The following is a 144,179-nucleotide window of genomic DNA, read 5'->3' as shown; positions in this document are numbered from 1 at the left end:
ACCCTTGCCGTTGATAACAAAGAACGTCGTTGGCAAGGTTTTGCTGCCGATGGTCAATTCAACGCATACTGCCCCTTTAGCCGGTGACACATTGCCTTCAAAATCTTTCAACATCATATCGGTTTTGGTCAAGTCTTGATCTCCCTTACCAAGTTTCCGATACATCACGTAAGGCATAATATTAATCGCAGCCCCTCCATCAATAAGTACCTTAGACACAGGCTGCCCATCAACTCTGCCCTTCACAAATAAAGCTTTAAGATGCTGTCTCTCGTCATCGGTAGGTTTCTCAAAAACAGCCATCATTGGATCTAGTGTTAGCTGAGCCACTTGATCAGAGAGAACAACTTCTTCCTCATTATTAGATAGTGCCAGAAACTCCATCGGCAACATGAATACCATATTAACATCTGCCGATGGACCCTTATTTTTGTGTTTCACCTGCCACTGCTGATGACCAGGCCTTTCATTGGAGGAATTTTCCTCCTGGTATAAATCCTCCTGACGCTCACGTTGCATCCTCCTTCTCTGCGTCTTTGTCAGACCCTCTGGGCACCATCGAGGAAACTTGGTTTTCCAAACCGGCTGATAACAAGTCCTAGTTAGTTCTACGCGACGTATATTAGGGTCCCTGTAGAATATCTCCTCATCGGGAACTCTTGCGTTTGCCATCTCCTCAAGCTCCTCTTGATTCCTTGGAAAATATCCAGCGCGTTTACCAAGCCTCTCATGTACACTAAGTCTGCCCCCCAGCCGATCATGCACTGATGCTCTGCCTCTGATTGGCTCGTTGATAGACAAACCCTGATTACCACGTTGAAACCTCCTTTCTGAACGATTGACTCCGTAATAACCATTACACTCAGGGCAATTTTCAACAGTTGGCAATTTAATACCTTCTTCCCAGCAATGGATGAAGAACGGACATCTCCAATGATCTTTATGTCGATTCCACTCTTCCTGACGTCTCATTTCTTGCTGTTGCCGATATCGGTCATTACGTTGACGCCAACCCTCCTGCTGCCTTCGATGAGTAATCACAATGCCAGGTCGAGGAGGTTTTTTGGAACTACTGCTTTCCCCTAGCAAACCCTTACTCTTTGCATCATCGGTAGTTATCCGATGTTGGGGGTCTACTGACGCGTTTTTCTCAGCAGCCTCTGACGTCAATACCTTGGTCTTTCCTTTGGCATCCAACATATTTGCTGGAAAAGGGTGTTGATCAATTTTCATCGGCTTCTGGGTCTTGGAAGTACCAAACTTAATTCTCCCAGATTTAATAGCCGATTGTAACTGTTGCCTGAATACCTTGCACTCATTTGTACTGTGTGAAGTTGCATTGTGCCATTTGCAGTACAAAATCTTCTTCAACTCTTCTGCCGATGGGATCACGTGATTAGGTGACAGCTTAATTTGGCCCTCTTGAAGCAGAAGATCAAATATTTTATCGGCCTTGGTGATATCAAAGGTAAACTTTTCTGGCTCTTTTTGACCAAAGGGACATGATATCGGCTTTTTATTCTTAACCCACTCAGCTAAGCCGATAACTGGTTCTTCATCAGAGTCAGAATCTCCTACTTCTTCAACAAATGATACCTTTTTACTCCAGTTCTTTTTAGGTTCAAAAGCCCTAGTGTCTTGATCAGAGATCCTTTGCACAAGATGACTGAGGCTTTCAAACTCCTGAGAAGCATATCTGTCCTTAAGATGTGGCAATAACCCTTGGAAAGCCAGATCGGCAAGCTGCCGATCATCCAGCACCAGGCTGTAGCACTTATTTTTTACATCTCGTAGCCTTTGTACAAAGCTCTCTACCGATTCATCATTACGCTGTCTCAATTTTACTAAATCGGTAAGCTTCTTTTCATGGATTCCAGTAAAGAAATACTTATGGAACTGTTTTTCTAGATCAACCCAAGTAATAATAGAATTTGGTGGTAATGAAATGAACCATGTAAATGCTGATCCAGACAAAGATGATGAAAATAAACGAACTCTTAATTCATCTCTGTTAGCTGCCTCTCCACATTGAATAATGAAGCGATTGACATGTTCCATTGTTGATGTATCATCTTGCCCAGAGAATTTAGTGAAATCCGGTACCTTGTACCGACTTGGGAGAGGAATTAAATCGTAAGCAGGAGGGTATGGAGTTCGATAAGAATAAGTATTGACCTTGGGCTTTATCCCAAACTGATCCTTCACAATTTCTGCTATCTTATCGGCCCAAAAAGCATCAGCCTCCTGCTGACGAACTGGTTAAATTTCTACAGGAGGTGCCTGCTGACATCCCTCCACATATCTTTGTAGCCCACGATCTCCAGCAATCGGCATATTTGCCGCTACTTGTGGTCCATTAGCCTGTTGGAAAGGATTCATCGGCTGGACTGCCGATGCTTGATTCTGGAAACCAGCTTGCATATGACCTTGTTGAATCCCTGCAACCTGCTGATTTCGCTGAACTGTATGTTGAACAGGTAACTGTCCTGACCAATCATTATTAGAACTCATCGGTACAAAACTTACCGATGGCTGGTAATTTGCTGATATTGTTGGATAATTATAACCGGTTTGAGGCATGAACTGAACCCCAGTTTGACTCATAGCAGGGGCTTTCTGCTGCATCGGCAGTACGCTCGCCGATGGACTTGAATTGAATGTTTGAATCATAGGCATCTGGAAACCTCCTGGAGTTGGTTGTACAGAAGTAGTTGCGGCATATTGAGGCACTTGAGCCATCGGCGAAACGGCCGATGATATAGGCGCTCTTCCTGCTGCATCAAATACTTGAGGTAATCTAGGATTGAAAGCAGATGACTCTGGAGGCATGCCATATCCCCACCAATTAGTAGGAATCTGGTTATTCTGAGACACAGGGCCTGACATAGCTGATGCCGATAGATCTGTATTAAGCTGAACTCGCCCTCCTGGTAACACCTGATCTGATTGTATCGGTGTAGATTGTATATTAGGTGAGCCTGCCAATACTGGAGGGGAAGTAACTTCTGTACCCACAACGGCCGAAGGAGCCGATGGAGTTTTGACAGATGCCGGCTCTGGTTGATGATAGGCAGGCCCAACGTAATGTGGTGCCGCTTGTCCTTCTTTGAGAGTTCGAACCACAGCATTATGAACAGTATTGGACAGCACATTGGAATGATTAATCAAAGCATGATTTACTGCAGAATTAACCATCTCTTGAAGTTTACCAGGATTGGAGTCAAAGGTAACCTACCGAGGTAACGGCAAATCTTGCTTCTGGATGACTTGTCCACTCTTGTTCAAGCTAAACGACCTCAGACAAAGCTGCTTGTATTCTTCTACAGCCTTTTCCATAGCCTGCCTCTGTTCTTCCTTGAGATCTTCTTCTGATACTGCGATGATGTTCCCTGGATCGATCTCGGAATTGAACATATTGATTGATTGGTCCCACTGGGCGTGCCAAAAGATGTGTTGATGCAAAAGTGATCTGCAAACACAAAGGGCTAATACCCGAATCGATATCCAAAGCGTGCCAGTCGATTTGACCTGCTAATCGACAAGGATGAAGAAACGAACACTTTGGTCCTGACAACAGCGATACGCCCGGAAGTCACGGCCAAGAGGTGCTCACGCGGAACTCGAGAATCGCCGAAGATCGCACTGAAGCGATGCAGCTCGCCGAATCAATGAGAACTCGTAAAAAGGAAAATATGCAAATTGACGAAGTCGCCGAAAAGTAGATGCAAATAGGAGTAAAAGTTGGTTTTGATATTGATTGATATTGTCTATTACATTGCCCCTTACTCCATATTTATACCCTGATCTAAAGAGACACAACCAAACACAACTAGGACACCAATCCCATATCTAAGGAAACACGTGACTCTTACACGAATCATAACCTAACAAATACAGAAAAGGAAATCAACTCCTATCTATTTCCCTGTCCGCCTCAATTACGATGGAAATCTCACTGTCCTCCTTCCCATCGGCATACTCCCTATTTCATCGGCAGTAGGCTTCAAGTCTTCCTTTATCGGCATACTCCCTGCTTCATCGGCAGTAGTCTTCAAGTCTTCCTTCATCGGCATACTCCCTGTTTCATCGGCAGTAGTCCTCAAGTCTTCCTTCATCGGCATACTCCCTGTTTCATCGGCAGTAATCTTCCAACCTCATCGGCAACGCCCGAGTCCAAATCAACCTTTTCATCGATCATCACCAGCTATCGGCAACTATTTTTACAAACTGGCTTTCATTGGCTATCAAAGTATTCAATAACTTTCCCCTTGCCGATTAGTCCACTCCGATTATTTTGACACGTGCAAAAAAACGGTGTCAACACTTCCTCAAGTGATGATGATGATAGTGATGATGACAGGACCACCAAGAAGAAGGCACTTGCAAGCATTGCTATCAATGAGAAGCCTTCTCTCTTCGACACTCCATCTTGCTTCATGGCTAAGGCCACTAAGGTACAAATTTGTGATGATGGAAGTGATGATGAACATGATAATGAAAATGATAGTGATAGTGATGATGATGAACCTACTAAAGATGAATTATATGACATGCTAGAAGATGCTAAAGAACACTTTGACATTAAGAGAAGGGAATGCAAGAGCTTGAATAAGGCGGTAAAAACCCTTAAGCAAGCCCTTGATGAGCTCAAGGCAACTCATGAGAGGCTAGAGGAAGCCCATGAGAAGCTTGGCAAGGTTCACAAAAAGCTTGAAACGGCTCATTCCTCTTTGCTTGATGAGCAAAATAAAAAGAAGCATGTTAAAACTTGCAATATAGGCTTAACTTGTGATATAATTGATGAATCAATATCTATGCCTATTATTGTTGCTCCCACTAACCCTTCTTGTAGTACTTCTACTTCCACCTCATCTAGTAGTAATGGTTTCACTTGTGATGCCTCACTAATGGTTGAGAATAAGAACCTCAAGAAGGAGGTCAACAAGCTCACTCACACTTTGGCTAAGGCCTATGGTGGTGAGGACTGCTTGCTTATGTGCTTGGGTAGCCAAAGAGCTTCTCTCTATAAAGAGGGATTGGGCTATACCCCCAAGAAAGGCAAGGCGTCCTTTGCTCCTCACAAGACTAGTTTTGTGAAGAACAATAGTCGGTTTTGTACTAGTTGCAAGCAAGTTGGTCATAAAGAGCATGAGTGCAAGACCAAGAGCAAAAATGCTAATGTATCCTCCATTAAGCTTAATTCTTTCTATATGCTTACTAAGGGTACAAATGGTGTAAAGGCTAAGTTCATTGGTAAACCATGGATGGGATCAAAGAAGAAAGCTATTTGGGTACCAAAGAGCTTAGTGACTAACCTTCAAGGACCCAAGCAAGTTTGGGTACCTAAAAAGAATTGATCCTCTTTTGTAGGTTAATTACAAAGCCAAAGGAAGGCATTGGGTTCTTGATAGTGGGTGCACTCAACACATGACCGGTGATGCAAGAATGTTCAACTCAATCAACACCAATGGCAATGATGGTTATGATAGTATCACATTTGGTGATAATGGCAAAGGCAAGGTCAAAGGGCTTGGTAAGATTGCAATATCCAATGACATGAGCATATCCAATGTGTTGCTAGTAGAGAGCTTGAACTTCAATTTGCTATCCGTGGCTCAATTGTATGATCTTGGATTCAAATGCATATTTGGGGTAGATGATGTAGAGATCATAAGTGTAGATGGCTCTAACTTGATCTTCAAAGGCTTTAGATATGAGAATCTATACTTGATTGATTTCAATGCTAGTGAAGCTAGGTTATCTACATGCTTGTTCACTAAGTCTAGCATGGGTTGGTTATGGCATAGAAGGCTTGGTCATGTTGGAATGAAACAATTGAATAGATTGGTTAAGCATGACTTAGAGGCTTGAAAGATGTTGTGTTTGAAAAGGATAAGCTTTGTAGCTCTTGCTAAGCCAGAAAATAAGTTGGAAACACACATCCCAAGAAAAGCATGATGAGCACTAGTAAAGCATTTGAGTTATTGCACATGGATTTGTTTAGACCAACACAGTACACTAGCATCGGTGGTGACAAATATGGCTTTGTGATAGTGGATGATTATACTAGATACACATGGGTATTCTTTCTAGTAGACAAAAGTGATGTGTTTGCAACATTCAAATCATTTGTCAAGGGCATTCACAATGAGTTTGAAACAACCATCAAGAGAGTTAGAAGTGACAATGGTAGTGAGTTTAAGAACACTAGAATTGATGAGTTGTGTGATGAATTTAGAATTAGACATCAATTCTCTGCCAAGTACACTCCACAATCAAATGGTCTTGTTGAGAGGAAAAATAGAACACTCATTGATATGGCAAGGTCTATGCTTAGTGAGTACAATGTTAGTCAATCTTTTTGGGCCGAAGCTATCAACACGGCTTGCTATTGTAGCAATCGTCTCTATTGTCACCCATTGAAAGAGAAGACACCATATGAGCTCTTGAACGGTAGAAAGCCCAACATTGCATATTTTTGGGTCTTTGGTTGCAAATGCTATATCTTAAAGAAAGGCACTAGATTGGGCAAGTTTGACAAGAAATTTTCCATCAGCCGATACATTTGGAACAAGATACATGATGCTACTGAGGATCCGGTGAAGCATCTTCCCTATACACCATACATTATGCATGTGATTGAGCAAGTGTCCGGCATCTGGTTCCCCATAGACACTCAGCACAATCTCCTAAAGATCTCCAACAAGACATCCATCTCTGCTGCAAGAGAACTAAAGATGAAGGGTGATGCAGCCAAAGCCAAAGGCAAAGGTGTTTCGGGTTCTCGCTCTTGTTGTGGTGCTTCACCACCTGCTGCTGTTGCTCGCTCTTCTAGTGCTGAGCCCCTCTCTTCTTCCTCCTCTGGTAAGAAGCCCAACAAGTTCAAGTTCCTCATGACATACATGTTTGGACAGTGTTGTGCTAGTGCTCAACGTGAGCACGATATGCAAGAGAGGCTCTATCTATTGGAACATCACGCAGGCACCATGTCTTCTCCTTCGCTGCCGTTTGTGCCTCCCCGTGATCTGTTGGCTTTATATGATGAGGCTTGTGCGGCATATGAAGATGATGCGGCTTCTCACCCTCATCACAAGGGAAAGGCTACTTAAGAGGATGAGGAATACGTGGAAGAGGAGGATGATGAAGACGATGATGGTGATGATGATGGTGACCAAGATGAGGATGATGACTACAAGGACGAGTAGTCGGTTTTTCATGCGACCTACCCCTTTTGGCACTTGTTGACAAAGGGGGAGTGTTAGGCTTTGATATCTTGTAATAAGTTAGTTAGTCATTCTATTTTGAGACTTAAAAAACCTTTAGCTTGTGTGAATTATTCCGTATGGTGGCTAGTATGTGATGGACAACTTTATACATATGTTTGTGATGAATGATTGTAGGACAAGTAATGGTTATTTATCTACCTTATTCGCTTGTACTTGTCTATACTTGTGATGGTGGATGTATTTTGGATGACCATGTGTTGCTTTAAGTTTTTTACATTGAAATCTTGGCCATCATATTCTTTTTTACTTGTTGTGTGAAATAACATGTCATATTGCATTTCTTTTCACGTATCTATACTTGTTCACACACACTTGTTGCAACCCACGGATTACCAAATTTAGGGGGAGCTTTTGTCTTGATGCATGCAAATCATGTATAGATGATTCTAATTGAAATTTAAATTCATGCATACATCAAGGGGGAGCTCTTCATAAATTTTGGATTTCAAAAGCTTTAAATTCTTTCATTCTTATAAAAGCCTAAGTTGGTTGTCATCAATTACCAAAAAAAGGGAGATTGAAAATGCATTTGCCCCCTTATATGGGTTTTGGTGTATTGATGATATCTAAATTAGGGACTAATGTGATCTTAATGAGATATGTTGTAGCTATTAGTCACATGAAAGATTTAAAGAGTTGATAAAGATGAAATGGCATCCCTCAAATCTTGAAGTCGTAAAGGTAGACGAAGTCAAAACGCTCTCCAAAGGTTTTATTTTTGTTTTTGAGTTTAGGATCCACCACACTATAAAGAGAGATGCAAAGTTAGTTGGTCAGAGAAAGATAGAGTGCTCAAGCATAAAAATAAAATCAAAAGAGAGACACTCTAGCACTCCACGATCACATAGAATATTTTTCTATGACTGTCGATGTTGGAAGTCCCGACGTAAGTCGAAACTCCCGACCGTTGGAAGTCATGACTCATGCCAGAAGTCCTAACGCCCAGTCACTTAACCTATGCGGTGACTATGGGCGTCGGAAGTCCCGACGTGAGTCGGAACTCCCGACCCAAGTTGGAAGTCCTGACACCTGTGGTTCTGCTGGCCGGTTGTATGCGCCCGTCGGAAGTTCCAACCCATGTCGGGAGTCCTGACACCTAAAGCGTTGCTGGTTGGTTGGCTGTCTACACACGCCGAAAGTCTCGACCGTCAGAAGTCCCGACCGTCGGAAGTCCCGACGTTTGTTGGGAGTTTCGACATTGACTTGCGCGTGCAGACTTCTGACCCTATGTGAACAGTGTTTTCTATTAGAGTCGGAAGTCCCGAGATCTGCGTCGGAACTTCCAACGTATATCTGAATGGTTAGATTTCTACTTAGAGTATAAATAGCCCTCTCTTCACTTCTAACCATTACGTACTTATTCACAGCTCACCCAACTTCATCCTAACATCTCCTAAGCAACAAAGGCACCCCTCTCCTCCCTCCTTTGCTCCAATCTTTGATATCCTTAGGGTTTTGAGTGAAAGGAGAGTGAATTAAGTGAGAGAATCACTTTAGCAAGCTTGAGCACTTGATTTCTTCGTCAAGCCGGTTGGTTTTGAGTCTATTACTCTTGGGGCTTTGCCCCTAGCTGACTAGGCATTGCCCATGAGCTTCCATCTTATGGAAGAGCCTTGTGAAGTTTGTATTACCCTTTAATTTCTTAGTGGAAAGCTCAAGTGACCTTTGTGGTTGCTTTGAGAGAGGCAAGGAGGTGGAATAGACTCCAACCTTTATGGTCACCTCAACAATGAAGTTGTAGGAGCTCCTTTGTGGGGTTGCCGAACCTTGGAATAAATCCTTGTGTCCCATATGCTTGTTATTGTGATTGCTAGAGATTACTTGTATTTATTTGTCTCTTTCTCTCTTGAACTTCATTTTAGGGTTTAGACTCGATCTATGGTTTGGAGGCATTACGGCATCAAGGGAGTGACCCAACCTCTTCACCAAACCACAAGACAGTGGGGTTGTAAGATTATTTATCCGCAAAGATAAATTTGGCACTGCTTTTGTAGTTCACGTAGGCATTGGGACTACTGACGTTTGTGCCAGAACTTCTGACGACGGTGGGAGTTCCGACCCAAACACCAGGACTTTCGACATTGACTGACAAATTTGAACTTAGCATTTGTAGTTATTTTTTAGATGGCCTATTCACCCCCCTCTAGGCATTGTTAGATCCTTTCACCGTTGCGCTAGGGTTGGGGGACTTAGGGTGCGCCTCTGAGGATGGCTTCACAAAATTTCAAGGGAATTTCTGCAAAATAGTTAGGTAATCAAATCTTGCCTTCTTCATGTTAAAATGAAATTAACATGAGGGTTCTGTTCATAAAATTTCAAAGTATGATTACTGTTTAATGACAAGGTATATGGTGGGTTGATTTTATAAAAGTTAAAGTTTTTTTTGCAAAACATACATAGACATGTGTCGACGCATGAATAAGCCACCAATGCTCATGCTCCCATGTGAGCAGAATAGAGTGGGTTTTAACAACCCTGATATATAAACAATTGCTAATGCTCTAGGAAGAGCATATGTCCGGACGCCCTCTTCATAGGTCTGCATAGTAATTAGGCCCAACAGGCAACCCCTCCACGCGCTGTGCTCCATCTCATCACAGGGTAGAAATCCCCACCTTCTCTTAAAAAAGATAGAAATCCCCAACCCTACTCGCTTCACTTCATGTCGTGGCTTCACGGCATTCTCCACCACCGCACTGTGTTGCCCACCCACTGCAGCTACCTCCCTACACCGCCCGCTAGCCGTGGTCGCTTCCACCGAGCCGATGAGCCTCCTCACCAGGTCTGAGCGCTCGTCGATGGCGTTGGCTGGCCGGGGCCAATCCAGCAGCAATCGTGCAAGAGCCCGGACACCGCCTGTGGCTAGGCAGCTAGGAGAAAGGGCACTAGCTAGCCAGGCCCAGGCTAGGCACAAGCTCAGCTGGCCACTGCCAGGCCACGCAACCATCCTCCGCCGGTTGGCCAGAACCAGTCGTTCCCCGCTATGCTCTTCTTCGCATGAAAAAGGGTGAAAATTGCATGTTGCAAGTGTAACAACCCAAAAATCCACACACTGAAAAATACCAACTACAAAAATTTTCTTAGAACAACCATGTGATGATGAGTGTAACACCTCGGGTGTTAGCCTTGCATAACTTGACTTGCATAACATGAGCATGATCATCACGCATTCATAAACAAGCATTTACAATTGAAACATTTGATTGAAACATCTGCAACATTTGCTTGTTATCACATGTTTCATTATCATATGCAACCTTTCTCGTTATTTCATGTCTCCATGTGTATATGCAAATGATCATGAATGAAAACATGTACTTGGTGGTTGTGAGTCACAAAAACATGTAACCACACTTGGGTTAGCAATTAGAGCATTGTTCATGAAAGTCACTTTTCATAATCAAGCCTTTAAGCCATGTTTCATGTGATTACTTTAAATGGCCCTATGAGCGACTACCACATGAAAGGATTGAATGACCTTGCAAATTGCTTAAACATGCTTAGGATATCATCATGAACAACTTTGGTATTTAGGGCTAGGGCTAGTTTGGTCATTAAGCCATGCTTTGATGTGTATCATCATTTAGAAGTGACATGTTTGACTAAAGTTGAACTAGATGTTAGAGACCTTGCATGGAGTTCACTAAAGCAAAGTTGTAGTGTTTGACATAAGGAACAACTTTTATTTTTGGGTCACTAACTGATTTAGCTCCTAACATGCTTGAATTGGGATCACAAAAATCAACAAATAGCTGTTTTCAACACTTAACGAAATGCTAAGTCTTGGTTCATTGAACAGCCTGACAAGCTGACCTTCATGGTGATATAACTTGAATTCGGTTGAGAATTGGAAAACGATTATTGAACAAGAGTTGTAGCTGGTATATTAGGCTTCAACTTTGATGTACGAAATTTTCGCTAAAAGTCCATGGTCATGAAGTTTTAGTCATGGAAAAACCTGCTGTCAGGCATCACATCGGATCACTGACAAACGGAGCGAGCCATTCAGTGGCCGACCACCGGCAGAGCCTGCGTGCCGTGTGTCCGTGGCGATGGCCACGCGTCGCCGTTGCTCTGCCCGGTCAGGCCATGACGCGCCTGAGCACGGCTTTAACACCGCCAGCACCGCCAGCTCCTGCTCGCGCCTCCTTTCTTTTCACATTGTGCCTCCTCCTTGCTCACCGTAGCATCAGCCGTGCTTGTCCCGCCTCACCGTCGCCATTGCAGATGCTCCGCCGAGCTCGCCTACGCTAGCCACCGCTGCATGCACCAATTAGTCGCTCTCTCAACTTCGCCTCAACCTTCCCCATCGTTTCCACCTTGCCTCGCCCGAGATCGTGCCTTAGGTGAGCCGCTGCTCGCTTTGCGCCGCCGTGGGAACACTCTCGCCGGAGTGCCGCCATGGCTGTTGCCGTGGCCGTACTTCGTCAGAGCGCCTCAAGCCTCCTAGGTCATGTAGTTCGGTTCGCATGGTCGCCGTGGTCCTATTGCTCACCTTGCTTGGCCTCGCTGTGGCCAGAGACGGCTGGCACACGCTGTGTAGCACCATCGTGCCACCATGGCCGACGCCATCATCCTTCGCGCCGATGATTTGCCCGCCTAGATAGCCCAATGTGTGCGCAAGGTCTAGAGGGTCACCGTAGACTAGGTGCCGTCGCTGGTAAAGCTCGCCGCCGGCGAACTTGGCCACGCAGTGACGAAGCAGCGCCGCCTACCCTGTTTTGAGTCGATGACGCGTGGGGTCACCTGACCAGCGGGTCCCACCGGTCAGCGACAGCAGTGTTGAGGGCTAGTTCAAAAATTCTAGATTCAAGTGTGATTTGTGATTTTTGTATCTTCAGTTTGGTAGCTCCTAAATTTGTGAAATAAATTTTGTAGTGTTCATTAGGAAGTTTAGTATTTATTAAAAATATTACCTTGGCACTTATAGTAGAAATTTTTGGAGAATTAAATAGGGATTTGAAATGTGCTTTTGAATGCATTCAAATTTGTTTATTTTATATCTAGAGTTCCTGTGCTCCAAAATTTATAAAATGTTTGTGGTAAGCTAGTATTAGCATATATGAACTTTGGTAAAAATTTGACGACTAGTGCATGTGTAGATTTATAGTTATAGATTTTTTTATGAATAGTTAATCCTTGCATGAATTTTTATAAATTATTTATGAGTCCAAAATTCATGAAATTTGTTGGAGGTAATCCTAGTACCATATGGATGATAAGAAAAATAGGAAATCTATTGCTTGACACTTTTCAATAGGGTTTGTGGACCGTGATCTGGCTTGACACTTTTATAAATTTCTTTAGTAATTCCTATCTTTGCTTTTGTGGACCGTGATCTGGCTTGGCACTATATCAAACTATGTTGGAAACTTTATCTTCGAACTTATTTGCTTCCGCTTTATTTATCAAACTCGGTTTGTAATAACTTTTATTCGTACTCTGATGATGAAAAGTATCTGTAAACTTTATGTAATATGTGGCATGTATGTTGAATCCTGTACGATCTTGGTTGTTGTAAATCGTTTATCGAGGCCCGTCGTGGTACTCGACGGACTACCGGGTTTATATGGGTTCAAGTATGACAGTGCGACCGCTTACGGATTGCCATTGTACTTGTATTCTTATAATTTGGTCGGTTCTGCGACAGTTGGTATTAGAGCAAGGTTCAACGTTAATTGTCACAAGTGTATTTAAAACAAAAGTTTTTGTTTTCCAAAAACCCTTCGCTAGCAACTAATAGTGATATAATAGGTATTTGAAATCTAAAGTGTGCCAATGATCACTTTCCTTATGCCCAAATTAAGGACTATTAGGTGGCTATTTAAGTACTAACATGGGGGTTTTTACTTCGTCGTCCATACGGCATGCTATTGTATGGATGCCATTCACTTGAGTGGTAATGTATGGATCAAATGCCTCTACGCCAAGGTAAGATGATGAGTGTATGACCGCAAGATGTGAGCGTGCGGTCGGGGAGAGTAGCTTTGGTATGGCTATGTATGCATGCTTGCATGTGCATATGGTACGTATTTAATTGTGGGTTTAAATTATTGTCGGGTAGATTGATACGGAAGTATATGTATGGGTATACATATATGGAAGTATTTACAATTACATTCTACATATTCATTATGGGTTTAGGGCTGAAATGAAATTTTATGCAGGTACACTAACAACAAAACGTGTAGCTCGACTAGTTACGCTAATTATGAGAGAACGTATGTATGCCACCGTGTCTACCGTTAGAAACAATTTTTTCCTAAGTTTGTGAGGACGTATGGAACGAGCATGCATCATGATAATTACCATTCACATAACTACATTGTTCCTTCCCTTATAAACTTCTTACTCGGTTATGTAACTCTTATCCATTATGGCATTGTCTCACTAAAGGGTACATGTTAATGGTGCAGATGGCACGCACCAAGCTGACTGCTCGCAAGTCCACCTGAGGCAGAGCTCCTAGTCGTCAGCTTGCTCCACGTACCCATCAATGTCATATGTTTCTTGGAGAGTTTGGGATGCCTACACTCTTATGAAGAGTGCTCAGCTATGTAGGCTATCCTAATGGAATGGAACCCCGCTACTTCTAGGCGAATGAGCGGTTGGGAGAAGGTCTCTTAGTTACTATGGAGGCCGTTGTTCATCCCCGAGGTGACGATTCTGAGTGGATAGGCTGGTGTTATGAGTCAACTGGCAGGACTGCTGAAGAAGCAGCTGGCAGGGTGGCCTTTGGGATCCTGAGAGATATAATGGATCATTTTCCTCAGGAGCTGGCAGCCGCTTTGGTTGGAGTCTTTCTGAGGGGCAACCCCTCCACTGACTCATGGCAGCAGGCAAGAGGAAGACCCTTGGAGATTGGTGCAGCAGAAGGGCAGAACAGTGATAACCCTGCCATGAGCGCCATGTTCGCAATGGTGAGAGTGTTAGATGGAGTAGAAGGTAGCCTCAGACATGTGTCTGGTGTTCTTGGTCATGCCCACGAGGATCGATGTTAGCTTCAAAGGGAGCACGACGCCGAGATTGAGAGGCTCACTAAAGAGATGACTCAGTTAACTCACCAGCGAAATGCAGCTTGGTCCAGGTAAGATGTCCTGAGAGCTCGACAGTTTGAGCTAGGGCAGCAGGTGGCCAATGCGGAAGAATACAACGATAATCTGCATGAAGAGGTTCATCTGCTGAACAATCAGCTCCACCCTTATGTCCCACTTGGAGCCATAGAAATGGATCTAGAAGGGGATGAGAAAGAAGAAGAAGTAGAGCCTGAAGAAGAAGTGGAGCCTAAGGAAGGAGATGATCCTACATCTGACCTCGATAGTGATCATGATGAGGATTAGATCGCTTAAGTACTTAGTGGAAGTGCTGATGTATCATCTATATTCATGTAATGGACCTGTAGTTCAAAGTTTGGCATTAGTAACCTGACTATCATGTAATGTTGATTAATCGCACGTTTGGTTGAACATCAATGCAATTCTAGTCTTTTGTCGGTAATCACGACTTAAAATTTCATGCATTATGAGCACGATAAGTGGTCAAATTGGTGATGTCATGTTGCGGGAATGAATTGTTATGCCTCTATTTTTATTGTGCTTTTGAGAATTTTCTCCAGTAACTTCAGTTTGGCATGAGTACTTAATTCATCTACAATCTCTTGACATCAACCAATAATCGCTTATTGTTGCAACTTCACAGATGACGCGCACCCGTGCTAGAGCTAGTGGCAGCCAGGATGGCAACCATGATGACTTGCCACCCCCACCACTGCCGTCTGCTTAGGAATTCTTTACCCAGTTCCTGGGGAGCTAGAGGACAATGGAAGAAGCTTTGTGCCTTATCGCGCAAAACACTGCTCGTGGCCACCCACATCAACTAGGGGCCGAGCCAAATCAGCATAGTACATTCAAGGAGTTTCTAGACATGAAGCCTCCGATCTTCAAGGTGGCTGAGGAACCACTATAGGCCAATGAGTGGTTGAATACCATTGAGCAAAAATTCCGTCTGTTGAGGGTCACGGAGCATCTGAAAGCAGAGTATGCTTCTCATCAATTGCAAGGACCAGCAGGGATCTGGTGGACACATTTTCTATCATCCCTGCCTGCTAATGCGCGAGTGACCTGGGAACAGTTCAAGCTGGCTTTTAGGGGACACCATATTCCCCCGGGCCTGATGCGCATGAAAGCAGCCAAATTTATGAGGCTCACTCAAGGAACAAAGTCACTCACAGAATATATGCACGCATTCAACAACTTGTCAAGATATGCTCCAAGTTTCGTGGATACTAAAGAGAAAAAGATAGAGGGTTTCAAGCGAGGTCTGGGTACTAAACTTATGAAGACTATGGCAAATTCTAGGTGTGCCATGTACAATGAGTTTATTAGTGATGCCTTGACCCAAGAAAACCACAACAACATGCATGCAGTTGCTAAAGGTCGCAAGAGGGCATATGAGGCCGGTGCATCCGGGTCCTTCCAGTCAAAAGCACCTATCATAGCTAGGCCACAATTCCGTCCACCTGCACCCAAGTTTAGGCCTCCACCACCGAAAGCTCAGAATAATAGGCCACAGAAACCATTCCGTAAGGCGTTCACTATTGCCTTACCAAAAGGAAATGGCAATCAGGACAGCTCCACCGGATTCAGAAGTAATCAACCATGTTTCAACTGCAACCAACTGGGTCATTGGTCCAAGGAATGCCCCCACCCCAAGAAGAATAGCAACCAGAATTAGAACAATTAGAGATAGGCGAATGCTAGGGCACGTCAGGGGCAAGTGCATTATACCGCTGTGGAGGAAGTGCCGCCGGAGAAGTTGTCACGGCTGGTATGTTTCTCATCAACAAGCATCTCGCTGTTGTTTTATTTGATTCGGGAGCTTCTCATTCATTTATGAGTCAAGCATTTGCATCTAGACATGATCAAGAAATAATCGAAATAAGCAAAGGGGGTTTTAACATGAGTTCAGCAGGGGGAACTGTTACTACCAAAAAGATAGTAAAAAATGTACTCATCTCGATACAAGGGAGGGAGTACACAACAGATTTGATAATATTGCTGGGGTTGTCGATAAGTGTAATCTTAGGCATGAATTGGATGAAGTATCATGGTGCTCTTATTGACACTAGCACCCGTACTATCATGTTGAGAGAACCCATGGGAGGGAATGCTTTTCTAGTACCACTCTCCCGCGATTTCGAACCCCAACATTTAGCCTATGCTATCCAAACCACCACAATATGTGATATCCCCATGGTTTGTGAGTTTCCAGATGTATTCCCAGAAGAATTACCAGGTCTACCACCAGATAGGGATGTGGAATTTAAGATTGAATTAGTGTCAGGTACCGCACCCATATCCAGAAGGCCCTATAGAATGCCACCCAATGAGTTAGCGGAACTTAAGGTTCAATTACAAGATCTATTGGACAAGGGTCTTATCCAACCTAGCTCATCTTCATGGGGATGCCCAGCCTTGTTTGTGAAAAAGAAGGATAAGTCACTGAGAATGTGTGTAGATTATAGACCACTCAATGCTGTGACCATCAAGAACAAATATCCATTGCCCCGCATCGACATCTTGTTCGATCAGTTAGCGAAGGCAAAAGTATTTTCCAAAATTGATTTAAGATCCGATTACCATCAGATAAAGATCAGGCCGGAGGATATACCTAAAACTGCTTTCTCTACTAGGTACGGCTTATACGAGTATTTGGTTATGTCTTTTAGACTAACAAATGCTCCAGCCTACTTCATGTACCTGATGAACTCGGTATTCATGCCCAAACTTGATAAGTTTGTGGTTGTGTTTATCGATGACATATTGATTTATTCAGAAAATGAGTCAGATCATGAGGAGCATCTGAGGATTGTCCTATCCAGACTGAGGGAGCATAAGCTATATACCAAGTTTAGCAAATGTGAATTTTGGATGAGCAAAGTACCTTTCTTAGGTCACATTTTATCAAGAGAGGGAATCTCAGTAGACCCATCAAAAGTACAAGAGGTCATGGATTGGAAAGCCCCAACTTCGGTTCATGAAGTTTAGAGTTTTCTAGGGTTAGCAGGGTACTATCGTCGGTTTATTCTAGATTTCTCAAAGATAGCTAAGCCTATGACCAGACTACTTCAGAAAGATGAGAAGTACAAATGGACATCAGAATGTGAAACAGCTTTTCACACCATCAGAACTTTGTTGACTATAGCACCTGTGCTAGCACAACCAGACATTGAAAAGCCTTTTGATGTATTTTGTGATGCATCGGGAATAGGTTTAGGATGTGTGCTTATGCAAGAAGGAAGAGTAATTGCATATGCTTCTCAGCAATTGAGAAAACATGAAGTCAACTACCCTACACATGATTTGGAACTTGCAGCCGTTGTCCATGCATTAAAGATATGGAGACATTACTTGTTGGGCAATGTATGTCATATCTATACTGACCACAAAAGTCTCAAGTATATCTTTACCCAGCCAGAGCTGAACATGAGACAACGAAGATGGTTAGAATTGATTAAGGACTACAATTTAGAAGTGCATTACCATCTAGGTAAAGCTAATGTAGTAGCCGATGCACTCAGTTGGAAGTCCCATTGCAACACTGTGGAAGCATTATTGGAAGATGGATTCAACTTGCTACATCCTGCTGTGCTACATAATATCACAATCAGTTGTTCGCTTGAGGGCAAAATCATAGAGCTACAGCAGACAGATGTAGGAATAAGTCACATCAAGAGAAAAATGCAAGAGCAAGAAACCAAACATTTTAGATTGGACGAAAGAGGTGTATTATGGTTTGAGGACCGGTTAGTGGTACCAAAAGACCATGAGCTAAGGAATCAAATTTTAGATGAAGCTCACTCATCCAAATTGTCTATCCATCCGGGTAGTAGTAAAATGTATCAAGATTTAAGAACCCATTTTTGGTGGACTAAGATGAAGAAAGAGATCGCAGCCTATGTTGCTAGGTGTGATAACTACAGTAGAGTGAAAGCCGTCCATATGAAAACCGCTGGATTACTTCAGCCATTGCCTATTCCAGGATGGAAATGGGAGGAAATCAGCATGGATTTTATCACAGGCCTTCCAATGATGCCACAAGGTCACGATTCAATATGGGTAATTGTTGATCATCTCACTAAGTCAGCACACTTTATACCCGTGAACACATGGTATATAGTTGGGAAATACGCTGAGATATATGTTTCCCAGATCGTGAGACTGCATGGAGTACCCAGGACTATAATCTCAGATCGAGGACCACAGTTCATAGCTCATTTCTGGGAGCACTTACACCAGGCTCTGGGAACCAAGCTAATTAGAAGTTTGGCATATCATCCACAAACTTCAGGACAGATAGAGCGAGTGAACCAAATCCTAGAAGATTTACTTAGAGCTTGTGTTATATCTTCAAAAGGTTCATGGGAGAAATGGTTATCTTTAGCTAAATTCTCCTATAACAACAATTATCAAGCGAGTATCAAAATGGCTCCATTTGAAGCCTTGTATGGCAGAAAATGCAGAACTCCTTTGAACTGGATTGAGCTAGGTGAAAGGAGATACTTTGGTATTGATTTTGTCAATGAAGCCAAAGAGCAAGTACGTATCATCCAACGACACATGAAGGCAGCTCAATCAAGACAGAAGAGTTATGCCAACAGAAGAAGAAGACCACTGACTTTTGAAGTGGGTGACTACGTATACTTGAGAGTATCACCCATGAAAGGTGTGAAAAGATTTGGGATGAAAAAGAAGCTTTCACCAAGATATGTAGGGCCATACAAAATTTTGGAGCGAAAAGGAAATGTTGCGTATAAGTTACAACTACCACCAGAGATGAGTGCAATCTTTGATGTGTTCCATGTTTCTCAGTTAAAGAAATGTCTTTGAGTACCTGAAGAAGCTATTGCACCCACCAACATGCAGCTTCAATCGGATTTGACCTATGAAGAAAAGCCAATTCGAGTATTAGAAGAGATGGAGAGAGTAACATGGAGTAAGATTATTAAGTTCTATAAGGTAGTGTGGAACAATCATAGTGAACAAGATGCTACGTGGGAAAGAGAATATTATCTACGAGAAGTTTATCCCGCCTTTTTACAAGAATGGTAGGTCTTGCAAATCTTGGGACGAGATTTTTATAAGGGGGAGGGGCTGTAACACCTCGGGTGTTAGCCTTGCATAACTTGACTTGCATAACATGAGCATGATCATCACGCATTCATAAACAAGCATTTACAATTGAAACATTTGATTGAAACATCTGCAACATTTGCTTGTTATCACATGTTTCATTATCATATGCAACCTTTCTCGTTATTTCATGTCTCCATGTGTATATGCAAATGATCATGAATGAAAACATGTACTTGGTGGTTGTGAGTCACAAAAACATGTAACCACACTTGGGTTAGCAATTAGAGCATTGTTCATGAAAGTCACTTTTCATAATCAAGCCTTTAAGTCATGTTTCATGTGATTACTTTAAATGGCCCTATGAGTGACTACTACATGAAAGGATTGAATGACCTTGCAAATTGCTTAAACATGCTTAGGATATCATCATGAACAACTTTGGTATTTAGGGCTAGGGCTAGTTTGGTCATTAAGCCATGCTTTGATGTGTATCATCATTTAGAAGTGACATGTTTGACTAAAGTTGAACTAGATGTTAGAGACCTTGCATGGAGGAGTTCACTAAAGCAAAGTTGTAGTGTTTGACATAAGGAACAACTTTTATTTTTGGGTCACTAATTGATTCAGCTCCTAACATGCTTGAATTGGGATCACAAAAATCAACAAATAGCTGTTTTCAACACTTAACGAAATGCTAAGTCTTGGTTCATTGAACAGCCTGACAAGCTGACCTTCATGGCGATATAACTTGAATTCGGTTGAGAATTGGAAAATGATTATTGAACAAGAGTTGTAGCTGGTATATTAGGCTTCAACTTTGATGTACGAAATTTTCGCTGAAAGTCCACGGTCATGAAGTTTTAGTCACGGAAAAACCCGCTGTCAGGCATCACATCGGATCACTGACGAACGGAGTGAGCCATTCAGTGGCCGACCACCGGCAGAGCCTGCGTGCCGCGTGTCCGCGGCGATGGCCACGTGTCACCGTTGCTCTGTCCGGTCAGGCCATGACGCGCCTGAGCACGGCTTTAACACCGCCAGCACCGCCCGCTCCTGTTCGTGCCTCCTTTCTTTTCGCATTTTGCCTCCTCCTTGCTCGCTGTAGCATCAGCCGTGCTCGTCCCGCCTCGCCGTCGCCATTGCAGACGCTCCGCCGAGCTCGCCTGTGCTAGCCACCGCTGCATCCGCCAATTAGTCGCTCTCTCAGCTTCGCCTCAACCTTCCCCATCATTTCCACCTTGCCTCGCCCAAGATTGTGCCTTAGGTGAGCCGCTGCTCGCTTTGCACCGCCGTGGGAACACTCTCGCCAGAGTGTCGCCATGGCCGTTGCTGTGGCCGTACTTCGTCGGAGCGCCTCAAGCCTCCTAGGTCATGTAGTTCGGTTCGCATGGTCGCCGTGGTCCTGTTGCTCGCCTTGCTTGGCCTCGCTGTGGCCGGAGATGGCCGGCACATGCCATGCAGCACCGTCGTGCCGCCATGGCCAACGCCGTCGTCCTTCGCACCGATGATTCGCCTGCCTAGATAGCCTAATGTGTGCACAAGGTCTAGAGGGTCACCGTAGACTTGGTGCCGTCGCTGGTAAAGCTCGCCGCCGGCGAACTTGGCCATGCAGTGATGAAGCAGCGCTGCCTACCCTATTTCGAGTCGATGACGCATGGGGTCACCTGACCAGCGGGTCCCACCGGTCAGCGACAGCAGTGTTGAGGGCTAGTTCAAAAATTCTAGATTCAAGTGTGATTTGTGATTTTTGTATCTTTAGTTTGGTAGCTCCTAAATTTATGAAATAAATTCTGTAGTGTTCATTAGGAAGTTTAGTATTTATTAAAAATATTACCTTGGCACTTACAGTAGAAATTTTTGGAGAATTAAATAGGGATTTGAAATGTGCTTTTGAATGCATTCAAATTTATTTATTTTATATCTAGAGTTCCTGTGCTCCAAAATTTATGAAATTTTTGTGGTAAGCTAGTATTAGCATATATGAACCCTGGTAAAAATTTGAGGACTAGTGCATGTGTAGATTTATAGTTATAAATTTTTTTTATGAATAGTTAATCCTTGCATGAATTTTTATAAATTATTTATGAGTCCAAAATTCATGAAATTTGTTGGAGGTAATCCTAGTACCATATGGATGATAAGAAAAATAGGAAATCTGTTGCTTGACACTTTTCAATAGGGTTTTCCATTTATGCTATTTCAAGCCTTGCTTCCTTGTCATTTTTGTATAGAATGTTCTACTTAGTAAAATGACATGAAATTTCTATAGTAGTCTTTTGATAGCATTAGTAAGGCACTATAAATTTTTGAGAATTTATGAAGTACATCTGATATATGTTTATTATTTAACCTAGATATCTAAATAAAATAATAAAAGCAATTAAATAAATAGTTTGGGCTTTGCCATTATATTATCTTAAATGTATTTGGTATGCTTAAACTATTGGGAGATTCTGTGTTGCCAAATTTTGAATGATTACATGAAGTAGAAGTATCGTTACTTTATATTGCATGATTGAATCGTTTCCGGACAAATTCTGTAGTTTGCGGAGTTGCATGTTGCAAATGATGTGTACTGTAAAAATGGTTAATAACAAGGTTGTAGGGAATTTGATAAGCTTTCTAGAAAGTCTAGGATCACTGAATTTGGATTAGTAGAACTCCAGTTATGAGTGAAACAAGTAGCTACTATTTGTGGCATAATCGATGCATTGTGGAAATAGTTAATTAAATAATCGAGAAGAGATATGCACCTACTCAATAAACATGATGCACTTGTTAACATTTATGCATTCATAATACTTATGCCATACTCATGCATCTAGGATCGAAGGAAGAGATCACATTACTGGAATTCGAAGAAGCAGAGGAAGGGAACCCGCAGGAGGATCCGCAAGCCGTAGCTCCCGAAGGCGTGGAGCAGAACCCTGAAGAGCTTCTGGATTGCCCTGACCACCGCCCTACTTCCTTTCTGCGAGGCAAGCCCTGGAGCATTATAAGTATCCCAGTAATTTACAAATGTTTACTTACGTACTTATGATTGATGCATTAGGTTATAAGAGTTGAATGAAACCACTTGATGCATGTAAATTCCTTGTCCAGATATTAACCCTTTAACCGGTATAGGTCCAGGATCGAATATATGCTTAGCCATGCTTAGACCGGTAGAAGTCAGGTGATGTCCTGTCACCTGCGAGATGTAGGTGGATACCAGAGCACGGTTGGCTATATCTGCTATCATGGAACAGAACCATGAGGTAAAAGTAAATCGAGACCGGACGGGAAGTCGATAGAGAAGCAAGAAGACATGGAGGTCTTGGGTGTGGATTTATCCCCGTCTATGTCGATTAAGGACTATACCGTTGTTGGCGCTTCTAACAAGATTGAATGCATGCCTCTCACTTAGCTGGCCGGATAACTTGTTCCGACCGCGAAGCCGAGTAATTCAACTCAGGCCGGGAACCGTTCTGTTGTGCGCTCCTTCCGAGGAATGATCAGACTGAGCCCAAGGGTAGGCTTGGCCTGAGCATCCTAGCATCTGGTGTTCCAGATTGTGCGGTGCAGTATGGACCCACAAAATGTGTATCAGAGTTGTACCAAAGGTGACCTAAGGCTATCGTGGCTGGTAGATCTAGGTTTGTGTTAGGAATAAATTCCCAGCTAGTTGAAATCGATTCGAATCACCGTCTCTCCCGAATAGTGAGAAACTTGGCTAGTCCCAACATCGTAGCAACTGTGTTATGAAACCTGATGGTTCGGAGGAATATGGAATTACAATACCTGCTATGGTTACTATTGTATGCTTCTAAATGATATACCACATGTTTGGCACAGGATAGTTGCTAATCTAGAAATGGATAGTTATAATTAACCTGATAAAGAAATTGTAACTGTACCATGACTCAATTGCTTTTACGCAAAAATGTTGTCGAGTTACGTCCACTTATACAGCCTTGCATAATCCTTGGAGTCATTTTATTTCTGGTTCATGACGGGTAAGTCTAGCTGAGTACCTTCTCGTACTCAGGGTTTATTTTCTCATTGTTGCAGATGGCACTGTGTTTCATGGGTATTGCAAGAGTTGCTTCTATCCCGCTGTGGATGAGGAGTAAGCCTTGGGTAGGCTTCTTTATTAATTCCTATCTTTGCTTTTGTGGACCGTGATCTGGCTTGGCACTGTATCAAACTATGTTGGAAACTTTATCTTCGAACTTATTTGCTTCCGCTTTATTTATCAAACTCGGTTTGTAATAACTTTTATTTGTACTCTGATGATGAAAAGTATCTGTGAACTTTATGTAATGTGTGGTATGTATGTTGAATCCTGTATGATCTTGGTTGTTGTAAATCGTTTATCGAGGCCCGTCGCGGTACTCGACGGACTACCGGGTTTATATGGGTTCAAGTATGACAGTGCGACCGCTTGCGGATTGCCATTGTACTTGTATTCTTATAAATTGGTCGGTTCTGCGACAATGAGTGTCATGTATAGTAACCCAACCTAAGAGATGCATTAGGTCTAACCCCAACCCTAATTAACACATAAGCATGGCTTGTCATTAGTTAATTGCGATTATTTAAAATCTAACTAATAAAGTGATGCATACATTGATTATTCAAAATGTGATTTGGATTTCCATCTGAGTTATGATATGCTTAACAACTCTAATAAATTAGGTGCATCAATTTGGAATTCAAATTCTAGAACCAAATTCGAATTCAAACAAAAGAGATGAAATAAAAAACAGAAAAAGGAAACGAGGAAGAAGGCCTCGTAGCCCAGGCTGCTCGGCTTCGCGGCCCAGCCAGCCCAACCGCGCCCACCTTGCACCGGTGCGCATGTACGCAGCCCACGAGCCGGCCCAGTGCGTCGCCCACGCCCACGCACTCGTCTGCCTCACTCGTAGCCACTGGCCGCTGGACCCCGCATGTCAGCCGCACCCCCATCTACAGTGTCATCTTCCTCACCTACGCCTCAACCGCCTACGCGACCGGTGCCCGACAGCGGTGGCAGGGGCGGGCCAGGGGGTCACGCCTAGGGCATGACCCTATCCCCTTGCACCATGCCCATGCAACCCTGCACCATCGTCTAATGCGATGCATCCGCCTCCACTACACGATGCCATCCGCCCTAGGAGGCATGGCGCTCGGCTATAAAGCCAGCCCGCACGCCACTCACGCCCGGCACCCTAGCTTCTCCCTCAGCCTTCGCCGCTGTTTGGTGGCCCAACAGCTGCACCACACCGAGAGTAGAGAGCTGAGAAGGAGACCGTGAGAGGAGGATCGGAGCCCTGCGCGCTGTCGAAGTCGCTGGAGCCGAGGGCGACGTCGTCGTCATCATCACAGTCGCGGATCGGCACTACATGGCACTGCTTCCAGAGCTACATGGCCACAACTCATCACTGCACCGCTATCCCCTCTTCCACAACACCTACGGTGAGCCCCGGTTCATTCCCTGCTCGCCACTGGACCTTGCTACTCCGACCATGGCGCTCCATACCGTGAGTGCGTAGGCCAAGGCCATCCCTGGCCTCTAGGCACACCAGCACAGCACACTCACGTTGACCGTGACCATCCCCGAGCCCTTGGACATTCTAGGCCTCTCCAGGTTCCTCGAACGCCGTAGTCGAGCATGCATGCCACGCTCACGACGCCGCCGCCATGGTGCAGCCACCACCAGAGCACCAGACCACCATGCCGAGCACTAGACCATCGGTCTGAGCACTAGACCACCGTGCCGAGCACTAGACCACCGGTCCAAGCACCAGACCACCGTGCCGAGCACTAGACCACCAGTATGAACACTAGACCACTAGTCCGAGCACTAGAACACCAGTCTGAGCACCAGACCATAGGTCTGAGCACCCGACCATCGGTCCGAGCACCGACCACCGTGGCCAGTACCGATCGGAGCGCCTGGCGCCTCCTTGACTCGCCCGTCCTGTTCGCTGAAGCCATGGGTAACTCATGCGCATGCCGTGACCACCCCGCTAGAACCCCGTAGTGACCCATGCGCCTCGCCGACATCACCATATCGCCATGGCTGCCGGGAAGACCCTTCCGGCCACTTGGAAACCGGAAGCTTTGCCTTGAGCTCTGGACGCCCTTGCTGCGTCCACACGAAGCTGTAGCAGCCTCACCTACCCAGCACTAGCCACTAGAGGGCCTGCGTGCACGGCCTCACCACCGGCAAGCACTGCCGAGCCACCGACTGCCGTGGCCAATGCACTGGAGGACCTCGACCACCACTTAGACCTCAGGATCATGACCGCCGTAGCCCGGGGAAGCTTTCCCCCTCCCCAATTGGGCACCAGCATCGCCACGAAGGCTCACAGCTAGCTCGCCACCGGTAGTAGCACCACCGTGGGAGAAAAACAGGGGAACACCCCCTCGCCGGCCACCCATGCGTGAGCTCGGTGCACGTGAGCCGAGCCAAGGAGAAATGACGATGGGCTCAGCCCACCATGGACCCTGCCTTAGGACCACGAACCAGGAGCGCTAGTCCACCGTGAGCCACATGGTGTGAGCCATGCTGCGAATGAAGCCCAATAAGAGCCCACGGCCGTGACGTGGCTGCGCCACAGCATGCCACGTGTTCGGCCTAGCCCGGCCCACACCGGCCTGACCCGAGCCCACCAAGGCCCATTTGAGACCCGGCATGTATTGACCGTTGACCAATCAATGTTGACCATTGACCTGGCCCCACATGTCAGTAGCACAGACATGCTGGACCCACACGTCAGATGCTGATGTCATGATGACATCACGAGGGACCCACATGTCTGCGACCCAAGAGCCCCTGGACCCACCTGTCAGCTCGGAACCGGGACAATGACGTCATGCTGATGTCATGCTGACGTTAGCATGCCACGTTGACCAGTGACACCGTGACACATGTCAGCCCAGGATTAATTCAGCCTTTATTCAATTTCAGAAAGGATTTAAACTTTAGGAATTCGTAACTAATTCATACGACCTCAAAAAAATACGAAACTAGGACCAAAATTCATCTAAAATCAAGCTCTACGCAATGAACCCATGTTTGAGTGCATTTGGCTCTTTTGAATTTCTATTGCTTCTTTGTGCTATTCTATAGACATCGCTAACGCGACTATAATGCAAACGTTGCAGACTCGAAGGAGAACCTGACGGACGAGGACCGTGAGTACCATGAGGAGAATGGAGATAACTACACTGAAGGTGCCACATCCCACCCAATCTCGTAGCACCTATTACGCATGGCTAATATAGAACTGCTATCGCTTTACTTTACTACTACAATTATATTATGCTAGGACTTGCATGGTAGTATGCTTGCCTGAAAGCCTTTACCTTGATGCGACCTTACCCCTGCATACCCTGCTATTAGGCTAGACGCACGCTTACTTCTATATATTTCATTACTTATACTTCTACTATGCTTATACTACGTGCGTGGTGGATACTGGTGTTATCTAGGCCATGGGAGAGTGCTGCGTGTGTGACTCGGGTGTGTGGAGGGTGAGGGTTGTGTCGACCAAGTTGGAGTATATGACGAGCCTGGGGCAAGTCTTGCTATGGGATGCTACCTGGGCACCCCTAGAAATAGATACCTATGGTGGGTAAATGGTATATGAGGTGGACCTAGGTGTGAACCTATGACGGGTGGAGCCCGGGATGTAGGTGCTATGGTGGCACGGTAAATGGAAACCCTGATGGAGACATTCTGGCTTGGTCATCCCTAAGGACTTACTAGTACTCAGATTCACCGGGAAGCCTTATGTACCACTCGCCCTATATGGTGCGGGACGGCTGGACTACTTGGTAGGATATTGCCACTACTGCTAGGTTGATAGCAGATAGTGTAAGGAGGTACGAGGCGCGGAGGATTTTCCCCCACACCCTTCCAAGACTTCATGGAGACCTTGTGGACCCGGCTCATGACTCACAGTTTCAGCCACCCCAGACTAGACTTGGGGTGTACCAAGGCTGAATGGTAGAGTGGCATTATCCTAGGCTAGCAAGTGGCCGGAATCAGCCTAGTTGATGACGGTCAGCGAGGAAGGCGGATCTTGTGGTTATGTAAAACCTCTGCAAAGTGTATGGTTGATCGATTGATACATGTGCCGACTTGTCGGCTATGGACCTTTCTTGGGTTTCGCTTAAACTAGATAGTGAGATGAGACTTTCTTTTACTCCCCCTGGGATGAGTGTTTGGACGTAGCCAGGGGCTACGGGCCTTGAGACAGTGCCGAGAGGGAGTCGGCCTATCGACTGAGCGATGGAATGAGTGTGGTATGGTGATGGTGTGGATATGGTGGTATATCGATCCCAGGATCGAAACCTGGCTCTAGAATGGGAATGGGGTGGAATGGGTGAGAATGGTGTTAAAACTTGACCAACCATTATTATGAACTTGATATGCTAATACATAGGAAACCCCAGCTTTATAGGTTCCTTTTGATTATATCCAACTTGCATCCAATTTCCACAAAGCAATGCTCATAAGGTTGGGAGTGGCCAGTACAAATCGTACTGATAAATTTTGGCACATAGGTTCTGCTGAGGAGTATAGCTCTAAGGAGTTTGACGGTTGAGGGGTTCGTTCCTATGCTCAAGTTTGGCGATCTTATCTTCAAGCTGTTCTGAATGAATGCTACTTTTGATTCCGCCAATGCGACGATGTAATAAATTATGTAATTCTGCACTATTTGTACTCTGATATTATCGTTGTATGGATGTGATATTCGACTGGAATTTGGGTAATATGATCTACAACAGTCTTATTACACTTCGACTCTGTGGATTTCCCTTCGCGGAAATCAGGGTTGTTTCAGTTGGTATCAGAGCCATACTTGACCTTAGGACGAAACCCTTAGAAATAGACAATAGAATAGAACGTGAACAACCCTTCTTTCGGTTATATACCGACCCTGCATTTACTTTTATGCAAGGCTTATCTATTATTGACCTGCTAACACCTGTCCCCCTGAAACATGTAGATGGCAACGAAAATCGACTGGCCGCTACTAGGACCGCTACCTCTGGACCACGCCATGCTTACCTTTGACCTACGTGAGCTCGGGGGTTTTGCACAGACCCTCTGCCAAGTTCTTGTCACATTAGGTGTCCCCGACGAGCTTGTCAAGGTCACCTTCACCGGGAAGCCAGCTCAGGAAGGAGGAATTGAAGGACCGATTGTCACCTCAGTGGAGTTCCCAGCTAGCACTACCTTACCTTCTGTCCCAGCTTTCACCGAGTTGACTATAGAGGACACAGTCGAGGAGGGACTGCGAGCTATCTCACACAAGGCACTACGTAGAGTGATGAGGGACCACTACGAGCACCTGAAGATGACAGAGTTCCGTCTACTTCCCTAGGCCCTCGACCTCAGCCTTACCCCTAGTGAGCAGAGTTTTGTAGCAGGCAGAGTTATCCTTGCCGAGGAGGATAGATGCCTTCGTGTCTCAGCTATCCACCTACTAGAGCAGGACAGGTACATGACCCAGCTAGAGCAGAGGAGACGTTAGGACTAGGCCCTCCAGTGGGAGTACCAGGAGCGAGCTAGTCTACTGGAGACAGTTGCCAAGCTGCAGGACGAGCTCAACCATCGTGAGGAGGACCATAGAGCCAAGGTCGCTGACTTACAGGACAAAGCAGCTGACCTAGGCAACAGGAACTGCTACCTCGATAGCAAGGTCTTGGAGTTGTAGAGTAAGTTGGATGACAAGAAGGCTGAGTTCAACCATAGAGGAGACAGAGAGAGATCCAAGGGGATTGATATGCTAAAGATCCAATCTCAGAACAAGACCCTGACTCAGGAGCTAGAGGAGTTCAGGAAGAAGGCTGTTCACAACTAGGGTCACCTGATTAAGGCACTTAGGTAGACCGAGTACCTATAGGACAAGTGTGAGAGGACATGGCAGGCTTGGCAGAAGTCTGACAGAAAGCATCTTAGGGAGATGAAGGGTATGTGGGATTAGCTACCCAAGGAGGTTCGTAGCAAGACGAAGCCTAGGATAGAGGAGTTTGAGTTAGCCCTGACTCACCTCAACCTAGACGCCTGCCCTACCCTACCTGGAGCCAAGCCTACTAAGGAGCTCGCCGAGGCCTTGAAGTACGTGTCCCAACTTCACAAGTCAGATGAGGAGATCAAGATCGAGAACAGTCGTATTCCGACTGCGGTGTACGAGTTAGAGTAGAATGACCTTGCGTGGTCATGTCAGTAGCTTCCGTAAGTTGTACCCTATGATGTACCCCTTATGAGATGTACTATGAGACACTATGCGTAGAATGATTCTCGCACGTCTTCAAGTGTAGCTACTGGAGATGATGCTATGTAATAAAAACCATGTAATGAATGTTCGGATCTTATTGCATCTTTATGAGTCTTATTGCTTCTTTGTAATGAGTGTTGTATAGCATAAATGTGTTTCTTTAAATCGTCAAATCATGTAATCATATTGAATTATAAGCACTTATGGCACAAGCACTAAACTCTCTATGATCCGTGTTGCAGATGCCGAACCGCCGTTCTAATCACCTAATGAATCGAGGACGTGCGCCCACCCCTAAACTAGTTGAACCCAATGGGGGACATGGTGGCAACAACCGTGGCCGTGGCTGTGGACGTGGAGGGATACCCTTCCACCTGGAGAATACTCCGCCGCCTGAGGAGAACATTCCTCCACCACCACCACCGAACCTGGCAGAAGTGATGGCACAACAGACCCAGCTTCTTGCAGCTCTTGTTGAAGGAGCAAACCGTCACCAGGGAGGTTAGCAGTATGACTTCCAAAGGAAGCTAGAAGGATTCCTGAAGCTAAGGCCACCTACCTATGATGGCATCGACCCTAACCCGCTTGTAGCCGATGACTGGCTCAAGGAAATGGAGAAGAAGCTTGACCTCACTACTTTCACTGATGATGAGTGTGTTGGAGCTACCACACACCAGCTCACGGGTGCAGCACATGCCTGGTGGGATAGTTTTAGTGACTCCCATGAGGACCCTACTCACATCTCGTGGGATGAGTTCGCTGAAGCATTCACTGAGTATCACATTCCCAAGGGTATTATGGAGGCCAAAGCCGAGGAGTTCTGCAACATCAAGATGGGAAAGGACAGGGTGACTGAGTACACTACTTGTTTCACCAACCTTCTATGCTATGCACCTTCATATGTTATGAACTCTAAGAAGGAGAAGCTGTACTATTACCACAAGGGACTTAACCCGCACATCAAGCTGAAGTTTGGCGGTATTGAGAGCAACACATTGCGTGCTCTGGTGGATCGCTGCATCCAGATTGAGAAGGATCATGCTGAAGCTAGAGAAGAGTATAGGGAGAGGAAGCGTAAGCCTGAGGAGTCTCTCCGTGGTTGTGATCGCAAGAGGTTCCGCAGAGATGCACCATCTAGGGAACGCTCACACCATAACAGGGATGACAACCCAGGATCGAGTAGGGGAAGTGGAGGCTACACCACCAAATACTCCCACCTTGCTCAGGATTGTTACACCCGGGACCATTATGCTCAGGACCGCAACAGTCAGGACCGTTTCAACCGTCCCCGCACAGCGAATGAACGCCTAGCACAGAACCGCTCTGCACCAAGCACTGGAAACTGGAAGGCACCCGCGTCAACCCCTACAGGCGGTACGCCTTTCACCTGCTTTGCTTGTGGCCAACCAGGTCACAAAGCCGCTAAGTGCCCTTAGAACTCAGCTGCACAGAAGTCTCAGTTCAAGGGATCAGCTACTAGTGGACGTCTCAACCATCTCAACGCCGAGGAAGCACAAGCTGCCCCTGATGTTGTGTATGGTATGTTTTTAGTTAATGGCAATACTGCATCAGTTCTATTTGACTCTGGAGCAACTTGTTCTTACATATCATCCAAGTTTGCATGAGATCATGACCTATCTGTAACCCCACGTGAAGATCCTATCATCACCAGCTCACCTTTAGGAGACCTAAAGTGCACCCATATCTGTAAGGGAGTGAGTCTTACCATTGAGGGTCTTATCTTTAGAGCCAACCTAACCCTGCTACCTTCCACTAACCTAGATGTCATCTTAGGTATGGATTGGTTAACCATTCACCGAGGTATCATATCATGTTCACCTAGATATGTCCAAGCAACCCACCCATCAGGCCAAGTCGTTAGATGTGAACCCTAGTTTGGAAAGTCCACCTCTATCCTATGTGCCCTTAAAGCAAGTTCAGAATCACAAGAAGAGGAAAAGATAGTTCATGATGTGCCTGTGGTCAGAGACTATCCCGATGTATTCCCTGAAGAATTACTAGATATGCCACCAGACCGTGATGTAGAGTTCATCATTGATCTTTTGCCAGGAACAGGACCCATTGCCAAGAGACCCTATCACATGTTAGTAGATGAACTGGCCGAGCTCAAGAAATAGCTTGATGAGCTCATCTCGAAGGGATATATCAGACCTAGTGCTTCACCCTGGGGATCTCCTATTTTGTTTGTTAAGAAGAAGGATGGCTTAGTGAGAATGTGCATTGATTACCAGAACTTAAATGCAGTCACCATCAAGAACAAGTATCCCCTGCCAAGGATTGATGATTTGCTTGATCAGCTTAGAGGTGCCAAGTATTTCTCCAAGATTGATCTCAGATCTGGATATCATCAGATGAAGATTCGAGAGAGTGACATACCAAAGATAGCCTTCATGACTAGGTATGGACAGTTTGAGTTCACTGTGGTATCCTTTGGACTCATGAATGCTCCCGCATACTTCATGAACATGATGAATAAGGTTTTCATGGATGATCTGGATAAGTTCGTGGTAGTATTCATTGATGACATCCTTGTCTATTCACCTACCGCTAAAGAACACGAACATCATCTGAGAACTGTACTGGAGAAACTAGCCCATCATCAGCTCTACGCAAAGTTCAGCAAATGTGAGTTTTGGCTATAGGAAGTTGCTTTCCTAGGCCATGTATTATCAGCTGAAGGTGTTGCAGTTGACCCAGCTAAGATTGAGGCTATGAAAGAATGGGAACACCCCCGTAATGTGATAGAAGTCAAAAGTTTCTTGGGATTGGCTGGATATTATCGCCGATTCATTGAGAACTTTTCCAAGATAGCCCGTCCGATGACTAACCTTCTAAAGAAGACTAAGGAGTTTGAATGGACGCCCAAATGCGAGCAAAGCTTTCAAGAATTGAAACAGAGGCTTACCACAACCCCTGTGTTAGCATTGCCTGATATCAGCAAAGATTTCGTGGTCTATTGTGATGCATCCCGCCAAGGACTTGGTTGCGTACTGATGCAAAATGGAAGAGTGATAGCATATGCGTCTCGATAGTTGAAAGAACATGAGAACCGTTATCCAACTCATGATCTTGAGTTAGCCGTAGTTGTGCATGCCCTGAAGATCTAGAGGCACTACTTGATAGGTAACAAGTGTGATATCTATACCGATCACAAGAGCTTGAAGTACTTTTTCACTTAGGAAGACCTAAATATGAGGCAACGCCGATGGCTAGAGTTGATCAAGGACTGTGACCTGGAAATTCACTATCATCCGAGGAAAGCTAATGTAGTCGTAGATGCTCTTAGTTGAAAGAGTTGTTTTTTGCACGTGTCAAAATGATCAGAGTGGGCTAATCGGCAGGAGGAAAGTTACTGTATACGCTGACAGTCGATGAAAATCAGCTTGTAAAGATGGTTGCCAATGAATGGTGGTGATCGATGGAAAGGTTGATTTAGACTCGGGCGTTGCTGATAAGGTTGGAGATGTTATTGTCGATGCCGATGAAGGAAGGCTTGAAAACTACTGCCGATGAAACAGGAAGTATGCCGATGGAAAGGAGGTCGGTGAGAATTCCATCGTAATTGAGGCGGACAGGGAAATAGATAGGAGTTGATTTCCTTTTCTATATTTGTTAGCGTATGATTCATGTAAGAGTCACGTGTTTCCTTAGATATGGACTTGGTGTCCTAGACGTATTTGGTTATGTCTCTTTAGATCAGGGTATAAATATAGATTGAGGGGCAATGTAATATATATCAATCAATATCAAAACCAATTTTTACTCCTATTTGCATCTACTTACTTTTCGGCGACTTCGTCAATTTGCATATTTTTCCTTTTTTACGAGTTCTCATTGATTCGGCGAGTTGCATCGCTTCAGTGCGACTTTTAGCGATTCTCGAGTTCCGCGTGAGTACCTCTTGGCTATGACTTCCGGGCGTATCGCTGTTGTCAGGACCAAAGTGCTCGTATCTTCATCCTTGTCGATTAACAGGTCAAATCGACTAGCACGCTTTGGATATTGATTCGGGTATTAGCCCTTTGTGTTTGCAGATCCACTTTTGCATCAACACATCTTTTGGCACGCCCGATGGGACAAATCAATCCAATCAATATGTTCAATCCTGAGATCGATTCAGGGAACATTATCGCGGTATTAGAAGAAGATCTTAAGGAAGAGCAGAGGCAGGCTATGGAAAAGGCTGTAGAAGAATACATGCAGCTTTGTCTGAAATCATTTAGCCTGAACAAGAGTGGACAAGTCATCCAGAAGCAAGATTTGCCGTTGCCTCGACAGGTTACCTTTGACTCCAATCCTGGTAAACTTCAAGAGATGGTTAATTCTGCAGTAAATCATGCTTTGATTAATCATTCCAATGTGCTGTCCAATACTGTTCATAATGCTATGGTTCGAACTCTCAAAGAAGGACAAGCGTCACCGCATTACATTGGGCCTGCCTATCACTAACCAGAGCCGGTATCTGTCAATACTCCATCGGCTCCCTCGGCCATTGTGGGTACAGAAGTTACTTCTCCTCCAGTATCGGCAGGCTTACCTAATATTCAATCTACACCGATACGATCAGATCCGATACTACTAGGAGGACGAGTTCGGCTTAATACAGATCTATCGGCATCAGCTATGTCAGGCCCTATGTCTCAGAATAGCCAGATTCCTGCTAATTGGTGGGGATATGGTATGCCTCTAGAGTCATCTACTTTCAATCCTAGGTTACCTCAAGTGTTTGATGCAGTAGGAAAAGCTCCTATACCATTGGCTGTTTCGCCGATGGCTCAAGTGCCTCAATATGCCACAGCAACTACTATGCAACCAACTCCAGGAGGTTTCCAGATGCCTTTGGTTCAAACACCCAATTCAAGTCTATCGGCAAGCTTACTGCCGATGCAGCAGAAAGCCCCTGCTATGAGTCAAACTGGGGTTCAGTTCATGCCTCAAGCTAGTTATAATTATCCAACAATGTCAGCAAATTACCAGCCATCGGTAAGTTTTGTACCGATGAGTTCTAATAATGGTTGGTCAGGACAGTTACCTGTTTAACATATAGTTCAGCAAAATCAGTAGGTTGCAGGGATTCAACAAGGTCATATGCAAGCTGGTTTCTAGAATCAAGCATCGGCAGCTCAGCCGATGAATCCTTTCCAACAGGTTAATGGACCACAAGTAATGGCAAATATGTCAATTGCTGGAGATCATAGGCCACAAAGATATGTGGAGGGATATCAGCAGGCACCTCCTATAGAAATTCAGCCAGTTTGTCAGCAGGAGGCTAATGCTGTTTGGGCCGATAAGATAGCAGAAATTATGAAGGATCAGTTTGGGATAAAGCCTAAGGTCAATACTTATTCTTATCGGACTCCATACCCTCCTACATATGATTTAATTCCTCTCCCAAATCGGTACAAGGTACCAGATTTCACTAAATTCTCTAGGCAAGATGATACATCAACAATGGAACACGTCAATCGCTTCATTATTCAATGTGGAGAGGCAGCTAGCAGAGATGAATTAAGAGTTCGATTATTTTCATCATCTTTGTCTGGATCGGTATTTACATGGTTCATTTCATTACCACCAAATTCTATTATTACTTGGGTTGATCTAGAAAAACAATTTCATAAGTATTTCTTTGCTGGAATCCATGAAAAGAAGCTTACCGATTTAGTAAAATTGAGATAGCGTAATGATGAATCGGTAGAAAGCTTTGTGCAAAGGCTATGAGATGTAAAAAATAAGTGCTACAGCCTGGTGCTGGATGATCGGCAGCTTGCCGATCTGGCTTTCCAAGGGTTATTGCCATATCTTAAAGACAGATATGCTTCTCAGGAGTTTGAAAGCCTCAGTCATCTTGTGCAAAGAATCTCTGATCAAGATACTAGGGTATTTGAACCTAAAAAGAATTGGAGTAAAAAAAGTATCATTTGTTGAAGAAGTAGGAGATTCTGATTCTGATGAAGAACTAGTTATCGGCTTAGCTGAGTGGGTTAAGAATAAAAAGCCGATATCTTGTCCCTTTGGTCAGAAAGAGCCAGAAAAGTTTACCTTTGATATCACCAAGGCCGACAAGATATTTGATCTTCTGCTTCAAGAGGGCCAAATTAAGCTGTCACCTAATCATGTGATCCCATCGGCAGAAGAGTTGAAGAAGATCTTATATTGCAAATGACACAATGCAACTTCACACAGTACAAATGAGAGCAAGGTGTTCAGGCAACAGTTACAATCGGCTATTGAATCTAGGAGAATTAAGTTTGGTACTTCCAAGGCCCAGAAGCCAATGAAAATTGATCAACACCCTTTTCCAGCAAATATGTTGGAGGCCAAAGGGAAGACCAAGGTATTGACGTCAGAGGCTGCTGAGAAAAACGCATCAGTGGATCCCCAACATCGGATAACTACCGATGATGCAAAAAGTAAGGGTTTGCTGGGAGAAAGCAGTAGTTCCAAAAATCCTCCTCGACCTAGCGTTGTGATTACCCATCGAAGGCAGCAGGAGGGTTGGTGTCAGCGTAAGGACCGATATCAACAACAGCAAGAAGAGAGACGTCGGGAAGAATAGTATCGGCATAAAGATCATTGGAGGTGCCTGTTTTTCATCCATTGCTGGGAAGAAGGTATTAAATTGCCAACTGTTGAAAATTGCCCTGAGTGCAATGGTTATTATGGGGTCAATCGGTCAGAAAGGAGGTTTCAACCTGGCAATCAGGGTTTATTTATCAATGAGCCGATCAGAGGCAGAGTATTAGTGCATGATCGGCTGGGGGGCAGACTTAGTGTACATGAAAGGCTTGGTAAACACGCTGGATATTTTCCAAGGAATCAAGAGGAGCTTGAGGAGATGGCAAACGCAAGAGTTCCCGATGAAGAAATATTCTATAGGGACCCTAATATACGCCGTGTAGAATCAACTGGGACCTGTTATCAGCCGGTTTGGAAAACCAAGTTTCCTCGATGGTGCCCAGAGGGTCTGACAAAGACACAGAAAAGGAGGATGCAACATGAGCATCAGGAGGATTTATACCGAGAAGAAAATTCCTCCAATGAGAGGTCCGGTCATCAGCAGTGGCAGGTAAAACACAAAAATAAGGGTCCATCGGCAGATGTTAATATGGTATTCATGTTGCCGATGGAGTTTTTGGCACTATCTGATAATGAGGAAGAAGTTGTTCTCTCTAATCAAGTAGCTCAGTTGACACTAGATCCAATGATGGCTGTTTTTGAGAAACCTACTGATGATGAGAGACAGCATCTTAAGGCTTTGTTTGTGAAAGGCAGAGTTGATGGGTAGCCTGTATCTAAGATACTTATCGATGGAGGGGCTGCGATTAATATTATGCCTTATGTGATGTATCAGAAACTTGGTAAGGGAGATCAAGACTTGACCAAAACCGATATGATGCTGAAGGATTTTGAAGGCAATGTGTCACCGGCTAAAGGGGCAGTATGCGTTGAATTGACCATCGGCAGCAAAACCTTGCCGATGACGTTCTTTGTTTTTAATGGCAAGGGTGCGTATAATCTGCTTCTAGGGAGGGATTGGATTCATGCTAATTGTTGTGTTCCTTCTACAATGCATCAATGCCTCGTATAGTGGATTGGGGATAAGATTGAGTTTGTCCCTGGTGATTCTTCTTATATCATCGCATCGGCAGAATCAGATACTTATGAGCGAACTAAATGCATATCAAGAGAAGTTTGGAAAAAAGAGTTCCTTAGAGTTGCTGATTATGAAATTCCACCGATCCAAGCAGTCGGTTCTGAAGAAGAGTTTTAATGGATAGGTTTGCCGATGATGGAAAATTAGGTCAAGGATTCACATCGGCAGATGATTTAGTAGAAGTAGATATTGGTGATGGCGATAGGCCAAGACCTACTTTTATTAGTGCTAAGTTAGATTCCAAGTGTAAGCAGCAAATAACTGATTTGTTAAAAGAGTATAAAGATTATTTTGCTTGGGATTATACTGAGATGCCTGGATTAGACCGATCGATAGTTGAACATCGGTTACCTATCAAATCTGGATTTCGGCCACATCAGCAGCCAGCGCGCCGATGCAACCCTAATATACTTCCTGACATTAAGGCCGAAATAACTAAATTAATTGAGGCAAAGTTTATTCGGCAGTGTCGATATGCAGAGTGGATCTCTAATGTGGTTCCTGTTTATAAGAAAAATAGAAAACTTCGTGTTTGTATTGATTTTAGGAATCTTAACAAAGTTGGGCGGTATCCTGCTGTAACAAGTCCAGGAGAGCTTCCAACTTGAACTTAATTTCTGCCGATATTGTTCCTAGTGCAAGGGAAGAACTTGCTTCCTCTCCATCATCATCAAAAACGTCAATGGCAAAGGAAAATAGGCTGTTTGGGGAGTCTTGTTCCTGAGAAAAAGAAAAAGAGGTCAGTTAAGGATAAGTATGAATATTATAAATCGACTAGGTCAATCGGCTTACCTGTTTCAAGGCAATTTCCTGTACTTGGCTGGAGGAAGCAACCTGTAGTATGCCGTGTGGAGGATCGGCTGAGCTTGCCGATGGGATATCCTCTGTGGCCTCATCGGTGGTTGGCCCTTGGGGTATGATGACCGATGGTATGTCCTGTACAGGAGGATTAACTGCTTGCTCAGTTGCATCGACTGATTCTGGCCGGCTTGCAGACATTGGGGCAGATGTGGGGATCGGCATGGACTTCTGTCGTTTTGGCTGTGCCTCGGCATCTGTTAAGGCTTTGCACTTTGCTTGGGCCTCAGCAACGGTTGGCTGGGGGGCATCGGCACTTGTTGGTTGTGGAGCTTGAACATCTGGTACGCTTGCCGATGTACCCATTTGTTGCTGCAAAACAATTGTAAGGTATGATATTTAACAGATAAAATGTAAAATCAAAGGAATACCTCTGAAGGTTTGTCAGAGGTAGTGGTGCTTGATGTCGGAGGAATTGCCGATGACGATCCAGCAGCGGCTCTTACACCCTGATGATTGATGTTAATACAGTTTGTGATCGGCATGAGTAGAAATAAACAGGGTTGTTACCTTGAATGCCTTGATCAGGGTTGTAGCAGCAGCCAATGGAGTGGCCCTAGCTGTAGCCAATTTGGACTTGGAGGTGATGGTCTTGGCACGGGTCTTCTGGTGAGTCAAAGCAGCTAAGGTGGGGGCGTTGTAGCCGATCGGTGATATCAGGGAAACAGGCCGGAGATCGAAGGGTTTCCCACTTTTGCTCATAGATGGTGCTGGGTTGTTAACCTGTCACGAGAAAGTTAGTTACCGATATATGAAAGGAAAAAGCAGAAGGGAGTTAAAAGAAACTTACTGCGTCATCGGGGATGGCGTATTTAGGGTCGATCATGTGCCGATATGTGTGAGCAGATGTTGCAAACAGTTGTTCCCTCCACTCTCACCACCATTGCTTATATGATTCGGTGATGAAAGATGTTGGCATCCAGATGGATATATCGACATCTATAGTATCGGCATCGGGGGAAAGTCACACTACCCTGCTCCAATCTGTTCCGCAGGTGATTGTTTCTCTGGGTTTGATCACATCGGCAAAACAAAGTTTGATTGGCAGTTGCCCAAAAGCCAATTGACGGGATACTGCCGATGGATTGTAAAATTCATATGTGATATTGGTGTTTTTTCCGCTACCGAATGTGTTTACTGGGATTGCCTTGGGAGTAATGATGGCCATCATGAGTTTATTATCCTGATTCAGAGTGTCATCGGCAAAGTTGAAAAGAAGGGGGGATCTGTTTTCTTCGTCAATATAAGGTACCTAGGCCCTATGATCACGAGAAAGACCATTGTAGAAGCTTTGGAAGAATCTGCCGATCTGGTCTTCATTGGCCTCTGTTCCAGGGAGGACAATTATGGCCTCACCAAAATTGAGAGGTGAGCGTGTTGCCAATTCCTCATCCCCAAGCACGTGGTCTTCAGCAATTTCTCGTGGGAATTGTTGGGCAAAGAAGTCCCATTACAAACGTTTGTGCATATGGGCATTCAGCCACATGTTGATAAACCACCATGGGCCTCCTAAGTTGCCGATGGGTTCGCCAAGCAAAAGTTTCTGAGACACTTGATGAAGAAGATGATAAGTGGAGCTCAGAAGGTATCGGCCAAGAGGGAACCTTACACCATTGGCCAAGAGTTCAGCCGTGGGGAGGAAGGCGTTGGTTGGTCCTACTGATCGACCACAGAAGATAAATTTTTCTAACCACATATTCAAGAATGTGGCATGTTCCCTCTGGTTAACTATCCCGGTCCTCTGGCATTCTTGAATATATCCCGTCCAACCGCCGATGTTGTGGGTATTCACCCTATATTCAGATTTTCTGCCATAGATGGAGCCTTCATCGGTAGTTGAAATGTCCAAGCCAGTGAGCATGTAGACATCGGCAAGTGTGGGAGTAGCTGGGCCATGTCCAAACATAAAAGTGTTTGTTGTGTCTGACCAGAAGTAAGCGGCTGCAATCATCATTGACTCGTTCTTTTGCATATCGGCAATGGATAGCCTAATGCATTGGTCTAGCTTCCGTTCTGCCCAGTGTACTTGCATCGACCTATTGACCCTCAAGTACCAGTCTTTCCACCCTTTGGTGGTTTTGGGCCAAGATCGGAATGTATCTTTCCATAAATTTAGAGAGAAATTTTGGGCTCTAAAAGGGATTCTATTAACCTCTGCATTAATCAGATCAGTTGGATCTGGGTTGCCCATTGGTCCTAGGCATTGGAAATGCGGCTGATCGGTTGAAATAACTAATTTGTTGCGAAGTTCCTAAGTTTAGAGGATCCGAAGAACAAAGAAAAATAGAAAAAATTACCAACTGTATGAACTCGCAAAGACCAGAGGAATCGAGGTAAAAAGTAACGGAAGTGGAACGAACCGTAGGGACGTCGAAGTTGATTGCCATTATCTTGAGGTAGATGGGGGCACGAGCTGGAGACTCGAGGTTGACGCTGGAGAAAAGTTCTTGTTGGTTGAGGTCGTGCAGTTGTTCGTCGGAGTCATCGCTGGAAAGAGAGAATGCCAAAGATTGGAGTCTGAGGGTAGAAGATGAGCGTTCCGGAGAAATCTATTTATAAGCCGCTCGGAGTAGGGGTATTTTGGACTTATCTCTATGCCACGCGCATGTGGGTCGAGGTGGTTCAGATGGATATGGTAACTGTTTGCACGATAATCAAGGGATTGTACAGATGATTTGATGGCAAGTAATCATGACTTGGAAGAGATCTCGGTATCGGATATTTTAATTCTGAAAATGGCGGCATTATTATGTTAGGATCTTACCGATGGATTATTGTTTTGGTATCTTAACCATAATCAGGGCAAGAGTGGTTGGAAATTGTGCGATATTTACTGAGGTGCGTGAATCAGGACTAGATTTGATTAGATTTGATAACAGATCAAGTTTTGGCTTGGAGGATGAGTTACGGTAATTGGGCGAAGGCAAACATTATCTGGAGTAAATTTCGGAGCATTAATGGTTTTATACTCTGAAATTGGGGGGCATGTGTTGACACCGTTTTTTGCACATGTCAAAATGATCAGAGTGGGCTAATCGGTAGGAGGAAAGTTACTGTATACACTGACAGCCGATGAAAATCAGCTTGTAAAGATGGTTGCCGATGAATGGTGGTGATCGATGGAAAGGTTGATTTAGACTCGGGCGTTGCTGATAAGGTTGGAGATGTTATTGTCGATGCTGATGAAGGAAGGCTTGAAAACTACTGCCGATGAAACAGGAAGTATGTCGATGGAAAGGAGGTCGGTGAGAATTCCATCGTAATTGAGGTGGACATGGAAATAGATAGGAGTTGATTTCCTTTTCTATATTTGTTAGAGTATGATTCATGTAAGGGTCATGTGTTTCCTTAGATATGGACCTAGTGTCCTAGTCGTATTTGGTTATGTCTCTTTAGATTAGGGTATAAATATAGATTGAGGGGCAATGTAATATATATCAATCAATATCAAAACCAATTTTTACTCCTATTTGCATCTACTTACTTTTTGGCGACTTCGTCAATTTGCATATTTTTCCTTTTTTACGAGTTCTAATTGATTCGGCGAGTTGCATCGCTTTAGTGTGACTTTCGGCGATTCTTGAGTTCCACGTGAGTACGTCTTGGCCGTGACTTCCGGGTGTATCGCTGTTGTCAGGACCAAAGTGCTCGTATCTTCATCCTTGTCGATTAACAGGTCAAATCGACTGGCGTGCTTTGGATATCGATTCGGGTATTAGCCCTTTGTGTTTGCAGATCCACTTTTGCATCAACATTGTCACACTTTGATCACTGAATCCGTACCACCTGAGCTCAAGGAAGAGATTGATGATTTCCAATTGGAGATACTACCGCATGGTTTATTGAATGAGCTCCGCATACAGTATGATCTCACAGATCGCATCTGTCAAGCTCAGAAAAATTGTGAAGAGATCGAATATCTTTGTGGTCTGATGAAACTAGGCTACAAGACCAACCACCATGAAGATGAACAAGGAACCATTTGGTTCAAGGACCGAATCTGTGTACCTTCTGATCTAGCCCTACGAGAGGAAATTCTGTCAGAAGCCCATGATTCTAAGTACTGTATCCACCCTAGAAATTCAAAGATGTATCAAGACTTGAAGAAACACTTTTGGTGGAAAGGCATGAAGACAGACATTGCAAGACATGTGGCATGATGTGACACCTATAATAGAGTCAAGGCTAAACATCAAAGGCCTGCAGGATTGCTAAAGCCTCTTGACATTCCCGAGTGGAAATGGGAGAGTATATCCATGGATTTCATAGTTGGATTGCCCCGTTCACAGAAAGGCAATGATTCCATATGGGTGATTGTGGATCGTTTAACCAAGATTGCTCACTTTGTACCAGTGAAGACCAAGACCAATGCAGAAAAATTAGCAGATCTATATATTGAGCATATTCTCAGACTGCACGGAGCTCCCTCTAGTATTGTATCTGATCGTGGTCCTCAGTTTGTGTCCCGATTCTGGGAAGCTCTACACAAGTCTATTGGAACTAAACTTGATTCAGTACCGCTTACCACCCACAGACAGATGGACAGACAGAACAAGTAAATCAGATCTTAGAAGACATGCTTCACGCTAGTGTGCTAAATTATGGCTCTGATTGGGAGAAATGCTTACCCTATGTAGAGTTCTCTTACAACAACAGCTACCAAGCTAGTATCAAGATGTCGCTATTTGAAGCCCTATATGGCAGACCTTGTAAGACACCTTTGATGTGGTCTCAACCGGGTGAAAGATCATTCTTTGATTCCGCTAAGATTCAAGATGCCGAAGAAGGAGTTGCTCAAGTAAGAGAGAATTTGAGAATTGCTCAAAGTCGATACAAGAGCTATGCTGACAAAAGGAGAAGAGAACTTGAGTTCAATGTGGGAGACTTCGTCTATATCAAGGTATCCCCGCTACGTGGAACTATCAGATTCCATGTGAAAGGAAAGCTTGCCCCTAGATTTGTTGGCCCATACAAGATTTGCAAGAGAATTGGAAAGCTCGCCTACAAACTTGAGTTACCTGAGGAATTGACGGGTGTACATCCCGTATTTCATGTATCCCAGCTATACAAATGTTTAAGAGTACCCGATGAAGCAGTCCCAACTGATACACTTGACATTCAAGACACACTCGAGTATAAAGAACATCCTATCAGAATTCTAGATAGAGATACCAAAGAGACCCGAAGCAAGACTATTCCTATGTGCAAGATCCAATGGAGCAATCACACAGAGAGAGAAGCAACATGGGAGAAAGAGTCTGACCTCTGGCTATGATATCCTTACCTCTTCGAAGAGTACGTTACGCTTTAATCTTGGGGACGAGATTCTGTTAAGGGGGTAGGACTGTAACAACCCAAAAATCCACACACTGAAAAATACCAACTACAAAATTTTTCTTAGAACAACCATGTGATGATGAGTGTCATGTATAGTAACCCAACCTAAGAGATGCATTAGGTCTAACCCCAACCCTAGTTAACACATAAGCATGGCATGTCATTAGTTAATTGCGATTATTTAAAATCTAACTAATAAAGTGATGCATACATTGATTATTCAAAATGTGATTTGGATTTCCATCTGAGTTATGATATGCTTAACAACTCCAATAAATTAGGTGCACCAATTTGGAATTCAAATTCTAGAACCAAATTCGAATTCAAACAAAAGAGATGAAACGAAAAACAGAAAAAGGAAACGAGGAAGAAGGCCTCGCAGCCCAGGCTGCTCGGTTTCGCGGCCTAGCCAGCCCAACCGCGCCCACCTTGCACTAGTGCGCACGTACGCAGCCCACGAGCCGGCCCAGCGCATCGCCCACACCCACACACCCGTCTGCCTCGCTCGCAGCCACTGGCCGCTGGACCCCGCATGTCAGCCGCACCCCCATCTACAGTGTTGTCTTCCTCACCTACGCCTCAACCGCCTACGCGACCGGCGCCCGATAGTGGTGGCAGGGGCGGGCCAGGGGGTCACGCCTAGGGCATGACCCTGTCCCCTTGTGCCATGCCCACGCAACCCCACACCACCGTCTGATGTGATGCATCCACCTCCACCGCACGATGCCATCCGCCCTGGGAGGCATGGCGCTCGGCTATAAAGCCAGCCAGCACGCCGCTCACGCCCCGCGCCCTAGCTTCTCCCTCAGCCTCCGCCGTCGCTTGGTGGCCCAGCAGCCGCACCACACCGAGAGTAGAGAGCTAAGAAGGAGACCATGAGAGGAGGACCGGAGCCCCACGTGCTGCTGAAGTCGCCGGAGCCGAGGGCGACGCCGTCGTCGTCATCACGATCGTGGATCGGCATTGCACGACACTGCTTCCAAAGCTACATGGCCACAACTCATCACTGCACCACTATCCCCTCTTCCACAACACCTATGGTGAGCCCCAGTTCATTCTCTGCTTGCCCATGGACCTTGCTACTCTGGCCATGGCGCTCCATACCGTGAGCGCGTAGGCCAAGGCCATCCCCGGCCTCTAGGCACACCAGCACAGCACACTCACGTTGACCGTGACCATCCCCAAGCCCTTGGACGTTGTAGGCCTCTCTAGGTTCCCCGAACGCCATAGTCGAGCACGCATGCCACGCTCACGACGCCACCGCCATGGCGTAGCCACCACCGGAGCACTAGACCACCACGCCGAGCACTAGACCACCGGTCCGAGCACCAGACCACCGTGCCGAGCACTAGACCACCGGTCTGAGCACCAGACCACCGTGCCAAGCACTTGACCACCAGTCTGAGCACTAGACCACCAGTCCGAGCACTAGAACACTAGTCCGAGCACCAGACCATAGGTCCAAGCACTTGACCACCGGTCCGAGCACCGACCACCGTGGCCAGTACCGATCGGAGCACCTGGCGCCTCCTTGACTCGCCCGTCCTGTTCGCTAAAGCCATGGGTAACTCACGCGCATGCCGTGACCACCCCGCTGGAACCCCGTAGTGACCCACGTGCCTCGCCGACGTCACCATATCACCGTGGCTGCCGGGAAGACCCTTCCGGCCACCTGGAAACCAAAAGCTTCGCCTTGAGCTCTAGACGCCCTCGCCGCGTCCACACAAAGTTGTAGCAGCCTCACCTACCCAGCACTAGCCACTAGAGGGCCTGCGTGTGCGGCCTCGCCACCGGCAAGCACTGCCGAGCCACCGGCCGCCGTGGCCAATGCACTGGAGGACCTCGACCACCACTTAGACCTTAGGATCATGACCACCGTAGCCCGGGGAAGCTTTCCCCCTCCCCAATTGGGCACCAGCACTGCCACGAAGGCTCACAGCCAGCTCGCCACCGGTAGGAGCACCACCGCGGGAGAAAAATAGGGGAACACCCCCTCGCCGGCCACCCATGCGTGAGCTCGATGCACGTGAGCCGAGCCAAGGAGAAATGATGATGGGCTCAGCCCACCATGGACCCTGCCTTAGGACCATGGACCAGGAGCGCTGGTCCACCGTGAGCCACATGGTGTGAGCCATGCTGCGGACGAAGCCCAATAAGAGCCCATGGCCGGGACGTGGCTGCGCCACAGCACGCCACGTGTTCGGCCTGGCCCGGCCCACACCGGCCCGACCTGAGCCCACCAAGGCCCGTTTGAGACCCAGCACGTATTGACCGTTGACCGATCAATGTTGACCGTTGACCTAGCCCCCACATGTCAGCAACACAGACACGCTGGACCCACACGTCAGATGCTGACGTCATGATGACATCACGAGGGACCCACATGTCTGCGACCCAAGAGCCCCTGGACCCACCTGTTAGCTCGGAACTGGGACGATGACGTCATGCTGACGTCATGCTGACATCATGCTGATGTCAGCATGCCACATTGACCAGTGACACCGTGACACGTGTTAGCCCAGGATTAATTCAGCCTTTATTCAATTTCAAAAAGGATTTGAACTTCAGGAATTCATAACTAATTCATACGACCTCGGAAAAATACGAAACCGGGACCAAAATTCATCTAAAATCAAGCTCTACGCAATGAACCCATGTTTGAGTGCATTTGGCTCTTTTGAATTTCCATTACTTCTTTGTGCTATTCTATAGATGTCGCTAACGCGACTATAATGCAAACGTTGCAGACTCGATGGAGAACCTGACGGCCGAGGACTGTGAGTACCGTGAGGAGAACGGAGACAACTACACTGAAGGTGCCACATCCCACCCAATCTCATAGCACCTATTACGCATGGCTAATATAGAACTGCTATCACTTTATTTTACTGCTACAATTATATTATGCTAGGACTTGCATGGTAGTATGCTTGCCTAAAAGCCTTTACCTTGACGCGACCTTACCCCTGCATACCCTGCTATTAGGCTAGACACACGCTTACTACTATATATTTCATTACTTATACTTCTACTACGCTTATACTACGTGCGTGGTGGATACTGGTGTTATCTGGGCCATGGGAGAGTGCTGCGTGTGTGACTCGGGTGTGTGGAGGGTGAGGGTTGTGTCGACCAAGTTGGAGTATATGACGAGCCTGGGGCAAGTCTTGCTATGGGATGCTACCTGGGCACCCCTGGAAATGGATACCTATGATGGGTAAATGGTATATGAGGTGGACCTGGGTGTGAACCTGTGACGGGTGGAGCCCGGGATGTAGGTGTTGTGGTGGCACGGTAAATGGAAACCCTGATGGAGACATTCTGGCTTGGTCATCCCTAAGAACTTACTAGTACTCAGATTCATCGGGAAGCCTTACGTACCACTCGCCCTATATGGTGCGGGACGGCTGAACTACTTGGTAGGATATTGCCACTACTGCTAGGTTGATAGCGGACAGTGTAAGGAGGTACGGGGCGTGGAGGATTTTCCCCCACACCCTTCCGAGACTTTATAGAGACCTTGTGCACCCGGCTCATGACTCACAGTTTTAGCCACCCCAGACTGGACTTGGGGTGTACCAGGGCTAAATGGTAGAGTGGCATTATCCTAGGCTAGCAAGCGGCCGGAATCAGCCTAGTTGATGACGGTCAGCGAGGAAGGCGGATCTTGTGGTTATGTAAAACCTCTACAGAGTGTATGGTTGATCGATCGATACATGTGCCGACTTGTCGGCTATGGACCTTTCCTGAGTTTCGCTTAAACTAGATAGTGAGATGAGTCTTTCTTTTACTCCCCCTGGGATGAGTGTTCGGACGTAGCCAGGGGCTACGGGCCTTGAGATAGTGCCGAGAGGGAGTCGGCCTGTCAATTGAGCGATGGAATGAGTGTGGTATGGTGATGGTGTGGATATGGTGGTATATCGATCCCAGGATCGAAACCTAGCTCTGGAATGGGAATGGGGTGGAATGGGTGAGAATGGTGTTAAAACTTGACCAACCATTATTATGAACTTGATATGCTAATATATAGGAAACCCCAGCTTTATAGGTTCCTTTTGATTATATCCAACTTGCATCCAATTTCCACAAAGCAATGCTCATAAGGTTGGGAGTGGCCAGTACAAATCGTACTGATAAATTTTGGCACACAGGTTCTGCTGAGGAGTATAGCTCCGAGGAGTTTGACGGTTGAGGGGTTCGTTCCTACGCTCGAGTTTAGCGATCTTATCTTCAAGCTGTTCTGAATGAATGCTACTTTTGATTCCGCCAATGCGGCGATGTAATAAATTATGTAATTCCGCACTATTTGTACTCTGATATTATCGTTGTATGGATGTGATATTCGACTGGAATTTGGGTAATATGATCTACAACGGTCTTATTATACTTCGACTCTGTGGATTTCCCTTCGCGGAAATCGGGGTTGTTTCAGCAAGCGTATGTTTCAAGTGTTTCAAAGGTATGTTGTAAGTGTTTTAGATGAATGTTGTAAAAGGAGATTGGGATGCTGCAAATGTTGCAATGGTTGTACACGTATGTTGCAAGCATTTATTACTAAAGTTTCATCTTTGTTTTGGACATATATTGCAAGCGTGTTTATCTGGATGTTGCATAGGTTTCACACATATGTTGCAAGTGTTTCTGGATGTTGCTTATGTTTGCAATGGGTTTTAAGCGTTTTCAGGTGTTTTTAAAGTGTTTTAGAAGCATGTTTTAAGTGTTTTATCTGTCTTCAGACGTATGTTGCAAGTGCCATGTTTGAATGTTTCAAAAGTAGATCGGGTATTGCAAATGTGATGTGCGTGGAAAACGAGAGGGGGCACGAGCGGTCCCTGCACACAGCCTGATGGTGCGGGCGACGTCCGCGCGGCGCAAGCCCCACTTGGGTGCACGAAACACAGGCACGGGTAGAGGCGTGTTGGCGGGGCGTGGAGTGCATGCACACGCATGGGAAATAGTGTGAAGCGTGGGCGTCCGAGGTCCGATAAACAATTTAAGTAGGTTCCCGATGGATAGAATCCTAAACTCTAAATAAATTCCTACGGATAGGCAAGGATGGCTATAATGGCCCCGTTCGCTGTTCTGAAACTTAGCTGAAATATATTGTTCTAGCTGAATTATTGTGAGAGAAAAACATTATTCCGACTAAAAGAACAACCTGAATATGGGTAAGCCCAACAAGACCGATGAAGGAAAACTTTACTCCGGTATTGTGTGGTGCGGGACCGCGACACGTTCACTCGAAGGCGCTATGTATCGGTGAGTGGTTTGCCTTTTCTGACGCGGAGACAACCTTGACATGCATGGTGGGTGCGCCGATTCTAAGAGCTTTATGGAGTTTAATATACGTAGAACAGTGTCGATGAGCATGGCGTTCCTCTCCCTTTCTCTCCGGTAAAAAAAAGAAGACAATTTCTGCGGATCCTACACCCATGAATAATGAATCCATGATATATGATATAATAATAACCCATTGAACTGAAAGAAAAAGAGCGAGCACGGGATGCCAGCGTGCAGTGCCTTCGTTCTCGGATTGATTGATGGAGTGATTCGTCGTGAGCCGGCGCGGCGGAATGGTGCGTGTCTCCGCGCCGGCGCGATCCCCGCTTTGTGGTGGGACGCGCGGTGATCGCGGGGGGCTCTCGATTGCCGCTTTGGGGTGCTGCCACTCACGACGGAATCTTCTTTTTCTCACAAGTGAAAGTGATTGCGGCGGGCGAAGTGGCACAATTGTTTTTGGTCTCGTGGCGCACCTTTACCTTGTGCCCCGCCATCGGCCTGCATCCTGCGTGGTGCCACCGGGCACGTACCTACCTCATGAACTGCTTGTCGGTTATATGCATGCCCCAGTTGATGACAGATTGACGCGGTAGTGAAGATAGATGCATACACATAAAGTGAACTCTCCGAAGGCTAACAGCCTAGTTAAGATACGGGAACAGCTTGGCAAATCTGGCCCTGTTCGGCTCACGGGAAACGGCCGATGCTGATGCTAATTTATTGTTTTAGAAAAAATACTATTGTTTTGCTGAAACGATACGACTGATAAGTCCAAGCGAACAATGCCTCTCTTCTCTAACAATCACGAGTATTTTATGGATCAACGACCAAGCATCATGTTCTAAAGACTAATTTTAAACACAACTTGAGTAAGTACCTCTTTATTTGTTGTGGAGTCGAGAGTATTTTTCAATGTTAATAAACATGTGTATTTCACTGGTTCAAATCCCGCCGGCCGTATGTCACGCGAATATTTGCATGACTTGTGACTTGCAACATGCGGTGATCGAAACTCCTTGGTAGGGGCTTTTCCAAATTAAAAAAAATATTTTACTTTTTGACTGGATTTGTGATTTCTGAAAAATGGAAAATGATTTTTAGTGGCGTCTTGAATTTGATTTGTAGAGACGGCTCATATTTTCAACCATTTCTATAAATTAATGTCTAAGTTACAGCTAAATAGCTACTTCTGATTTATAGAGATGGATAGATAGAGGTGGTTGAGTCAATCGTCTTTGCAAATCCTTTACATGGCACTTTGTGTGACTCTTTAGGAACATTGTTTCTACGTAATTCATCCATCTAAAAAGGAATGCGGTCACAACATACTAATGTTTGCACGAACACTTACCACGTATGTCACTGAGGTGGTGGTCGAGTCACGCCAGTCTATTTGGCATAACACGGATCTAGTTCCCTAAAAATCTTCTACCACTCGTACAGAGACGATTTCTCTGGGTGGTGGTCATTTTTTTTTTGGTGGCGGTTCGTAATACATGGGCGCTACTAGAAATAAAACTGTATGTTCAGATCATGAATCATCATTGTAAATTCATTTTTACTGGCTATTTTCTTAAGTTTACCGTCACTAAAAATACATTATTTCTACTAGCGGTAGCCTTAAAAAAGCAGCCAGTAAAAAATATTGATAGTGGCATTTTTCATAACCTAGCGTCACTACAAATCATTTGAAATAGACGCTGAATATTAAAAATTAAGTACTAAAATTTGAATTTTTCAAACAACCTCGGATGAAGAAATGATCAAAATAAAAGTTGTAGATCTCATAAAATTATAGAACTTTGTTGTTTACAACTTTTCCATTTAAAAGCCAGTGTAAATCATTTGCAGTGTCGGTTCTCTAGAAGATGCTTGTGAAGTTCGCGATTTCCACTGGCCTTTGGCACTGGTGGTGAATAAAAACGCCAATAAAAATAGGTTTAGAACCACCGGTACTAATGTTCTATGTACTAGTGTAAGTTTTTGTGTAAATAATAAAAAAACAATTACTAATGACTTAAATGTCTTTTACTAGTATATCCCAATAATCATTTGTTGAATATATGTATATACTGACGCAAATTTTTATAGCTAGGCTAAGCATTGTGCGCGTGTGGTTTGCCTAATTTTTGGTTAAAACTTGCAGCGTTTGACTTGTTACAAATTATTTCCTATCGTAGAGAGTAAATACATGCTTTGTGTCGTTCACTTTAGTGGCGGCCATATATAATGCATGATAGAATATTCAGAAACTTTTTCTTGGGATGTAATCATTGGCTCTGGTCGACTTACCCTATATTCGGCTTGTTCGGCTTCTTTTTTCAGCCGAAACAGTATTTTTCTCTCACAATAATTCAGCCAAAACAGTATTTTTAAGCCAGTTTTGGCCAAAATTCTACCGACCAAACGTGGCCATTGTCGTGAATGGAATTATACCAGAGAAGTTGAGAACGTGCCGTAGGTACTCATCAATCCCTGGAATGGTAGCGGGTGACATTAGAATCTTGATCCATTGTGATGACTGAGGGATTGGTCGTTGTTTCTCCTTTATGGAAAAGAGCAGTGGGACCGAGAACAAAAGTCAACAGAAGACAGGATGATGGATTGCTGCTGACGTAACGGTGATCAACGCAATACGACACTGCAAGGTCGACGCGTCTGTCTCCGGCACTGCGAGCTGGGCTGGGCTTTCAACTTTGAGCCTAGCCCATCTATTCTTCGCTGCGAGCGAGCACCGAGCAGAGTGGACAGAGAACTCAATCTGCAAACGACTGGCTCACATGTCACCTCGCCCGCCTGGCCGCCTCCCTCAGCAAGAACTTCTTGCCCAGTTACATGTCTGTACTTCCTAGCCGCTCAATTTTACAGCGCAGAGCAGGAAGCATCAGCTGCCCGCCTCTCGCCTCGCTTGCCGTCTTCGCTCCTCTCTTCGTAGCCCTTGTCAAGAAACGGTTTGCTAGCTAGCTACCTTGCTTGCTATGGCCGTTCTTGCGCTCAGGCTGGGTTTCGTGGCTCCGCCTTATCCTAGGACTAGCAGCGGCAGGTTCGCCTTCTCCCCCTCGTCCTGCCGCGCCGTCGCCAACGACGCGGGGGTAGGAGGACCCGCGCGCCCGATCACCGTCGACGGGGACCCGCCCACCGTCGTCTCCGCGCCTGGCCGCCGCATTGTCGCCAGTACGTAATAGCCCATCCACCCATCCATTCATTCAATCAATCGTTAAAGTTCATTACTCGCACGGGATTGTACTGCACGTTCTTGTATCAAATCAAACGTCAATCTCGCGCGCAGTAGGCGATGTCCACGGTGATCTCTCCCAGACGAGAGCCGCGCTGGTGCTGGCCGGCGTCCTGAGCGCGGAATCAGAGGACCATCTGTGGACAGGCGGACGCACGGTAAATCCCCACCTGCCCTCCATATATCTGGTTCAGTTCTTTAGCATTGCACGCTTCAGTGCATAAATAATATTGGTCAGTTACAGTGATACTGTACTTATTTCTCAAGTTTGCTGCTACAACACGTCACAATACTACTGCCTTGCAGTTTGCACACCTTTTATACTCTGCCTCCCCACGGAAAATAGATGTGTATCTCTCCATTCCAAATTATAAGACTTTTCTGGCCTTTTTAGATTCATGGCTTTTGCTATGCACTTAGATATATACAATGTCTAGATACATAGTAAAGCAATGTATCTAGAAAAGCCAAAACGTCTTATAATTTGGAATGGAGGGAGTATATGATATGCTTGTGTCATTATAGGTACTTGTTCAAGTTGGTGACATCCTTGACCGTGGTGAAGATGAAATTGCCATACTCTCCCTGTTGAGCTCACTCAACATGCAAGCCAAATCTCAAGGCGGCGCTGTATTTCAGGTCTGCCTACGTCTACCACTCTGCTACTCCTTGTATGCCACTAGCTCTGAATGATATACATGGACCCTGATTTTTCAACAGGTTAACGGAAACCATGAAACCATGAATGTGGAAGGCGATTTCCGGTACTGTGATCCGGGAGGCTTTGATGAGTGCGTGCGCTTCCTTGACTACTTGGATGAATGTGACGGCAACTGGGATAACTCATTTCTCAACTGGATTAATGTCTGTGAAAGACGGAAGAAAGAATATGGAGCTCTGCCTAATGGCGACTGGCGTGCTTGGGACTTCGTCAAGGTAAACAAGAATCTTGTGCTGGTCACTTGGTAGACAATAAATAAACCAACTCCAGATGAACAGTGAAATAAATAATTTACATCTAGTAAGTCATTAGCAGAACCAATTTGAAAAAAAAAATGCACTGATGACTGATTAGGCTATATATATTCTTCTTCTGCTTCTGAATTGTTGACCTTCCAATATTGTGACAGAAGCAGAAAGGCCTTGCTGCAAGATCATCTCTTCTCAAGCGAGGTGGTCCGCTAGCTTGTGAATTGGCACGGCATCCTGTTGTCCTCAAAATCAATGACTTGGTATTTTGTCACGGTGGCCTCCTTCCTCACCATGGTGAACCCCTTTACCTCCCTGTGCGTCTTTGCTACCCTTTGCAGTTTGCATACGTGATCTTAGTCTAAAACACAAATCGGGTTCAGGGTCAGAACCTGCCTGACAGGATCACTGCATAAACCAAATGCAGAAGAGGCTCTTGCTTGAGCCTAGCATTATCAAGCAGGAATCTTGTGATATAACAAAATTTCAATTTAATCACATATGCTCTTTTTGATAATACATATTGCATCAGGTGAACCTAAGTATCTCAATTCGCTCTCTTCCTATTTGCAGTTCAATATGGGATTGAGCGTATGAATAGGGAGGTATCGATGTGGATGAAATGTTCAGGCGAAGACAGCGATGATGAGACAGACATCCCCTTCATAGCTACTAGAGGTTATGACAGCGTGGTATGGAGCCGAATGTACTCACAAGATCCTGCCGAAAGAACACGCCGTGCTTTGATGGTAAGAAAAAAAAATCTAAGCCGTTAAGTATACGACACTTCCTCATGTATCATGGAAATGTGTGTTAGAGACCTGAAAAATTCTTCTGAACTTCACAAATTTTTAGACAAATGTTATGTTGGTTTCAGCTATCTTCTATTGTTGCTGAACAAACGCTAGAAGCTGTAGGAGCCAAAGGGATGGTAGTAGGGCACACACCCCAGATGCATGGAGTGAACTGGTATCTGTTGCTCTTGATCTCAATCGGTGATTTGATCTAATAAGAATCTTAATGGAGATTTATGAGATACCAATTAAACTGATGGATAACTTAATCGTTGACTACTATTTTTTTGTTATCAGTAAATGTGATGGCAAAGTCTGGTGTGTTGATGTGGGCATGTCCTCTGGTATTCTTTACTCAAGGCCAGAGGTGCAGTCTTCTCTCTGAGATTGAAATCTCTTAGAAAAATAAGATTCCTTAAGACAATGAAATTTGAAAGGACTGCTGAACTGCTGATTCTCGTCAAAAGATTCTATTTGTTGCTGTTTGACACTGGAACATGTCGCTAACCTATTCAAGAGCTGTATTTGGTGATCCTCTGCATCGCATTAATACTAACTTTATCTTATGTAACCTGTTTGTCCAAATAATGACATCATTTCTGGTAGTGAAACCTTTTTTTTAAGTAAATGACTTTCTCTTTTTCCATCTATAAAATTCCACCCTTCATGATTATCAATATGTGGATGCTCATACAGATGTTTTTTCCATGGCTCAGATTTCAGAAAAAAAAAGGCACTATTTTGGTCGTTGATGTATGACTTTTGTAATATAGGTCCTAGAAATAGTCAATGACAGACCAAGGGTTTTGAAGAAGCGGAGAGAATTATATGATGAGATGGAAGTGTTGGACTATTTGTAAAACCTTGAGAAACTTATGTAAGCACTCTTTCATCTCAACCTTCATCATTCATACATGAAAAAATGAAGGTTGCCATGCATGCTGGTTGTGGAGCATTTGGAAGTCTCTACCAAATTTATTCTGTTTTGTTCTTGAGAGTTTTGATAGTTATTTTGATATATGAAAGATTTCTATTTACATTCGAATGGCATCATAAATCCAGGAATATTTGTTTTTTCCAGACGAAAAATTCTTAGTAGAAATAATCATGTTACTGCAGGTACATAATAGAAAACATTAATTGTCCTGAGCGGTATCGTACCAGACAATTTGGGTGGGAATACTGGACGCAATATGCTACAGAGAGAGATGTATAAATCAGAAGGAAGGTTTTGTCACTATGGTTAGTACGTTTCCTTCACTTAGAATTTTTACATGTTTGAGTCAAATTGTGCTGCACTGAATTTGTACATGTTTGAATCAAATTGTGCTGCACTACAAATTTTATAGGTTGCAGGCCACTACATATGTCTTAAGCATGTATGCTACTATGATTTTAGATATGCAGTTATTTCTAACAAGAATTCAAGAGCTTTCTAGGACCCACTAAAAAGTAACAGTTAGAGTTGAACCATTATTATCCACAGAATAAAATGTCTGAAGTACCAGCAACAATTTCCTCAAGTACATGCATTTTTCGTTATAGGAAAAATTATTATGATATTTTTTCTAAGTGCTTAATGTAGAATATTTCCATAAACAAGATCACTTTTAGTCACCATACTGACAAAATCTTTAAAAATTGTTATGTAGATTAGCGCTTGTAGGAAACCAGATGCAAACATGAATCAAAAGCCCAACGCCGCTTGTTTTGCCAAGTCAGACCAAAGGCTTAGTGGTGCTTATTTGTATCAGCATTCAAGCATTGATTATAGCCTTATTCAGAGCTGTAGGCATCAGGAATCGTGCTAGTAGAATGAGATGAAGAAGACATGAATATTCTGAGGTCTCACATGTAATTGCTTTGTTACCAGAAAAGAAATTAGATCTCTTCCTTTCATGTGTTACCGGGAACAAATTCGAAAAGGAAGGTTTGTATATAATCTGCAAGTAACAGCATTACAGCAAACCACAGATGAACATATCATGGAGCTCATCTTTATTTCGATCGTTAACAAGTTCTTTTGATACATTTTCTGGCAATTTCGACTCTCTATTTAGTATTGTTACCATGACCATGTTTGGATACAAGAGCTAATTGTTAGCTAGCTAAAAATCAGCTAAAATTAGCTCTAGTTCATCCAAACATTAAAGCTAATAAGTTGGCTAATTTTTTAGCCAAGTGTTCAACTAGCATTTAGCCAATATCTAGACAATCATAGCTAATTTAAGCTAATTTTTAGCCCAGCTAGAAACTAGCTATGTGTATCCAAACAGGCCCAAATATATTTGTTAGCTTTTTTTTTTTGCCTCTTCACTTCTATTTATGTTTATGAATCGAGTTTGAGTAGTTCACCTAACATTTTTAAACCCAAGTCAAAATCCTGGGCTGCTTCAGTCCCTGCCAGTTCCAAAGCAATCATGGCAAATGGTGAGTCCCGATTTCATTGAAGGACTGCCTCGCTCCTCAAACTATAATTGCATTCTTGTTGTTATGGACAAACTAACTAGATATGCATATGCTCACTTTGTGGGATTAACACACCCTTTCACTGTGTGCCAAGTGGCAAAGGCTTACATGGACCACATTTACATGTTACACGATCAGCCCCAATATGTCATCTCTGACAAGGACTGTATCTTCACTTTATGGAAGGAACTGTTTAAACTGACGGGCAAACCAAAAGGTGAATGGTATTCTTCACTAGCACTTGGAAGGTTATTTGCCATGCTTTGTGCACACGGGTCAGGGTAAAGAGGATTCTTGGCTCTCTAATGCTGGTCACCCTCAACATGTGGTTGCTCTCCCTTTGAAGTCTGTATGGTCACCCTCAACATTTTGGCCTGACTGATTCCATGGCCTGTTCAGTACCAGAGCTAACCACATGGTTACAACAGAGGAAGCTGAAAACAACATTTGGAACGAGCTAACACAAGACGGACAGGAAGCATTCGGACAGAGAATTCAGGATGGGCAATTGGCTCCATATCAAATTGCAGCACTACATCCAAACCTCTATCTCTGACTAATAAAAATGGTAATGCTCCTGTCGGGAGGGGCGAAGCTACGTTGAAGGTTGCGGGTGCCCAGGCACCCATAGAAATTTGAAAACCCACTATTAAAAACAAATTTTCACCATGATTGCAAATCAAATTTTTACACATATAAGAGAAAGGCACCCCCCTCTAGTTTGCTCTGGCTTCGCCACTAGTCGGGACTGCCGTCCTTCCGGGCGGGACGGACCCGCCTCGCGCGTGCCCCTGCTCCTCCCGCCTCGCGCGTGCGCCCCTGTGCCTCGCGCCTCGCGCGGTCACACCAGACCCGTCTCACGCCTCATGCCGTGCACCCCGCCCGTGCCTCGCACCCCTGCTCATGCCTCGCGCCGCGTGTCGCTCGTGCTGCTCTTCCCCGCACCGCATCAACTAGCCTTTATTAGGCGGCAGCAAGTAGATGAGCACATGTTGAAACAATATGTTTTATGCATTTCAGATGTATATTGAATATGTTTCATCTAGATATTGCAAAAGTAGATTTGATGTTGCATATGTTGCAATGGCTATACACGTATATTGCAAGTGTATGTTTCAAATGTTTCAGCTGTTGCAAGCGTTTTATCTGGATATTTGCATATGTTGCAGTGGCTATACATGTATGTTGCAAGTGTATGTTCCAAATAACCTGTTTCAGACCTATGCTGCAAGTGTTTCATCTGGATGTTGCATATGTTGCAGTGTTGCATATGGTTCAGACATATGTTGCAAGCGTCTATTCAAAATGTTTCATCTGTTCTAGATGTATGTTGCAAATGTGTTTATTTGGATGTTGTAGTTGCTATACATATATGTTGCAAACGTATGTTTGTAAATATTTCACCTGTTTCAGATGTATGTTGCAGAAATGCTTTCATGTTGTAACATTAGCAGACGTAGGAAGCGGGCACACGCAGATGGGGTCCCTACGGACGTAGCGGTCCCCACCTGCATGCGCATTTGCATGTTGGACAGGCGGGGCAGCCTTTTTTTTGGAAAAGGCAGTCAGGCTTAGCAACATGCGGGCAGGCGGAACGGGCGCAGCAGGCACAGCGTGTGCGGACGTTCAGACGGGGTTAGCGTCCGGATGTCGGGGCGCTAGCCATGCCGTAATAAAATACTAGGTTTCCGGTATTTTGGCCCATTTCAGGTCTTGAACAAGATTGGCAAGGTGGCCTACTGTCTGAACCTTCCTCCGTCTAGCAGATTGATCCTCCATGTCTCGCAGTTGAATCAAGCTCTTATGCCGGCTGATTCTGTGCATCGGACCCTGCCTGCATTCCTGGGGAAAGAGAAGTATAATCTCCACCACTTCTAAATAGTCTGATTGAATAATGAGTCTTGGGCATCCTATCTGACCCGCCAATAGAAGACCTCGTCGAGCATATGCTTCAGCCGTTGAAACAGAATCCGCGTTTGGAATGCCTCAACTTCTTGCAACAATGAAAATCCTAGACTAGTGTCACAAGACAAGACAACAGTACTAGTGGCTCTCTTTTGTTCTCCGCTTGAGAAATCTGCATCAACATTTAGTTTCACAAATTCTCTGCCGGCTTCTTGTATCGGTGCCTTGTGATCCCCACATTATTCTTCTTCTATGGGTGCCAAAATGTCCTTGAATGATGTTACGAAACGGTGCCTGTCTGCCAACAGACATCTATTCAACAGATGATCTCATTCATACAAGCAAGCAGTTAGGATTAGAGATTAGATTAGCAGTTAACTTTTCCGAACAGTAACAGTCACGTCCGTACAACGTGACCCTTCACTTGTATATATATCTAAGAGATCAATGAAATCAATGGTTGTTCCTAAATCTTGTTCATTTTCATTCACTGTCAACACGTTATCAACATTGCTCTACTGGACAAGAGAATAGAGAACAACGACGCAGAGGTGACGAAGGCCTCTGAACCCACCGGTAAGCATGACGAAGATTGACTTACCGTCGCATGTTGTTCGTCAACTGTTCTTCGCCCTTCGCCGCGTCGGTGGAGTTTGCTGTGGGGTATTAACCCCTATACCCTTACGGCTAAGCTTGAGCCAGCCCGGATCGGTGGGTTCGGTCCACTAAAAGACGATGTGCGGCCTAGCCAACCTGATCGGAGTCCCGCACAAGGAGTCAAGGTGGATTTGGCGGTCAATCAAGATCCTGGTCGGTTAGAATAGGAATCCTTATCCGGCCACATATGGCAATTGTAACTAGCTAGGATTAGTTTCCAGATTTGTAACCCTGCCCCCCGGACTATATAAGGCGAGCAGGGGACCCCTCTAAAAAACATCTCTCATTGACATACAGCAATACAAATCTGACGCAGGACGTAGGTATTACGCCTTCTTGGCGGCCGAACCTGGATAAAACCTCGTGTCTGTCTTGCGTCACCGTCTTGTTTGTGGCTTGCGCATCTGTCTGCCGACAATCTACTACCTTGGGCATACCCCTAGGTAGACTGCCGACCATATTTCGTCGACAGTGGCGCGCCAGGTAGGGGGTGTGCGTACTGCTCTCCAAGCAAACAAGATGGTCATCATCTCCGGCTCCATGGCTACGCCGAACGGCCTCACGTTCACCGTTGGCCAGATCACCTGGACCACCGGCTCCGATGACTTCATCGCCATGACCCCGGAGGAGGCGTGGATTCAGTCTGCGCCGACCACTGCTTCACCTGCATCGACTACGGCTCCGACCACGGTGGATACGGCTCCGACCACGACGGATACGGCTCCGACCATGATGGATCTGGCTCCGACCACGGTACATCTGGCTCCGACCACGCCTGCATCACCTTCAACCATGCCGACAACTCATCATCCGCTTCCCTGCTACAAAGGGAAGCAGATCGACAACACCGACCTGCTCGACTCCATCGATCGGGTCGGCACCAAACTCGCTGAAACCCTAGCTCTGGTAAGTATGATTCAAAGTCAACCTAATGAGAAGGTAACCGTTCCCCACAACAGATCTACCTGACCAGCTCGGACCAGTCGTCCTGCACGACTTGATACAGATCTCGTGGTCACATCTACTCCTGAAGGGCGCTCTGCTCGTCGCCGGCCAGCCTTCGCGATGGGTCTCCGGCTCTCCGAGTACAAAACCTCGATGGAGAACCACCAGGTCTAGCCCTACGGCCTGCGAAACGCTGCCTCCAGCTACGCCTACAACCTACAACGCCGCTTGGATCTGTGTTTTATGCACCGACCTCAGCCGAAGCCACGGAACTTCGTCAACATGATCCGGGTTGAAGATTATCAAGAAGGATCCATCCACACAGTCCAAGAGAGCGACTCCAGCTCCTTGTCTGGCACCGCATCTAATGCATCTGTCCACACTGAGCTTCAGCATCACGAAGATGAAGGCGTCAAGTACGATCTGGATATCCTAGACCACGCCCTAGGGTTCTCACAATTCCCGTCTTTCCCGCCAAGATGAGGGGATTTGATCCATGTTGTCAGCAATGACGAACCGCCAGCAGTTGGCAAAACAGAACAAGAAAGGACTGCACGCGAAGCGCGCAATATTGACCGGTTTAGTCACCGACAAATCGAAGCCAAAGCAGACCTGGAGGCACGACGCATAAGGGTCCAACCACGTGACCTCAACGATGCTTTCAACAGGGTGGGGGACAAACAGGTCTTTAGGACTCCAAGTGCCAACGTAGTCGTCGCCATGGCGACAATGCAACGGCTACCCAACACCCCGGAAACCCAAGCAGTTCGCGATGAAATACAAGCCTATCTGACGGCTGCTATGGCCCAGACCACGGAGATTGTAAACCAAGCTCGGGCTCCATCCATCTCAGTCGAGTCAAGCCACAACCGCCAGCACCCAAGTCGCTCATAGCCACTCAACCAATGTGGCTTGCGCAACAACGACCCATTAGACAACAATCAAGGTGGAAACAGTGGCCATGATGGTGGCTAGGATGACAACCACCGTCGGGACGACAACCGCCGCGACGTCCGGGATGATAACCGCCGGGACAACCACGACAATCGCCGCGATAACCATGGTCGTAGGGCTAATCTAGATGGCAATCGAGATCACCGCGATGGCAATAACGATCTCCGCCATTACCTCGGTGGACGCGATCTACGCGCTCGCATCAACTAGAGAGCCGACGATCGAGCATCCCATGAAAGTTATCGCCGTATGGAATATGACACTGCCCACAGCCCGCCGGGTTTGAAGCAGTTTACTCCACACCTTCGCCAAGTCATATGGCCCAAGAATTTCAAGCTCAAGAAACTTTAGAAGTACGACGGCAAGGAAAACCCCGAATTATGGGTCATGCTCTACGAGACTACGTGCAGATCAGCCATGGCTGACGAGCACGTCATGTCTAACTATTTCCCAGTCGTTGTTGGCCATGCGGGTCACCAATGGCTGGTCAGCTTGCCGGCGAACTACTTCGACTCTTGGCAGGAGCTCAAGCAAGCCTTCATTGACAACTTCATTGCTACTTGTGAACAACTAGGCAACAAATACGATCTGCAACGGATTCGAGATCGAAAAGATGAGCCACTGCGTGAGTATGTCCGGCGTTTCTTAGAGATGCGCATCAAGGTCCCATCAATCTCCGACAACGAGGCAATCGAGGCTTTCATCACTGGCCTCCGCTTCCACGATGCCCTAAGGGACAAGCTCCTCCGCAAGAGATCTGAATCGGTCACAGCGCTCCTGGCCACCGCTAAGAAATATGCAGACGCCGACGACGCTAAGAAGGTAATTATTAAAGAAGCAGCAAGGGTTCCACGCTCCGACCACCCCCCACACCGCGATGACTACCGCGGTAGCCGTGGTCGGAATGACAATTTTGACCGCTGCAACCAGCGCAACGACTCCCGTGACCACCGCGACCAACGTAATCAGCGGCGTAACCGCCGTGACGATTATAGGAGCAAGCGTGCTCGGGAAGACGACGGCGAGGTCAACACCATTAAAAAGGGTGGCGGACGTCGTAACTATGAAGACGACTATGCCAAAGCATTGAAAGGGCCCGACCAACTCCATCCTAAGTCAAACCATACCATGGAGAATTGCCGCGTCCTCAAGTCTATCTACACGCGTCAACAGGCTCCGGATACGTCCGACAAGCCCAACGACATAGGGGAACAGCGCAACAAGGATAACGACGATGACGATGCAGACCCTCGTCACAAGTACGTCAAGCCAACCGATCGTGTGCACACCATCATCGGAGGCAAAGTGTCCATCGAGACCAAATGAGAACGCAAGCTGCTCGCCCGCGCTTGCTTGAACATGGCCAACACCGACAATCTCCTCACTAATCTGTGGCTCCCTCCGTGGTCTCACCGTGAAATCTCCTTCAGTAGAAAGGACCAATGGGCCGCAATACCTGAGCCAGGGCATTTTCCCCTGGTCCTCGATCTTTGTATCAACAAGGTTCAGTTCGACAGAGTACTGATCGACGGCGGCAGCTCCATCGATATACTGTTCAAGAACAGTCTGCCCGCCCTGAAGATAGCTCAGGCGGACCTCAAGCCATACAAGGCACAGTTCTGGGGTGTTCTCCCTAGACAGAGCTCTGCACCTCTCGGGCAGATCATGCTACCTATACAGTTTGGGACCCCGGACCACTTCCGCACCGACTATGTCAACTTCGTGGTCGCCGACTTCGACGGCACCTACCATGCTATTCTTGGTCGACCGTCGCTCACCAAGTTCATGGCCATACCTCATTACAGGTATCTGGTGCTCAAGATGCCTACCGAGAAAGGAGTTCTAACCCTCCGAGGCAACATGTACGTAGCTTATACCTGTGAAGATGACAGTTTCAAAATAGCAGAGGCTCACGACCTCTCTATTCGCATGGCCGAGACCGTGCTCGACGCTAAGAAGACCTCGATCGACCACTAGGAGATCCCAGAGCTCGAGGCTCCATGCAAGAACATCAAGTCCAAGGAGCACAAGGTGATCCAGCTGGTCGACGGTGATCCCAGCAAAACGGCCCTTATCGGGGCCAACCTGGATCCCAAATAGGAAGACGCGCTTGTCAGGTTCTTGAGGAGCAACGTGGATGTGTTCGCATGGAAACCTGCTAACATGCCTGGTGTACCTTGGAACTTGATCAAGCACTCCTTGAATGTCAATAGCAAGGCCAAACCTATCAAGCAGAAGCTACGATGGTTTGCTCGCGACAAAAAGGAGGCGATTAGGGTAGAAGTTACACGGCTTTTGGCAGCCGGATTTATCAAAGAAGTGTATCATCCGGAGTGGTTAGCCAACCCGGTTCTTGTACGCAAAAAGAATAATGAATGGAGAATGTGCGTTGATTACACTGATCTCAACAAACACTGCCCTAAGGACCCCTTCGGCTTACCTCGCATAGATGAGGTCGTAGATTCAACCGCCGGTTGTGAGCTCCTTTCCTTTCTCGATTGCTACTCTGGTTATCACCAGATCGCTCTAAAAAAGGATGACCAGATCAAGACATCTTTTATCACGCCCTTCGGCGCCTACTGCTACACGACCATGTTGTTCGGGCTCAAAAACGCCAGGGCTACCTACCAACGCGCTATACAAGCTTGCCTCAAAGACGAGATAAAAGATGACCTCATCGAGGCTTATGTTGATGATATAGTTGTCAAAACCAAGGAAGCTCATACCCTTGTTGACAACCAGAACACACCTTTGCAGCCCTTAATACATTCTAGTGGAAGTTAAACCCAAAGAAGTGCATCTTTGGTGTTCCTTCTGGCATACTACTCAGCAACGTCATCAGTCACGACGGCATACGCCCTAACCCGGAGAAAGTCAAAGCTGTTTTGGACATGAAGCCACCCAAAAAGGTGAAGGATGTTCAGAAGCTTACCGGATGCATGGTAGCCCTCAGCCGTTTTATATCAAGATTAGGCGAAAAAGGATTACCATTTTTTAAACTACTCAAAGCATCCAAAAAGTTTGAGTGGTCGGAGGAAGCAGACTTCACACAGCTGAAACAATACCTTATGTCACCTTCGGTCCTCACTGCTCCAAGAGAAGACAAAATACTCCTGCTATACATTGCGACTACTAATCGAGTGGTCTCCACAGCCATGGTGGTCGAGCGAGACGAGCCTGGCCACGTCTACAAGGTACAACGACCAATCTATTTCATTAGTGAGGTACTCAATGAGTCCAAGACCAGGTACCCATAGATTCAGAAGTTGATCTACGCCATACTGATAACATCCCGAAAGTTGAAACACTACTTCGACGGATATCGTGTGGTGGTCATGACTGAGTACCCTCTGCGAGACATCATTAGCAACAAGGATGCAAACGGGCGCATCGTCAAATGGGCAATGGAGCTATGCCCCTTTTCCTTGGAGTTTGCAAGCTGCACTACAATCAAGTCTCAGGCACTCGTCGATTTCATCGTCGAGTGGACAGACTTAAGCATGCCCGCCTCTCCCGGATCCGACGAGTATTGGACGATGTACTTCGATGGCTCTCTCAACATTGACGGTGCGGGAGCAGGAGTCCTTTTCATGTCACCATCCAAGGAGCAGCTCCGGTACATCCTCAGGATTTATTTCCCAGCATCTAATAATGCCACCAAGTACGAAGCATGCCTACATGGTTTGCGCATTGCGGTTGAGCTTGGCGTTAAACGTCTCTACGTCTACGGAGACTCTGCTCTGGTCATCAACCAACTTAACAAGGACTAGGACACAACCAGCGAAAAGATGGATGCATACTGCAAATTGATTAGAAAGCTAGAAGGCAGGTTCTATGGCATCGAGTACATACACGTGGTCCGGAACAAGAATCAAGCAGCGGATGCACTGTCAAAGTTAGGATCATCCCGAGCAAAAATCCCACATGGCATATTCGTACAAGACCTGCTCATGCCTTCCATCGAAGAGGAAGATTCCACGGCAGACAAGCCTCCAGACCAGCAATTGGTGGCTACGGTTCCGGCGTCAAGCACCACCGAGCCCCCTCCGACCACTCATGAGCCGGACTGGAGAATACCTTTCATCAAGTACCTAACAGATGGCAGTGGTTACACTGATCGGACAGAGAATGAGCGCCTGATGCGTCATAGTAAGCAGTACCTACTCGTCGATGGCAAGCTATGGCGCAAGAACGCAAATGAGGAAATCTTGATGAAGTGTATAACCCAGGAGGATGGCGAACATCTCCTGGACCAAATCCACTCTGGCTCCTGCGGCAACCACGCGGCCTCAAGAACGCTAGTCGGCAAGGCTTTTTAAGCAGGGTTCTATTGGCCGTCAGCAGTAGCCGACACAGAGAAGCTAGTCCACCACTATGAGGGTTATCAGTTCTTTGCCAAGAGAATCCACGTACCAGCACATGAGATCCAGACAATACCAGCCTCCTGGCCCTTTGCATGCTAGGGACTAGATATGATTGGGCCCTTCAAACCGGCTCTAGGGAAATTTACATGCGTCTTTGTGCTGATCGACAAATTTTCTAAGTGGATAGAATACATGCCTTTGGTACAGGCATCCTCAGAAAAGGCTTTCACGTTCCTCGACCAGGTCATCCATCATTTCGGCATACCCAATAGCATCATCACCGATCTGGGTACTCAGTTCACTAGGAACGCTTTTTGGGACTTCTGCGATGAAAGGAGCATAGTAGTAAAATACGTCTCGGTGGCGCACCCTAGAGCTAATGGACAAGTCAAGCGGGCAAATGGCATGATCTTGGACGCGTTGAAGAAGAGGATATATAGAGAAAATGACAAAGCTCCTGGAAGATGGCTCAAAGAGTTACCAGCCGTGGTCTGGGGACTCAGAACTCAGCCTAGTCGTAACACCGGCGTCTCGCCATACTTTATGGTTTACGACGCTGAGGCAGTCCTCCCTGCAGATATAGCTTTCAGATCAGTACGGGTAGAGAACTTCGACGAAGGCAAGGCCAATGAAGTACGGGAGCTAGAAGTGAATAGCGCAGAAGAGAAGCAGCTCGATTCTTGTGTACGTACGGCCAAATACCTTGCTGTTTTGCGCAGGTACTATAACAAGAACGTTAAAGAGCGGTTCTTTGTGGTCGGGGACCTGGTCCTAAAGTGGAAGATGAACCAGGCTGGTGTCCATAAACTCGCAACCCCATGGGAGGGGCCCTTCGTGATTAAGGAGGTCACACGACCAACGTCTTACAGGTTAGCTCACCTGGACGGTATGGACGTACCAAACTCGTGGCACATCAACAAGCTTAGACGTTTCTATGCTTAACTACTGAGATATGTACCCCTCTTGTACTTTCGATTTACTTCAATAAAGCTATTATGATTTCTCCGACCACTCTAATGTGTCACTTCGACTTTTATGGTTATTCTAACTTAGCCAGTAAAAGTCGACCACCACTCCTTCTACGGTTTTCGGAGCAGGACCTATCTCCGGTTCCTCCCAACACATGCATGGGATCCGCTCTCTACGTTATGGGTGATCGGTAGGTCCCCCTTGGTTTGACTTGTCTACATCTGCGTGTGCACAGGTCACGCACCTCACACTCTGACCACATGGCAAACTAGGGCCGCACAAACTTTTTGGGATGATGTGTCGAGCAAAATGGTACAACTAAACAGAATGTTATCATGTTCTCACTTTGTTACACGAACATAAGTTTCAAGCTTAAATACGTTTTATACAAAGCAAACAAGCTTATAATGATATACAGTTACGTTATTACAAGCTTGCCTAAAGAGGCCCAAGTTTACAATAACACAACTATGTCCTCCTTCTACAGCTCTAAGCCTATTACATTGGCTGGTCGGGGCGCGCGGCAACTACTGCTCGCTGCTTCCGATATCCTACTCGAGTCTCGGGGACTCTTGTGCTAGTCGAGCTGAAGGGGATGGCCCCGCCGATGCCTAGCTGGTCGAGACCATAGGCTTCATCGGTTGGCTTGCAACTGATGGCGTTTCCAGCTGACTTGTTGATGGCGTACCCTGTATAGGTGCTGTCCCACCTCAACACAGGTTAATGTCACCAATTATCTTTGACGACAGGTCCAGCTAGGCCATCCGAAGCTCCTCCGCCTTGTCTGGGTCTACCTCCTTTGGGTATCTAGCCTCTAGGCACTTGAGATCGATCAGGGGGTAGTGGGCACGCACCATGCTTAGCACATGGGCACCCGTGTACTCACCCGCCTCCTTCACGAACTCTTGGAACCATCCCCATGCTTGTCTGCATCTCTCGACCAGTTCGAGCTGGGGCGTCCTTGGCTCTTCCTCTGTGAGCGCCGGGTCGATAAGGTCGAGGACGGGCAAAATGCTAGTTGCCACTTCCTGGCACCGGTTCTTCCATGTGTCCCGATCCTCGGTGGCCTCGAGGCATCGTGTTTTCTAGCCATCACGCTATTTCATCACAGCTTCTAGATGCCTCTTGGCATTGACTTTTAAAACTACACACCGTACAAGACATCAAATGTAATGGCACGACAAGATAAGGCGGGCAACAGAATGAGAAAGGTGGTCTGGAATACTTACTCTTCAGTTCCTCCTTCATTTTGGTGGTGTGGTCCTAGAGTTGAGACTGGTTGCACGCCAGTTTCTCGTTGTCCTCCTTCAGGCGACCACACTCTGCGGTCACGCGGCTACTCTCCTCTTGGAGGTGGGTTACCTCAGCTTCTAAACCTGCATTACAGCTGTCACTACCAACAACGCAACAACACGTGGTGCCATGCTCGGGGACCACCCAAACCACTGCCGTGCTCGAGGACTGCTCTGACCACTGCCATGCTCGGGGACTGCTCCGACAACTGTCATGTTTGGGGACTGCTCCGGCTACTATTGTGCTCGGGGACTATCCCGACCACTGCTCGGAGATCGCTTTCCTCGGCTACATGTGATTTGTACTCACATACAGTTGAGAGACATTTATTTAGACCTTGCTACAAGGCTCATACTTTGCCTTTCAGCAAGCTCGGGGACTACATCGGTACGATGCACCTGCCAGTGCATCTCGTATCGCCTGCACAACGATTGGATTCTTAACTTCAATGGAAATTCTTTTTTAGACCCTAGCACCACGTGCCTGCGTCACCTACTACCAGGCTCGGGGACTAAGTGGGCACACTTCACCTTGTGGTGAATGTGTTTGTTTAATCAACCCTTATGCTTTGACTGATTGTAAGGATTACTATCGTGCTCGGGGACTATCCCGACCACTGCTCGGAGATCGTTCTTCTCGGCTACATGTGATTTGTACTCACATACAGTTGAGAGACATTTATTTACACCTTGCTACAAGGCTCATACTTCACTTTCCAGCAAGCTCGGGGACTACATCGGTACGATGCACCTGCTGGTGCATCTCGTATTGCTTGTACGACAATTGGGTTCTCAACTTAACTAGGAATTCTTTTCAGACCCTAGCACCACGTGCCTACGTCACCTACTACCAGGCTCAGGGACTAAGTGGGCACACTTCACCTTGCGGTGAATGTGTTTGTTTTTTGACCCATACGCCTCTGATGATCAAGGACGCTACGCTTCAAGACGCACTTACATTTCTGTTCAGAATTACAAGTGGGCACACTTTCCATGATAGAAATCTTTTTCTTTTTTCTTAGGAGCACCATACATTCTTTGGACAACCTACTTCTCTGGCGACAACGGTGGTCAGAGAAGTCAAGGATTCAAGCCTTACTTGTCGGAGAAGGTTAAAATGGCGTGTCGCAGCATAATACATGGTGCTCGGGGACTAGCTGTGGGGGTATTAACCCCTATACCCTTACGGCTAATGTTGGGCTAGCCCGGATCGGTGGGTTCGGTCCACCAAAAGACGATGTGCGGCCCAGCCAACCTGATCGGAGTCTCGCGCAAGGAGTCAAGGCGGATTTGGCGGTCAATCAAGATCCTGGTCGGTTAGAATAGGAATCCTTATCCAGCCACATATGGCAATTGTAACTGGCTAGGATTAGTTTCCAGATCTATAACCCTATCCCCCAGACTATATAAGGCGGGTAGGGGACCCCTCTAAAAAACATCTCTCATTGACATACAGCAATACAAATCAAACGCAGGACGTAGGTATTACGCCTTCTTGGCAGCCGAACCTGGATAAAACCTCGTGTCTGTCTTGCATCACCGTCTTGTTTGTGGCTTGCGCATTTGTCTGCCAACAATCTACTACCTTGGGCATACCCCTAGGTAGACTGCCGACCATATTTCGTCGACATTCGCCGAGGCCCGATCTGCCACCATGGACAATGCTGCAGCGTCTTCGAGCGCCTTGGGCCTCGTGTTCGCCGCGATAGTGCCCATGGTCATGGCCATGGTCCTTTCAGCCGCATCTTCGACTCCGCTGTTCGTGGCCTCCGTTCCAATACGGTGCCTCGCCGCCGATGGATTCCTGTTCATGGCCACCATGCTTCTCTTCCACATGATCTTCGTCTGCAGAGCCAGCCACCATCTCCTCGCCTTGGCTTGGATGGTGCTGGCCCCAGCAACGCTGCTCCACCAGTCTAGGAACCCCCCGCGCCGTCCATTGATGAAGTGGTTGCCGAGCCCATCGCTGTCCCTGCGTACATCCCAATGGAGCCGATGTCGCCGGCACCGTCACCGCCTCGCTTCTGGTGTGACTTCTACAAGGAGTTCACCTCGATCCCGCACACACTCGAGTACTCGTACTCGCTGCCGACGCCCACACCAGCCTCTCCGACTCCAGTGGTGACAGGCAACGGTGTTTCCCCGCTCGATCTATGGTTTCTGAACACGCGGGCTGCTCCCGCGCTTGATGCCGCGAAGATTGAGGAAGAGGACGAGGATATGGTGGCTGCCCCCGGCGTCGGCAACCTCTTCAACCCCGGTGGCACGCTCGCGGCCAGCACCGGCGTCCCGTAGTATAGCTTCTTTGACGCGGCCGGCCCCTTGGCTCCTCCTCCGACGGCGACCCCGACACCGGCTTTTCCGCCTGTGACTCGCGCGGAAGCCACCGCTCGCATGAAGGAGCAGGCACTCCCGGTGGCTCCTCCAACTTCTGCTGAGGGCAGCGCCACCACGCCCCCCACGCTTCGGCGCCTCTTCGGCCGTAGGGTGGCGGCGGTTGACCGACGCCCCAGCATCCACGCAAGCTCCTAGAACCCGGCGGCCCTTGGTCTCCCGAGCGCGGAGGTCCTCAATATGGAGCTGGGTGGTGGCGGCTTCTACTCCCCCAACGAGGGGGAGTCTTCCTCGACTTGAAGATGGCCACCAGTCAAGCAACGACAGTGGTTCCTGGCTTTTGTGGCTGCTGGAAACCCTAACCGCCCAACCAGGCCTTTCATGGCCCGTGCAAATGGGCCGATGGCCCAAGGCTTGTGCCCTGCCCCTCCATCCACTCCCTTGTGCTTGCCTACATGGGCTTTTCTGGGCCCAAATTTGATGTTGGCTTTATTTCCAGTTCTAATCGGTCTAGAAGACATAGTGTATATTTTATTTATTTTCAGCATTAATTCATCAATGACTATGTTAGTCTCTTATAATTATGTGCTATAAAATTAAGTACTCTTATGTTTAGTCACTGACTTTAACTATAGTTGTACTCGTGATATTTTATCATTGTAAAATATCCATTTATGATATTATTCAAAGTATTTGTCCCTGAATGTATGGCAAATCCAATAAATAATATCCTTGTTATTACGACCATGATCTTGCAAATTATTTATTCATTAATCAATTTTGCAATCGATCATTTTATTTAAGCCCCTTTTATGCTTTTGACTTTAAAGCACTACGCGCTTAAATAATGGATGCGATATTTTATGTATATTTTCTCATCAACTGTATAACGCGCATGTTCCCTATTTATTTGTTGGCCACACACAAGGTAGCACCATTGTTGCTACTGTGGGATCTACACTACGTAAACACTTAGTGACTATCCTCAACGTGCGTACCCAACATTACAAATGAGAACATTTGGTCTACATCTTTTTACAAAGATGACTACCATTAATTCGCATTCCTATTGGCCATACACAAGGTAGCACCATAGTTGCTACTATGGGATCTACACTAAGTCCATAACTTAGTGACTATCCTCAACGTGCGTACCCAATTCGTTTGCGAATTAACTAAGGTCTACATCATTCTTGATGACTACCTTAAGACGTGTTTATACAACTTGCATAATTACTTGGCATCTACTGTTAATACAGACTATGCTCAATTTGAGGTCTACACTTTTATGGTGACTACCTCCATTATTTTATTATGCACATGAGATCTTTACACCATTAATAATACAAGATTGATCTTGTCTCTATCTTGCATCCCATAATTACAACACACCACAACATTTTAATAACTTAAAATGTTTTGATGGTTTGCCTCGTTTAGGATCAATGACCGTCAAAGAGTTTGATTCGCTTGCTCTAGACGGCCACAATTATCCCACATGGGCTGTGGACGTAAAGGTTAGTCTTGCATCCCGTGGACTTTATCGAGCTGTGTTACCACCCGAAGATGGTGTTGCACCTCTTGATGATCAACATGTATACACGACCCTATATCTTATTAGGATCCATACTCATCCTGATCTTAAGGCTGAATACTTGTTGGAAGAGAACCCACGAAATCTATGGAATTCTCTTAAGCAACGCTATGAACAACAAAAGGCACTTGTCCTGCCTGTGGCCAACTATGAGTGGACACAACTTCGCTTATAGGATTTTAAAACTGTGAGTGATTACAACCATGCTGTTCATAGGATTTGCTCAAAGTTGCAATTCTACGAGAAAGAACCTACAGACGCGGATAAAATAGAAAAGACTCTATCTACTATGCTTCCCTCTGAAAGGATTCTTCAACAACAATACCGTGAAAGGCATTTCCAAGTTTATTCTGAGCTTATACAAACTTTACTTGAGGCTAAAAAACATTCTAAACTTATGGTTTGGAATAATCAGCAGCACCCCGTAGGGTCTGCTCCATTGCCTGAAGTACATGCTTACACTCAGAATAAACCCAAATTTGATGGTGGACTTTCTAAGACCCATCCTCAGGGAAATCCTAAGAAAGGTAAAAAACAACGCAGACGCAATAAGAAATCCCAAACTTGTGTTCCCAACAAGGGTAAGAACATTTCCAAAAACAGAAATGACAAACCTATCTGTCAGAAGTGTGGTTGTTATAGCCATACTACAAAGAAATGTCGTACCCCAAGTCATCTTGTTGATCTCTACTTAAAGTCTGTGGGTCGCGGACGTGCTGCACCAGGACAAAAGTATGAAGCCCACTTCAACATTCGACCTGACACCACTAGAAATGAGGCTAGTTGTTTGCAACAAGTTCCAATGGAACCAAGCAACAACAACATACGAGGAGGCGAGGATCTTATTGATACGGGGAATATGATCGTGGAATATGCATCCAACGACATATTTGGAGACTTTGAATAGGCTCCCAATCCCTTAGATTCTAGTGTCTTTATGTCCTAGTGATTATAATAGTTAAAATAATTCATGTCCTATGTGTTGTAAATATTTAATAATGTCATCACTATTTGGTTTGAATATCCAATAAATATAATGAACATATTTGATATTCAATAAATACAGTATGTATTCTATATATTATCAAAGAGTTTCATATCAAATTCTTTATTTATATATAGTTTCTACGGGGGTCAATCTGATGGATGAGGAATTATGCCTAGTGGACAGTGGTACCACTAATTCTATACTTAGAGAAACAAAATATTTTCAAACTCTTACAAAAAGACAAGGAAATGTTTTGACAATCGCCGGGCGCGATGCTACAATAGTTGGCTCTGGTCGTGCCACTATTGTACTCCCCATGGGTACCCAAATTATAATTGAGGATGCATTATTGTATCCCGATTCAAAACGTATCTTATTAAGTTATAGAGATATCCGTCAAAATGGTTTTCATATTGAAACCCGTGATGACAATAATGAGGAAATTCTCCTCGTTACTAAGAATAGCGGATATGGCAAATGAATTGTTGAGAAAATTCCCTCTTTTCCATCCGGATTGTACTACACATACATCAAACTCGTACCGCATGTTGCGTACAAGGTAATTTTTCAGAATGTTGACGCATTCAAAATTTGGCATGAACGCCTTGGCCATCCTGGTATAGGGATGATGCGAAAAATTATCAGCAATTCTAAAGGCCATGAGTTAATTACTGCTAAATTCCCGAAATCTTTAGATTTTATGTGCACTTCATGCGCTACAGGGAAATTGATCATACGACCATCGCTCGTTAAGATCCAAAACGAGCCACTAAAATTTCTTGAACGCATTCAAGGAGATATTTGTGGCCCCATACAACCAACGTCTGGACCGTTCAGGTACTTCATGGTTCTAATAGATGCATCTACTCGATGGTCTCATGTGTGTCTTTTTGTCCACACGTAACCATGCATTTGTAAAAATTATTGCTCAAGTTATTAGACTTAGAGCACATCATCCTGAACATCAAGTTCAATCAATTCGAATAGACAATGCTGCTGAATTTTCCTCAAAGGCTTTCAACGATTATTGTATGGCTTTGGGAATTCAAGTTCAGCACTCTGTCCCATATGTCCATACACAAAATGGTTTAGCAGAATCTCTTATTAAGAGAATTAAACTCATTGCAAGACCGTTATTACAAAATTGCAACCTACCAACTTCATGTTGGGGTCATGTAGTCTTACATGCTGCTGACTTAATTCAATTGCGACCAACTGCATATCACGTAGTCTCCCCATTGCAATTAGTACGTGGGAATATGCCAAATATTTCTCATCTGCGAAAATTCGGTTGCGCTGTATACGTACCGATCTCACTGCCTAAGCATACTTCTATGGGTCCACAGAGAAAACTTGGTATCTATGTAGGATATCAATCTCCATCAATTATCAACTACCTCGAGCCTCTTACAGGGGACTTATTCACGGCCCGATACGCTGACTGCATATTTAATGAGGACCATTTCCCGGCATTAGGGGGAGATTTCAAGTACCAAAACGAATGTCAAGAAATCATCTGGAATGCTCAAGGCATTTCCCCCTCAGATCCACATACTCTAGAGACTGAACAACAAGTTTAGAAAATCATAAACTTGCAACATATTGCAAATAACCTGCCAGAAGCATTTACTGATTATAAGGGTGTCACTAAATCCTCTTATTCTGCTCGCAATGCGCCCAAAAGAGTGGAGGTACCAATAAAAACCATTCAACTCCCACTTCCAAAGAAGAGGGGGAGAAGTACGGCCGCTCCTAAGGATAATGCTACAAGTAAGCGTCCGAAGAGACCGAGGGCTAAATCCTCCAAATCAGTAAATCCAAGCCAACCTCAAGTTGGTAGACACCCAATAATGGATAAAAATCCAACATAAGGACCAAATCCACAACCCGGATCAACGGTGCATCCAAATTCTGATCCTGGGATATCGGAACACCCTGACTCCATAGTTTTGGGAAATGTTGAGTCAAATAATGGGGTGAAAGAAATTTCCATCAATTACATAGATTCTGGAGAATCATACGATCGTATGACTATTATTGTCGACATGTACTTCTCCGCAGCAATTGTAGAAATCTTTCTCAATGATCCAGATCCCAAGACCATGGTAGAGTGCAAAAAGCGCTCGGACTGGGCTAAATGAAAAGAAGCAATTCAAGCTGAGATAGCTTCGCTCACTAGAAGAGGGGTATTCACATCTACAATACCTACACCTTCCAAAGTCTTTCCTATAGGCTTTAAATGGGTTTTCGTCCGGAAACGGAATGAGAACAATGAGGTGGTGAGATATAAAGCGAGGCTAGTAGCACAAGGGTTCACGCAGAGACTCGGCATTGATTACAATGAAACCTATTCTCCAGTAATAAGTGGAATTACTTTCCGATACTTAATATCATTGGCAGTTCAAAATCATCTATCTATGCAGTTGATGGATGTGGTGACAGCATATCTATATGGGTCACTTGATTCGGACATATACATGAAGGTTCCCGATGGAATCCAAATTCTGAATCCAAACGCAAATCGCAACATGTATTGTGTAAAACTACAAAAAGTCATTATATGGCTTGAAGCAGTTGGGACGAATGTGGTACAACTGACTAAGGGAATTCCTTCTAAAGAAAGGATACTCTAACAATGATGATTGCCCATATGTTTTCATTAAGAAATCTCGAACGGGATTTTGTATTATATCCATGTATGTTGATGATTTAAATATCATTGGTAGCCCAAAGAATATAGATGAAGCACGCAAACATCTAAAGAGAGAATTCGAGATGAAGGATTTGGGTAAGACCAAGTATTGCCTAGGCTTAGAACTTGAGCACCGTCCTTTAGGGATTTTAGTGCATCAATCAGCCTATATCCAGAAAATATTGGAGAAATTCAATATGGATAAATCATACCCTAATAAAACTTCGATGGTTATTCGTTCCTTAGAAATAGGGAAAGATCCATTTAGACCACGGGATATTGGGGAAAAGATGTTGGGACCAGAGATCCCATATCTTAGTGTCATTGGCGCACTTATGTATCTTACAAATTGCACCAGGCCTGATATCGCATTTGCAGTGAACTTACTAGCTAGGCATAGTGTGGACCCAACTCGCCATCATTGGACGGGAGCGAAGTGTATCCTCAGATACCTTAATGGCACAAAGGATCTTGGTTTATTCTTTAGGAAAAATCATGATCCCTGTATGATTGGTTATACTGATGCTGGTTACTTATCTAATCCTCATAACGGAAAATCTCAAACAGAATTTGTATTCCTACATGGAGGTACAGTTATTTCATGAAAGTCTTCTAAGCAGACTCTGACAGCGACCTCTACTAATCATTCTGAAATTATTGCTCTATACAAGGCATCACGAGAATGTGTATGGCTTCGCAGAATGATTAACCACATACAACAGTCATGTGGTATTGGTTCAATCGAATCACCTACAATTATCTATGAAGATAATTCTGCTTGTGTTACACAGATGCAATCAGGTTACATAAAGAGCAATATCACTAAGCATATTGTTCCTAAACTGTTTTATCCCCATGAATTACAACAAAATAGGGAAATAAACATCTTGCAAATCAAGTCATGTGATAATCTCGCTGACCTATTTACTAAGTCCTTATCAACTTCTGTGTTTCAAAAAATTGGTACATGGAATTGGTATGCGGCGACTTTGAGATTTGCCAGAATCAGGGGGAGACATCTCCTAAATGTTGACGCACCATATTATACTCTTTTCTTTCACAAGTTTTACTTATAAGGTTTATTGTTAAAGTTTTTAATGAGGTAATATTAATATAAGCATGTGTCATATTTCCTATTTTCTCCACCGGGGTTTTTTTGTGGAAAATATCAAAGACACATATTGCCCTCACAACTCATACATGGTTTTTCCCTGAAAATGTTTTTCATGTTAGTTATCCAAGAGGCAATACCAATAATATATCGTCATATTTTCTCCTAATTTTTTCACTGGGTTTTTACAGGAGTTTTAGCGACGTATCACTTTATATTGCTTTTCATATTTTTCCTGAAAAGGTTTTTGGGGAAGTAATCTATATGTCGTATCTCCAATATTTTTTCCCACTGGGGTTTTTAATGGGATACCGGCCAATGACATAGTGATTTATTTAAATCACACTCATATATGTTATTTTCTCCTTATTTTCCTATAAGGTTTAAAGGAGTTTTTATAGCATATCTATACATACATATTCCTTAGATTTTTCCCACAAGGTTTTTCGAGGAATTCAAACATATAGCTACATTGATTTCAAAGAAGATTCGATCAAGGGGGAGTGTTACGAAACGATGCCTGTCTGCCAACAGACATCTATTCAACAGATGATCTCATCTCTACAAGCAAGCAGTTAGGATTAGAGATTAGATTAGTAGTTAACTTTCCCAAACAGTCACGTCCGTACGACGTCCGTACAACGTGACCCTTCACTTATATATATCTAAGAGATCAATGAAATCGATGGTTGTTCCCAAATCTTATTCATTTTCATTCACTTTCAACAAATGAGACCAATTGTCAGAGGAAGCTCAGTAGCAAGTACTTCGGCCTCAGAGTGGGTTGACCGGAGAGTAGAGAAAGAGAGAGGAGGAGGGCAAGCGACATGACATACGTAAACATCTATCCTGTGGCCTCGGGCTATACAGATTGTCAGCCGCAACGTTCAGCTTCAGCACGCGGTGCATTCCACTCACGCACGCGGCAAGCGGAGCCCGGTGCAAGGAACCGAACCTGACCTGTGACCTCCATCAACCTTTTCCGCAGTCGATAATGAGAGAACTTTTTCGGCCGTCCAAACCATCCCTTTCTGCCTCTTGATCCTTCGGCATCTTCTCAGATACAGCTAATGTAGCGTGGATGTCTGTCCTAGCTTCACCATGGAGTTCTTCTGCACATGCCGATCATTAATGTTTTTAGACGTAGTTATTATTCTAAATTTGACCGGTTAATAGTGTGTTAAAAACTGTTTTAGACTGGATATACGAGTAGTCAGGTGCGGATCTAGCATCGAAACGGGATAGGCTCGAGCCCATATTTCGGAACATGCTTGAAAGAAAGGGTTAGACATAGAAAATAACGGCTGAAGTTTATTCTAACTTATTTTTCTTTTCAGATGTGCCTTGGGTAGTGTAACTAGACATCATAGTTCAAATAAAACACATGCGCGCACCTGTCATATTTAATTTATAATCAATAAATATTTCAAGTTGTGGATCCACACACTCAGGATATTTTTATCCCAATTAAATTATAGCAATCTAGGGTGTGTTTGGGACCGCGGCGGGGAGGCCGCGCGGTGCGGTATCGGTACTGCGGCCTCCAGCCCGTGACACGGGAAACACGCGTCCTAGTTCATTCTTGCGGTGGGTGTGTCTCGCACGGTGAAAACAATTGACGAGTATCAAGGGGTGTTTGGTGGAATTATTTTGCTTCTCGCAGTGGAGCGGCCGCAGATCCTATTATAAGCCGAAACAAACACGCCCCTAGAATATGGATGAGATTATAATAATCTAAATTATGAATTACAATAGTTTAGATTGTGTGGATCCATAAATTCTAAATTCTAGATGTTGAATACAGGCCCCGTTCGTCTTACCCCATATTTAGTTTGTTTGGCTTCTTTTTTCAGTCAGAATAGTGTTTTTCTCTCACAATAATTCAGCCAGAATAATATTTTCAGCCAAAATTCTGCTAGCCGAACGGGGCCACAATGACCTATATAATCTCGAAACAGTAGGTTGGAGATATTATAGAATTATTGTAATCCGGTAGTTGTCCTATTATAATCAAACCCATAATCTAAGGTGTTAGATTATTTCATCTGACTACTATAATCCAGTTGGGATCAAGCAAGCACCCTCTAAAACTTATCTTCTGTCACATCTTGCTGACAATGAAACCAATAGCTTCGAGGAGACGCTACTATTTGCTTTTGAGATACAATTAATATAGCTCGCATCATGTGGAAACGATGTTAGCTAATTTACCTATATTATATATAAGCAGTAAAGTACATTCTACATCTTTCACACAAGAGCAGGTAAAATGGTGCTTTTAAACCCAAGAGGACACGGGTATAACGATAAATTTGATGAAATAATAGAGCAATTGAATTTCATGGACAACTGCGAGCAAAAGAAAAATATAATGTCCAACAAATTGGAATATTTTGTGTCATCGCATTATATTCATGAAGTGGATACTGAATAGCCTCGAACGGCTGAGGAGGCGAGGACTCACAGCACAAAGTGTTTGATGTTGAGAGAAAACTTGCATCATTTTAAAACGACGTTAGTTAATCTACGTGTTAAGTGTCCTCGGAATTGGTACATTCTACGTCTTTTACAGAAACAGAACGTATGATAGTGCTTTTAAATCCGAAGAAATCGGATATATGATGATAAATTTGAGAAAATAAAGCAATTGGATTGCAAGGACAATAACAAGATGCTACAGAAGGAAAAGGGTGGCAAAAGTGTGGCATTCTTCCCCTGCTTTGAATGTTAATTGTCATTTGCATCATTTTCTAATGTTATATTTTACCCTATTTTCAAATTGAAGATGTCGCTTTTTTTTTTCAACATCCTAGAGTTCAAACGGCCTACACACCTCAGATCCAAACCTCTACTCTATACACGGACATAAAAATGGTTAACCTTATTAGTTGGTGACATTAGATCCTACTCACTCATATAAAGGGTTAACATTGATTAGTAACATTGGACTCTAAAAAAACACTTACATGTTGACTTCAATAGCTTAAGATGTGACTAAACTTCTATACACTCACACCAGTATTAGTATACATATGAGTCACCATGAGCCTACCCCAAATTAGACCGTCTCATTTTTTCCCTACTAGTTTAAGTGGTGTCGAGCTAGATAAATGAATTAGAAACAACTAGAAAAACGTGAGAAAACCACCTACCTCCTTATCTTCCAACTCCATCCATGAACCCTAGCGGCGTTGGCATGCGGCGGCTACAGGTGTGTGGCACGACGGCAAATCAGGAGGTGGTGCTCAAAGAGTTCTCCACTATATCCAAATCCAAGTCTGGCAGTCTCCTCCATGGTCCTGCTTTGCCTTTTTCCTTTTCATACAACTGCTCTGCTTTTGGGTCATGGGGAGAGTACAATTTTAAAAGAAAATGGAGCAACCTTTTTGTAGTCGTCTGCAAAACTTGATACAATTTTTTTTATCGCAAGACACGAATTAAACGCCATCCTCTCCGTGCCTACCTAAAGCATATCCGAGGGACTCTTTATATTTTTCCTAATTTACAGAAATAGAGATTTTGATGAAAAAACACTCTCCAACAGTCTATTCAATTAGATATCCAAATATAGATATCCTCTATTCTGAATTTCTCGCTAGCCAAAGATAGAGAGCGAGGATGACTCTTTAGACTGCGGACAACATATAGAAAAACTGTTAAAGAGCATAAAGATATAGAAAATGATTTTTACTTAAATGACTCTCAAATGATAATTTAGAGAGTATATTTCTGACACCGTTTCCTGCATGCGTCATGCCCTCATGCGTGTATGAAAGCAGCCGGATGGGCTAATCATCTGTGGCACATTCATTCATTAAATAAATAGTGGAGAAAATAATTATAATGGTACTTTTCATCCATATAGGTATTCAGCACGAGCGTTTATTTGCTCAATGATCAAGAGGTTGGTTGCTAGCCGGCGGTCGACGGTCGTTTTAGGCATAGTCATGAGAACTTACGGAAGCCAAATCTTATTCTACACTCAAACGTACCCTAAAATTTACAAAGGCCTGTTTCTCTATCGATCAAACTTGTTCAACCTAATCGTTATTTTTTAAGATACAGTTTCTCTATCGATCAAACTTGTTCAACCTAATCGTTATTTTTTAAGATAAAGCTTTATCATTAATAAATAAATGATAAATTTCATCACCTCAACCAAAAATTATCTCTTGCAGCCTATATATATTTTTTTCTTCAAAATTTGGCATCTTCGTATGTCTTGCAGTCATGACAAAATTATCAACACATATCTTTTGTCAAATTACTTGGCGCATTTTCTTTGGAAAATTTAGAAAGAATCTTGTCGACAGAATATCGTCGGCAGTCCTACGAGGAGTATCCCACGAAGGTAGATTGATCGACAGAGGAGCGTGAGATCAAGAACAAGAAGGCAACAGAGACACACGAGTTAGACATGTTTAGGCCATCAATATGACGTAATACCCTACTTCTGTGGTCTGTTGGTTTGTATTAGCTATCGTATGATATTGCGTGACTGCAGATGTATGTATCTTGTTCGCTAGGGGACCCATGTCTCTCCTTATATATTCTGGAGGGGTAGGGTTATAAGGAAATTATCCTATTTGATACTATACAATATCTCACGGTGCACGTCAAGCAGCGTCGTGCACGCCTTGATCTTATGGGCTGGACCACGTCTGATGGTGCGACCCATGTCTTGTCTTGAGGATACCGGGGGCCATACCCCGACAGCTAGTCCCCAAGCCTGATAGTAGGTGACGTAGTCACATGGTGCCAGGGTTAGAAAGTAGAAGACCAGCCGATCAGGCAGCCAGTCCCCGGGTGTAGCCTCGAGATGAAAAAAGCGCACATTCACCGCAAGGTGAAGTGTGCCCACTTAGCCCCCGAGCCTGCTGGAAGATGAAGAATGAATCTTGTAGCAGGGTCAAAGAAAAAGAAGTCTGAAAGCTTGCCGACGTCGTCTGACATGTGCGTATCAAGACCCTAGACGTGCTGCCCAAGATCAGCATCCTGATCCGAACAGCATGGAGCAGCTTAATAGCACACCGATAAGACGTAGCAAGATCCGACCACCAAAGGAGTCTCCGGCGTAGCTGACGACGTCTGAGCATCGAGGAGATCCCGACGTAGCTGGCGATGTTCTAGCACCGAGGAGTCCCTGGCATAGCTGGCGATGTCTGAGCGCCGAGGAGTCCCGTAGCTAGTGACGTCCGAGCAGCGAGGAGTCCCCGACGTAGCTGGCGATGTCCGCGCACCGAGGAGTCCCTGGCGTAGGCGGCGATGTCCGAGCACCGAGAAGTCCTCGGCGTAGCTGGCGATGCCCGAGCACCAAGGAGTCCTCGGCGCCGCTGGCGATGTCCGAGCACCGAGGAGCCCTCGGCGCCGCTGGCGATGTCGGAGCACTGAGGAGTCCCCAGCATAGCTGGCGATGTCGGAGCACCGAGGAGTCCCTAGCATAGGCGACGATATCCGAGCACTGTGGAGTCCCCGACGTAGGCGGCGATGTCCGAGCACCGAGGAGTCCTCGGCGTAGCTGGCGATGTCGGAGCACCGAGGAGTCCCAGGCGTAGGCGACGATGTCCGAGCACCGAGGAGTCCCCGACGTAGGCGGCGATGTCCGAGCACCATGGAGTCCCCGGCGTAGGCGGCGATGTCCGAGCACTGAGGAGTCCTCGACGTAGCTGGTGATGTCGGAGCACCGAGAAGTTCCCGACGAAGCGGGCGAGGTCCAAGCACCGAGGAGTCCCCGACGTAGCTGGCGATGTCGGAGCACCGACGTTGCTGGCGACATCCGTGCGGTGAAGTGTGCCCACTTAGTCCTCGAGCACGAAGAATCCGAGCGCCGAGGAGTAATCGGCGTAGCTGGCGATGAAGCACGAGCGATGAACAGTCTGGTCAACTGGTCGGCGGTGAAGTGAACATTGAGTAGAAGCGACCGATGAACAATCTGATCAAATAGTCGGCGACGAAGTCTATGGACCTAGCGGTCCAACCAGTTGATCGGTGGAGAAGCCCGAGCACCAGGTGGTCCGATGATCCTGCAGTACAAATATGTAGAACGGGTAGTACATGATGTACAAATATATGAACTATGGAGAAAAATCAGCAATGGTGATGAAATAGCATAAGTAGCTCGGCGATTAGTTGGTGTGAAGATGTATTTAATACAAACCACCCGAACAGTTAATGTGTAACTAAGTCTCCAGCCCTAACTAGTCTGTTAACCATAACGTGGAGCGCGGAGCCCGTGCAGGTGTAGGAGGAACATGCGTCGCTAAGGAGCCGCTGCCGACCACCCATACCGCAGAGGATAGATGCTCGTGCACGTGTAGGGAGGAGCCGGAGACAGGGCTGTCTCTGGAGGCGTTCGAGCATCAACAGGACTGTTCAAGGGTTCAAAAAATCGTTTGGAGAGCAAACATGGAGAAAATAGCTCGGAGAAACATCATGGCGATTAACGAAGATTAGAGAATGTTTAGAAAAATATTAAAGCGTGATTTAGCTTTAGACATAACGTCTGGTCGGCGTGGTAGCAGGCGGCGTATGGCATTATCTGGTCGGCGAGCGGATGGACGTCTCCAACCTAGCCGGCGAATCTGCCCCTTAGGGCATCTTGGTAAGCGGCGACGACGTTGGTGAACCCAAAAGGTAGGGTCGTAACCCCTGAAGTTTCTCGAGCAGCCTCCGATAGATCTGGATCGAAGGGTGGTCAGTGCTGAACCAAAGTGTCCAGAGCCGATTCGGCGATGGAGAGGCAATCGGCGAGCTTTAGACCGACCCGATCGATGGATTCGATCAGATCGTCGTTGTTGATCTGTCTCCTCTGGTAGCGAGGAAGTGGGCGGCGAGTTGCTGATGAAGGCGACCTCGGAGGTGGTTCTGAAATCGGATCTGCAGTCATAAATGCGGGGATGATCGTCACAGAATCGATCTGCGCCAGCTCGAGGAGCTCTCCGACTCCATCAGCGTTGATGATCTAGGAGATCGATCCGACCGTGAAGATCTGGCCGGGCTGCGGGAGGGACGAAGAGCCTGCGGAAAAAGCCATCTTGTTCGATAGGTAAACAACACGCAAGCCCCTACCTGGTGCGCCAACTGTCGATAGAATATCGTCGGCAGTCCTCTGAGGAGTATCCCACGAAGGTAGATTGATCGACAGAGGAGCATGAGATCAAGAACAAGAAGACAACAGAGACACACGAGTTAGACAAGTTCAGGCTATTAGTATGACGTAATACCCTACTCCTGTGGTCTATTAGTTTGTATTAGCCATCGTATGATATTGCGTGACTGCAGATGTATGTATCTTGATGTATCTTGTCTGCTAGGGGACCCCTGCCTCTCCTTATATACTCTGGAGGGGTAGGGTTACAAGAAAAGTATCCTATTTGGTACTATACAATATCTTGCGGTGTACGCCGAGCAGCGCCGTGCATGCCTTGATCTTGTGGGCTGGGCCACCTCTGATGGTGCGGCCCATGTCTTGTCTTGAGGATACCAGGGGCCATACCCCCACAAATCTCCAACAGTTTTTACCTCTTTATCCTTGTTTAAAGAACCATTCTAATAAAAAATCACTCTTTATATCTCTCCACGCTCTAACGAATTCTCTGTATCTTGTTGAGAGCCAGCTCCTCTCTCTCTCTTTGGTGAGTGAGAAACCAGAAATAGATGATAAAAATATTTGGAGATCTAGTTGAAGAAACTATTTGATTAGATCTTTTCACCAAAATCTAGCCAGAATAAATGGTCACCGAGGTTAGAGTCGGTACTCAACTACTCATATAAATAGCTTATAGGCTGCAACAATATAATACACTAATCGATTGCCCGGGCTTCAACAATTTGTCGCATCTTTTTGTAGCCGTTATGAAAACTATTACCCTTGTTGCCTACATTGTCTCTAAGCCTATCAGATATTCCAACCATCTACCTACAAATGCATCATTCCCACCTTGTCCCTTATTGTAATATCTGAACAAGTAACAATATAAACAAAAACACCTATCCACGTTTTCACTATACTCTAGGCAATCATATTTAGTGACTATTCATGTTGAAGTATCTTCATCATTATTCGCATTATCACCTGTTGCGGGTAATTTTCTATTAAAGAATCTTTCTAACGTGCTTTGATTACCTATGAAATTAGTCACATAATAAAAATTAAAGAAGATAGATACTAAATTACTAATGTGCAAGTAGCCTACTATTAAAAGTCACTAGTGATTATTGAAATGCAACTATGCAAGCTATACTAAAGTAGATAGGTACCTGACATTTCGTCGGAACGAAAGAGCACGCTCTTTTGTGGAAAGCCTTAAGACCTCATATTTCAGACTAGATTATTTTAATTAGCAATTGCAGAATAGGGTATTTGGGGTACCTGGACATGTAGACAGAAGATGGGCAGTGAGTTTATCGCCGCCAGCCACCAGCAAGTCATCACTGTGATTTGCGCCTAGCGTCTTTGAGACACGAGACAGAGAACGAGCGGCCGCTGGGCGCTGGGCACCGACGCCGCTTGCCAAATGCTAGAACAATGGAGATCAGAAGATGAAATGACGACTACTCAATCTAGGGCTCCAGGCTGTAGCGGAGGCTGGAGGCAAATGTTTGGCCTTCTGGGCTGCTGCCTGTACAATATCTAGTTGCAATTTACATTCACGTAATGTAATCACGTTCTAAGTCTAGGAAGTAGAAGATGGGATTACGTTCTTGGTCTAGGAAGCAGAAGACGGGCCAAACTGCTGGGCTGCCAACTCGCTGGGGTCCAACATATTTTCTACTGGGGTCCAACGTGGTGAAAAATTGCTGGTTATAACAGGCTACGGCAAAGTCGTCGGTGTCGGCCGACCCCAATGCCTTCACGTAGCTTCGCCCTTGCGTATTCTATTCTAAATTTTATATATAAATCATGCCCTCCTATATACCCTACCACATCATCAGAAATTGATTGCAAATACTCCCCTTTCTATATAAAGAACTGAAATATCTCCTCGGAAAGAGAAAAAACTAGCCATGACTGAAATATCTATCGTCGTCTAGTCTATCGCGATACAGAAGGCTAGCTAGACGCAGCCGATCCTGTGAAGCCAATCCTCTGTTGTGGCCGATGAATTGGACAGTGTCATGGCATTGGCGCCGTGAGAGTGAGAGCCCTGGAGCACGCTGCAGGCGATGAGCCTATTGGCGGCCTCCGTGTAGTGCACCCCATCCTAGGAGACGTAGTCAGACGGGTCCGCGCACGCCGCCACCCCCGCCGCGCCGCAGAACGCAGCGTCGTTGTAGTTGTACGTGCCGCCGCCGCAGCACGCGTCCAGCGGCCTGTGCCCGAACCCTGCATTGCATGAGAGGAAGAAATCAATGCAAGAATCGATCAGGAACAAGAATGGAATCGATCAGTGTGTGCGGCGGCTGCGTGTGTGCAATGCGTGCGCACCGTATTCTAGGGGCGACACGATGATGTCGGTGACTGCTCGGTAGTGTTAGTGTTGATCTCTCGGTCCAACGGCCGAGTTGGGCCTTGACCTCGCATCTTGATTGGAGGCGTCCAACCCTACATAGTTGGTGGGTCCCCATCGCACTACGTTATAAAGAGAGGTGGAGGCCGACGGCTCTCAGTACGAGCTTCACCGTGAGCCGCCACACCCACCGACAAACCCAATCCGATCAGTGAGGGGCACAGCCAGCGACGAGAAGCTCCACTGCCGTCTTCAACGCCGCCTCTGCGCCACCACTGCACTGCGACTGACCTCCACACCGTCACCGCGACACCGTCGACCCAGACCGCATCACTTTCGCCATGGTTACATCGAGCTCTTCCTCCAAGCCCGCAGATGGTCGGTGACGTCTCACCTCCCTTCTTCTCTTTCTCTATCTAGATCATGTTCTAGGAAGTTTTATCCCATATGTAAGGTTGTACTTGCTAGATCTATGTCTAGGTGATCCACTATTTCTATCATTGGTATCAGTTGAGCCTTATCCAGTGTGTAGATCTAGATCGGGGTAGAAAGTAGAAGGAGATGAACGAATTTCGATTCGGATTGAAACCCTAACCCTAACCCTAACTTGAGATGAGAAGTAGACAGGGGACTTACCTGCCCTCGAGCCGCCGCTTGATGACTCCTCATTGACGTGCGGGCCACCGCCGTCACGCGGGAAGGCGAGGCCTGAGCCGCCGCTCGTCGCCGAGACGCCGACGCACGGTTGCGGGTTTAGGGCGCCGACACGGGGCCGCTCGACGGTGGCGTGCTCTCCCTCTGGGGAGCGCGCGCGTCGGCGAGAGGGCCCACGGCGGTGCCGACTCTTTCTCTGGCCCTCACGGACGGCCGTCGCGCCACCGCCATCGTTCTTTCACACGGGTGCGGTGCTGAGAGAGAAAGGGGAGGAGGAGAATGAAGCTAGGGTTAGGGGAGGGAAGGCCGCGGCGGGTTTTTGTTACACCGAGACGTGCGAACAACCATCGGATCAGACGATCGGCGTTGATTGAGCAGCTTTTGGCCGAGGCGGTGAAGAGGTTTCCTGGCCCAGGCCCAGGTTGCGGCCTGGGCGCGTGGAGGCGCGCGCGCGGCTGGGTCGCGTGCCAAGCACGGCGCACGTGAGCGACTGGCCGCAGGCTGTTTTTCGAGCTGGGCCAAATGCACAATAGATTTGAGTTTTATGTTTTATTTTAAGTTTTATAATTTTCAGAAGCAATTTTGATGAATTTTATTGTGTTTAGTTGTTTTAATCTTTGCTCAAATTTGAACCAACGGAAAAATTTGTTCAGAGAGTAGATAAGTACTAATGAAATGCTTCTGATAATATCTTTTTATGATTATTTTTTTCATGTTTTCGCTGCAAAGTTGATGTTTATTATCTTCTAATTAAATTCGAACCAACAGGAGGATTTAATTTTGAAGAGTAGTTATAGTATTCAGTAAATTATGATATTGTTATTTTTTTTACCAACGTTGATAATAGCAATATTATAATTTTTTTTATTATTCATGAGTTTTTTCTTGTATTAGTTCTATTTTTGCCCAACGGTGATGTAGAATTAATATAGAAGCATATTGTATGTTTTAATTTTGACCAACGTTAAATTACGGCATGCAATTATTATGTCATGTTTTTTCACTTTCTCTGATGATGTTTTAAGGACTCAACCCTATGGCATTCATCTCGCACATTCCACCTCTTGAAAGGGGCAACTATCGCGTATGGCGAGAGAAGTATGAGTTGGCACTTGCGCTGTCCGAGAATGACCTAGTACTTACCTCTCCGTGTCCTACTGAGCCAGTGAACCCGGTGAGGGCAGAGAATGAAACTGATGCTAATTTCACTGCTCGGTAGTGAGATCATGCAGAAGTGAGAATGAAATACGATCTTGATCATAAGAAGTGAGACATTTTGAATCGCAAGTGCTCAATGGTGGCTAAGTCTACTATTTTAGATGCAATAAGGGGATCAATCTCAGATTGTGACACCGCCACCGAGTATCTCAAGAAAGTGGAGAGTCACTTTACTGGCTCTTCAAAGGCTTATGCAAGCACCCTGATCAAGAAATTATTCAATGAGAGATACTCTGGTGGAGGGATAAGAGAGCACATATTGAAGATGAGCAACACGACATCCAAGCTTAAGCCAATGGATTTGAGGCTCAAAGATGAGTTCCTGATTCATTTGATTTTTGCTTCTTTGCCTAAAGAGTATGAAACTTTTGTTGTTAATTACAACATGCAGCCCGATAAATGGGACATTGAGAAGCTCATTGCCATGTGTGTTCAAGTAGAGGAGAGGCTTAAAAGCTCACATGGTGACTCTGCTAACCATGTGAAGGACTATAAAAAGAACTTTAACAAGAATGCCAAACCTCAAGGGAAAAGCGCCTCAGAATGATCACCATCAGAAGAACAACAATGTCCAAGTTGACAAGAATCAATGCAAATGGTGCAAGAAGCATGGACATTACCAGGAGGACAGTCTAGATTTCCTGAAGAGCCTTTTGAAGAGAGGTGATGACATTATTATATTCATAGATGAGTCTTTGTATTTAAGTTATTTAAAATCTACTTGGTGGATTGACTCAGGTGCATCTATTCATGTTGCAAATTCATTACAGGGATTGCATACGAGGAGAACCCTACAAAGAGGAGAAAGAAGAATTAAAGTGACAAATGGAGTTGAAGCTAAAGTTGAAGCTATTGGAGATCTCTCTCTAGAATTAGATGATGGTTTTATACTTCAACTTTTAGATGTCCTTTATGTACCCTCTTTGCGTAGAAATTTGATAAGTGTTTCATGTCTAGACGATGATGGATAATAAGTGTGTTAGTCTTACCTTCTGACAAGACAAGCTTTATTTGTTATCACTTTCTGAGAATGTAAATGTTGTGGGCATTGAGAATGAGAATGCCTCCTTGTCTATGAATGCAAGAAATAAGCGGAAGAGAGTTCATGATGTATCATCAAAATTATGGCAGTGTCGCTTAGGCCATATTTCGAGGGGGAGAATAGAGCGATTGATTAAGAAATCAATTCTTCCGCCATTAGAATTTTCAGATTTAGAACAATGCATTGATTGCATAAAAAAGGAAAGTATGTTAAGAAAATAAAGAAAGATACGAAATAAAGCACAGGAATTTTAGAAATAATTCACACAGACATCTATGGTCCTTTTCCTGTGAAGAGTGTGGATGGTTATGATTCATTTATAATATTCATAGATGATTATTCTTGTTATGGCTATATTTATCCAATTAAGAAAAGATCAGAAGCATTGGATAAATTTAAGATGTTTAAAGCTAAAGTAGAAAATCAGCACAATTTAAAGATTAAGATAGTAAGATCCGACCGTGGGGGGGGGGGAGTACTACGGTCGACACACCCCATATGGCCAAGTCCCTGGACCTTTTGCAAGGTTCTTACAGGAAAATGACATAGTTGCCCAGTACTCTACACTAGGCGAGCCTCAGTAGAATGGAGTAGCTGAAAGATGCAACCGTATCTTAATGGATATGGTGAGAAGTATGATAAGTTACTCTACTCTACCGATAAGTTTATGGATGGAGGCATTAAAAACCACCATTCATATTCTTAATCGAATGCCAAGCAAGTCGGTGCCTAAAACACCATATGAGTTGTGGACAAGAATGGAACCCTCACTTAACTATTTACATGTGTGGGACTGTCTAGCTGAGGCTAATGTCTTTAACCCAAACATAGGGAAGCTAGATTCTAAGACAGTCAGTTGCCATTTCATTGGCTATCCAAAAAAATCAAAAGGTTATCGCTTCTATTGTCCTGACAGACATATGAAGTTTGTAGAAACGAGACACGCTATGTTCTTGAAGGATGATATGGTCAGGGAAAGCAAGGAAGTGGGAGAAATTAACCTAGAGGAGAAGCAGGTACATGTGCCTACTCCGATGGTTCAGGAGCCATTCTTCACGCTACCTGTTGTTGCTACGCCAACCGTCAGGGACGAATACTTGGGTACCCGAATAAGAGGGGTTAGTGTTCATCAACATTGATTCATTCGAGCAGTCAAGAGCATGACTATAGCTCCAACTACCCCTAGACGCACATGCTCCACCTCACCCGGCCTCTGGGGCAGGCTCAGCATCGCCCGACCTCGAGGCCAGGGGCTCTGCCTTGCCCGACCTCTGGGGGCGGGCTTTGCCTCGCCCGACACCAAGACCATGGGCTCTGCCTCGCCTGACCCCGAGGCCACGAGCTCTGCCTCGCCCGACCCCAAGGTCGCGAGCTCCACCTCGCCCGACATCTAGGAGCGGGCTCTGCTTCGCCCGACCCTTGGGTTTGCGCTCTGTCTTGCCCGACCTTTGGAAGAGGGCTCCGCCTTGCCCGACCCTGAGGCCACGGACTCCACCTCGCCTGAACCCAAGGCCACAGGCTTCGCCTCTCCTGAACCCTTGGGTTTGCGCTCTGCCTTGCCTGACCCCTCGGGTGCATGCTCTGTCTCGCCCGATAGAGTCTCATACCACCACCAACCACTCTAGGTCTAGGCGTATGGGCCTGGGTCAAAACTCTAACACCAGGGAGGTGACTGGCATGCCTCGATGTAACCCGCGGCCATGATGGGCCATACCAGAGGATTCACATCAAGAACAACGTCGAGCATATCGGTGCTGTTCTGCCTAACCCTCATATGAACACTGATAGGTGGGTCAGTTCACCACAACGTCCGCTAGGATGGAGTGGAATGCCATGACCGGCAGACGACGCTTGCGCATGGAGCTAGTGATGGACAAGGCCACGATGCGGAGCTATCCCTGTTGACATCTATAGGGTCAGCGGGACAAGCATGAAGGAGAAGAAGGACTCGGCGATCCTGAATGACTTCTTCTCTCTCTCTTCCTCCGTTGTAACTCGTGCTTTCCCTTGGACTGTAAAAGGGAAAGCAGGGCATCCCATGAGAGGCATCGAGCAATGGGATCATGAAGCCATAGACAACTGATCGATTCAAGCCCGACTTGAACGAACCCATCGAACCACGATATAACAAACACACAAGCGCACAACTGAGCAGCAATCGAGCTCTCAACACCCGTTCATTCTTTCCACCAGAGACTTGGGACATGTCCCTCTCTCTTCCATTTGTAACCCCTACTATTAACTTTTAGTGCTAGTAACATGAGTAGCAGCGATGAACTGGACGTAGGGACATTCTGCCCGAACTAGTATAAACCTCGTGTCCTCTAAGCACACCATCTGAGCTAGACGCGCAATATTAGAAATTTACTCTTCGATGGTAACTCGTAACACCAACAGTTGATGCACCAGGTAGGGGCCTTTTGCATGTCTCGACATCCATACCAAGCCTCAGATGGCTAGTCACAACATCAGCTGGGTCTTGGGCATGCACGTGCGCTTCGGGGACCTAGACTTCATTGTCACGATGGAGGGAGAGTTGGCGTAGGCTCCCGCCACCATCCAACCTCTCCACTTCACCGTCCTCGACGCGATCGCCTGGCGCTTGAGGAGCTATAGTTGCACGCATTGGAGGCCCGCACCCCCGGGAGCGACTAGTTCCTCAGCTTCGACTACGAGAGGCTAGAGCGCTAGCTTGGTGCCTTCCTAGGACCCTGACCATCATGGGAGGACCTACGCCACGTCACCTTCTTGTTTGCCAATGTCATGACATAGCTTGCTGGAGGAGAGCCACTCTCCTCGGAATACCTCATTCGAAGCGCCCTAATAGCGCTTCCATCCGGTCTCTACAACACCGTAGAGACCGTAGGCCACCTTGTGATGTAGCGCATACCCCCATCCCCAACAGACGATGAGTTTGTGAGGATGACTGAACATGTCGTGGAATCTTTCCATGACCTCCTCGTAGGAGAATCGGAGTCGCCCTCCAACTTTGACTCCAGCAGGGGGAGCCATCACCCCTCTCATGAATGTTTCATGGTAGGTACCCCTGAGGGACACGTCAAAAGCATACACAAGGGGGAGGCTACCCCAACAAATGACCTCGGCGATGAGGTCCAAGGGGATGTAGGGGCCCCACCTCACCTGTGGGTGGAGCAGTTGAAGGCCCAACACCAAGAGCTCGAGGAAGCACGGCTCCATCTCGAGCAGGAACGCGTAGAGATCGAGCACCACGAAGACGACAGGCGTGTGCATGCCATGGCCCTCGACATGCACTAGATGACTATGAAGCCCTCCCACACTTCACCCAGGCAAGCTAGAACATCGCCGCCGCAGCGGCCTTGCTCTCGGAGCTTTTGGGACCCATGATGCCCGAGGATCATCAGGTCCATCATGAGATTCGCACACTACTCAAACGTGCGGCGGCACAACAGGCCAAGAGCTCACTGTTCCAATGACGCGAGCTCAACACCTACCAGCACACGCCCTTTGAGTAACCTAAGAGGACATGTCGGTCCACCAGGCGCAGCAGGGCGACAGGACACGCACCGTGGTTTCGGTGCATGAGCGTCTTGGCCTCCACCACAATGCACATGATACCCTCGACGCCTACAGGCACAACGCCCCTTAGAGCAACCCAATGAGGACGTGTCGGTCCACTAGGCGCAACAAGGTGGTGGGCCACGCACCATAGTTTCGGTGCATGAGTGTCTCGGCCTCCACCATGAAGCACGTGACACCCTCGACGCCCGCAGGCATACCTGCAGTGATGCGAGGGAGGGGGCTAGCTATGGTTACCACCCACATCATGGCGGATGCTATGATAGCGGCGAGGACCGAAGCCCAAGCCTTGACTTGCCGGGACCTTAGGCCTTTGGTCGACACATCCTCAAAGGCAAGGCAAAGTGGGATGAGGACGCCGGCGAAGGCGCCACCAACCGTCCCAACAAGAAGAAGAACAAGCAGCGGCGCCATCAACCATCCCAACAAGAAGAAGAACAAGCAGCGACGTGACAGCTCGCTCATGGCCACCGCCGACCGTAAGAAGGGTTGGAAGCCCGCCGAGGGTACCTCAAACCACTTCAAGAAGCTGCTCAAAGGGCCATGCCCGAACCATGCCTTCATCGTTGAGCACCTATACGAGGACTGCGACCTCTTAAAGCGGTTCTTGTCTGGAGGCTCCAACAAGCATAGGAAGGAGATTAGCTAGATGAAGCACGTGATGTCACCCTCCTCTGCTTAGCCAAGTACCAGCAAGCGTTGCGCCAGTACCACAGCCGTCGAGTGTAGGGTGGGGCCTTCAACATCGGGGACCTAGTGCTCCGCCTCGTCTAGAGCAACAAGAACCGCAACAAGTTCTCTCTGTTGTGGGAGGGACCATACGTTGTTGCGGAGGTGCTCTTACCAGGCGCCTACAAAGCTCAAGACCATCGACGGCATAGTCTTCGTCAATGCCTAGAACATTGAGCAGCTACATCACTTTTACCCTTAATATATGCACACTTTCTCTTATTAGTTTTGCTATCGAATCCTCGATCTTTAGTGACACCCGACCCTAGCAACTGTAGGGGGTCGGGCCTCACTCGGGGGCTAATAAGAGCATATCTATCCTATAGACATTCTCTACATCTGACCCTCCCTCACATTGAGGCATGGAAGCAGAGGTGTGCAAAAACAAACTCTAAGTAAAACTGGTCAGACTACGAGAAACCTACGCGCCAGCGGCTACAATGCCTTTGCTCACCAGCATGATCAGAGTTTGTTCACCTGTACCTCGAGCTTTTTAGCCTTAACTAAGGAAAGAGTAGGTTAGATTGCAGAAACAAACGCTGAGTAAAACTGGTTAGATTGCGAGAAACCTATGCCCCAGCGGCTATGACGCCTTTGCTCACTAGCGTGATCAGAGTTTGTTCACCCACACCCCGGGCTTTACGGCCTTAACGACGGAAGGGGTAGGAACGCACTAACCTTTTTATACGAAAAGTGGGAGAAGGGCTAAAAATCTATTAGGCCAGAACAAAATTTAAGAGCTTGTCCACTTAATACAAGTTCACCGCCTGGCGTATCTGAGTAACTAATTTCTTAGGGGGATGATCTCATCCTCTATCTCCATAGGTAAGTCATATGTCAGCAGGTCACACAAGTCGATTGGATGACTTGGCCGCTATCGAGAGATGGGTAAGGAGCAGTAGGATGCCCCATGTGGGTTATGCTGACTCCATCACGAATGATGGACCCGGATTTCACTCAAACATATTCGGTAAGAGCTCTCCAAACCTGTCACTTGGGCCATCGAGGTAAGTCCTATGCCAGCGGGTCACCCAAGTCGATCGGATGGTTCGAGCCACTACCGAGAGAAGGGTCACTCTTAATTTACGCACATTTTGTCTTATCAATTTTGCTATCGAGCCCCTGACCCCAGCAACGGCAAGGGGTTGGGCCTCACTCGGGGGCTGGTAGGAGTATCTATTCGGTAGACATTCTCTATGCCTGACCCCTTTCTCATGATAAAACCTAACAGCAAGGTGTATGGACACAAACGCTGAGTAAAACTGGTTGGACTGCAAGAAACCTATGCCTTGGCGGCTATGGCATTTTTGCTCACCAGCATGATCAGAGTTTGTTGCCCGCACCTTGAGCTTTAGCCTCCGCCTTCCCAGGAAGGGTTTGGAGGGGCCCACCTACAGAATCTCCATCGAGGAGAGGCCGACCGGTCGCCTAAGTCAATTGGACGGCTCGGGCCGCTGCCGAGAGATGGGTAAGGAGCAGTGGATGCCCCATGCAGGTTACGCCAACTCTGTCATGAATGATGGACCCAGACTCCACATGGACATATCCGCTAAGAGCTCCCCGAACTCGTCACTCGAGCCATCAAGGTAACTTTACCAACCCCCACTTTACTTTTTTCCGTGCATGAGCATTCATTCATCCATTCTCATGAATGCATTCATACATTCATCCATTCTCATGCTTGAATTCATACATTCATCTCATACATCCAAGCATTGCATATACAATTATTGCATCACAACGCTTTGCATCGCATCACGAAGCGGTAGTCATCTCATTCGACATGAGCGGCGATCGATCGAGGTTCGAAGGCCAGCCTACGAAGGGCTCGAAGCCACCTCACATCAAAAAGACCCTGGGTAGAAAATGCAAATGAGCCCTAGTGGCCTTGCCCAACTCCACTTAGAAGCGAACAGGGTCATCTCAACCTTCTCGTTCGATCCTAACCTCGAGCCAAGCCCACAAAATCTCCATCGAGGAGAGGCCAGTAGAGTCGGTCTCCAGAACGACTCGGGCATCTATCGGGAGGCGGGTTAAGGAGTAGTGGAATGCCACATGAGGGCTATGCCAACCCAATCATGAATGATGGACCCAGATTCTACTCAGACATGCCCATTAGTGAGCTCGCTGAGCGTGACACTTAAGCCATCGAGGCAAGTGTCATTAGCTAAGCCCCTTTGATTATAGAAACCACGGATGGGGTGATGCATGAAACACAGCAAACCCCTACCGAGCCCAACGGGGCCTGGGGGCTCAAGCCACCCTACCCTAACTCAGGAATCCAACTAACTGATGTTTGAAGGTCGGCCCATGAAGGGCTCGAGGCCACCTCGCGTCGAACAAAGCCAGTGGAGAAAACGCAGATGAGCCCCAGTGGCCTTCGCCCAACCCGCTTAGAAGTGAACAGGGTCATCTCAACCTTGTTGTTCGATCCTAACCTTGAGCCGAGCCCATAGAATCTCCATCGAGGGAGGCCAGCGGGCCACCTAAGTCGCTCTCTAGAATGACTCGGGCATCTGCCGGGAGGTGGGTTAAGGAGTAGTGGAATGCCACCCAAAGGCTATGCCGAGCCTATCATGAACGATGGACCCGAATTCCACTTAGACATGCCTGTTAGCGAGCTCAACAAGTGCATCACTTGAGCCATCGAGGCAAGTGATGTTAGCTCAACCCCTCTGGTTGCGAAAATTGCAGACGGGGCAATGATCACAAAGACGAGCCGACCGTCGACCGGACCCCCGCTACGCATGTGGGCTCAAGGAAAGTTGGACTTGCAAGGAGACTGAATGCGTGGACGCAAAATGATGGCTCAGATCCTAGGGAGGGGGTACGTGCGAAAACTAAGAATAACATTTCTAAAATAGGAGACACTTTCTCCTACTAGTTTTGCTATCCTCTCCTCAGTCTTTGGTGACACCTGACACCAGCAACGATAAGGGGTCGGGTCTCACTCGGGGGCTAATAAGAGTATATATACACCCTTTCTAAAACAGTCACCGTGCCCAACCCCTTCCTCATGTTAAAAAACCAAGTGGCAAGGTTTGCAGAAACAAACGACTGAGTAAGGCTGGTCGGACTGTAAGAAACCTACGCCCTAGCAGCTACGGCACTCTTGCTTACCAGCGTGATCAAAGTTTCCCGCCTACACCTCGAACTCTACGGTTGTTAAGATGGATGGGTCAGAATGCATTAACCCCTTTTCACACATAAAAAGGGAGAAAAAACAAAGTTGTTCACACCAAAATAAAAGAACAGATTGTTCGAACAAAATATAGGGGTCATAACTTGTCCAATTATTACAAAAATGATCATCCGACCTATCTAACTAACTAGCCCCTCCGAGGGAGAACTATGTCTTCTATCCTATCCGCCAGGTCCTACGAAAGGGTAGCCACCACCGTCTCCATCTTCTCTAGCTCATGGACTTCATAGACGGACACATAGCCATGGCTCATCGCCTCCAGATCGATGCTATCCCCATAATGAGAACAAGCAATCACGAAGGTTTGATTGACCCCAGCACGAAGGGCATTTCTCTCGAGCTAGCGCACTAGAGCCATGATCTTGATGGCATGAGCCACGAGCGAGCTGGTCCCCTCTGACCGCACCTCCTTAAGGTCATCGCAGACCACTCCAAGGGCGGCGCTCAGGATACCGAGCTCATCGCTCTCCGTCTAAAGATTCCTCCTTGCCTCGGCGAGATCCTCAGCCAGCCCAGTAGAAACGCTCTCGGCCTCCAGCTTCTGGGTCATTGTACTTTCAAGCTTAGCCTAGAGGGAGCCGACCTTCTGTTGTGTGTCGTCACGCTCTTGGTAGGCTTGATCACGCTCTCGAAAAGCCTAGTCGCGCTCCTCGCAAGCTGCGCCGTGTTTCGAACGAAGCCTCTCTGTGGTTTGGATCAGTTAATCCCGTTCCTTGTGTAGCCAAGCGACCGCCATGGCATCTAGGCTCACCCTCTTCTCTAGGGCCGTGAGCTTCTCCTCGACCCCCAGCTTCAAATCCCTTTCCTTCTTGACCTCACTTAGAAGGTCAAGGATCCGCTGGTGGGTCTTGGCGTCCCTCTAGAGCAGCTCATCTCGCTCCTTCCTAACCCTGGCGGCTTCTTCTTCATCCTTCCATGACCTCGCCGACAAGGCCTCGAATGCCTTCTCGGCCTCGTTAGCATCCCGACAGTCCTCGGCCACCCGCGACTAAAGATCGACCGCCTCCTCGGTGAGGGTAGTCAGCTCAGCCACCCTCTACTGGGCGGCAACAAGCTGAGTTGGCACCTCCCCGCATAGCCGCGCCTCCTCGATGAGGCAGTCCCAGGCTTCCTTCTATTGACAAAGGAACTCAGACTTCCCCTGGCTATGAGCTATAAGGGACTGCAGAAACACGATGGTTAGGATACAAAAAGTATATAAAGGAAGATAAAGGCAAGAGACAGGAACAAACAATACCCGACCGGAGGGAACAACAACATTATGTAATGCGCCCATGGCGTGGTTTAGGGACTCAAGAACAGATGCGATCCCTATGTCGAGGCTCTCACGCTCCATGCTCTCTATGGTGTTGTCAAGGGTGAAAAGCGCTGACGCTAGATCCTACGGATCCACCCACTAGAGCAGGGGCTCACAACGCATGGGCGAGCCGCTGTCCGCTGACATCAGGGCTAGGGATGACTCCCCACTGGCTCCAAGCGCCGCCGACCCCTCTCGCCATGACATCCCACCGAGACGCCCCCTTCGGCTATGATAGGGGTCAGCGGTGCGGACGCCAACCTCTCGCCCAGCACCATGACTCCTAGGGACCCCTTGGCCACGCTCCCCTCCATTCAGCCCATGCCAGGCGCCATCGCTTGGGCCGCCGATGGCACGGGTCACGCCGGTGCCTTAGGCGCCACTTCGGTTGCGCCCAGCTATGACCCATCTGTCACGGTCGTTGCCACCTCCACTTGCATTGGTGGGTTCATGACCGACAGCGTCACGCCCGACACGGTCGGTGCCACGAGCACGACTGACAGCCCTGTCCACCCCACTGTCAGTAGCGGTATCACGGCCATCACTGGCTGCTCTAGGACCTCCAAAGGCACCCCTCGAGCCCCTGTGTCCACCCATCCCACCAAGGGCACAGGCACCACCATGAGCGGCGTCGGATCGGTAGACGATGTGGTCACACTAGCGCTGCTCCCGCCCAAAATGGGTGCAACACCAGCCGACGGCTGCCGTCTTGATTGGAGGGCGATGCTCTTCTTTGGCGCCAGCGCTAAAGGATTACGCTACCTGCCGATGCTGCAAGAGATGAAAAGCATAAGTCACGATGAAATCTGACTAAAAAGGAAAAAACAGAGGAAGTGATAACCCACCTCAGCGCCATCAGGCGGCAGATGCGTTTGGGGGGCAATCCCCCGACCGTCGCTCCACCTCGTCAGAATGAGGCTGTTTCAAGCCTGCCCCCTACTCCTGGGCAGAGGGCCTCTCTCCCCTTGGCTCTTGGGGCATGATGGTGGAGCCGCTCGTCTCCGCTGGCACCTCAGGCGCGACGGCAGAGCTGCCCGCCTCTGTTGGCTCCTGGGGTAGGCTGACGGTACGGCCTGCCTCCACCGACTCCCTAGACATACCCTCCCCTCCATGGATTGGGAAGGGTCTTGACACCTGCAATGATGAGCCAATATCTGTCAGCGCATCCTTGTTCTCCAGGTTGTCCCACTTGATATTGTCGGCTACCTCGTCGTCGTCACCATCATCATCATCATCATTGCTGTCAATGTCCTCCCCTAGTTCCCACGCCTGTAGTTTCCACTTCTTCTTCCTATTCTTGTCCTCCTTAGCCTTCCTCAGCCGCTCACCCTTGGCGCGATTCACCGTCATCATAGCCAAATCCCTCGACAATAGTGACGGGTGATCGATGAGGATGAGGTCCCTTGGCTAGTCCCGCCCCTCTCAAAGTTAGTATCGAGGGTCCATGAAATCAATTGAAGAGAAGGCAAGAGAAAGGGAAACTTATGAAGATGACGTGGCCTGGCTCCAACCGCATCAGAGGATGCCTCGACACCGGGTAAATGAAGTCAAGGGTGACACCCGCATCGTCCTACAGAGGCTCCATCGCCTCCTTGATGTGTTGTGTAATCTCAGAGTTGGGGAGCATCTCCTCGGCGAGCGCCGTTCCGTCGAACGACGCCTTGGGCGCTATCGCATATAGCTGGAGCGCATGCATCATCAATGGTGCCACCCTCCTTGCGTGGTAAGCCCTGATGATGCCCAACCCCTTTAGGCCATTCTCCTTCAAGATGTGGATGGCAACGATCTGGTCTCGGATGTTCTTCTTGTCCTTATCTTGGAGGCCCCACTTCCTCCACTGCTCTGGGGCCTCTTGGATCAGGCACCTGGTGAACTCTAACAGAGGGGCAGTGGCGTCGTTCTTGAGGTAGAACCACTATGAGTGCCACCTCTTGTTGGACGTCGAAAGCCGCTTGGACGGGTACTCATCAACCTGATTGTTCTAAAGTTGGATGCCAGCGCACCCCATCGGCAAGTGTAGCTCCTGCCTGCCCTTTTCTCCCTCTTCTTCTGGAGGATGACAGCGAAGAAGTGTCTCCACAAGTCGATGTGGGGGCTGATCCCCAGGAATCCCTCGCATAGCATGATGAACGCCGCCATGTGCTGGATCCTATTGGGATTGAGATGCTGCAGCTCGATCTTGTAGTAGTGTAGTAGCCCCCGAAGAATTTGTGGGCGGGGGTCACGAACCCACGCTCATGGAAGTGGGCAAACGACACCACATAGCCATCGGGCGACGACGACAAATCCTCCTCGCCGGGCAGCAGCCACTCCTCGGTCGAGGTCCACGCGCGGAGAAGACCACGACGGAGAAGGCCCTCCATGCGTTGGAAGGTGATGTTGGAATGACACCACGGATCCATTAGAGATGGGGGTGGCTGGATGCGAGCTCAACGGCGGTGGAGATGCGGAGGCAGGAAACCTAAGCGATTGGCGGTGGTAGTCGTGACTATGGAGGCAAGGATGCAGGCGTGCATATGAAACCCTAGGGGCCCCACCCTTTTGGTTTTATAGGGGCGACGGGTGCGAGGAAATGAACCGTCCGTCGAGATCTTCGTGCCTGCCATGATCTACCACCATGCCTCGCCATGGGGCATCCACACGCAACCTATGTCCGTTCCCTCAGAAAACTCGCCGGACATTTCGCCTTCCTAAACAGACCACAGCCCATCACAGGTAAAAGGGATACGGAGCTAAAAACGCTCCTACAGCCTATCTAGGCCCAAGAGTTTGAAGGTTGTCCTGCTGATGGGTTCGACAACCACTCCGGGCACCTTTAGAGTGAGGGGTGGAAAGGGATGGGCCCGCTAGCGGCCAATACCCAAGCGCACGAGCGCTGTGGTTTTTCCTCGAAGAAAGGCAGAGAGCCCTTAGGACTAGTCGAACGGACCCGAGAACTATATGGATTGACCGCTGAGTATCTAGAGTCGGTCACCTGCTAACCTAGGCCGGATCCCCATGAATGGGATGCCAGGGCCACGCTCGGACTAGCCCATTAACAGCTCACTAAGCACCATGATTCATGCATAAAGGAAAATCATGGCATGGCTCGGTCCCTCTATTTTTATCAGAAAAAAATGCTTGAGGGAAGACAATCGCAAGGACAAGCCAATCCTCGACCAGACCCTTGCTATGGGCGAGGGGCTCAAGGAAAGTTGGGCTTGCACGGAGACCGAACGCACAGTCGCAGAACGACAGACCCCCGTAGGGGTCAAAATCAGGAAATGTCCTTTTCTGACCCACCAAATCTCATGACTATACCCCCGAAGGGTTCGATCTCGACGAAAGGGAATCATTGTCCCCAGGTCACGCCGTGGGTGACAAAAGAAAGCCAATGCCCTTAGAGTCCTCCCGTTCTGCGAAACCTCCGAAGGAGTATTCTACTCTTCCGTAGGCTCGGGGGATACTGTCGGGGACCAATACTAGGGTACCCGAAGATGAGGGGCTAGTGGTCATCAACATTGATTCATCCGAGCAATCAAGAACGCGACTACAGCTCTAATCGACTCCTAGGCGCACATGCTCCACCTCACTCGACCTTGAGGCCATGGGCTCTGCCTCACCCGACCTTGGGGGAGTGGGCTCTGCCTCACCTGACCTCGAGGCCACGGGCTCCACCTTGCCTGACCCCTAGATCGCGGGCTCTGCCTTGCCCGACCTCTAGGAGCGGGCTCTGCCTTGCCTGACCCTGAGGCCGCGTGCTCTGCCTCACCCATCCTCTAGGGTAGGCTCCACCTCGCCCGACATCGATGCCATGGGCTCTGCCTCGCCCGACCCTGAGGCCACGGGCTCTGCCTTGTCTGACCCCAATGTCACGGGCTCCGCCTCGCCCGACCTCTAGAGCGGGCTCTATCTCGCCCGACACTTGGGTTTATGCTTCGTCTCGCCCGACCTCTAGAAGAGGGCTCCGCCTTGCATGACCCCAAGGCCATGGACTCCACCTCGCCCGACCCTAAGGCCACGGACTTTGCCTCGTCTGACCCTTGGGTTTGCACTCTACCTCGCCCGACCCCTTGGGTGCGGGCTCTGTCTCGACCGACAGAGTCCCATACCGCTGCCAACCACTCCAAGTCTAGGCGTATGGGCCTGGGTCAAAACTCTGAGACCAAGAAGGAGACTGACACGCATCGATGTAACCCACGGCCACGATGGGCCATACTAGAGGATTCACATCAAGAACAGCGTTGGGCGTACCGATGCTGTTCTGTCTAACCATCATACGAACACTGACAGGCGTGTCAGTTCACCATGACGTCTACCTGGATGGAATGGAGCGCCATGACCAGCAGACGATGCCTGCTCATGGCGTCAGTGACGGATAGGGCCACGATGCAGAGCTATCCCTGTTGACATCTATAGGGTCAGCGGGACCCCCATGAAGGAGAAGAAGGACCCGACGATCCTGAAGGACTTCTTCTCTCTCATTCTCCTCTCTTCCTCCGCTGTAACCCATGCTTTCCCTTGGACTATAAAAGGGAAAGTAGGGTATCCCATGAGAGGCATCGGGCAATGGGATCATGAAGCCATAGACAATCGATCGATTCAAGCCAGACCCGAACGAACCCATCGAACCACGAGATAACAAACACACAAGCGCATGGCTGAGCAGCAATCGAGCTCTCAGCACCCGTTTATTCTTTCTACCAGAGACTTGGGACCTGTCCCTCTCTCGCCCGTTTATAACCTCTACTACAAACTTTCTGTGCTAGTAACACGAGCAACAACGATGAACTGGAAGTAGGGACATTTTGTCCGAACCAGTATAAACCTCGTGTCCTCTAAGCACACCATCTGAGCCAGACACGCAATATTAGAAATTTACTCATCGGTGGTAACTTGAAACACCGACACCAACAGTGCAAGATACTGTAGTAACAACACTTGTTAGTTCTCCCATGGTGACAATGAATGAACATGAGGAACCTATCCTTTAGGATCCTGTAGAACCCATTGTCACATATGAGGAAGAGCAACAACAGCCTCATATAGAACAAGCGTCAACTAACGAGACCCCTAGAAGGTCTCAAAGAGTCAGGAAACCAGCCATTTCTGATGACTACGAAGTCTATGAATGTGAAGAATCTCAAATAGAGGGTGATCCCACCTCATTTGAAGAAGCCATGAGAAGCGCTCACTCAACAAAGTGACTTGAAGCCATGCAAGATGAAATAAGATCAATGAATACCAACGGTGTTTGGGACTTAGAAACAATTCCTAAAAGAGCCAAGACAATAGGCTGTAAATGGGTCTACAAAACTAAATATGACTCCAAAGGGAATGTAGAAAGATTTAAAACACGACTTGTGGCGAAAGGCTTTACGCAAAGAGAGCATAGATTATAATGAGATATTTTCTTCAGTCTCATTTAAGGATTCTTTTAGAATTATAATGGCGCTTGTAGCACATTACAATTTAGAATTACATCAGATGGATGTAAAGACGGCGTTCCTAAACGGAAATTTGGAGGAAAATATTTACATGGCACAACCAAAAGGTTTTATTGTGGAAGAAAAAGAACGTATGGGATGCCACCTGAAGAAATCAATTTACGGATTAAAACAAGCATTAAGATAGTGGTATTTAAAGTTTGATAGTACAATAAGGAAGTTTGGGTTTCAAGAAAATGTAGAGGACAATTGCGTTTATGCAAAGTTGAAGAATGGGAAATATATTTCCTAATCTTGTATATGGATGACATCTTACTCGCTAATAGTGATGTTAATCTACTACTAGAAACGAAGAAGTTCTTGTCCTCGATTTTTGATATGAAGGATCTCGGTAAAGCTTCGTCCGTTTTGGGAATAGAGATTCGCCGAGATAGAAGAAAGGGGGTTTTAGGATTATCATAAAAGGCATACTTAGAAAAGGTTCTAAAGAAATACAGTATGCAAAATTGTAAGCCTTCACCTGCTCCCATAGTCAAGGGCGATAGATTTGGGGAATTCCAATGTCCCGGGAACCAATATAAGATCGATCAAATGAAAGCGGTTCCATATGCTTCAGTTATCAGAAGTTTAAAGTATGCTCAAGTGTGTACATGCCCTGACTTAGCGTTTGTTACCGGCTACTCGGCAGATATCAGAGTAATCCAAAAATAGAATACTGAAGACTAGTAAAGAAAGTTTTGCGTTACTTGCAAGGCACAAAAAGCCTCATGCTAACATACAGAAGATCCAATTCCCTACACATAAAGGGGTATTTAGATTCAGATTATGCAGGAGATGATAGAAATTCCACATTAGGATATATATTTACTCTCATAGGAGGAGCTATATCATGGAAAAGCTCTAAGCAAGCCGTCACTACATCATCTACGTTGTATACTGAGTTTGTAGCGTGTTGTGAGGCCACATGGCAGGTGAATTGGCTGAAGAAGTTCATGCTCGGGTTGAAAGTGGTAGACGACATACATAAGCCACTCAAGTTATACTACGATAATAATCCAGCAGTATGTTTTGCTCACAACAATAAGTCAAGTGGTGCTGCCAAACACATTGACATAAAGTATTATGTTATGAAAGATAAAGTCCAGGATCATATAATTAGTCTTGAGTACATAACTACAGAAAAGATGCTCGTGGATCCACTTACAAAAAGCTTACCACCCAACGTGTTCAGAGAATATTTAGCCAGCATGGGTTTAAGGGAAAGCCTATGATTCCTAGATAATAAGGGTCTAGTTGAAAATTTGTTTCAAAACAGAGAGGTGCATTGTAGCTGTTAATTTAATGGCACTGACCGTGACGATAATGCATGCTCTATGCACTGATCTGTGATGGAATGGGAAAGATATAAAGTAAGTTAAGTTTAAGTAATAAGATGAGATCAAGGGACATATTGTTAGTGTTGATCTCTCCAGCTCGGCCTAACGGCCGAGTTAGGCCTTGACCTCGCGCCCCGATCGGGGGCGCCCAACCCTATATGGTTGGTGGTCCCCGTCGCACTGCGCTATAAAGAGAGGTGGAGGCCAGCGGCTCTCAGTACGAGGTTTACCATGAACCGCCACACCCACCGACAAACCCAATCCGATCTAGTGAGGGACGCAGCCAGCGACGGAAAGCTCCACTGCCGTCTTCACCGTCATCTTTGCGCCATCACTGCACTGCGACTGACCTCAACACCGTCACCGCGGCACCGCCGACCCAGACCGCATCACTTTCGTCATAGCTACGTCGAACTCTTCCTCTAAGTCTACGGATGGTCGGTGACATCTCACCTTCCTTCATTTCTGTCTAGATCATGTTCTAAAAAGTTTTACCCCGTATATAAAGTTGTATCCGTTAGATCGTCTAGGTGATCCACTGTTTCTATCAGGTAGAGGTCCGCGTAGACGATGGTCGTGCCGGGGTGGGCTCGCCGGATGCTGCCGAGCACGTGGCGCAGCTCGCGGTTGTGCAGCTCAGCGAGGCCGTTGAGACGCGTGTTGCAGCCGGACTCCGGGTCGTACCCGGCGGCGTCGACGCTGCCTCTGTAGAGCGTGAGCAGCTGCGGCTCGCAGCCTAGCGGTATCATCCCCGGGACCACCACCGTGCTTGCTCCGGCGGCGATCAGGTCCTGTACCGCACGTCGGTCGGCACGTGTAAAAATGTATGCCACGCATGCCATGCCAAACAAACGTGTGACCGCTGCTGGTGACTTCGATTTTCACCGCGCGTGTCGGAAGAGAAAGCGACCTTGAGCAGAGTAGGAGGCGAGAATGAAGAAGGAACTTACGGTGATGACCGAACGGGTGACGACGTGAGGCACGAAGGTCTGCACCTCGCCGACGGTGCGGTTCTCGTTGAGGCCGATGAAGTAGTCGTTGACTCCGATCGATCCGACGAGGAAGAGGGAGGTGGCCATGCTCTTCCTCTGCTCTGCGCCAAGAAGTCGTAAAACGTCGTTGAACCAGACGGTCTGGTTCCTAAGCGAAACCGGCACGAACGACCCCAATCCCCTGCTCTCAAAGAAGTGCAGGTCAAGCGCCGTCGCCCCGCCGAACGCGAAAAATTCACGCCGCGCCGGAAATCCGCCGCCGTCTTCCCAGCGAGGTACGGCGTCGGGTGCGGTACGCCCAGCGCCTCGACTGCGGCACACGGACACGTCACAGTTACTTTGGTCCGTCACATCACATCACATGGAAATAAACGGTGTGGGACGTGTGTGTGGTGGCCGGCCGGTCGGTTGGTGGTGCTCACCGAGGAAGTCGATGACGAGGCGGCCGTTGGACGCGCGGCCGGTAGGGCGACGGAAGAACGTCTCGCCGTACGGTGGCCGGCTCGCGGGCCCGCCGGCGGTTGCTGAGAGGTGCAGCGCGTTCCCGGTGTCGGTGAGCGAGTCGCCAAAGCTGAATACACGGTCGTAGGGCGTCAGGGGGTCACCCTTGCCGGCTGCGGCGGCGTGCAGAGGCGCCGCCACGGCCACGAGGAGACTCGACGAACCTGATGTCATTTCAATTCGCTTGCTTTGCTTTTCAGGTGTGGTCGACCTGAGCCGTGCGGTGTGGTTCATTTGGAGGGACAGGAGAGGACTATTTATAACAGTAGCTGGGGCAGGGATGCATGTGTTGTCACTTGTGATTGGTTCTTGCAGTTCTAGAAGCAGCGCAGTTGATGTTGATCTGCCATATTTGATCGTGTGTTTGGGTGTTTTGAAGAAAGGAACAACAGAAAAGCATTTCGGCCTTGATGAAAGCCCATGGGCATGGGCGACACTAGTACAGGAGATACGGTCTGGGTCGATCAGATCAGACCAATTAGCCAACAACCACTGAGCTAGAATCGAGCAGTCAATCCATAGCTACTGTGAACTTTTCTTTTTAAAAAAATTTCATAGTTTTTTTAAAAATTATAAAGTTATACGCGTAAATCAGAGAACGACAATCTATGATCTTTCGAAAAAAGAACCACAATCCTATATGCTTCACGACTTTTTTTTTGAAAAAAAAAATTTAGCGACTTTTTTTAAGTTGTAACTTTGTGCGGACAAAACTTATCACCATATTTTTATAAAAAGTTGTAAGTTATGCAAAAAAGCTTTATCTATAATATTTTGCGAAACATAACATATCAGCACAATTTTATAAAAAATGTAAAATTATATGTAAAACATAACTTTTATGTATAACACTATGTGAAACAAATTTGTCACCACACTTTTTATAATAAGTTTTCTGATATAGTTTTTTATATAATAAATTTCACGAATAACATAACTTATATGCATAAGTTTTATTATCTAACATTTTTATGTAACTTATTCTAGACAAACTTCTAAATCAAAAATATGTTAAAAGTATATACAAGAAAATTTGATAGGTTACTATGAAAAATAAAAATAATAAAAACTAAAATAATAGAAAAGCATAAAACATATAATATGCTAATATGTGAGCGGATCATGCACGTAATGTCAAATAATAATAAGAAAAAGAAAACAGCACTGCTAGCGCCTCGAAGTCCGGATGGACGCCCGCGTTTGGACGTCGATGGCTACAATCAGTTTTCCCGCGTCCACGCATGGGCCCCGCTGGCCGGACGTTGCTTGCCCGTGCCTGCGTCTCACGGCCATGCGGGGGCCGCACCGTTGAACGTCGCCCACGCCACGCGCCCGCGCAGGGACCGCGCGTGTCTGCTCCCCTTTCCATGCGCATCCCATGTACAACGCGCAATCTATTTTTAAAGTATTCAGATGCAACACTTGCAACATACAAAAAAGAAAGATAAAACACTTAAAACATATTGCAGAAACACTTGAAAAACATTGCAAACATACACAAAGTCTAGATAAAACACTTGCAACATATGTGTGAAAACATATGCAACATCCAAATAAACATGCTTGCAACATACGTCTAAAAAACAGATGAAACATTAGGAACAGAACCTTGCAACATACGTGTACAACCATCGCAACATATGCAAAATCCTGATTTACTTTTGCAACATCCATATGAAACACTTGCAACATACCTCTAAAACATCTGAAACACTTGAAACATATGCTTTCAAGCGCAACATCTACTTGCTGCTTGGACGAAATAGAGGCTCGTCGACGCGGAGCTCGACGCCGGCATGGAGCTTGGGGCAGAGAAGCCAGCGGGCAAGTGACTGCGCGGCCCAGGCGAGTGGCTACGCTGTTCCGTCGAGTTGGTACACGTGTGTGGTCCCCCGTGGCGAGGCGCCCCTGTAGTAGAGGCGGCAACGCTGCCCGTGGTGAGTGACCCCACGCTGGAGTAGGTGAGCGGCGAGCGAGTGGCGTGGTGGAGTCAGATGCGCAGGTCAGATGGCGCGTTGGATAAGGCCGCTATGGTGACCAGAGCCTCCTAGACGAGTAGATACGAGCATCCGCTTTAGGGAGAGGAGCAGCGGCGTGGGAAAAAAGCATATTTGGTGGAGACTGTTGGGCCGTTGATAGGCTATATGGGTTGTGGTCCAATTTAAAAAACGTCCGACGAGAAGGAAACAAGCTGAACGCCCGCGTAGGAGAATTACCAAAAAGAAAAGTTAGCCCTATGTGTTTGTTCCGAGCAGTTTGCGGATGGCTAATACGTGAGTGGATGGCCTACCTCATGTCGAAAAGCCAAATTCGTTCGTTTCGAGCGAATGAACGCTAAAATGGAATTAGGGTCTAGGTCCACATAACCAGCTAGATTCTCTATTCCTATCCAAAAAAAATATCATTTTGGGTCTACTTAGATCAAAGAGTTAATAGTTTGTTGCTAACAATTAGCTTTATATGATTTCGATGGATCTAACTAAGGGCCAGTTTGGCACAGCTCCGAGTTTGGTTTCTTTGCAGCTCTTGCTTTGTGTGTTAGCCCAGAGTGCTTTGGTTTTTTGAATTGCTTGGGTTCTTCTAAGGAGAAACTTGAAGATTTGTTACTCTTGGTGTTCGCCAACACCAAGACAGGTCCAGTGTATGACTTAGTGACCTTTCTTGGTGGAGCTGTTGTGAGGAGCAAGGCTCCAAGAAGCTTTTATAGGGTATTGAAACCCACCATGTCGAATTAGCAAATGTGTATTCACTAGTCAAGAGGACCGTAACCAAGTATTTGTGACTTAGGTGCTCCAACGTGGATTAGAGAGTTGTGGCAACAACTGAGACTACAAGAGAAAATCTGGTTGTCTGCTTGCCTTGCTCTTTCATACTAGTCATACTTTCGTTGTTTGCAAGTTACTTTGAGTGACAACTAGAACTCTTGCTAGTATGTGCTTAGTATATGTTTCATTATTGCTCTTAAAAACTTGATCTTAATGTGATCTTTTCTAAGGACATAATTGGCTTGTTGTCCCTAAGGACTCATTAGCTTGTCTTTTTTTATCATCATTAGCTTAGAAGAACTTAAGAGCCATGGTGTTTATGGGTTTAGAAATTGCATAGGTTAAGGGTTGTTGCTTTAATTCTTTAAGCCCAATTCAACTTCTCTTGGGCCATTCGGCCCTTACACCTTTGTAGCAAGCACATATTGTGACTATAGAAAGGCTTGGTGACTAGAAGTATACCTTTGGTTAGCTTCATCATAGACTAAAGGTTATGGTTTGGCAACCGCTACCATAAGACACATCCTTGTCTTTGAGAGTATCCCCTCTCTTAATTTGGTCTTTATTTATGGTATTTAAGTATCCACATTGTGCTTTTTTTGTGTCATCATTACCTTTTCTAATTTAGCAGTCTAGTTGATACGATTGGCTTGGCTGTAAAACTCTGTAGGTTTGGGTAGGTAGAGCACAAAACAAAAACCTATGATGCACATTATGCTAGTTAGTTTATTATTTTCTACTGTTGATAAGACTATCCTAAGGACATAAACATTCTCTCTTAATTCTTGGCATCCACTCAAGGTGAAAGATAAACTTGATTCCAAATCCTTTTGGTTTCCATATACAAGACTACTACCCTTAGTTATTTGATTACAGATTCAAAGATCTTGCTGTGGTGGAAGAAGAAGATTGTGATCTTATCATAACACTATGCATTCCTAGCCTAGCACAATTCACTCGCCTAGAAGAGTTAGAATTGAGCATGACTCCTTCTCAAGAGGGGAGAATGATGAGAAATCCCAACCAGACATGCTCTCTCCAGTGTCAATCTATAAGTGCATCTAGCCCTTTAGGGGGTTTCGGTGAATTGAATGACAACACCATTAAAGGTCTAACAAGTTTGCTAAGTGTTGAACAGCTAGTCCTAGAGCACCTTGTATCCGCTGAGCAACACCATCTTGAGCTTGTCCGAGCAGTTGAACATGTAGCTGGTAGTGGGGGTATGGCCCTCGGTATCCACAAGACAAGACATGGGCCGCACCATCAGAGGTGGCCCAGCCCACAAGATCAAGGCGTGCACGGCGCTGCTCGACGTGCACCGCAAGCTATTGTATAGTACCAAATAGGATATTTTCCTTGTAACCCTACCCCTCTAGAGTATATAAGGAGAGGCAGGGGTCCCCTAGTGGACCGATCGATACATCTCAATGCAATACATCAGAACACAGGATGTAGGTATTACGTCATACTAACGGCCGAACCTGTCTAAATCTTGTGTCTTGGTGCTTGTATTACCATCTCGCTCACCTCAATAACAAATCTACCATCGTGGGATACCCCTCGGTGGACTGCCGAGCATCTTTTGTCAACAGTTGGCGCGCTAGTTAGGGGTGTGCGCTTGATCCATGGCGAGCCAGGTGGACCTCAAATCAACAACGCATTCTCATCATCAATCTCGTGGAGATCCATGCCGGTCCACGACGACGATTCATCGCTGGCTACACTAGCCCCCGCGGCAGCAGATCCAATGTCGGAACCACCTCTGAGGTCGCCTTCACCAACAACTCACCGCCCGTTAGATGCTCGCTGTCAACGCCGACTAGATAACGCCATACGTCGCCGACCAGACTTTCTGTCTAAAGCTAAGTCACGCTTTAATATTTTCCTAAATATTCTCCAATCTTCATATATCACCATGATGTTTCTCCGAACTGTTTTATCCATGTTTGCTCTCCAAACGATTTTCCAAACCCTTGAATAGTCGCGTTGATGCTCAGACGCCTCCAGAGATGGCCCTGTCTTCGGCTCCTCCCTACACGTGCTACGGGCTCCGCACTCTGCGTTATGGGTGGTCGGCAGCGGCTCCTTGGTCATGCCTGTTCCTCCTACACGTGCACGGGCTCCGCGCTCGATGTTATGGACTATGGGCTAGCTAGGGCTGGAGACTTAGCTACACACTAACTGGTCAGGCGGTTTATATTAAATATAAATACATCTTCGCTCCAACTGATCGTCGAGCTACATACGCTATTTTTTCTCTCCAAAGTTCATATATTTTTACATCATGTACTACCCGTGCTACATGTTTGTATTGCAGGGTCATCGTCCAAGTGATCGGACCACCTGGTGCTCGGACTTCTCCACCGATCAACTGGTCGGACCGCTTGGTTCATCGACTTCATCGCCAACCAGTTGATCAGACTATTCGCCAGTCATTTCTAGTCAATGCTCACTTCGCCGCCGACTAGTTGACCAGACTATTCATCGCTCATGCTTCATCGCTAGCTACGCCGGGGACTCCTCGGCGCTCGGTTTCTTCGTGCTCGAGGACTAAGTGGGCACACTTCACCGCACGAACGTCGCCATCTACGCCGGTGCTCAGACCTCACCAGCTTCGCTGGGAACTCCTCGGTGCTTGGACATCGCCAGCTATGTCGGGGACTCCTCGGTGCTTGGACATCGCCAGCGACACCGGGGACTCCTCGCTCCTTGGTGCTCGGACATCGCCAGTGATGCCGGGGGCTCCTCGCTCCTCGGTGCTCGGACATCGCCAGCGACGCTGGGGACTCCTCGTTCCTCGGTGCTCGGACATTGCCAGCGATATCGAGGACTCCTCGCTCCTCGGTGCTCGGACATCGCCAGCGACGCCGAGGACTCCTCGCTCCTCGGTCATCACCAGCGATGCTGGGGTCTCCTCACTCCTCGATGCTCGGACATCATCAGCGACACCGGGGACTCCTCGCTCCTCGGTGCTCTATCATAGCCAGCAACGTCGGGGACTCCTCGCTCCTCGGTGCTCGGACATCGCCAGCGATGTCGGGGACTCCTTGCTCCTCAGTGCTCGAACTTCGCCAGCGACGCCGGGGACTCCTCGCTCCTCAGTGCTCGGACATTGCTAGCGACACCGTGGACTCCTCGGTGCTCCCTTGGTGGTTGGATCTTGCTATGTCTCATCGGTGTGCTATCAAGCTGCTCCATGCTATTCGGATCAGGGTGCTGATCTTGGGCAACATATCTGGGGTCTTGATGCGCGCATGTCAGATGACGTCGGTAAAGCTTTTAGACTTCTTTTTCTTTGACCCTGCTACAAGATTCATTCTATATCTTCTAGCAGGCTCAGGGACTAAGTGGGCACACTTCACCTTGCGGTGAATATGCTTGTTCTCATCTCGAGGCTACGCCCGGGGACTGACTGCTTGCTTGGCTGGTCTTCTACTTTTTGACCCTGGCACCACGTGACTATGTCATCTACTGTCAGGCTCGGGGACTAGCTGTGGGGTATGGCCCCCGATATCCACAAGACAAGACATGGGCCGCACCATTAGAGGTGGCCCAGCCCACAAGATCAAGGCGTGCACAGCGCTGCTCGGCGTGCACTGCAAGCTATTGTATAGTACCAAATAGGATATTTTTCTTGTAACCCTACCCCTCTAGAGTATATAAGGAGAGGCAGGGGTCCCCTAGTGGACCGATCGATACATCTCAATGCAATACATCAGAACACAGAATGTAGGTATTACGTCATATTGACAGCCAAACCTGTCTAAATCTTGTGTCTTGGTGCTTGTATTACCATCTCGCTCCTGATCTCGCTCACCTCAACAACAAATCTACCATCGTGGGATACCCCTCGGTGGACTACCGAGCATCTTTTGTCGACACTGATCATTAGGAGTTGGCGTCTGACCAGTTTGACTAGGAGTCGAGCTATTGAATCAAGCATCTGACTAGTTGAACTGGTAGCCGAGCTGTTGAATTGAGCATCCGACCAGTTGAATTGGGAGCCAAGCTATTGAATCGAGCGTTCGACCAGTTTAACTGGGAGTGAAATTGATTTTATTACATACACTTATGGATTGTGGAATAGGAAGTGTATATAGGTTCAACAAGAAGGCAAACTTGATGATATTCCACATAATATTCAAATCAAGGCTAAAATTGTGTATTGCTGTGTTGGAAGATCACGAAAACAATATAGTTCAAGAGAAAGACAACAATGCAAATGGAGTTGATGAAATGGCTTCTATGTTGAGGAATATCATAGTATCATGAGAAAGCAAACATATTTGGCAAATGTTAAAAGAGACATGAGTTATGATTTTGGATTGGTCTCAATAATGGCTTGCTTTGCATAAACAAGAAGAGTTTGATAGTGGATTTGCTTTGATCAAGCTAGAAGTATGAAGATAGATATTGAAGTGAGTATTAGGAGTGTTAAGCCAAGATGAAGAGGATATAAGGAATCATGAATTGGCTTGACCATATTGATGTTGATTCATATATGTCTTTATGTGAATCAAACTAAAGCCTGATTGATCTCAACATTCATATCTAGAAGATATTCAAGCAAGGATCATACTATTGATGAAATAGTTTTTCAATGGATGCTTAATATGATGTGACTTGTGTATGGCTTGATAAGGTGAAGATAGCAAGGAAAGGGCTTTGAGGGACTAAGCGAAGGTGAAGGGCAAGCGATGGCTTGAGGACCGAGGTACCATGGCTAAGATGAAGAAGAGAGTACTTGCATTGAGTTGATGAACTAATCAAGCTATAAGGAGTCATATTGTGTTGAGGATCAAATCATTAGTAGAAGTGACTTGGAGCCATGAGGTGAACTCATATGTATGGAAATGGTTCAAGTCACATGCTTAAGATATGTTTGCTCAAAGAAATGAGACAAAGATGTTTGTAAATCCTTTATGAAGTGATATTGAGAAAGAGGATAATACATGCGATGGTGGAAACCCCCAATTATAAAAAGATGCGGTGACCAACTCAAAGGTGTTTAAATTCTTTGATGTTTTGAATTTGAGTTTAGGAAAAGTCATACTATAAAGGGGATACAATGCACAAGCTTTAATGTGCAACCAAGTGCTCATTTACCCACCAAATATCCTTAAAGCCTCAGCCAAGACAACAAGCTTTGCAATCCTATCTTTTGTGCTGCCTGGCAGGTGAGGCACTGCTGCACCTGAAGAGAGGCACTACCACAGTGCGGCACTGCCGCACTTGAGGAGCGGCACTGTCGTGACTCAAGTGACTATTGGGGCTAGGGGGTATTTATACCCTTCCTCTTCCTCCCCAATGGCTTTCTTGAACCTCCTGCTCATTCTAGCTCATCAAAAATAGAAAAGAGCTGCTCTCTCTCCCTCACTCACCATTGGAGACCCTCAAGCTTCTCCCTTTGATTCCTGTGACAGAACCACCCAATTTATACAAGATCAGATACGGCTGTCCCCACTAACACGTTGACATGCACATACTTTCACTTATATAAACCCGGTAGTCCGTCGAGTGTTACGAAGGACCTCGGTAAATCAACATCACAACCAAGATCACGTAATTAAGCAAATACACATCACATATGCAGAGTTGCAGCGGAAATAATATTACAAATGGTTTCACAAATAATAGTACAAGTTTGGGTTTCAAAACCGATTAGTGAAAACAACATAGCTTTTAAAGGATTACATTAATATAATCTCCAAATACATTGCTAGCATAAGTGACATCCTCAAACAAAAGCATATAGATGAGAAATAAATATAGAGTCACCGAGCCCACCGACGGTTAGCCACCATCTTCAGTAGGCCGAGAACTTCACCTGCAACATAGTGGGATAAACCCTAAGTACTCAAATATACTCAGCTAGACTTACCCATCATAAATCAGAAATAAATTGACTCCAAGGAGTATGCAAGGCTTTATAAGTGGAGGTAGCTTGATAACATTTTGCATAAAAAGCGATTAACTCAATTATACAATTATAATTCAGTCATCAAGTTAATTATAACTATCCATCTCTAGATTAGCAACTATCTTGTGCCAAACATGTGGTATATCATTTTAGAGCATACAATAGTAACCATAGCCGGTATAGTAATTCTATGTTTATTCGAACCATCATATTCCATAATTACCATTACTATGATGTTGGTACTAGCCCTCACTATCCGGGAGAGACGGCGATTCAAATCAATTTCAACCAGTTGAGAATTTATTCCTAACACAAACCCAGACAGACCAGATCAACGGTCACCTTTGGTATAACTCAAGTACACATTTCGTGGGTTCGCCCAGCACCGCACAATTAGGGACAACCAACTGCCAGGACGTTCAGGCCTAGCCTGCCCTTGGGCTCACGTCTGGCTCCCCACATATCCTTACTACCATCCAGAGTGCGCACTCTTACAGAGCGGGGCCCGTCTTGAGTTGAGCTACTCGGCTTTGCGGTCGGAATGAGTTATCTGGCCAGCTAAGTGATAGGCATGCATTCAATCTTGTCAAACAGCGCCAACAACAGTACGATCCTTAATCAGCATAGATAGAATCACATGAGTCAACTTACACATAGACTCTGCCTAGCCTCCATTTACTTTTACCCCATGGTTCTTTTCCACGATTGCAAATATAGCCAACCGTGCCTCGGATCCACCTATGTCTCGTAGGTGATAGGAAATCACCTGACTTCTACCGATCTAAGCAGGGCTAAGCATATATTCGATCCTGGACCTACACAGGGCTAAAGGTGTATATATCTGGACAAGGTAGTTCCATGCATCAAGTGTTTCCAGACAACTCTTATAACCTATGCATCAATCATAAAGGACTCAAGTAGTATTTTGTAAAACACTAGGAGACTTAGAATGCTTTGGGGCTTGCCTGGAATCCAACACTAGGTCTGTGTTTGTTAGATGACACTCGCTTGGCGAGTATCTCCTGTTCAGGCATGTACTCTAGGGTCCTTCCATCTTCGGGATATGTCCACCATACACCGTCTTCGGGTTCATTTCCAACATCATGTCCTTATGTGGTTCATCTAGCATACCTTGGTGAGATGCAAGATGCAAGTGCATGAATATGAGGAATGGTAATATGAGGTGTATCACATAATAGTATTCAAGACAAACATAAGATCATGCAAGACATAGACACCTAGAGTTATTTAACTAAACATCACCCAACCTATTATAAAGGGACAGCAAGGATATTAGGTATGACACACAATGGAACTTAAGTTCAGAGGTTGCACCCATGCATTGATCAAGAACTAATCAACATGTTTAGCCAAAACAAGAGCAAGATAAAGCAATCACTGAGCACATGTATAGAAATCTGGACAGCAACACAGTAGTCACTTGTTTTATCCATAATTTAAGATCCAGACATCAAACAAGCATTAAACTTAACTTTCTAGAAAGATTATTAGATTATCTAAAACATGTTTATTATCATCACAAGGTGATTCCACCATTAACAAGGTCAATCAAGCACAATTGAGCACCTCTGTCCAGACTTAGACAGATTCTGCCATGCAACTTCGCAAGCTTATAACTGGAGCTCGACAACACCAAAAGGGGTGATCTTTAACAATTTGGAAAGTTCATGAAAGACACTACACTTCTTATATTTTCTCCAAGACATGATTCAAAGCCTATCTAAGTCAAACAACACAATCATTTAGATCTATACAGAGGGCATGCAAAATCTAACAATGAACTTACAAAATCCATAGCTCCTAAATTATCAGGCCTATGGTCATGCAATTTGAACACAAGCAATATTATGAAATTAGCTACAACTTTGGTATTCACTACAACCACAGCAAACATCATTTCCACCACGAAAATAATTGCACAAGCAAAACTGCACATGCAGCCCAAACATCAGTGGTACAAAAAACTGATAGGAACTTCAGAGAAGCATAACTGGAGTTCTAAACCTCCAACAAACATGAATCATAACTTTTTGAAAATTTTATGAAGTTACCTACAACTTTCTTATTCTCATCCTAAGATGATTCTACAGTTAACAAGGTAAATTAATCCAATAATTGCATCTCTATCCAAAACATAGACAAAATCTAACATACCACTTTAAACATCTATAACTAGAGTTCTACATGTCCAATAAATATGTTTCTAGACTTTTTCGAAAGCTTAGAAAATTCTAAACAACTTTGTTATAAACACCTAAAGCTAATTCTACTACTAAAAAGGTCCCACAGTGCCAATAACGCAATCCTATCTGGGTTTAGGCAGAAATAACCACAAAAATGTAAGCAACCATAACTAAAAATCTACTTAACAAAAAATTATGCTCTTTCGCTTTTTGGATAGCATAAGAAAAGTACTACAACTCCTATATTGTCATAAAGTCATGATTCATAACTTAACTGAGCCAATTAATCCAAACATGCAGACCTTTTCAGAATAGGAGCAAAGCAACACAGGGCATTTGTTTTTTTATACCTCTTAAACCATCAAACCTAAACTCTTGAAATTTTTACCATACATCAACCATCACCTTATTAGAACTCCATAAAAATTTCACATTTATTTAAGCACAAAAACTGCAGTTATGAAAAAGACAAGACACAACTACATTAAAAACCTAACTGCATAAATCTATTTTTACAGCAAAATATTTAAACTAAAACATGCTATATTATAGATCTACTGCATATATAATTTCATAGTTGTTCGAAAAAGTCCTCATTTACTATTGTATGATTTTTCTGCTACTTACTACGAATTTTCAAAGTTGATCATTCAAATATGTAAAAACCAGAGAAAAGGGGTGCAGATCTTGTATCAGGGTCCCTGCAGAAAACATAAATCAATGTTAGCGAACAGGTCCTTCAAGCACTATTTAAATGAGTCCACGGTTTCGTAGAAGGATCCCTCCCTTTCTTCAAATTTCCGCACTAGGTCCTTCACGCGGTCAAAACAGAGGAGCACGCTGGGCTTCCTGTTGCCGGCCGAAGGAAGCTCATCGGCGGCGTTTGGGTGGCGACGGAGCACGCGTGAGCACGTGCGCACCGGTGCATGGCTTCATCACAGCCCACGGCGGCCTGCAGTGGCCTGGCCATGCACACCGGTCACATGTAGCAGCGGTGGCGAACATAGCAGGCAGGGGTGAGCTTAGGGGCTCGGCCGGATGGCTACGAAGAAGTGCTGAGGCCACGCCGGGGCCTTGGCCGTGGCCAAACAATCGTGAGAAAAACGCTCCTCTAGTGTAGAGCATCAGCAACAGTAGGGGAAGGATATCACCACTACAACATCGAAGTTGAACAAGTGACAGGAGAACAGAAACATCTTGGACTTGGAGATCTCCTTTGGCCATCTACTAGGAAGAAGCGAATGAGGGCAGCGTAGTGGAAGCAGCGACAGGCGAATGGGAGAAGGCGAGCGCACCGTGGTCATGGGAGCACCACTGGAGGCCATGGCAATAGCAGTAGCTCCGAGCGAGCTCAAAGTGAGAGAGACCAAGAGAGATAGAGCATGAAAGAGAGTGAGCGAGAAGGGTGCCGGTCTCAGTATTCATGCACAAGAGTGGGCGAGGTGGCAAGCGAGGGCAGCACAGAGGAGCCACGTGGTGTGAGCAGTCTGCACGGCCGGCCATAGAAAATCCAATTCAAAATTATGAAGGAGCAGCAATACTACCTCAAAACTACGTCTGAAATCTCAATCTTCGTCCCTTCATATCTCCTAAACCAGTTAGTTTTGGCACATGCTACAGTAATAAAAGTTATATACCTATGTGACGTCTCCAACTTTGCTTAAAGCGTCCAAGTTTGATTCGGCCCGGTTGGAGAGATACAAGGCTCCAAAGCGGGGTACACGAAAATTGAAATCTCAGTTTTAGTCCATTAGGGACTTAGCCAAATTTTTAGCTCCAGAAACAACAATACATTCATTTTTGGAGGCCATGATAGACTAATTTAGAGGCTAAACTAGCTCCAGATCCAAAAACAAAGTTTGTTCTACTCCACTCAAAATTCAACTTTTCTTTAAGGTGAAACTCCATGCAAGTATTGTAAGTGATTGGTCAACACCGGTCAAAATAGCATCACGGTAACGCTTAAATTAGAGTTTTTGACCGACTGAGACATTTTCTTGACCTCTGCTCAACACGAACCCTTCATGACTTTTGTTATAGAGTTCAATTAGAGTCATTTGGGCAAGGTAGCAAGGTTTGGTTGATGACCTATATTTCTGTTCACTTAATAAAGCAATCCAAGAAAGATTTTAACTTATCATTTCATGTGACTTCTTGATTCCAAACTTCATGAAACTTTTCCACTGGTCAAGATGGATGCATGTTGATGTAATGTCCATGAAATAAGCATGTTTAACATTACTCTGGCATAATCTTAACAAGGGTCCACATGTAAGCAAAAGTGCGTTGTCCAAGTTTAAGTTGGAGCTCACTCTTGTAGATTTGATCTTGACACCTTCATCACCACTTAACTTGTCATGTTTGAGCTCAAACCCATTGCTCAACTGGTGACAAACACCTGGGGTGTTATAGCCCTCCCCATTTACGGGAATCTCACCCTGAGATTTGGTACGAAAGACTTTTAAGGGAAGAGAAGCATGTCAACCATTTTCTAACATCAGTGATAGCATTAGGCTACTTAACTTCGGAGTACCAGAGAGGCTAATCTGGTCAAGACACTTTTCATGCTTGCTCTTTGTAGTAAGTTTTGTCTAAAGAATTTCCTTCATTGGCTTCATGAAGCACTGTTACTTTGGGAGGAATCCAAGACAGCACAACACTTCATTCTCGGGATACGGAGAGTACTACGGAGCATAAACCCATTACCTACAATCTCTAATCCCCTAGTGAATATAGCATGGACCATGTGAACTTAGCACTAGACTGCCAACTTCTGAAAGCTACTCATTACAATGGTTCCATGTTTGTTCACAAAGTTCGAAAAGCAGTCCTCTACCAAAGTAGCTTGAGTACAACCTTTCATAAGAGATGAGATCACAGATGGGGTAACCATCCTCTGAGGTTGTGAGAAATCGAGTAACCAACAGACAATATCTATGCTAGTCGTAATCGTTCAATCACTCAGATGTCAACCGATGGAAAACTACATAATGTTCCATGTGTGCAGTTCTCTTTCTCTAATGATAACACTATATTATCTGAGTTCGTTGAGTGAGCGGTGAAGGTGATAGCTGGCTCTATTAACTCAGCTTTTTCGACAATCATCATTTGAGGGAATCCTTGTATCCAAGCGGCAATAGCTATCTAGGTTGGATCTGAGTCAACCTCATGGGTAAAAACACATGGAAGGTACCAAGGAATAAGTTTGCCTTAGAAATCCTTGCTAAAGAAGGATGTTAGCAAGGCCTAGAGGTCAACAAAAGTTGCAATCATACACGACTGGAAAAACAACACACTACTAAGTAGGTTGAGCACAATTTGCCTTCTTGGTGCAGTGGCGCAGTAAGTTGGATTGACTTGCACTGTCGCAAAATTAGCCTGGTTGGACTACTTTTGACATTGAGGCTTCCTTTCTACTGCCAATCAACAACTCATAAGCAAAATCTGAAATCTATTGTTTGACACTTTTCAAATTGTTCTCGACTCGCAAATTCACTAATTAACTTGTAGAACACCTTGGCTGCTCCAGCATTGTTGAAATGAGAGGGCAAAAGCGAGGCAAAAAGGGGTGCCAGGAGTCATCTTCTAGGGCATCTAAAGTATTACAATCATCACACTACCAACACGACCTGAACTACAAACACAATCATCCAATACAAAGAATAATAGTAGTCAAACAAGAAGATTATAGATTCTAGTCCCCTCAGTAATTAGTTCATATCTTGCAAACTACTGTTCCATTGTGCACACATTTTGGTAGGCATTTAGATCTAAGAGTCCTTTAACTACTAACCAAAATTTAGCTCAAACGGAGACCATTTAACAATCCAAGCAAATTATCTACCAAAACTGCTTTGTTCTAAAATTGTAGTGACATGAACTGTCAAAACATCTCTTAAATCTGATGCTTTACTCAACCAATCCTCAACCCAACTTAAGACACCGAAGTACCTTACGCGAGGAATGATATTACCAAGTTTGGTGTGAATTCAACCATGTTTGAGCCACTAATCACTAGCTTAAGATAACTAGTGGAGTGCCATAAAACCTTGATAGATTTCCCACTCTTCTTTTTCTTTGCTTCACGCATTGTGGAGTGTGTTCTGCACTCTCTAATTCTCTTTATGATAGCGGTAGCTTTCTTGCTGAGGATGGAGGCTAGGGTTTTCCTTACATGCTTCCTTGGGAACAACTTCAATCGTTGATGTAGGCACCAAGTCGACGATGCGCAAGCATTGGACTGGTGGGCTATTTTTGTAGGGCACAATGTATACCTCATGTGGAGGGGCAGTCCTACATGATAAGGAAACATCTCTGATTACCTTTCTATGCTTCATCCCATAGAATTCAGAACAATCCTTTGATAGCACCATATACATAATGATGCGGACCGAGACTAGGGATGTGCTTCCCCTAGCTCTTTACTTAGCCGATACAACATCCTGCACTATCTGTGTGATTATCCAAGATGGAATTGACTTGATGACACAGGGCCTAGAGAAGAAAGTAGTACTATCATTGCTGATCGGCTTTGCTGTTTCTTTGCTTAACATTGTTCTGTGGGATCTGGCCTTCATAGTTACCAAAGAGTCGCTACCTAGCTAGAGATTAACCTTCCTACTGGTAACTAATCGGTTGTCTCTCAACACTAAAGTTTTAAATCTTCACTCTTAATAGCCATAATCGCGATTGACGCATAATGGATGGTCGCCATTGAAGTCAGGAGAAAGGGGTCATGCTGAAGAAGGTCGGTTGATCACCTTGCACATAAAGGTCAAGACTTGGACAGGAAGCTCATGAGCACCAGGTGACCTACTACAGCACATAATATCCTAGTCCATTTATCATCTGACTAATAACTTGTCCAACCTAAAGTGTGATGCACCTTTCTGATCCAACTGGAATGACATAAGTTGCTCACTAGATGACCGATGTCATTATAGGGACGGTCAAGTAGAGTCACTTGTCTACCATCTCTTGCAGTCTGTTTATGTTCCTGTTAGTGACATGTTCTTCAAAGATTATCCTTTGGATGACTTCAGAAGGAAGTCCTATTGTATCTGGTTCGACGTATAGATCTTCTGACAAGATAAGGAGAGATAACCAAGGAAGAGCTCATGTGAAAATAACACATCAGTGTAGTTCTACAATGGATCATGACTAGGAACTTCGATACCAGCGCGTGCCGAGCAGCATAACCTTGTGTGCACGCCCACAGGAGGCTCTCAGTTTTGTCATGGCACCGTGGTTGCTACTCATAACACCATTACTGAACATACAACCCACAAGAATTTTCACGTGGTACAAATTTGGTTGCAAAGGAGCAAGCACCATATGAAGGAGGGATAGCAAACAAAGGTAGTCACAAGGTTAGGAATCAACAAGGAGGTGATCCGAAGATCAAAACATAGTGCAAGAGAACATAGCCTAATTGCCGAAGACAACTGACCAGGGGACTCTTGCTTAATTTCCATATACGCCCTGTGTCCACCAATGTGATTACTAGGTAAAGATTAACATGAGATTTGGTCTTGCCAAGCAGTAACATGAGATCAAGATTGATAAACGTCTAGAGACTTGAGAGAGTTGGAGATAAAACAAACAAGATTTGAGGGATAGAGCCAATGCACTGACTAGAGATTTAGTTGATAAAGCAACGACATGATCGACGAGGAAAAAGTTCTGAAGCCTAGGTAGATAGCGATTAGCGTTGCACCAGATCATCAGTAGAATAAGGAGCAATGAGATCTAACAAGGATTTTTGAGCAGGGTCCTCCCACATAGGAGCGGGACAACCACGACACATGCAAGCATTCAAGGGAACTAAGCTTGGGCCTAAGGTCAAGCAAAGGCATGGATAAAGGTCTTCGTAGCACAATGTTCAATGGCTAGCAACCACGTGTATATGCTTAGGCTCCTAAGAGAGAACTTAATTGGATACGACAACCATGAGATCACCAAAACTTAGACGCTGTTCTAGGATAGCGCTCTTCAACACTCGTATGCTTACCGAGGGCAAAAGGGGTGTCAGCTATGGCACTACCTAGATAATGAGCATCCACACCTACGTCATGGTCTTAAGCAAGCATTTCGAAACACTCTATCCAATGAGCTTAAGTGACTATTACTAAGCACAAAGCTTGCACCTAACAAGTAGTCACCTACAGCAACACCACCACCCATATCATGCAAAACATGGTGGTAAAGTACTGTTATCTGTTATTTCCTTTTTACTGAGTAGGTGGATATCTTTACAAAACAAGTTTTACTTACATTTAGCAATTTAGTTTTCAAAGGGGTGAACTTTTTGCTAACTATTAACTTGTCATCTAATTCCTTTGGAAGCAAACATACAAGGCGAGGCTAATCACACACTATCTTCAAGCACAACTATTCAAGCGGCATGGAACAAGGCATTTAATCTAGCTTCACACAGGGAAGATAGTAACCACACATGGATCACAAGTTACTTAGTATTAGAGCAAACTAGGGGAAGCATATTTATGCACAAGCACAATCATGATGCATGCTCGTCCTATTCATCCTCACAAAATTGCCAGCCTAAGGTGGCAATCACGTTCTATGTCGGTGGCATAACACGTACTCTCTCGATATATAGCTAGTCGTCAGCTACATTCAATCTACGCATTTGTGGTTAGCGTACCTGTAGGCAAATTCATTGCAGTCCATCCCCACAAGAGATAAATAAGCACACAATGAAAGCAGTAAACTAAGATACTCTCCATATATACATCCCCAGATATATATACTTTGGTATCCATAGCTACCCGATAGATATACCCACAATTAAGTACCTTCATATATATACATGTGTGTAACATGTAAATATTCCAGTAACCACAGCTAACTCTCCCCTAGATCGATAGTTGGACGGTCATGCTCTCACAATTCACACTTACCTGGGCGTAGAGGCAATTGATCCATACATTACCATTCAAGTGAATGGCATCCATACAATAGCACGTCGTATGGTCGATAAAAGTAAAACCCCCCATGTTAGTACTTAGATAGCAACCTAATAGTCCTTAACTAGGCATAAAGGAGGATGTCGCTAGCATAGTGTTGCAAATTAGTTTTGACAAATTTGCCTGTAGCTAAAGTTTTAGTCAAAACAGGCTTTTTAAAACCAAAACTTTGTTTTTAAAACTATGTACATGACAGTATTATGCTCAACCTGGCTCTGCTGCCAGCTATGACAGAACCACCCAATTTATACAAGATCAAATACGGCTGTCCCCGCTAACACGTTGACACACGCATACTTTCACTTATATAAACCCGGTAGTCCACCGAGTGTCACGAAGGACCTCGGTAAATCAACATCACAACCAAGATCACGTGATTAAGCAAATACACATCACATATGCAGAGTTGCAGTGGAAATAATATTACAAATGGTTTCACAGATAATAGTACAAGTTTGGGTTTCAAAACTAATTAGTGAAAACAACATAGCTTTTAAAGGATTACATTAATATAAGTTCCAAATACATTGCTAGCATAAGTGACATCCTCAAACAAAAGCATATAGATGAGAAATAAATATAGAGTCACTGAGCCCATCGGCGGTTAGCCACCATCTTCAGCAGGCCGAGAACTTCACCTGCAACATGGTGGGATAAACCCTGAGTACTCGAATGTACTCAACTAGACTTACCCGTCATAAACCAGAAATAAATTGACTCCAAGGAGTATGCAAGGCTTTATAAGTTGAGGTAGCTTGACAACATTTTGCATAAAAAGCGATTAACTCAATTATACAATTATAATTCTATCATCAAGTTAATTATAACTATCCATCTCTAGATTAGCAACTATCCTGTGCCAAACATGTGGTATATCATTTTAGAGCATACAATAGTAACCATAGCCGGTATAGTAATTCCATGTTTATTCGAACCATCATATTCCATAATTACCATTACGACGATGTTGGTACTAGCCAAGTTTCTCACTATCTGGGAGAGACGGCGATTCGAATCAATTTCAACCAGCTAGGAATTTATTCCTAACATAAACCTAGGCAGACCAGATCAATGGTCACCTTAGGTCACCTTTGGTACAACTCAAGTACATATTTCGTGGGTTCGCCCAGCGCCGCACAATCAGGGACAACCAACTGCCAGGACGTTCAGGCCCAGCCTGCCCTTGGGCTCATGTCTGGCTCCCTGCACATCCTTACTACCATCCAGAGTGTGCACTCTTATAGAGCGGGGCCCAACTTGAGTTGAGCTACTCAGCTTCGTGGTCGGAACGAGTTATCTGGCCAGCTAAGTGATAGGCATGCGTTCAATCTTGTCAAACAGCACCAACAACGGTACGGTACTTAATCGGCATAGACGGAATTACATGAGTCAACCTACACATAGACTCTGCACGGCCTCCATTTACTTTTACCCCATGGTTCTTTTCCACAATAGCAAATATAGCCAACCGTGCCTCGGTATCCACCTATATCTCACAGGTGACAGGAAATCACCTGACTTCTACCGGTCTAAGCAGGTCTAAGCATTTATTCGATCCTAGACCTACATAGGGTTAAAGGTGTATATATCTAGACAAGGTAGTTCCATGCATCAAGTGTTTCCAGACAACTCTGATAACCAAATGCATCAATCATAAAGGACTCAAGTAGTATATTGTAAAACACTGGAAGACTTAGAATGCTCCGGGGCTTGCCTAGAATCCAACACTAGGTCAGTGTTTGTTAGATGACACTCGCTCGGCGAGTATCTCCTGTTCAGGCATGTACTCTAGGGGTCCTTCCATCTTTGGGATAGGTCCACCATACACCGTCTTCTGGTTCGTTTCCAACATCACGTCCTTCACGTGGTTCATCTAGCATACCTAGGTGAGATGCAAGATGCAAGTACATGAATATGAGGAATGATAATATGAGGTGTATCACATAATAGTATTCAAGGCAAACATAAGATCATGCAAGACATAGACACCTAGAGTTATTTAACTAAACATCACCCAACCTATTATAAAGGGATAGCAAGGATATTAGGTATGACACACAATGGAACTTAAGTTCAGAGGTTGCACCCATGCATTGATCAAGAACTAATCAACATGTTTAGCCAAAACAAAGAGCAAGCTAAAGCAATCACTTAGCACATGTATAGAAATCTGGACAACAGCACAGTAGTCACTTGTTTTATCCATAATTGGAGATCCAGACATCAAACAAGCATTAAACTTAACTTTCTAGAAAGATTATTAGATTATCTAAAACATGTTTATTATCATCACAAGGTGATTCCACCATTAACAGGGTCAATCAAGCACAATTGAGCACCTCTATCCAGACTTGGATAGATTCTGCCGTGCAACTTCGCAAGCTTATAACTGGAGCTCTACAACACCAAAAGGGGTGATCTTTAACAATTTGGAAAGTTCATGAAAGACACTACACTTCGTATATGATCTCCAAGACATGATTCAAAGCCTAGCTAAGTCAAACAACACAATCATTTAGATCTGTACAGAGAGCATGCAAAATTTGACAATGAACTTACAAAATCTATAGCTCCTAAATTATCAGGCTTATGGTCATGCAATTTGAACACAAGCAATATTATGAAATTAGCTACAACTTTGGTATTCACTACAACCACAGCAAACATCATTTCCACCATGAAAATAATTGCACAAGCAAAACTGCACATGCAGCCCAAACAGCAGTGGTACAAAAAACTGATAGGAACTTCAAAGAAGCATAACTGGAGTTCTAAACCTCCAAAAAACATGAATCATAACTTTTTGAAAATATTATGAAGTTACCTACAACTTTATTATTCTCATCCTAAGATGATTCTATAGTTAACAAGGTCAATTAATCCAATAATTGCATCTCTATCCAAAACATGGATAGAATCTAACATACCACTTTAAACAGCTATAACTAGAGTTCTACATGTCTAATAAATGTGTTTATAGACTTTTTAGAAATCTTAGAAAATTCGAAACAACTTTGTTATAAACACCTAAAGCTAATTCTACTATTAAAAAGGCCCCACAGTACCAACAAGGCAATCCTATCTGGGTTTAGGCAGAAACAACCACAGAAATGTAAGCTACAATAACTAAAAATCTACTTAACCAAAAATTATGCTATTTAGCTTTTTGGATAGATTAAGAAAAGTACTACAACTCCTATATTGTCATAAAGTCATGATTCATAACTTAACTGAGCCAATTAATGCAAACATGCAGACCTTTTTAGAATAGGAGCAAAGCAACACAGGGCATTTGTTATTTTTATAACTCTTAAACCAACAAACCTAAACTCCTGAAATTTTTACCATACACAAACCATCACCTTATTAGAGCTCCATAAAAATTTTACATTCATTTAAGCAAAAAAACTACAGTTATGAAAAAGATAAGACACAACTAGCATTGAAAACCTAACTGCATAAATCTATTTTTACAGCAAAATATTTAAACTAAAACATGCCATATTATAGATCTACTGCATATATAATTTCATAGGTATTCCATAAGGTCATCATTTACTATTTTATGATTTTTCTGCTAATTACTATGAATTTTCAAAGTTGATCATTCAAATCTATAAAAACCAGAGAAAAGAGGTGCAGATCTTGCATCGGGGTCCCTACAGAAAACATAAGTCAGCGTTAGCAAACAGGTCCTTCAGGCACTATTTAAATGAGTCTACGGTTTCGCAGAAGGATCCCTCCCTTTCTTCAAATTTCCACGCCAGGTCCTTCACGCGGTCAAAACAGAGGAGCACGCCGGACTTCCTGTTGTCGGTCGGAGGAAGCTCGTCGGTGACAATGGGGTGGCGGCGGAGCACACGTGGGCACGTGCACACCGGTGCATGGCTTCATCATGGTCCGCGGCAGCCTATAGTGGCCCAGCCATGCACGCCGGTGACATGCAACGGCGGCGGCGAACTGAGCTGCAGGGGTGAGCTTAGGGGCTCGATCGGATGGCTATGAAGAAGTGCCGTGGTCGCGCCGGGGCCTTGGCCACGGCCGAACAGTCATGAAAAGAACGCTCCTCCAAAGTAGAGCATCGGCAATAGCAGGGGAAGGATATCACCACTATAGCACCGGAGTTGAACAAGTGATAGGAGAACAGAAACATCTTGGAGTTGGAGATCTCCTTTGGCCATCTACTAGGAAGAAGCGAATGAGGGCAGTGTAGTGGAAGCCGCATCAGGCGAATGGGAGAGGGCGAACGTACCGCAGTCATGGGAGCACCATCGGCGGCCATGGCCATAGCAGCAGCTCCGAGCGAGCTCAAAGCCAGAGAGACTGAGAGAGATAGAGCATGAAAGAGAGTGAGCAAGAGAAGGGTGCCGGTCTCAGTATTCATGCACAAGAGTGGGCGAGGTGGCAAGCGAGGGCAGCACAGAGGAGCCATGTGGCGCGAGCAGTCTGCACGGTCGGTGACAAAAAATCCAATTCAAAATTATGAAGGAGTAGCAATACTACCTCAAAACTACGTCTGAAATCTCAATCTTCGTCCCTTCATATCTCCTAAACCAGTTAGTTTTGGCACAAGCTACAATATAAAAGTTGTATACCTACACGACATCTCCAACTTTGCTTAAAGCGTCAAAGTCTGATTTGGCCCAGTTGGAGAGATACAAGGCTCCAAAGTGGAGTACATGAAAACAAAAATCTTAGTTTCAGTCCATTAGGGACAGCCAAATTTTTAGCTCCAGAAATAGCAATACATTCATTTTTGGAGGCCATGATAGACTAATTTAGAGGCTAAACTTGCTCCTGATCCAAAAATAAAGTTTGTTCTACTCCACTCAAACTTCAACTTTTCTTTAAGGTGAAACTCCATGGAAGCATTGTAAGCGACTGGTCAACACCGGTCAAAATAGCATCATGGTAACGCTTAAATTAGAGTTTTTGACCGATTGAGGCATTTTCTTGACCTCTACTCAATACGAACCCTTCATGACTTTTGTTATAGAGTTCAATTAGAGTCATTTGGGCAAGGTAGCAAGGTTTGGTTGATGACCTCTATTTCCGTTCACTTAATAAAGCAATCTAAGAAAGATTTTAACTTATCATTTCATGTGACTTCTTGATTCCAAAGTTCATGAAACTTTTCCACTGGTCAAGATGGATGCATGTTGATGTAATGTCCATGAAATAAGAATGTTTAACATTACTCTGGCATAATCTTAACAAGGGTCCACATGTAAGCAAAAGTGCGTTGTCCAAGTTTAAGTTGGAGCTCACTCTTGTAGATTTGATCTTGACACCTTCATCACCACTTAACATGTCATGTTTGAGCTCAAACCCATTGCTCAACTGGTGACAAACACCTAGGGTGTTACAATTCCCTTCCAAATCCAAGAGAGTTTGAGCCTCCAAACTGCTTTGGAGAGCAGCCCCAATTGTTCTTCATCTCCTGGAGCACTTGGTTTGCATTTAAGCCAGTGGATTATGTTTGTTACTCTTGGAGCTTGCTCCTAGCTAGTAAGAATGTTGTCCGTGGAGCTTGCCAACTTGTGTGGCAGCCCTGGGAGGTTTGCAATCACCCCAATCATCTAGTGAAATCACTCCTCATCTCAAGAGTTCATTCTCTTGACTTGAGAACGAGGATAAGGTTGAAAGAGACCAAAGCCTTTGTGGCTACCTCAACAACGTGGACATAGGCAAGCCTTAGAGGTGAGCTGAACCATAGGATAAATCAGTGTGTCACTTGTGTTCTTGTGATTTGTATTGCTATACTTGTATTTGTGGTGATTCTAGGGTTTGGTCCCGATCTACTTACTCGTGCACTTCTGCCAATATCTTGGTGGTGGAATAGGCTCTACACTATCCTAGGAACATTAGTAATTTGCTCGATCTACTTTTCCTTGGGCAGTTTTTGAATTGTAGTTCGAGCTTGTCTATAGGAGCAGCAGTGCCACACTTTTAGTGAGGCAGTGTCGCAGTGCGGCAGTGCTGCACCTTGGGAGCAGCAGTGCCGCGCCTACAATTTAACTTCTGCTATGAGTTTGTTTTAAACAGGCCTATTCACCCCCCTCTAGGCGACATCAAGGTCCTTTCACAATCATTCACCATACAACCTAGAAGATACAAGTTAAGGGCCACTTTAATAAAATTATGCGAAGAAGCTACAAGAGTAGGTGAAAATTTATTCCTAGCTAAAATTAACTTTGACATATTTGAGAATGTTATATTTCCTAAATAATCTACATATGTCTTACTAATATTGACACAAGAAGGACCTACTGCTGGACCAAAGGAGAGAAGATGGTTTAAATGGACGGTGATCAAGCATACCACCTGGTTGACAACACAGACTGCCACAAAATAAACTATCATAACTCATGATTCCCTAAAGCTTTGGAGGTCCTGATTACTTGATGGAGACTAGTTTGGATATCCCACTAATGAGATTCAACTAGATTAGTCGAGACTGCTCAGTCCTCTCGAATCCGACAGTACTATCAGAAAGAAACTGCCATAACTCTTGATTCCCAAAGGTTGTGGTGGTCAACGAGTTCTTGTTGGAAAGCTTATCAAGTTTAGTTTCCAATGCCACCAGATTAGACTAGTTTGGATTTACCAATGTTGAGATTCATCTACTTTAGTGATGACTGGTCACAAGGTCAACACTATTCTTGAGGATTTATATATGTTCAACTTCCCGTGCAAAATTATACCATTCTATAATGTTTCATGGTGCATGCTGCACATGGTGGGAAATATTATCAAGTTAACTTTCTATTGCATCAAACAACACAACATTTGGACTTCCTAAGTTGGAGTAATTGCCAAATTACTGAAGACTACACAGAAGGCCAACAACTGGAAGACCAACAACCGCTCAAGACCTGTTCAGGAATTCAATTAGAGGAGACCTTTTCACATAGTCTATCTTCTCTTTCTTGTTTTATTTTCATACCCATTTAGAAGCATTGTTTCTAGTATAAATATCCCTTTGCTTCTTAGTAAATAAGACTTTTGATAATCAAGTGCAAACCCTTTAGTTCACTTGTGTGCTAACAAACTACAGAGAGTGATCTCTACCCCTTTACTCTTGTGTTTTCCTCCATGGAACTTATAGAAGCGTTCGCATCATCGGCACCCAATCTGTGTTCCTAATCCATTGATTACAGGTTGCATAGGTTAGTTCTTTGAGAGTGTGGTTGAGCAAAAACTTGGTTTAGATTGTATAGAGATGGTGGTTGGCTCCTTGTGTGTGTCATTAGGTTGCAATATGTCGGATTATTTAGCTTCGACAATGCCTAACAAAGTGATCGCGTAGATAGATCCAGATGGTAGCACACGGGACACAAGGATTTATACTAGTTTGGGGCCTGGTAGCATGCTAAAGCCTACTCCAGTGGTGCGGCTACTCTTCTTGTATTCGTATGCTCGATTATAGGGGCTGTTGCTCCTAGCTAAGAGATAGATTGAAATGAGGCGATGGTGTCATGGTGGACGTGATGATCATAGAGTCCTTACCCCTCTTTATAGGCAGAGGGATTGGGTTACAATGAGGGTGATCGGCGCTATAGATTGGATTCCTAGTTTGTTACAACAGATCAATTCTATCCTACCATAGCTATGATTATGGTAGATATCTTTGATACATCGTGATCTCCAAGTTGGTGGTCACGCCTAGTCCTCGCGGGCTTTATCCTTGGTCGTCTTCCATTATTGGGTCAGATACATGGTCGGTGAGGGTACCCCAGGCTGATATATTTGATAGTAGCCCCTGTAGGATTTGATGACAGGCTCATGGAGCAATACAATCCTCGGGTGCCATGAGTCCCTGTAGTCTTCAGGTACCATAGGCCCCGATGAGCATTTCTTGGGTGCCAAGATGTTTAAATACAACCAGAAAGGCCCCGAGTATTGGGATGCCTATGAGCATTGCACTTGACAGGCAGTAATGCCTTCCCAAGCTTCGGGAACCATATGGTTGGAAGTCTCCCATCTGTTTGAATGCATTGTTTGCACATCATTGAATCTTATAGAAGATAAGGATAGAGGTGCCTATGAACTCGAACCGCTCCAGTTTCCATGCTTTTACTTTGTGGAAGCCTCCTGATGTTGGAGTATGCCTTTAATGCCAACCACCAACTTCCCCACCACCATCCTCGAGCACTTATTTAAGCAGGGGGTAGGGAGGCTGGTGAGTCACTCCCCTAGCCTCAGACTAGGTGAGAGAGTGGTGACTCAACTCGTGCGCCATGGTCCATGGCGCTCTTCGGCGATCTCATGGTTGCTGGGAGAAAGCTTTGAAGATTAGGTTCCATGGTGGCCTGGTGATAGCCGTGTCCTTGGTATTAGAGGAAGTTCCATGAAGTTGAGGAGGAACAATACCATTGGTGGCCTGCCTCGTTGAGTGCACGGTGGCTAGGCTCGCTGATGGTCGGCATGCAGGAGATCCCCATGATAAAATATCTGTAGGAAATCCTAGAGGGCAAAGGGCATCCTGCTATTGTCGAGAAATCTTTTGCCCTACAGATCTAATCATGTGGGCTCTCGTGTATCGATTTAGAGGCATGAAGCCACAGAATCGATGCCGTTCGTTCCTCCCCGACGTCACAGAAGATGGCATGAGCCGTCCTTCTCTCAGGGCTCCTCCTCCTCTTGGATGTTAGAGGAAGCTCCACAAGGTGGGACTCCCTGAGGCATCTTCCAGTCATCATCCCTGCTCGTGAAGATTTGAAGGTGAGGTGAAGTCTACCGTGCGCCTTCGTCTGACTTCTACGCTTCACGAGGTGTCCATCGCTAGGTGCATCGTCAATCTTGCACTCACAAGGCTATCATAAATGTAGCAGTTTCTAATAGATTTGGGTTATTGCATATCTTATACTGTAAAGTGTAATAGAGTTTAATCAGAAAAGGATGACTTTTGGTGATTTTGAACACTGCTACCTGTGTCCCAATTAAATCAGGTGTTTTGTCGATTTTCATTCAGTCGAACCGACCTTGCTTTTTTTAGGCCCACTTCCGAACCCGATGAGTTGCTAGTATAACTACAGGTTATGCAGGTGATCCAATCTTAAAATTTACTCTAACCAAAAGCGGCCATTCGTGGCTCTAGAAGCCAGTGATCCCAAATGCTCAAGGATCACTTGGGTGAAGAGCAAACACATAAACCTTTGGGGTTGTAGCATATGCTATTCTATCGAGTTAATAATGGGTAGAACAGGTGATCGTTCGCTATCTAGAAGCGACAGGACAAAGCCTGACCAACTGGGGCATGTCATGAAACTCTTTTTCTAGATTCTAGGAGCTCGTACATTGGTTACAGCCTTGGGCTAACCAGTTTTCTAGTTTCCCACAAAGGGGCTCACATCTGCTGTAATAAGGTACTTCGAGCCTGTTCAAACATTCGAGAGATTTACATAGCCTTGGGGCCAGAGGTTTTAGGATTGGCTGGCGACCCCCCCGAATATCCCTCTTACCCTAGAATGGCAGGATTTAGCTTCTGCGGTTCTAGGTCAGAACCACCAACTGTGCTTGCTACTTTTTTGGGTTACGTCAAGCTTTGGTGGGGACCAAATGTTGGTCCACCTGGTTTTACCAGCAATTTTGGGCCTTGGGCCTAGGGTCCATAAGGGTTTTGACTAGTATTAGCTACCCTTATAAGTAGCCAAGGGTGGAGACAGTCCGTCCCTTTGTCACCGCCGACAAAAGTAGTTGTGCTCACTCGTTTGCTTAACTTGACCTAGCAGACGTCATCACATCTAGATCCCGCTCCCGACAGTCATAGTAATGGTGCTGAGAAAGACCCTGGCCAAGAAAACCAAAACCATTAATTCAATAGAAGAAGATATGAGCTCAAAGAGCAAAAAGGGGGTGGAGTCTCATCCCTAGTTCTCTGTGGGAGGTGTCGATGCTGATAGAGGAGGACATCAAAAGCCTTGTGGTTGGGGGGATTTCTGGCACCAAATGAGCTTTTGGGTTACCGTTGTGCCTTCAGCGAGGACGTCCATGCCCCTGATTCTAGTGAGATCGTAGTCTTCATAGACTTTTTTTGTCGTGGATTCGGGGTGCCCATCCACTAGTTCGTTCAAGATCTCCTTCGATACCCTGACACACAGGTACATCACCTGACCCTAAATGGGATCGTGCTTCTAGCGATGTTCATCTCTTATTGTGAGGATTTCACGGGGATTGAACCCCACTGGGAGTTGTTTTGCCGCTGCTTTGATGTTCTTCCTTAGTCGGATTGGAAGGTCACCGGCAGCCTTTGCATCAAGGCGGTCGACAAATCTTCGTTCTTCCACATCGATCTTCCCTCCAACGTCCCAAATTGGGTGAAGAAATGGTTTTATGTTTATGATTGCTCTACTCTGGCCTTTTGCCACAAGCTTGCCCCTCCTTTGCCCTCAGACAAGGAGGAAGTTCCCGAGTCTGAGGTGGAAGAAGCGGACAAGCTCAAGAGTGACCTGTAGGATTATCACTGGAGGAGAGGAGTTACCGGTCAAGCTTGCCTAGTGGCCTTCTTTTGAAGGTGGATCCATCCCCTAAGGGTACACATGTCCCTGATGTGCGACTCTCCCGATGCTGTGAGTCCATCGAGGGAGCCCATCAAGCCGATGACTGTGCTTCAGGTGCTTGTAGTGACTAACAAGGTGATGGGTTCAAAATCCTAGCTTATAGGCAAAGACCGTTTGGTGGACCCTCTGAGTTTGAAGCTGAGAGACGACATGAACTCGGTAAGGTGCCATTTGATGATGAGTCGGTGGCCTATCCTAATTTTGTGTAATCTATTATGCTATGTAGGCTCGTCAGAAGTATCACTCTAGGGCCTATTTGGACAAGGTCTAGAGGAAGGGGATTGATGGTGCAGAGACATCCACTAGTAATGGTGAGATGTCCGCACTTTAGGAGGAGTTGAGTGGCATTGTCCCTATGCCTCATCTGAGCCATATCGATCATGGTGCGTCGAGCTCGGGTGTGTAGATGAGGAGACATAGAGCTGTAGTGGAGTTTGTAGGCACCGTCGAGGGGGAAGGGCCCCCCGAGAGGAAGAAGAAGTGGCAGCATCAAGCGCAGGCATCAGTCATACTAGGTACATCGGTTGTCCTTGGCTAGTTATGGCCTTGGCATGTGTTTGATTTGGCTGACCATGAGTTATTTGTAGTGCTAAGGGCTCTAGGGTCTCCTAGGCCTACCGATGACAAGCCATCAACTGAGATGGCCTTGGTTGTTGGTGACTTTGGCCTGAAGGTGGAGTATGTCCCCTTTGAGCAAGGTTTTGGAACCTCACGCAGGTAGTTGAAGAAGCCTGCACTGCTGGATGTTCCCAGTGATGAGAACATGTAAGCCCAATTCCTTCACCTTGTTGTTTTATTGAGCGTTGAGCTCCTGATGCTTATTTTTGGCCATAGCTCCTGATCAAAGAACTTGTCGGCTGAGAGGTTGCCCGAAGCGATTGTGCTAGCCAGTGCTAGCAAAATCACAGCTCTAGGAGTTTGCCTGAACGAGAGTGAGGATTTGAGTATTTTAGAGAGGATTTGGGTCGCTGATACCCTTAATGACTTCATGGCTAGTCTCAACATAGGCGCACCACCTTTGGAGGATGCTCAAGAAGATGTTTCTCTAGTGATCCAGGCGGATCCCATGCAAGGTGAACCTGCTCAGGTTCCTAGTATGGGTGCCTGAGGGAAAGAGCCTATCATTGAGCTGGCTCGTGGGCTTAACCCATCGGGGTCATCCTTGGGGATTATTCTAGGGGATGACCTCAAGAGGGTGTTGCTATGAGTTGACTCTCCTCCATAGGTGGACGATGTCCGCCTAGTCCTTCTTGGGTCTTAGACCAATCGAGTAGGGGGAGGCCCATCGTTACAAGCTTTTGGCGCTGAAGGCCAAAGCTTGTTTGATGATGTCGAGGAGCGACGCTATCTCGACTCCAGCTATGGGGAGTTGGATGGCATGGTGAAGCACGCAGATAGTTTGTCTGCTACTCTTCGTGTGCTGGTGGACATCGCAAAGACCAAGAGCATCTTGGTCGGGGATTCCGTTAGTGCTACTCTAGAGGTATGACTCACATCGGGTGCCCAAGCCCCCAAGCGCCCATCTGATGGTCACACCAGGTGGATGTCACCCTTGGATTGTACTCGGGGCCATGCAGTGGACCTGATGGGTCTAGCCCCCGATTCTTTGGTTGATTCATTCTGATTGAAGCTAAGACTTATGTCGTCTTACTCTTGTAGTGCCTTTAGAAGAATTCTTCAGCGGAGTCCGCGTTCATCTAGGAGAGGTTCTCTCAGCTGAGCGAAGAAGCAAAGGCATGGATTACCAAGCTAGAGAGAGGTGGTGCTCCTAAAGCACCATCAGGACGAGACCCAAGGTAGGGTTTCTACCGGGACCTTTCTCCTTTGTGCTTGATGAGGTTTGTGAAACCTTTCACCCTTTTCAGCTGCTGCCGAGGCCATTGTCAGGCTATCTTGAGAGAAGGCTACCCTTCATGCCTCAGGCTCCGCATATTGGAGGGATAGGTAGAAGCGAGCGCTTGCTCAGGAGGAGATAGAGAAGCTTCGAAAGCAGATCCAAGGTGTGTTCTTTTTGATAGTGAATCATGTTACGATTGCATGCAAGTTTTTTGACTGACACACTTTGTTGACAACAGAGTTGGCTAAGCCGAGGTGCCTTAAGAACAAGCTTGTCGAGTGTAAGTCTGATTATGCTAACCTAGAGGCCATGGCTGCTGAGGCTGAGTGGCTACACATGGGAACTCTCTTGGCCATGGAGGCAAAGCACATGTGTCAGGGTTCATCCTTTGAAGATGAGCTCCAGAGTGGAGTCATGGTTGGCCACGCTGCCTACCAGGTGTCCTATGCTCAGCCAGGAGGGTCTATCTCTTTGTTAGAGGTGGCTTCTCAGCTGAGGGGGATCCCAAGATGTTTAGAGGAGATTGGCTAGTATGACTTATCCACCAGGGTGCACATGGTGCTGGTGACCATCGGGACAATCTACACTGACCTGAACATTAGCTCCATTAGGGGAAACCCGTCGACACGGATCCCTTACTGTATAGTTGGATTTAGCAACAGGCCATAGAGCCTTTAGAGGCCATAATCTATGATGTGGATCTCTCCATGATAGTACAAGGTAGTGTGCCTAACTCATCAGAGGATTCAAGCGGCACTTGAGGCCGGCTTGTAATGTGCTGCACCTAACTCTATGTACTCTATCTTTCGTTGTCTTTAGTATTTGATGCCGGTTAAGCTTTAGACTAACTACCTAGGGATTATTTGACCAAAATGAAACATTTTGATTGAGTCCACGTGAGGTCTTGTTAAGTCACTTATACCATTTCAAGACCTATGAGACATTGATCGATCGAGAGAAAAGTACGAGTAGTTAGCACGTGTAGTTATCATAGTAGCCCCCAAGCATGTTGATAGGTTAGTATAACTTATGAACATGCTGAATAGGAGCATATGTAATGGCTGCAAAGGTTAGCCCCTATGCACCCCAGAGAGGTTCTTCATAAGGTACTCGAGAGATCATAGTTTATTCATGTAACAAATAAATGTTCTTTGCAAGACATAAATGATAACTAAAATTTGGAAAGAAAATAAAAGACCAACATAACTGTGAGTCGTCGGCTTCCTCCTCAAGATCCGATGATGAGGGCTATAGGGGCAGAAATCAGCAGTGGAGCTAAGGTTGATGGGTCGAGGATGGCGATGGGTGGTTGTTCCAGAGTCATCAGTAGGGGCTTCTTCTCTAGCATCGAGCAGGAAAGACTGGGAGCCCCCGAGTCTAGGTTGTTAGCCTCCACGTACTCAACAGCCTCCCTCATGTACTAGTAGGCATTATGGAAGTTTCCCAACACTGTGATCATGCCGTGCGGTCCTGGCATCTTTAGCTTGAGGTAGGTGTAGTTTAGGACCAACATGAACTTGGCGTAGCATGGCCTCTCAAATATGGCGTTGTATGGTCCCTAGAAGTCAACAACTTCAAAGGAGAGTATCTCCTTACGGTAGTGTACCATGTCGTCGAATGTCACATAGAGGTCTATCATGCCTAGGGGCATGACATGCTACCCATGAACGATATCGTGGAAGGGGACTATGATGCATGCAGCTTCCTTATGTCCACATTGAGCTTGTCGAAGGCATCCTTGTAAAAGATGTTGATGCCATTGCCTCTGTCCATGAGGATCTTCATCACCCTCACATTTTTGATGACTACAGTTACCACCAGAGGGAATCAACTTGCCTCAACTACCTAATCTAGATGATCGGTCCGATCATAAGTAATCGGCCATTCGGACCAGCACAGATACAGCGGGGCGGCCGGTGCAATTGTGTAGATCTATCTGTGGGTGAGCTTCTGCAGCCTTCAGTCTTGGTAGGCTTAGGGGCCGCTGATGATGAGCATGGAGGCCCTAGCAGCTGCATTAGTGTCCTAGCCATCATCATAGTCTCCTAATTACCCATCTCGTTCTGCCTACCTTTGCGCTTCTAGAGTGACATGCTGCTGATATGCGATGCAATATTTGGCAAGGTGGGTCACAATGAAGACGTGATTCTAACAGGGGTTGTTCATGATCCGCTCGAACATATCCTGGTAGGTTTGCTTCTTACGAGTGTTCGAGACTACCCTTGGGATAGTGTACTTGAGTTTGATCGGCAGCTAAGCTTGCTTTCTAGGGATTGTCGAGCACTGCACATGGACGTGAGTATCATGTTCCTGTTTTCACGTGTTGATCAGCAGGCGAGCATCTTGTCCATTTATAGGCCAACCATAGATCGGATTGGGAAGACGATGTGCCCTAGGACCTCCCGTTGGTCGGCCCTGGGTCCCTGGAGGGCATTGCCAACAGTCAAGAGGTACGGGTCTATGACAGAACCGTTCAATTTATAAGAGCACAAGTATAATGGCAGCCCACAAGCGGTCGCACTATCATACTTGAGCCCATATAAACCTAGTAGTCCATCGAGTACCACGAAGGGTCTCGATTCATCAACAACATACAACCAAAACCATACATGATTCAACATACATACCACATGTTACATAGAGTTCACAAATACATTGCCATACATCAGAGTGCGATTAAAGTTATTATAAACCAAGTTCAAATAAAGTAGTAACGGAAGCAAAGTAGTTTTTAAACCAACATCTCACACCATTGTTCAAATACTTGCCAGTCTGTGATCACATCCCACAAAAGCATCATAGAGGAGTTAATAAGAAGCACCTTCCCTAGGGCCTACTCCTCGTCCACAACGGGACAGAAGCAATTCTTTCAATATCCATGATAGAGTGTATTATCCGCAACAAGTGGGGAAATAAACCCTGAGTACAAGAAGATACTCAGCTAGACTTACCCATCATAAACCAAAAATAATGTGACTCCAAGGATCATGCAAGGCTTTATAAGTGGAGCTAGCTTGGCAATATTTTGCATAAAAAGCCACTAGTTCAACTATACATTTTATAATTCGGTATCAAGATAATTATAGCTATTCACCTCTAGATTAACCACTAACCTATGCCAAACATGTGATATATCATTATGTAGCATCACAATAATAACCATAGCTGGTGTAGCATTCCCATGTCCAATATAACCATCAAATTCCATAGTCCAGTTACTATGATGCTGGGACTAGTCATGTTTCTCACTATTTGGGAGAGACGGCGATTCGAATAGGTTGCAAACAGTTGGGTAGTTATTCCTAACACAAACCCATACTTCCCCCATTAGGGTCACGTCTGGTCACCTTTGGTACAACTCAGGTCCACATTTCATGGGTTCGATCAGTGCCGCACAACCAGGGACAACCAGCTGCTAGGATGTTCAGGCCTAGCCTACCCTTGGGCGCACGTCTAGCTCCCCACACATCCTTACTACCATCTAGAGTGTGCACTTTGATAGAACAAGGCCTAGCCTGAGTTGAGCTACTTGGCTTCATGGTCGGAATGAGTTATTCGGCCAGCTAAGTAAGAGGCATGCGTTCAATCTCGACAGAAGTGCCAATAATGGTATGGTCCTTAATCGACACCGGTAAGACCAAGATAGCCAAACCAACACCATTGCATATAAGTTCCTGCTCGGTCTCCACTTAATAACCCTCATGGGTATTTTCCACGATAACAAATATAACCAACCATGCTTCGGTATCCACCTATGTCTTGTAGGTGACAGGAAATCATGCGACTTCTACCGGTCTAAGCATGGCTAAGCATATATTCGATCCTGAACCTACATAGGATTCAAGGTATATTTCTAGACAAGGTAGTTCTTTACATCAAGTGTTTCCAACTAACTCTTATAACCTAATGCATCAAACATAAAGGACTCAAGTGATATTTGTAAAAACATAGGAGGCTTAGAATGCTTCAGGGCTTGCCTTTCAGGAATGAAGTGGGTCGGTGGTTAGGGCACTCCGAAAGTTCGTAGTGGATGGCTCCTCTCCTTCAGGAGCTGCGGTTTGGGGTGTCCCTTGATTGTCCTTCGCCTCTTCTTTGAATTCCAGTAGGGATACTCCTTCGGGCGATCCTATATGCATGAGCATGAATAAGATATCATGGATGCATATGTACTGACATGGATAATATGATATGATGAAATGCATAATTATGTGTGTGTTATTAACAACAAGGTATTATGGTGATAACAAGATTAACTTCTTTTACTGAGTAGGTGCATAACTCCTCTCTAGTAATTAAACAAACACCAATTTAAACATTCTCTAGGCTGCAAGACAGTAGCCACTTGTTTTTAACCATAACTAGAGTTATATACATCCAAACATTATGATCTTGGACTTTTCGGAAAGCTTATAAAATTTTCTACAACTTTCCTTTAATCACCTTAAGGTGATTTAGTAGCTATCTAGTTTAAACAATTCAATCATTCAGATCTATCTAGTGGACAAACAAATCTGACACAGACTTCAAACAACTATAACTCTTAAACCATTTGGCCTATGACAATGCAATTTTAGGACAAGTAATATGAGTAAGTTATCTACAACTTTGTTATTAACAAGTTTCACAGAAGAGGTCATTATTATCATGCATTTGTCAACACAACAGAAACTACTCATGTAGCCATTTAGTTGAATTATAAAGCAATAATTAACTAGTTGCCTATAACCAATTACTTATAAGCCCAATTAATAACATCAATAGATCATATGCACCACAAGTACCATAGAAAATATCATGGTTAAGCCCAAATAATTTACTTATGTGCATTTATTAATTTCCTTATATAATAAGGTAATTTAAAGGATAAATATTTCTAGTGCTCAGTAAATCCTGAGAAACTTAAAGTAGCCTACATTTGACCCCAATAGTCTACTACACAAATTTCATGCTATTTTGATAAGTATAGCAACCTCTACAAAAATGAAAAGTTGCATAGACTTATTTTAGCAAAAATAGTTTAACCTAGTGAAAAATGTCAAACAACAGATTTCATATTTTTCTTACTATCATCCTAGCATAAGAACACTGTGTAAAAATTTGCATGATCATAAGTTATATATTTTTACCCCAATTATTTTCACTAGAAATTAGCAATTATTTAAGATTAAATAGGAAGACCATAATTCAAGTATGCCTAATGTAGGTTTAGTATTTTTAATTGTAGAGCATGTCAATACAAGACCAACAAAATTGGAATCACAATTTTTTCACTTCTCTAGCTCAAGTTATGCATTTTACAAGATAGAAACTATTTTAAAAGGACTTTACTAGCTTAATTTAATTCTCCTAGAAAAATATCCCAAACAGTAGGTTACATATTTTTATCAAATACTACACTTCATGATGAATCCAGTAAAATTTGGATCAACACATTATGACACTCCTAACTCCATATATAATTTTTTAAATTTGCATTCAAATATGTGAAAATAAATAAAGAAAATCAAATTTCACCCCGGGAGCTGTAGCTACGTGCACCCGGTCTATACACCCACGGTGGCTGACAGTGGGGGCCTGTAGGTCAACGGTCCCACACATCAGCGACACAGGAGCAGAGCACGACGTTTGACCGGTGATAACTCGTCGACGGCGAGGTCACCGGCGGCATCGTCACCACCGTCGTGTTCCCCTCAACATCCCACATCGAATGAGGTAGGTCATCGGACCTCTAATGGTGGTTGGCTACGGCGGTGACGCTAATGGTGGCTCGACGAAGGTGCTTCGGCCATCCTCGGGCATGGCATGCTTGGGCGAGCACGGCTATAGCTTCATAGTGACCTAGCAAAGATCTAGGGTTAGGATAGAGCCATGGTGGAGCGGCGATGAGGTACGGCCACGTGCATGGCGTCATGGTAGCGTGAGCGTAGCGACGAGAGGCCACATTCCGACGTCGGTGTGTCGGTATTGGCTAGAAGCCAACGACGTGAGCTAGACCTAGTCCTAGGCTATCCCTAATGCGATAAGAGAGAAAACGAGAGAGCTTAGAGGAGCATGGCCACGTGCGAGTGTGATCTCGATGGTGCTTCAGTGATGGCCACAGCAACGATGAACTCGTCCCGAGGCTTTACCTTGGCTCGATCGATGTAGCTAGTGGCTTGGGAAGGTGGAGTGGTTCACAATGGAGCTATGGGCAAGGTGGATTGGGTGGTGGTGCTGTGTGGTTGGCGTGCAAGCATGGCTGAGGTGCGCGGCAGCGACGACAGCTTGCTCCGCTTGGCTTCGAGTGAGGCAAGCTGAGGCAGCAAGAGTGAGTGCACATGGAGAGCGAGCGAGGACACAGCTCCCTTTGCTGTCCACCCTGACCTGATGCATAGGCCCAACATCGATGTGTGGCATCCACCTGGCGGACGTGGCCTGTGGCCGGTCGGCCATGACATCGCACTGGCCAAGCCGGTTTCAGGCCTGCAACAGACGACTGACAGAGCAAGTTTGTGTACATATAACTCCCAAACGATCTCGAGTCAGCGAAAACTTCCCTAATATGAATTATAGAGCTATTGGAGATCTACAACTTTACTTAAATGAGTTTGGCCTAATTCGAGTTGGTTTACAAGTTACAATGATCCAAAGTGGCGCACATTGAAACCGAAATCAGCTTGTGACTTAGCAAATTTTTTTGATTTTTGAAATAGCCTTAAGTTGATTCTTGTGAGCCCTATTTGACCATGTTAGGCACTGAATTAGCTCATGACCCTTAAAAAGTTTGTTACTCATAAGATAAGATACAACTTTTATTAAGGGTGCACTGCCATGCAAACACTCTAAGCTACTATTCAACTTTGGTCAAACTAGCATCATGAAAAATGACATTTTGAGTGAACTAGGACTTAGAAGCAAAATTGGCCCATGTCATGAATACAAACATTGTTCCATTTACCATCCTAGATATGTCTAAGATGTTTTTGTGACCTCACAGCCATCTCTTGCATTGGTCACACATTATCAGAAGCATATGCATGTATATAATCAATATCACATGTGATAATATGTAAAGAATAAGATGAAATTCCATATGCTCATGCTCATAAATGCTTGGATGATGCTTGTGCTAATGAAATGCAAGTGCCAAATACAATGCTTAACACTAGGGTGTTACAACCCCTCCCCCGTATAGAAATCTTGTCCCAAGATTTGAAAGACCTACCATTTTTCATAAAAGGTGGGATAAACCTCACGTAAATAATCCTCCCGTTCCCATGTGGCATCTTGTTCACTGTGGTTATTCCACACCACCTTGTAGAACTTAATGACTTTGCTCCAAGTTACTTTTCCATTTCTTCCGGCACTCGGGTTGGTTTCTCTTCATAAGTCAAATATGATTGGAGCTTAATATTGATGGGTTCAATGGCTTCATCAGGTATGCGAAGGTATTTCCTCAGCTGAGAAACATAGAAGACATTGAAGATAGCACTCATCTCTAGTGGAAGTAGCAACTTGTAGGCTACCTTTCCCTTCCGTTCAATAATCTGATATGGGCCTACATATCTGGGTGCAAGCTTCTTCTTTACTCCAAATCTCTGCACACCCCTCATGGGCGAAACTTTTTAAGTACACATAATCTCCCACTTCAAAGGTTAGTGGTCTTCTTCTTTTATCAGCATAACTCTTTTATGCTGCTTGGGCTGCTTCAATATGTTGTTTGATAATACGTACTTGTTCTTCAGCTTCTTTGACAAAATCAATACTGTAGTACCTCCTTTCCCCAGGATCAACCCAGTTCAAGGGAGTTCTACATTTTCGACCGCACAAAGCCTCAAAAGGAGCCATCTTGATGCTCTCTTGATAACTATTGTTGTAGGAAAACTCGGCTAAAGGTATCCACTTTTCCCATGAAACCTTGGAAGAGATCACACATGCTCTCAACATATCTTCTAAGATTTGGTTCACTCGCTCGATCTACCCGGAGATCTGTGGATGGTATGCTGAACTTCGGATTAGTTTAGTTCCCAAGGCTTTGTGCAAATTCTCCCAAAAGTGAGCTATAAACTATGGTCCTTGATCTGAGATTATGGTCCTTGGTACCCCATGTAACCTCATGATCTGAGAAACATATAGTTTGGCATAGTTCCTAGCGGGATACTTTATGTTGATCGGTATGAAATGCGCGGACTTGGTGAGGCGGTCCACAATGACCCATATGGATCATGACCTTGTTGTGCCTGCGGGAGGCCTGTAATAAAATCCAACCTTATTTCCTCCCATTTGTAGCCTAGAATGGACAATAGTTGAAATGGTCCAGCAGGTTTCAGATGATCTGCTTTGACCCTACTGCAAGTATCACACATAGCAACATAGGCGGC

The 144,179-nt window shown here is 45.6% G+C and overlaps 1 protein-coding gene and 1 pseudogene across 5 annotated transcripts; one reads left to right on the top strand and one right to left on the bottom strand.

The window, feature by feature from the left end:
• Nucleotides 1–51,623: 51,623 nt before the first annotated feature.
• Nucleotides 51,624–55,858, top strand: LOC136537632 (shewanella-like protein phosphatase 1). 5 transcript variants are annotated; one of them, XM_066529599.1, is made up of 11 exons: nucleotides 51,624–52,003; nucleotides 52,119–52,222; nucleotides 52,590–52,703; nucleotides 52,785–53,000; nucleotides 53,201–53,330; nucleotides 53,607–53,782; nucleotides 53,911–54,002; nucleotides 54,125–54,194; nucleotides 54,601–54,704; nucleotides 54,947–55,069; nucleotides 55,480–55,858. In XM_066529599.1, exons 1-9 carry the CDS (start codon nucleotides 51,808–51,810, stop codon nucleotides 54,685–54,687), a joined length of 1,185 nt encoding a protein of 394 aa, XP_066385696.1. In that variant the 5' UTR covers nucleotides 51,624–51,807; the 3' UTR covers nucleotides 54,688–54,704; nucleotides 54,947–55,069; nucleotides 55,480–55,858. The 5 variants fall into 5 exon arrangements, with proteins under 5 accessions (XP_066385696.1, XP_066385688.1, XP_066385704.1 ...); XM_066529591.1 differs by having other exon boundaries at nucleotides 51,628–52,003; nucleotides 52,122–52,222; nucleotides 53,195–53,330; XM_066529586.1 differs by having other exon boundaries at nucleotides 51,629–52,003; nucleotides 53,195–53,330.
• Nucleotides 55,859–85,101: 29,243 nt separating this feature from the next.
• LOC136489556 (GDSL esterase/lipase At1g28590-like) lies at nucleotides 85,102–105,720 on the bottom strand (annotated as a pseudogene).
• Nucleotides 105,721–144,179: the final 38,459 nt, after the last annotated feature.

This window comes from Miscanthus floridulus, chromosome 1 (genome assembly GCF_019320115.1).
Source record: "Miscanthus floridulus cultivar M001 chromosome 1, ASM1932011v1, whole genome shotgun sequence".
Taxonomy (NCBI): Eukaryota; Viridiplantae; Streptophyta; class Magnoliopsida; order Poales; family Poaceae; genus Miscanthus; species Miscanthus floridulus.
The sequence above is the reverse complement of the archived record's forward strand: the minus strand, read 5'-3'. Positions and strand labels throughout refer to the sequence as shown.

Excerpts from the sequence above, each read along its gene's own strand:
- LOC136537632 (XM_066529586.1), top strand. The coding sequence starts at position 51,808 with ATGGCCGTTCTTGCGCTCAGGCTGGGTTTCGTGGCTCCGCCTTATCCT. Across the intron at positions 53,331-53,606 it reads TGGCCTCCTTCCTCACCATG|TTCAATATGGGATTGAGCGT; the intron begins GTGAACCCCTTT and ends TCCTATTTGCAG. Across the intron at positions 53,783-53,910 it reads GAACACGCCGTGCTTTGATG|CTATCTTCTATTGTTGCTGA; the intron begins GTAAGAAAAAAA and ends TGTTGGTTTCAG.